At 44.0% G+C, this 125000-nt stretch overlaps 2 protein-coding genes across 3 annotated transcripts in view; both read right to left on the bottom strand.

Annotated features, from left to right (window-relative positions):
* Positions 1–8509, bottom strand: part of TOMM40 (translocase of outer mitochondrial membrane 40) — a 22604-nt gene extending 14095 nt beyond the window's left edge. Inside the window, exons 1-2 of one of the 2 annotated variants that reach the window (XM_069742921.1) lie at positions 8382–8509; positions 1474–1677 (exon numbers count right to left, since the gene is read on the bottom strand). In XM_069742921.1, coding sequence (XP_069599022.1) covers positions 1474–1672 — 199 coding nt within the window. In that variant the 5' untranslated portion in view covers positions 1673–1677; positions 8382–8509. Of the gene's footprint in view, positions 1–1473; positions 1678–8331 lie in introns of both variants that reach the window. The other variant, XM_069742920.1, reaches the window with a different exon arrangement.
* Positions 8510–42812: 34303 nt separating this feature from the next.
* Positions 42813–109460, bottom strand: NECTIN2 (nectin cell adhesion molecule 2). The gene is made up of 10 exons (XM_069742948.1): positions 109392–109460; positions 109109–109242; positions 106900–107282; positions 105333–105623; positions 105100–105217; positions 103666–103817; positions 57875–58019; positions 53093–53153; positions 45556–45624; positions 42813–43411 (listed from the first exon to the last, which is right to left on the bottom strand). Exons 1-10 carry the CDS (start codon positions 109458–109460, stop codon positions 43250–43252), a joined length of 1584 nt encoding a protein of 527 aa, XP_069599049.1. The 3' UTR covers positions 42813–43249.
* Between the last annotated feature and the right edge of the window lie 15540 nt (positions 109461–125000).

Raw genomic sequence — 125000 nt, 5'->3', positions numbered from 1 at the left:
CTTGGAGCAAGAGCAACATTTTAGTGGAAAAAAAATGTTAATTTTCCATTGACTCAGCATAATGTTATACAATTCTGTGAACGGCTTGAAGGTTAAAAATGCTCACTTCTCCCCTAGATGAATTTCTCGAGAGGTGTAGTTTTCAAAATAGGGTCAATTGTGGGTGTCTAAGGCACCTCAGGGGGTCTTCAAATGTGACATGGCCTCAAGCCCAAATTCTATTGGCTTCCTTACCTGTGGTGCACCCAAACAGTAGCTTTCCCCCACATATGGGGTATCTCTGTACTCAGAAGAAATTGCACAGGCCATTTTCTTCTGTTGCCCTTGTGAAAATGAAAAATTTGGGGCAAAACCAACATTTTTACAGGAATTATTATTTTTTTTCATTATGCTACATTACAAAATTCTGTGAAGCACCTGGGGATTCAAGGTGATCACCACACATCTAGATAAGTTCCTTGAGGGGTGTAGTTTCTAAAATGTGATCAGTTGTGGGGGGTTTCTAATGTTTAGGTTCTTCAAATGCGACATGGCGTCCGCTCTCGACTCCAGACAATTTTGAGCTCAAAAAGCTAAATGGCGCTCCTTCCCTTCCGAGCCATGCCATGCGCCGAGACAGTAGTTTCTCCCCACTTACGCGGTATTGGTGTATTCGGGAGAAATTGCAGAACAAACTATGCGGCCCATTTAAATACTCGATCCTTTATGAAAATAAAATTTGGCACTAAATCAACATTTTTTATGGTAAAAAGTAAACTTTTCATTTTTTTACTACCAGATTGCTTTATTTCCTGTGAAGCACCTGTAGGGTTAATAAACTTCTTGAATGTGGTTTTGAGCACCTTGAGGGGTGCAGTTTTTAAAATGGTGTCACTTTTGGATTTTTTCTATCATATAGGCCCCCCCCCCAAAGTGACGACCTCAGATGCGGTCCCTAAAAAAAAAAAAAATTGGTTTTGTAAAATCTGTTTGAAAAATTAGAAGAAATCGCTGGTCAACATTTAACCCTTCTAAAAAATCACTCTCAGAATCCGTGGGATCCGTTAAAGCGGTGAAAACAGAAGGGGTTAAAGGAAGTCCCATTAGTACGGATTGCTCGATCCAAGCACTGTTGCTCGGTGGAACCTTGGCGCTGACGATTATCGCTTGCTACACCTTCCCACTTACTTTCTATCTGTAATGCCAGAGCTGTCAATCACAAAAAAGAGGGAGATTGAGATAACTAGTAGGTGGGAAGGAGCAATGAACCGTTTGGAGGATGCAACGAGCGCCTGTGCTTGGTTTGGACAGTCATTTTGTACGGATATGACTACTTTGAAGAAGGCTCCTGTAGATGTCACATGAAGCGTCTATCTGGGACAGTCCGAGTATCACTATCCATCTCGGAGCCGACATTCAGAAACCAACAGACACGAGGGGGATGGAGAAGACCTGTGTGCACCCAGGACCTCTGCTGCAGCCACAGCCTCTCACCTTTACATTTGCGGTGACATTCCTCAAAGGTTCCCGGATTAGGTAACCGCTCCTCCTGGGGTTCTTTCTTCTCCACAGCTGGGCCGAGGCCGGAAACAGGAGGCATTGTGAATCCAGGGGGAACCGTTACTAAACCTGGGACGGGGGGAGATCCGGCAGGAGGGGGTGCAGGAGAACTGGCGGCTAAGACGTTCCCCATTTTGGCTATAAAAGGAAAACAACAGAAGTTAGAGAACAAGCCAAACCGATGGCTAAAATAAAACTGAGGCGCTGTTGCAGAACCCCCAAAATTGTGGCACCATTATCTTTTCTTGCAGCGAGCCTCAGTTGATTTTTGCTCGGGTCCAGGACACGACGCAGGGGAGGACGACCACAATACACTCATGGAACCCCCAAAATACAGCAAAAAAGCCTGTCCTGTACAAAATCTGCACCCTTTTACTACCTCGGGTTACTCCCACCTTCATAAATGGGTACTGTTCTTATAAAACAAGCAATTTACTCTCTATTAAAATGTTTTTAGCCATTAAGACTTTACTTTTTTTAGCTCGTCGCCTTGGAGACCGACCATCGCTGCCTGACAGAAGGGCCTGGGTAACGCTTTCAAGCTCTTCTCCACTGTTTTGAAGCCAGTGAGGTTGGCTGGAGCGCGCCTTTACCTGCTAGGTTCAACACAGTGCTTGCAAGCCAGACAGCAGCGGTGGTCGGTCTCCTAGGTAACGAGCTGTAAGCAGAAGAAAAGTGTTAACATCTCAAGAACGGCTGAAAATTTTAACAAGCAGTAAATTGCAAAAATACTTGTTTTTACGCATCTATGAAGATGGGAATAAGCCTTTTAATTTGGTGGACACTAAGGGAGTGTTCACATGCCTGACAAATAGACAATCCCATGTGTTTGCGCCTGTCGAAAAACCGCGGGGACTCAAGCATATTATTCGAGAACGCCGAAGATGCTCGGTTAGGACTCGAGCATGCTCAGATTACACTGTATCCCAGCACACTCGCTCATCACTAGAGCCTAACCCTGCAATGAAGGTGGAAAGGGGGAAATAAACTGCTGGCACCCCCCTACCGGTGCGAAATCTGTGCGCAGATCATGAAGTTGGACTCAAATTTCTGCCAAAGAATCCAAAGTCATGTGAGCAAATAGCAGCTGCAGGTTTTCCATTTTCTGCATCTGCAGTGGATAGAACAGGACGAACCGCAGACGGAGATTGTGCAAGACCTGATCCGCCGCCCCGTGCGACCGTGCACCTCTCCGCTCCTCCCTCACGCACGCTCTCTGATGAGCGTGCACGTGTGCTCAGCAGGGATAAGCAACACCTTGAACCCATTGCTGACCCGTGACGTACTGGCACCTCCCGGATTTTGATCCGCTCTTGCAGGGGGACGCGTCGCTCGGCGAGCCTGTGACGTGTGCGGTTGCTATGACAGCGGGGGGTCTGCTGAAGACCCCTCGCGCTTGTCAGCATTATCCAGCCAGCGTTTAGCTCGTGTTCACAGCAGATTGTGACACAGAATAATTGAGACGTTACAGGTCTCAGAAAACGGCGACACGAGCAAAAAAAATGTATTTTACCACTTCAATGAAAAGAGCTGTCAGGGCATGCTGGGAGATGTAGTGGCCATTGCGGAGGCAGACTTGCAGCAATTGCTAGTTGAGCAGTTGTCTCCCTATAGGAAGGCTCTGCAGGGGCCTCCCCCTCAGGATCACACTTGTCCCCAGCAATTGCTAGTTGAGCAGTTTTCTCCCTATAGGAAGGTTCTGCAGGGGCCTCCCCCTCAGGATCACACTTGTCCCCAGCAATTGCTAGTTGAGCAGTTTCCTCCCTATAGGAAGGCTCTGCAGGGGCCTCCCCCTCAGGATCGCACTTGTCCCCAGTAATTGCTAGTTGAGCAGTTGTCTCCCTATAGGAAGGCTCTGCAGGGGCCTCCCCCTCAGGATCACACTTGTCCCCAGCAATTGCTAGTTGAGCAGTTTCCTCCCTATAGGAAGGTTCTGCAGGGGCCTCCCCCTCAGGATCACACTTGTCCCCAGCAATTGCTAGTTGAGCAGTTTTCTCCCTATAGGAAGGCTCTGCAGGGGCCTCCCCCTCAGGATCACACTTGTCCCCAGCAATTGCTAGTTGAGCAGTTTTCTCCCTACAGGAAGGCTCTGCAGGGGCCTCCCCCTCAGGATCACACTTGTCCCCAGCAATTGCTAGTTGAGCAGTTTCCTCCCTATAGGAAGGCTCTGCAGGGGCCTCCCCCTCAGGATCGCACTTGTCCCCAGTAATTGCTAGTTGAGCAGTTGTCTCCCTATAGGAAGGCTCTGCAGGGGCCTCCCCCTCAGGATCACACTTGTCCCCAGCAATTGCTAGTTGAGCAGTTTTCTCCCTATAGGAAGGTTCTGCAGGGGCCTCCCCCTCAGGATCACACTTGGCCCCAGCAATTGCTAGTTGAGCAGTTTCCTCCCTATAGGAAGGCTCTGCAGGGGCCTCCCCCTCAGGATCGCACTTGTCCCCAGTAATTGCTAGTTGAGCAGTTGTCTCCCTATAGGAAGGCTCTGCAGGGGCCTCCCCCTCAGGATCACACTTGTCCCCAGCAATTGCTAGTTGAGCAGTTTTCTCCCTATAGGAAGGTTCTGCAGGGGCCTCCCCCTCAGGATCGCACTTGGCCCCAGCAATTGCTAGTTGAGCAGTTTCCTCCCTATAGGAAGGTTCTGCAGGGGCCTCCCCCTCAGGATCGCACTTGTCCCCAGCAATTGCTAGTTGAGCAGTTTCCTCCCTATAGGAAGGTTCTGCAGGGGCCTCCCCCTCAGGATCGCACTTGGCCCCAGCAATTGCTAGTTGAGCAGTTTTCTCCCTATAAGAAGGCTCTGCAGGGGCCTCCCCCTCAGGATCACACTTGGCCCCAGCAATTGCTAGTTGAGCAGTTTCCTCCCTATAAGAAGGCTCTGCAGGGGCCTCCCCCTCAGGATCACACTTGGCCCCAGCAATTGCTAGTTGAGCAGTTGTCTCCCTATAAGAAGGTTCTGCAGGGGCCTCCCCCTCAGGATCGCACTTGGCCCCAGCAATTGCTAGTTGAGCAGTTTTCTCCCTATAAGAAGGCTCTGCAGGGGCCTCCCCCTCAGGATCGCACTTGGCCCCAGCAATTGCTAGTTGAGCAGTTTCCTCCCTATAGGAAGGTTCTGCAGGGGCCTCCCCCTCAGGATCGCACTTGGCCCCAGCAATTGCTAGTTGAGCAGTTTTCTCCCTATAAGAAGGCTCTGCAGGGGCCTCCCCCTCAGGATCACACTTGGCCCCAGCAATTGCTAGTTGAGCAGTTTCCTCCCTATAGGAAGGTTCTGCAGGGGCCTCCCCCTCAGGATCACACTTGTCCCCAGCAATTGCTAGTTGAGCAGTTTTCTCCCTATAGGAAGGCTCTGCAGGGGCCTCCCCCTCAGGATCACACTTGTCCCCAGCAATTGCTAGTTGAGCAGTTTTCTCCCTACAGGAAGGCTCTGCAGGGGCCTCCCCCTCAGGATCACACTTGTCCCCAGCAATTGCTAGTTGAGCAGTTTCCTCCCTATAGGAAGGCTCTGCAGGGGCCTCCCCCTCAGGATCGCACTTGTCCCCAGCAATTGCTAGTTGAGCAGTTTCCTCCCTATAGGAAGGTTCTGCAGGGGCCTCCCCCTCAGGATCGCACTTGTCCCCAGCAATTGCTAGTTGAGCAGTTTCCTCCCTATAGGAAGGTTCTGCAGGGGCCTCCCCCTCAGGATCGCACTTGTCCCCAGCAATTGCTAGTTGAGCAGTTTCCTCCCTATAGGAAGGCTCTGCAGGGGCCTCCGCCTCAGGATCACACTTGTCCCCAGCAATTGCTAGTTGAGCAGTTGTCTCCCTATAGGAAGGCTCTGCAGGGGCCTCCCCCTCAGGATCACACTTGTCCCCAGCAATTGCTAGTTGAGCAGTTTTCTCCCTATAGGAAGGCTCTGCAGGGGCCTCCCCCTCAGGATCACACTTGTCCCCAGCAATTGCTAGTTGAGCAGTTTCCTCCCTATAGGAAGGTTCTGCAGGGGCCTCCCCCTCAGGATCACACTTGGCCCCAGCAATTGCTAGTTGAGCAGTTGTCTCCCTATAGGAAGGCTCTGCAGGGGCCTCCCCCTCAGGATCGCACTTGTCCCCAGCAATTGCTAGTTGAGCAGTTGTCTCCCTATAGGAAGGCTCTGCAGGGGCCTCCCCCTCAGGATCGCACTTGTCCCCAGCAATTGCTAGTTGAGCAGTTGTCTCCCTATAGGAAGGCTCTGCAGGGGCCTCCCCCTCAGGATCACACTTGTCCCCAGCAATTGCTAGTTGAGCAGTTGTCTCCCTATAGGAAGGCTCTGCAGGGGCCTCCCCCTCAGGATCACACTTGGCCCCAGCAATTGCTAGTTGAGCAGTTTTCTCCCTATAGGAAGGCTCTGCAGGGGCCTTCCCCTCAGGATCGCACTTGTCCCCAGCAATTGCTAGTTGAGCAGTTTTCTCCCTATAGGAAGGCTCTGCAGGGGCCTCCCCCTCAGGATCGCACTTGTCCCCAGCAATTGCTAGTTGAGCAGTTGTCTCCCTATAGGAAGGCTCTGCAGGGGCCTCCCCCTCAGGATCGCACTTGTCCCCAGCAATTGCTAGTTGAGCAGTTGTCTCCCTATAGGAAGGCTCTGCAGGGGCCTCCCCCTCAGGATCACACTTGTCCCCAGCAATTGCTAGTTGAGCAGTTGTCTCCCTATAGGAAGGCTCTGCAGGGGCCTCCCCCTCAGGATCACACTTGTCCCCAGCAATTGCTAGTTGAGCAGTTGTCTCCCTATAGGAAGGCTCTGCAGGGGCCTCCCCCTCAGGATCACACTTGGCCCCAGCAATTGCTAGTTGAGCAGTTTTCTCCCTATAGGAAGGCTCTGCAGGGGCCTCCCCCTCAGGATCACACTTGTCCCCAGCAATTGCTAGTTGAGCAGTTGTCTCCCTATAGGAAGGCTCTGCAGGGGCCTCCCCCTCAGGATCGCACTTGTCCCCAGCAATTGCTAGTTGAGCAGTTGTCTCCCTATAGGAAGGCTCTGCAGGGGCCTCCCCCTCAGGATCGCACTTGTCCCCAGCAATTGCTAGTTGAGCAGTTGTCTCCCTATAGGAAGGCTCTGCAGGGGCCTCCCCCTCAGGATCACACTTGTCCCCAGCAATTGCTAGTTGAGCAGTTGTCTCCCTATAGGAAGGCTCTGCAGGGGCCTCCCCCTCAGGATCGCACTTGTCCCCAGCAATTGCTAGTTGAGCAGTTGTCTCCCTATAGGAAGGCTCTGCAGGGGCCTCCCCCTCAGGATCGCACTTGTCCCCAGCAATTGCTAGTTGAGCAGTTTTCTCCCTACAGGAAGGCTCTGCAGGGGCCTCCCCCTCAGGATCACACTTGTCCCCAGCAATTGCTAGTTGAGCAGTTTTCTCCCTACAGGAAGGCTCTGCAGGGGCCTCCCCCTCAGGATCACACTTGTCCCCAGCAATTGCTAGTTGAGCAGTTGTCTCCCTATAGGAAGGCTCTGCAGGGGCCTCCCCCTCAGGATCGCACTTGTCCCCAGCAATTGCTAGTTGAGCAGTTGTCTCCCTATAGGAAGGCTCTGCAGGGGCCTCCCCCTCAGGATCGCACTTGTCCCCAGCAATTGCTAGTTGAGCAGTTGTCTCCCTATAGGAAGGCTCTGCAGGGGCCTCCCCCTCAGGATCACACTTGTCCCCAGCAATTGCTAGTTGAGCAGTTTTCTCCCTACAGGAAGGCTCTGCAGGGGCCTCCCCCTCAGGATCACACTTGTCCCCAGCAATTGCTAGTTGAGCAGTTGTCTCCCTATAGGAAGGCTCTGCAGGGGCCTCCCCCTCAGGATCACACTTGGCCCCAGCAATTGCTAGTTGAGCAGTTTCCTCCCTGTAGGAAAGCTCTGCAGGGGCCTCCCCCTCAGGATCACACTTGTCCCCAGCAATTGCTAGTTGAGCAGTTGTCTCCCTATAGGAAGGCTCTGCAGGGGCCTCCCCCTCAGGATCACACTTGTCCCCAGCAATTGCTAGTTGAGCAGTTGTCTCCCTATAGGAAGGCTCTGCAGGGGCCTCCCCCTCAGGATCACACTTGTCCCCAGCAATTGCTAGTTGAGCAGTTGTCTCCCTATAGGAAGGCTCTGCAGGGGCCTTCCCCTCAGGATCGCACTTGTCCCCAGCAATTGCTAGTTGAGCAGTTGTCTCCCTATAGGAAGGCTCTGCAGGGGCCTCCCCCTCAGGATCACACTTGGCCCCAGTAATTGCTAGTTGAGCAGTTGTCTCCCTATAGGAAGGCTCTGCAGGGGCCTCCCCCTCAGGATCACACTTGTCCCCAGCAATTGCTAGTTGAGCAGTTGTCTCCCTATAGGAAGGCTCTGCAGGGGCCTCCCCCTCAGGATCACACTTGTCCCCAGCAATTGCTAGTTGAGCAGTTTTCTCCCTATAGGAAGGCTCTGCAGGGGCCTCCCCCTCAGGATCGCACTTGTCCCCAGCAATTGCTAGTTGAGCAGTTGTCTCCCTATAGGAAGGCTCTGCAGGGGCCTCCCCCTCAGGATCACACTTGTCCCCAGCAATTGCTAGTTGAGCAGTTTTCTCCCTATAGGAAGGCTCTGCAGGGGCCTCCCCCTCAGGATCGCACTTGTCCCCAGCAATTGCTAGTTGAGCAGTTGTCTCCCTATAGGAAGGCTCTGCAGGGGCCTCCCCCTCAGGATCACACTTGTCCCCTGCCTGCTCCAATAACCTTCCCAGCAGGTCCCATTCATACTGCATGCGGCAGCCAGACGGGTGGCCCTCACCGCCCCGCCGTGTGCACGGCCCCCCGCCGGCCTCCGCAGCCCTCTCCGCTCCCGGTCGCCCTCTCCCTCACCTCTTTTCTTCCCTTTAGAGGGGTCTCCGGGCTCTTTCACACACACTCACCCACGATACTCCCAGCCGAACTTGCTAGCCGCTCAAACCACGCCTCCCAGCTCAGCTGATTGGTCTGAAAATCAAAGACCCGCCTCCCTTCATTACACTCATTGGCTTAGTTCTAATGTCAATCAATGGGCTTCCTGCAGCGCAACCTAGCCTGCGCCGCGGCCTCCTCTGATTGGTCAGCTCACCCGGCAAACGCAGTATTTCATTGGTCGACGCTGAGAACTGAGGTCGCAGGGCAAGGTCATGTGAGCCGCCCCATAGTTCCACGCGGTTTTTTTTTTCACTTCCCTTCCCTCTAATAAGTCGCCATCTTTGAGCCTGTCGTTATGGCAACAGTGACGTTCGCGGCGACTAATGATGACGTTCAGTCCTAGACCTGGGAGCTGGGACTACTGAAGGCCGGATCCTGAACTGCCTCCCTGCTGGGATTTGTAGTTCTGCAGTATTTAACCCCTTAAAAACCCAATTTTTTTTTCTTCTTCCTGTTAGCATTCAAGCCGTCATAACTTTTCGATTTTTTTGTTTGTTTTTTTTTTCCTGCGGAGGACAAGTCCTACTTTCTGCGTTTTTCTAAATAAGCGGACTGTCGACTTAAAACAGAATGACTAACAATTTGCAATTCTTGGGGATCGCAAAAAAACAATTACTTGGCGCCAATTCACACAGCGCCGAAGTGGGGGGCCGATGACGTCGGACTCGGCTGCCCCATAATGCCCTGCATCCATGGCATCACATGGTCTGGGCCGTCCTATCAGGATTGCGCTATCACAGCCAGTATAAAAGCTGAGGGCTGGGAAAGCAGCGGCCGTTTTTTCAGTTTTCCCATAGGAATAAGGGGGTCAGATCGCACAGCTTGGTCCACAAAGATTAGAAAAGGCCTAATCTGAGCGCGGTGACTACTGCAGATTGAAAGTGGGAGTGGTAGTCTCCTGTGAATATTGATCTAAAGATTCAAGTGTTAGGGGGGCGCAGGACCTGCGAAGCCTTGATCCGCTCCCTGCCTTGGACCAGTCTGTCATTTTTTTTTACTTAGTTTTATATGTTATATATATAAAAGCCTTTTCACATGTATGGCACCCTAGAATTAAAGGGGTTATCCAGCACTATTTAATGTTTCTTTACTATGAGCCTAAGAGGTAACAGGTAGTTGCTACCTACGTGCCTGTTGCGATCGGCGCCAAGCTTTGTCATCACGGACCGCTCCTGCCGGCGATTCTGTGGCTTGAATCCACGTCGACAGAGCCACTCTGCTCTGTTGACAGGGCGTGACTGCCAGTGTCCTGCTGATTGACAGCTGGATCCCTACTTCCTAACTGCATGGAGCCGGCGGTCAATCAGTATGACGGCAGCAGTTAACTCCTGTGAGCCTGGAAGAAGAAGAGATTCTCTGTTGATGTGAAACAGCTGAATCGATGGCAGGACCGGTCACTGCTCTGAGTAGAACAGGCAGGTAGTTACCTCTGTTAGCAACTACCTGCCCCTTAGTATTTAGCACTGTAGTAAAAAGATGATAATATAGTCCTTAACGCACCACTCCAAATCTGCACCGCCCTCTCCGACTCCCCTCCTTCTCTCTGACTCTTGACCAGAGGCAGAACTACCGGGGTAGCAGACGTAACCGCTGCTTCGGGGCCTGTGGTATCAAGGATCCCCGAGCAGCTGTACCTCCTACCTCTGCTACACCGGTAGTTAACTACCACGGCCACCCCTGGGCACGGCCGACATTGAACTTCACTACAGTTCAATGCCACCGGGCCCTGTAGACGAGGCGGTGAGGATGCGCTGCCACTCCTTAAGACTGGCGGCCCAACGTATGCAGCACAGACAACGTGATTGTCATCACGCCACCTGTGCCAATAGAAGACGGAGTCAAGCAGGTGCCTCTTCAATGCAGCAGAGGACATACAGTGGGGCAAAAAAGTATTTAGTCAGTCAGCAATAGTGCAATTTCCACCACTTAAAAAGATGAGAGGCGTCTGTAATTTACATCATAGGTAGACAACAACTATGGGAGACAATCTGAGAAAAAAAAAATCCAGAAAATCACATTGTCTGTTTTTTTAACATTTTATTTGCATATTACGGTGGAAAATAAGTATTTGGTCAGAAACAAACAATCAAGATTTCTGGCTCTCACAGACCTGTAACTTCTTCTTTAAGAGGCTCCTCTTTCCTCCACTCATTACCTGTAGTAATGGCACCTGTTTAAACTTGTTATCAGTATAAAAAGACACCTGTGCACACCCTCAAACAGTCTGACTCCAAACTCCACTATGGTGAAGACCAAAGAGCTGTCAAAGGACACCAGAAACAAAATTGTAGCCCTGCACCAGGCTGGGAAGACTGAATCTGCAATAGCCAACCAGCTTGGAGTGAAGAAATCAATAGTGGGAGCAATAATTAGAAAATGGAAGACATACAAGACCACTGATAATCTCCCTCGATCTGGGGCTCCACGCAAAATCCCACCCCGTGGGGTCAGAATGATCACAAGAACGGTGAGCAAAAATCCCAGAACCACGCGGGGGGACCTAGTGAGTGAACTGCAGAGAGCTGGGACCAATGTAACAAGGCCTACCATAAGTAACACACTACGCCACCATGGACTCAGATCCTGCAGTGCCAGACGTGTCCCACTGCTTAAGCCAGTACATGTCCGGGCCCGTCTGAAGTTTGCTAGAGAGCATTTGGATGATCCAGAGGAGTTTTGGGAGAATGTCCTATTGTCTGATGAAACCAAACTGGAACTGTTTGGTAGAAACACAACTTGTTGTGTTTGGAGGAAAAAGAATACTGAGTTGCATCCATCAAACACCATACCTACTGTAAAGCATGGTGGTGGAAACATCATGCTTTGGGGCTGTTTCTCTGCAAAGGGGCCAGGACGACTGATCCGGGTACATGAAAGAATGAATGGGGCCATGTATCGTGAGATTTTGAGTGCAAACCTCCTTCCATCAGCAAGGGCATTGAAGATGAAACGTGGCTGGGTCTTTCAACATGACAATGATCCAAAGCACACCGCCAGGGCAACGAAGGAGTGGCTTAGTAAGAAGCATTTCAAGGTCCTGGAGTGGCCTAGCCAGTCTCCAGATCTCAACCCTATAGAAAACCTTTGGAGGGAGTTAAAAGTCCGTGTTGCCAAGCGAAAAGCCAAAAACATCACTGCTCTAGAGGAGATCTGCATGGAGGAATGGGCCAACATATCAACAACAGTGTGTGGCAACCTTGTGAAGACTTACAGAAAACGTTTGACCTCTGTCATTGCCAACAAAGGATATATTACAAAGTATTGAGATGAAATTTTGTTTCTGACCAAATACTTATTTTCCACCATAATATGCAAATAAAATGTTAAAAAAACAGACAATGTGATTTTCTGGATTTTTTTTTCTCAGTTTGTCTCCCATAGTTGAGGTCTACCTATGATGTAAATTACAGACGCCTCTCATCTTTTTAAGTGGTGGAACTTGCACTATTGCTGACTGACTAAATACTTTTTTGCCCCACTGTAGCTGAGTACTGGTATTTAGGCTTATTTTTAGCACCGGGTCCGGTCTATCATGCTTATTGGGGACATTTACCTGCCTATTGGAGACCTATGCTGCTTATTGGGGACATTTACCTGCCTATTGGGGGCCTATGCTGCCTATTGGGGACATTTACCTGCCTATTGGAGACCTATGCTGCTTATTGGGGACATTTACCTGCCTATTGGGGACCTATGCTGCCTATTGGGGACATTTACCTGCCTATTGGGGACCCATGCTACCTATTGGGGACATTTACCTGCCTATTGGAGACCTATGCTGCCTATTGGGGACATTTACCTGCCTATTGGGGACCTATGCTACCTATTGGGAACATGTACCTGCCTATTGGAGACCTATGCTGCCTATTGGGGACATTTACCTGCCTATTGGGGACCTATGCTGCCTATTCGGGACATTTACCTGCCTACTGGGGGCCTATGCTGCCTATTGGGGACATTTACCTGCCTATTGGGGACCTATGCTGCCTATTGGGGACATTTACCTGCCTACTGGGGACCTATGCTGCCTATTGGGGACATTTACCTGCCTATTGGGGACCTATGCTGCCTATTCGGGACATTTACCTGCCTATTGGAGACCTATGCTGCCTATTGGGGACATTTACCTGCCTATTGGGGACCTATGCTGCCTATTCGGGACATTTACCTGCCTACTGGGGGCCTATGCTGCCTATTGGGGACATTTACCTGCCTATTGGGGACCTATGCTGCCTATTGGGGACATTTACCTGCCTACTGGGGACCTATGCTACCTATTGGGGACATTTACCTGCCTATTGGGGACCTATGCTACCTATTGGGGACATTTACCTGCCTACTGGGGACCTATGCTGCCTATTGGGGACATTTACCTGCCTATTGGAGACCTATGCTGCTTATTGGGGACATTTACCTGCCTACTGGGGACCTATGCTGCCTATTGGGGACATTTACCTGCCTACTGGGGTCCTATGCTGCCTATTGGGGACATTTACCTGCCTATTGGGGACCTATGCTGCCTATTGGGGACATTTACCTGCCTATTGGGGACCTATGCTGCCTATTGGGGACATTTACCTGCTTATTGGGGACCTATGCTGCTTATTGGGGACATTTACCTGCCTACTGGGGACCTATGCTGCCTATTGGGGACATTTACCTGCCTATTGGGGACATTTACCTGCCTACTGGGGACCTATGCTGCCTATTGGGGACATTTTCCTGCCTATTAGGGACCTATGCTGCCTATTGGGGACATTTACCTGCTTACTGGGGGCCTATGCTGCCTATTGGGGACATTTACCTGCCTATTGGGGACCTATGCTGCCTATTGGGGACATTTACCTGCCTATTGGGGACCTATGCTGCCCATTCGGGGCATTTACCTGCCTATTGGGGACATTTACCTGCCTATTGGGGACCTATGCTGCCCATTCGGGGCATTTACCTGCCTACTGGGGACCTATGCTGCCTATTGGGGACATTTACCTGCCTACTAGGGACCTATGCTGCCTATTGGGGACATTTACCTTCCTATTGGGGACCTATGCTGCCTATTCGGGGCATTTACCTGCCTACTGGGGACCTATGCTGCCTATTGGGGACATTTACCTGCCTACTGGGGGCCTATGCTGCCTATTGGGGACATTTACCTGCCTATTGGGGACCTATGCTGCCTATTCGGGGCATTTACCTGCCTACTGGGGACCTATGCTGCCTATTGGGGACATTTACCTGCCTACTGGGGGCCTATGCTGCCTATTGGGGACATTTACCTGCCTATTGGGGACCTATGCTGCCTATTCGGGGCATTTACCTGCCTACTGGGGACCTATGCTGCCTATTGGGGACATTTACCTGCCTACTGGGGGCCTATGCTGCCTATTGGGGACATTTACCTGCCTATTGGGGACCTATGCTGCCTATTGGGGACATTTACCTGCCTATTGGGGACCTATGCTGCCTATTGGGGACATTTACCTGCTTATTGGGGACCTATGCTGCTTATTGGGGACATTTACCTGCCTACTGGGGACCTATGCTGCCTATTGGGGACATTTACCTGCCTACTGGGGACCTATGCTGCCTATTGGGGACATTTACCTGCCTATTGGGGACCTATGCTGCTTACTGGGGGCCTATGCTGCCTATTGGGGACATTTACCTGCCTACTGGGGACCTATGCTGCCTATTGGGGACATTTACCTGCCTATTGGGGACCTATGCTGCTTACTGGGGGCCTATGCTGCCTATTGGGGACATTTACCTGCCTATTGGGGACATTTACCTGCCTACTGGAGACCTATGCTGCCTATTGGGGACATTTACCTGCCTACTGGGGACCTATGCTGCCCATTCGGGGCATTTACCTGCCTACTGGGGACCTATGCTGCCTATTGGGGACATTTACCTGCCTACTGGGGGCCTATGCTGCCTATTGGGGACATTTACCTGCCTATTGGGGACATATGCTGCCTATTCGGGGCATTTACCTGCCTACTGGGGACCTATGCTGCCTATTGGGGACATTTACCTGCCTATTGGGGACCTATGCTGCCTATTGGGGACATTTACCTGCCTACTGGGGGCCTATGCTGCCTATTGGGGACATTTACCTGCCTATTGGGGACATTTACCTGCCTACTGGGGACCTATGCTGCCTATTGGGGACATTTACCTGCCTATTGGGGACCTATGCTGCTTACTGGGGGCCTATGCTGCCTATTGGGGACATTTACCTGCCTATTGGGGACCTATGCTGCCTATTGGGGACATTTACCTGCCTACTGGAGACCTATGCTGCCTATTGGGGACATTTACCTGCCTACTGGAGACCTATGCTGCCTATTGGGGACATTTACCTGCCTACTGGGGACCTATGCTGCCTATTGGGGACATTTACCTGCCTATTGGGGACCTATGCTGCCCATTCGGGGCATTTACCTGCCTACTGGGGACCTATGCTGCCTATTGGGGACATTTACCTGCCTACTGGGGGCCTATGCTGCCTATTGGGGACATTTACCTGCCTATTGGGGACATATGCTGCCTATTCGGGGCATTTACCTGCCTACTGGGGACCTATGCTGCCTATTGGGGACATTTACCTGCCTATTGGGGACCTATGCTGCCTATTGGGGACATTTACCTGCCTACTGGGGGCCTATGCTGCCTATTGGGGACATTTACCTGCCTATTGGGGACATATGCTGCCTATTCGGGGCATTTACCTGCCTACTGGGGACCTATGCTGCCTATTGGGGACATTTACCTGCCTATTGGGGACCTATGCTGCCTATTGGGGACATTTACCTGCTTATTGGGGACCTATGCTGCTTATTGGGGACATTTACCTGCCTACTGGGGACCTATGCTGCCTATTGGGGACATTTACCTGCCTATTGGGGACCTATGCTGCCTATTGGGGACATTTACCTGCCTACTGGAGACCTATGCTGCCTATTGGGGACATTTACCTGCCTATTGGGGACCTATGCTGCCTATTGGGGACATTTACCTGCCTACTAGGGACCTATGCTGCCTATTGGGGACATTTACCTGCCTATTGGGGACCTATGCTGCCTATTGGGGACATTTACCTGCCTATTGGAGACCTATGCTGCCTATTGGGGACATTTACCTGCCTACTGGGGGCCTATGCTGCCTATTGGGGACATTTACCTGCCTACTGGAGACCTATGCTGCCTATTGGGGACATTTACCTGCCTACTGGGGACCTATGCTGCCTATTGGGGACATTTACCTGCCTACTGGAGACCTATGCTGCCTATTGGGGACATTTACCTGCCTACTGGGGACCTATGCTGCCTATTGGGGACATTTACCTGCCTACTGGGGACCTATGCTGCCTATTGGGGACATTTACCTGCCTACTGGGGACCTATGCTGCCTATTGGGGACATTTACCTGCCTACTGGGGACCTATGCTGCCTATTGGGGACATTTACCTGCCTACTGGGGACCTATGCTGCCTATTGGGGACATTTACCTGCCTATTGGGGACCTATGCTGCCTATTGGGGACATTTACCTGTCTACTGGGGACCTATGCTGCCTATTGGGGACATTTACCTGCCTATTGGGGACCTATGCTGCCTATTGGGGACATTTACCTGCCTACTGGGGACCTATGCTGCCTATTGGGGACATTTACCTGCCTATTGGGGACCTATGCTGCCTATTGGGGACATTTACCTGCCTATTGGGGACCTATGCTACCTATTGGGGACATTTACCTGCCTATTGGGGACCTATGCTGCCTATTGGGGACATTTACCTGCCTATTGGGGACCTATGCTGCCTATTGGGGACATTTACCTGCCTATTGGGGACCTATGCTACCTATTGGGGACATTTACCTGCCTATTGGGGACCTATGCTGCCTATTGGGGACATTTACCTGCCTATTGGAGACCTATGCTGCCTATTGGGGACATTTACCTGCCTACTGGGGACCTATGCTGCCTATTGGGGACAATTACCTGCCTATTGGGGACCTATGCTGCCTATTGGGGACATTTACCTGCCTATTGGGGACCTATGCTGCCTATTGGGGACATTTACCTGCCTATAGGGGACCAATGCTGCCTATTGGGGACCTATGATTCCTATTGGGGACATTTACCTGCCTATTAGGGACATTTACGTGCCTATTGGGGACCTATGCTGCATATTGGGGACATTTACCTGCCTATTGGGGACCATGCTGCCTATTGGGGACATTTACCTGCCTATTGGGGACGTTTACCTGCATATTGGGGACTCGCACCACACTAGAAATGATATGGACTGGCAAGGGTGCATTGAAGGGCAGTGCAGTCTGTATGTCTCTGGGCAATTTTATTGCTGGTATATTGTTTTTGCAGCGCTGTATATATATTGGTATTTTACTAATAGCTATTTAGAATCCCTAGGAAACAATGATATCAAGAAAAAGAAAAATTGGCTCGGAGTGTAGGATATTCAAAGAACAGTGGACTTATGATTACTTTTTCATGCAGTACAAGGAGCGAGCTGTGGGTTTGATATGTCAGAATATAGTGTCTGTGTTCAAAGAATACAATTTGCATCGACACTATCAAACTCAACATAAAGATAAATATGAGTGTTTGGTCGGAGAAGTAAAAATACATTGACAACTCCGCAAAATACTTTTGTGAAGCAGCTAAATATTTCATCACTGTGGACAAGTTATCAAGTTGCCAATCTAGTAGCGAGCACTGGCCGACCATTCGTGGAGGGAGAATTTGTTAAAGAACGCCTTCAGTCTGCTGCCAAAGAGATGTATCCGGAGAAGGCCGATTTATTTAGTATTGTGAGTCTTTCAGGACCTACAATTACACTAAGGGTTGAAGAAATGGGAGACAATTTGCATCAGCATTTGCAAAACTCCGCAAAAAAAGCGTTCCTACTTTTCCTTAGCACGCAATGAAAGTAATGATATTCGTGATTCTGCACAACTTCTATTTTTTTTGTTCGTGGGATGAATGACTATTTCAAAGTCACAGAGCTTGCTGCAATGCAAAGCATCAAAGGAACAACTACAGGAGAGGATATCTATGGGAAGGTTTCCCAAACTGTGAATGGTTTGGAGCTGGACTGGGCTAAACTAGCCAGTGTGACAACTGATGGTGCTCCTAGCATGGTGGGGTCTAAGAAAGGAGTACCATATTTTTCAGACTATAAGACGCACCAGACCATGAGACGCACCCCAAATTTTGGGGTGGAAAATAGAAAAAAGATTTTTATAAGATAGGGGTCCATCTTATTGTCCGAATTTAAGGTATCTTACCTGAGGGCCAGCGGTGGTACAGCGGGGTCACATAAGGCATGGTCCCTTAGGAAGCCGGCAGCGGCAGAAGTGAAGCAATGCTGCAGTCTCGGGGTGCAGTGGTGAGACAGAGCATGGAGTAGGGTCCCTTCCTCAGGATGCCGGCGGCAGAAATGTGACGGCACGGTGACCAGAGCCGAGTGCATCACCAGTTTCCCTGCGGCCATCTTTCTGAAGCTGTTGGCCGCCAAAGGCTTTAGGAAAATGGCCGCCGGAGGACGCGTGTGTGCAGATTGAGATCTCGGCGGCCATTTTCCTGAAGCACAGTGCAGCTGAGATGTGTCAATCTGCGCACGCGCAGCCTCCGGAAAGGAAAATGTCAACTCGAAATCTGTTAGTGGAAAAACCATTGGCTGCATTCCCAAACAAAGCATATGTGGATTCACTGGAAAAGTTACAAAAGCAGTTCCAATTTAAAGAGCTTCATCTCCATGAACAGGACAGCCAGCTTTTCCGTAACTCATTTTCTATTGACATTGAAAATGTGGATACAATTTACCAAATGGAACTGGCTGATCTGCAGAATTGTGACTCTGAAAGACGCAAGTCAAGCAGCCTTCCTAATTTCTATGCATCTCTCCCCTCTGAGCCATATCCTAATCTCAGGAACCAGGCACTCAAAATGGCCACCATCTTTGGCAGCACTTATGCCTGTGAACAGACGTTTTCCTGAATGAAACATCTTAAATCTCCAACCAGATCTAGACTAAAGGTACCGTCACCTTTAGCGACGCTGCAGCGATCCAGACAACGATCCCGATCGCTGCAGCGTCGCTGTGTGGTCGCTGGAGAGCTGTCACACAGACCGCTCTCCAGCGACCAACTATGCCAGTCCCCTGGTAACCAGGGTAAACATCGGGTTACTAAGCGCAGGGCCGCGCTTAGTAACCCGATGTTTACCCTGGTTATCAGCGTAAACGTAAAAAAAACAAACACTACATACTTACATTCCGGTGTCTGTCGCGTCCCCCGGCGCTGGGCTTCTCTGCACTGACTCTGAGCGCCGGCCGGAAAGCAGAGCGGTGACGTCACCGCTGTGCTCTGCTTTACGGCCAGCCGGCGCTCACAGCCAGTGCAGGGAGGCGGACGCCGGGGGACAGACTCCGGAATCTAAGTATGTAGTGTTTGTTTTTTTTTACATTTACGCTGGTAACCAGGGTAAACTTCGGGTTACTAAGTGCGGCCCTGCGCTTAGTAACCCGATGTTTACCCTGGTTACCAGTGAAGACATCGCTGAATTGGCGTCACACACACCGATTCAGCGATGTCTGCGGGAGTCCAGCGACTAAATAAAGTTCTGGACTTTCTGCTCCGACCAATGATGTCACAGCAGGATCCAGATCGCTGCTGCCTGTCACACTGGACGATATCGCTATCCAGGACGCTGCAACGTCACGGATCGCTAGCGATATCGTTCAGTGTGAAGGTACCTTAACTGATGCACACTTGCATCACTTGTTACGACTAGCAGTGATAAATATGGAACCGGACATTGACCATCTCATTAGCCAAAAGCCGGCCCCTAGTTCCCACTGAAATACCGATAAGTTTGTTGATTTAACGTTACTTGTTCTTCATTTTCAATATTGTATTTGTTCCTGTTTTCGTTTTTGTACTTCAAAATAAGATATGTGCATAGGAATTTTGTTCATAGTTTTTTAAACCATATTCCCGCCCTCCAATGGTCAGAGGGACAGTGGACTGTCCCCCTGTTTAAAAAGTTTGATGACCCCCTGCCTTAATACAACTGCATAGCTGATGTAGATCTGAGCATCAATGTGATTATCTCATGAGCAGGAATGATTTTTCACGCCATGGAAAAAAACAATAGGTGTCACATTCACTGACTGCACGCAGAGATGTGGAATAGTGTGAGGAATTGATACGCGGTACATATTGGAAAATGGTTTTATGAGAAATTGCTAAATCATCAGAATTACAGTATTTCCTTTTAATAATAATCTTCACCTGCAGATGTCACCCTTGTACCATTCGGGCTGCACAAATTCTATTGAATATATTTCTATAAAAAAAAAAAAAAAAGTGGCGAATAAATATAGCAGTGATTATTGAATTTTCCGTAGTTGAGTTGGCCCCCTTAATTTTGATCCATACTGGCCTCTATTTGTGCCAGTTGCACTAAGGGCCAGCTATATTGAGAGGTATTACCGGGACGTACTTGAGATGGATGGTGATGCACTGGAAGTCGTAAATAACTTCAATCTACTCGGATCAATTATCACTCAAGATGGTCACTGTTAGTCAATAGGAGAATATCTATGGGCAAATCAACAATGAAGTCACTGGACGAGGTCTTCAAATCAAGGAACTTCTCACTGGCGATGACGATACGGCTCGTCCATAGTTTGGTCTTTTCTGTAGTAACTTATGGCTGCAAAACGTGGACGATAAAGAAACGACAGAAGAAGAGTCAACGCCTTGAAAATGTGCTTAAGAAGGATGTTATCAATACCATAGATGGTAAGAAGAACAAAGAAATCAATCTTGGAACAAATCAAGCCAGACATGTCACTCGAAGCAAGGATCACCAAGCTACGACTTGTCTACTTGGGACACATCATACGAAGAGAGCAATCACTGGAGAAGGACATCATGGTCAGAAGACTTAAAGGAACAAGCGAAGAGGAAGACCAGCAACCCGATGTTCTGATACTATCAAGATAATGGTGCAGGAGAACCTGGTGGACCTATCTAGGCTGCACAAGATGGTTCTTCCTACAAAGCATTCATCCATCAAGTCGCCATGGTTTGAAGCATTTACATAATAACCAGCCTGACAATTTGACCAGTGAAAATCAGTTCTGTCCATCACCTTTGTCTGTAACTGATGCTACTTTAGATTTTCTATGCAAATTGCCTCGAGAGGGAGAGGACTAGAACTCTAGCGCCACCTATTGGAAGCAGTGATCCTAAAAGTCAGTATTGACCTTTTAACGAGCCTTGCCACATGACTTAGGATAAAAGTCAAACCAGAATCTCAATTTGCAGAAACGTTGTTAGATTTTTTTTTCTCACACTGGGTCACTTCTAAATAGAGGTTTGGTATTGTAGCACAGCCTTGGGTGGAAAGGGGCTGCGTTGCACTTGCTCCACACTATTAGATAGAGGCACAGGCTGAGAGAAACTGAAGAGTTCAATGCTTTTTTGTTGTTGCTTCATTTAAGGAATACCCCTATAAAGCTATGTCCCACAAATAGCATCATCTCAGCCCAGAAATCCTGATAAATGCTTGATTATTGAACAATCATTCGATTGTTGAGACCCCCATGGATCAAGAAGAGCATTCCGAGTCCACGGAATGGTGTTGTTCAGGCGTAACCATCTATCCACTGTGGGATCAGTGGTCTTTCATGCACACTCCTGCTCTCATAGACGTCAACGGACCTGTGGTCATTCATGAGCTTCTTCCATATGGGGAACATGGGACCCCTGTTTTTAGGATCAGGGAGGGTCCAAGTAGCTTCAGTTCCATTAATCCACCTGCCAGTTCTCCTCCAAAACTGCAGATGCAAAGTTACCTTTCCTTGCAGTATCGGAGAGAGCACAGTTCCGGCCGGAGGCACAACCATGCTGTTGGTCAGTACATTCATCAGAAGCACAGTGCCCACCCTTCCCCCCCCGCAATCACAAGACAGGGGAGCGGTGCACTCCTGCAGATGGAAGATGGGACAAACCCTTTATGATACAATGAAGATTATACAATATCAATGTCTTAACGAGACAAGAAACCATACATTAAAAATGTGTAAAATATAGAAGAAATTGAAACTATTTTTAACAATAATTATGGAGTTTTCAATGGAAGCAAAGAAAACAATTCAGAAAAGCAGACAAAACAGTATTATAATAATCTGCATAAAAATAACTCCGACTGACAATACCAGGAAGGCGAGAGATGCAGCAAACGGCAACATAAATAGAGATATGCGAGATGTAGACAGCAAGCGTCCAAAATAAAGCAGAGATGTCTCCTAGAACTGGAGAAATCTTCTTTGGCATCTCGAAGGAGGACCCAGATCTGTCACTCACATTACTGCTTCTCTAATAGGACATGTCAACTTTATTGCTTGAATTTGTGTTGTTTCCTCTTGATAATGGGATGATTGTGGGGTGAATGTTCACATGTTGGGGTCTACAGAGTTGGAAGACTTAGAGATAAAATATGTTTTTCCATCTATGCCATATATGTCTATGTCTTTTAACATATAAACTAGGCTCTGCTCCCAATAGCCAGTTTCCTTACCCCACACTGATGAGGGGCAAATACCCCGAAACAGCTGTCTGTGGATGGATACCATGTTTTGGCATAGGTGGTTTTCCTTTTTGGATGCTGCCCTTCCCGTGGTTGTTCCTTCCCGGTGAAAGACCTGGCTATTTATTGCTTGCGTTGAGAAACACGTGATGGTGTCTCCGCGGCTTTTTTTACATTTTTTAACATAATCTTTACATCATAATCAAGAAACGTACAAGACGTCATGGATAAGCCCATACTTATTAACTATTCAAAATGTGCTCTAGGCTCCCGAAAAAAAAATCCTCCTGGATTCTTAGGAAGGTCAGCAGATCTTCTGGGCACTGCGAAAGCCTCACAGATAGCTTGCACTTCTAAGAGGTTTCTTCTTTGGAGGAGGTACATGGCTGTGTAGACAAAAATCCTCCCAGGAGGACTCGCGTGAAGGTTGGCAAGTATGGGTAAGATCTAATAGGTCATTGGTGAATTATCCTACAAGAACTAACCCTAGTGGCAACTGACTGGCCCCAAAGTAAGCTCCAGATAGGATTGTCTTCTGCTGGACCTTTGAGGCCTTAGCAGTTTCAGAGCCTTGATCTATCAGAATCTTCTCATACTTTTGTAGGTCAGTATGACTGTGTGACCCCAACTGGTGCCAATTTTTACATGTACCCCTTATCCAAAAGAGGTAAACGACCCTTGAGGTCTGTTTTCCCAGCCAATCAAAACAGCGTGGAGATGTAAAATCCTTATCGAGGTTCCTCCTGGTCCACCCCAAAAGTTTACGTAGAAAGTGTAGTTTTTCTTAGGCACCATTGTGTTCAAACTTAGGACATATTTGCCCACTTTCTCCAATTGTTGGGATGACTTCTCATCGCCTACTGGAAGAGGCTGGTAAATCACCCAGGGGTCTCAAAAGCTTTACATAACTTCTCAAAAAGCAACACTTCAATAAGATTTCTCATGCAGGATGATAAGAGATGGAGACTTGTATGAAAAGGTTATTGCCACATTTAGAAGTTCTCACCTATTCATGGGAACTCATTGACAGTGATAACATGTGGACACTGGAGACACCAGCATTGGGACCCCTACCGATCTCAAGGACGAGGCTTTAAAATTACATGCATGAGCACCACGACTCCATACATTCTATAGAGTACTGCTGTCAGGTTTTTCCAGCAGTCCCATAGAGAATGAATGGATCAGAGGTGCGCATGCTCGGCAACTGCTCCATTCAGATGAGCTCCATCTTAGGAATCAGTGGGGTTTCCAGCGGTCAGACCTCCGCTGATCAACAAGTTACCACCTAAAATCACACCTTTAGGCCATGTTCACACGTTGCGGATTTTACCGTGGATCCGCGGCGTTTTTGACGCAGTGGATCTGCAGCAGTTTCCCATGCGGTGTACAGTACCATGTAAACCTATGGAAAACCCAATCCACTGTGCACATGCGGAAATAACCGCGCGGAAACAGCATGTCAATTCTTTGTGCGGATCTACAGCGTTTCTGCACCCATTGACTTGCATTGAGTCGGGCACATCCGCAGATGTAAAAAAGATCTGCGCTTTAGCTGCAGGGGAAACGCTGCTGATCGGGAGGAGGGAAGTGTGTGGGCGGAGACTGCGTGTGTGTGTGGGGGGTCTGCGTGTGTGTGGGGGTCTATGCGGGGCTGCTGGGGGGCTGTCGGGACTCTGTGCAGGCTGCCGGGGGTCTGTGCGGGGCTGTCGGGGTGTGTGTGTGTGCAGGCATCGTCCGATGGGACTACAAGTCTGATACAGTGACAGTGATTAACACATTAGCCAATGATGGGACAGTGGTAGTCCCATCATCCGGCTAATGTGTTGAATGTTGAAAAAAAAAAAAACAAGAAAAACACACAAACATATAACAGTACATACAACATATAACAGAACATACAACATATAACAGCACATACAACATATAACAGCACATACAATATACAACACTACATACAATATATAACTACATACAACATATAACAGTACATACAACACATAACAGAACATACAACAGTACATACAATATACAACAGTACATACAACATATAACAGTACATACAACATATAACAGTACATACAATATACAACACTACATACAATATATAACAGTACATACAACATATAACAGTACATACAACATATAACAGTACATACAATATACAACACTACATACAATATATAACTACATACAACATATAACAGCACATACAATATACAACACTACATACAATATATAACTACATACAACATATAACAGCACATACAATATACAACACTACATACAATATATAACTACATACAACATATAACAGCACATACAATATACAACACTACATACAATATATAACTACATACAACATATAACAGTACATACAACATATAACAGCACATACAATATACAACATTACATACAATATAACTACATACAACATATAACAGTACATACAATATACAACACTACATACAATATATAACTACATACAACATATAACAGTACATACAACATATAACACTACATACAACATATAACAGCACATACAATATACAACACTACATACAATATATAACTACATACAACATATAACAGCACATACAACATATAACAGCACATACAATATACAACACTACATACAACATATAACAGCACATACAATATACAACACTACATACAACATATAACAGCACATGCAACATATAACAGCACATACAATATACAACACTACATACAATATATAACTACATACAACATATAACAGCACATACAACGTATAACAGAACATACAATATACAACACTACATACAATATATAACTACATACAACATATAACAGCACATACAATATACAACACTACATACAATATATAACAGCACATACAATATACAACACTACATACAACATATAACAGCACATACAATATACAACACTACATACAACATATAACAGCACATGCAACATATAACAGCACATACAATATACAACACTACATACAATATATAACTACATACAACATATAACAGCACATACAATATACAACACTACATACAATATATAACTACATACAACATATAACAGCACATACAACGTATAACAGAACATACAATATACAACACTACATACAATATATAACTACATACAACATATAACAGTACATACAATATACAACACTACATACAATATATAACTACATACAACATATAACAGCACATACAATATACAACACTACATACAATATATAACTACATACAACATATAACAGTACATACAATATACAACACTACATACAATATATAACTACATACAACATATAACAGTACATACAACATATAACACTACATACAACATATAACAGCACATACAATATACAACACTACATACAATATATAACTACATACAACATATAAAAGCACATACAATATACAACACTACATACAATATATAACTACATACAACATATAACAGCACATACAATATACAACACTACATACAATATATAACTACATACAACATATAAAAGCACATACAATATACAACACTACATACAATATATAACTACATACAACATATAAAAGCACATACAATATACAACACTACATACAATATATAACTACATACAACATATAACAGCACATACAATATACAACACTACATACAATATATAACTACATACAACATATAAAAGCACATACAATATACAACACTACATACAATATATAACTACATACAACATATAACAGCACATACAATATACAACACTACATACAATATATAACTACATACAACATATAACAGTACATACAATATACAACACTACATACAATATATAACTACATACAACATATAACAGCACATACAATATACAACACTACATACAATATATAACTACATACAACATATAACAGCACATACAATATACAACACTACATACAATATATAACTACATACAACATATAACAGCACATACAATATACAACACTACATACAATATATAACTACATACAACATATAATAGCACATACAATATACAACACTACATACAATATATAACTACATACAACATATAACAGTACATACAATATACAACACTACATACAATATATAACTACATACAACATATAAAAGCACATACAATATACAACACTACATACAATATATAACTACATACAACATATAAAAGCACATACAATATACAACACTACATACAATATATAACTACATACAACATATAACAGCACATACAATATACAACACTACATACAATATATAACTACATACAACATATAACAGTACATACAATATACAACACTACATACAATATATAACTACATACAACATATAACAGCACATACAATATACAACACTACATACAATATATAACTACATACAACATATAACAGCACATACAATATACAACACTACATACAATATATAACTACATACAACATATAACAGCACATACAATATACAACACTACATACAATATATAACTACATACAACATATAATAGCACATACAATATACAACACTACATACAATATATAACTACATACAACATATAACAGTACATACAATATACAACACTACATACAATATATAACTACATACAACATATAACAGCACATACAATATACAACACTACATACAATATATAACTACATACAACATATAACAGCACATACAATATACAACACTACATACAATATATAACTACATACAACATATAACAGCACATACAATATACAACACTACATACAATATATAACTACATACAACATATAATAGCACATACAATATACAACACTACATACAATATATAACTACATACAACATATAACAGTACATACAATATACAACACTACATACAATATATAACTACATACAACATATAACAGCACATACAACATATAACAGAACATACAATATACAACACTACATACAATATATAACTACATACAACATATAACAGTACATACAATATACAACACTACATACAATATATAACTACATACAACATATAACAGTACATACAACACATAACAGTACAACAAATATATAACAGCACATACAATATATAACAACATATAACAGTACATACAACATTACATACAACATATAACAGTACATACAACATATAACAGTACATACAACATATAACAGTACATACAACATATAACAGTACATACAATATATAACAGTACATACAACATATAACAGTACATACAACAGTACATACAATATATAACAGTACATACAATATATAACAGCACATACAACATACAATACATACAACATAACACTAATACAACATACAGTACATATAACAGAACATAGAACATATAACAGTACATACAACATATAACAGTACATACAACATACAGTACATATAACAGAACATAGAACATATAACAGTACATACAACATATAACAGTACATACAACATACAGTACATATAACAGAACATAGAACATATAACAGTACATATAACATATAACAGTACATACAACATACAGTACATATAACAGAACATAGAACATATAACAGTACATATAACATATATGGCTGTGTCTATTTTTAACCCTTTCACTACTATTGGATTAATAATGGATAGGCGTCTTATTGTCGCCTCTCCATTATTAACCGGGCTTACATTAGCAAGGTGACATTAACCCCTTATCCCACCGCTACTCTGGAGTGGGAAGAGAGAGGCTAAGTGCCGGAATTGGCGCATCTTAGAGATGCGCCATTTCTGGGGCGGCTGCGGACTGGTATTTGTAGACGGGGGGGCGCTAATATCTATGGCCCCTCTCTAGGCTATGAATATCAGCCCGCAGCTGTCTGCGTAGCTTTTCTGGCTATAAAATATAGGGGGACCCCACAACATTTTTGGGGCGGTCCCCCTATTTTAATAGTAAAGGCTACGCACACAGCTGCGGGCTGATATTCATAGCCTGGGAGGGGCCATGGGTATTCAACCCTTCCCAGGCTACAAATATTGGCCATCGGCTTTTCCCCTCTGGGGTAGAAAATTGTGCGGGAGCCCACGCCATTTTTTTCCGTTTTTTTTTTTAAATTAAACGTTCATTAATAAATATAGGCCTTGCTATTATATATCTATAGATGGATAACAATGGCTATATCTATAGATATATTTACGGATAGATATATCTATAGATACATAGATATATCTATCTAGCTACTTTCATACATCAGGTTTTTGTCGTCAGGCACAATCCGGCGAGTTTTGAAAACAACGGAGCAGTTTTTTTTTCCGCCGGATCGTTTTTTTTTTCTCATAGGGCTCATACTCACTTGCGCAAAACTGATAAGTCTCGCACGGCAATACCCGGCGCTGCTGCCGGCACTCAGATCATAGCAATACATGCAGCCGCACGTTCCGCTCCTCTGTGCCAGGTGCAGTGCCGGGTATTGCCGTGCGAGACTCATCTGAGTTTCGCGCAAGTGAGTATGAGCCCTTAGAGTTGTATTAGCGCCGGATTGCGCCTGACGGCCACACGTTTCATCCTTTTTTTTTGCCGGATCGGTCAGAAAAGCTGTTTCCGGCGGGTGGAGAAAACGTACAGAAGAACGTTTTTTCTGTCCGGCGAAAAAAACGCAAAGCGACGGATCCGGCGAAAAACGTATGAAACCGAGATGTGAAATGATGAATCCGGCCTCCGAATCCGTTTTTTCATGCATGTTTCCATTGAAATCATGCACATTTTCCTTTCTCTCTCAAAAAAAACGGATCAGTTGCATCAGTTTTTCACTATTTGCAACGGATCCGTTTTTTAAAAAATTCGCCGGATCCTGCCTGGCAGAAACAAACTGATGTGTGAAAGTAGCCTAACTATCCATATATCTATCTACATCTATCTATCTATCTATCTATCTCATTCCTTCTATCTACATCTATCTATCTATTATCTATCTATTAACTATCTATCTATCTATCTATGTGTGTAATGGGAGTGTGGGTTGGACAAATGCAAAAGAGGAGGATGGACAAGACATGACATCACAAACCTTTTTTTTTGGTTCAATAATACATCTTTATTTAGCTTTCAAAAACGCATCAAAAATGCACCTGCGTTTTCTGCCAAGAGCTGCGGATTTAGTGCAGAAAAATCCGAAGACAAATCTGCAACGTGTGCACATAGCCTTAGTGTCCTAATTGCTGCCTCCGTTTTGTAGGTACTGAAGTTCATCCAAATAGACTAATTAGTGTGTTTGGTGCACCCTGAGTGTGACCAAGAAGCTCAGCGGCACACTTGTTTTGCACGCCACACTGGTGATTGACAGCGTTGGGTTGCCTGAGCTTTCTTTGCAGACACCGCACCTATAACTTTAATTTTATGGGTGTTGACCCAATACTGGGATGTGGGTGTATACAGCAGGATAGACAAATATGGCGTAGTATCTATCCCCAGCTGACACAGAAGGGCAACTTCCTAACGCTAAGTGCCCTTGACAAGAGAAGTGAGATATACTCGTGATCGAATATCCGAGAAGAAGGAGAGCGCTGGCTGTATATTTATCTGGCCTCTAACAATCCATTCCAAGGACTCGCCTTTCCCTGGAGGCTCCATGACCATTCGGAGAAAATCCACCCTGGGAGATGCAATTACCACTACCGAAGACATTGCATAACTTCTATATTAAAAGCAATGTTGTCTTAACCTGCGGAAAATGTAATATTCTCTAATGTTGCTCTGCCGGAGCTGTCGCGGTTTTTATCTTGCTGTTTTTGGCATCCGGTGCCGCTCTTGTTCTCCTACCGTAACGCACCAATTTTTGTTTGAACAGATCTAGGCTTCTATTATCCCTTAAATCAGTGTTCCCCAAGTTCGGTCCTCAAGAGCCACCAACGGGTCATGTTTTCAGGATTTCCTTACTATTGCCCAGGTGAGAATTCCATCATCTAGATCAGGCAACAATTCCATCATCTAGACAGGCAACAATTCCATCATCTAGACAGGCAACAATTCCATCATCTAGACAGGCAACAATTCTACCATCTAGACAGGCAACAATTCCATCATCTAGACAGGCAACAATTCCATCATCTAGACAGGCAACAATTCCATCATCTAGACAGGCAACAATTCCATCATCTAGACAGGCAACAATTCTACCATCTAGACAGGCAACAATTCTACCATCTAGACAGGCAACAATTCCATCATCTAGACAGGCAACAATTCCATCATCTAGACACGCAACAATTCCATCATCTAGACAGGCAACAATTCTACCATCTAGACAGGCAACAATTCTACCATCTAGACAGGCAACAATTCCATCATCTAGACAGGCAACAATTCCATCATCTAGACAGGCAACAATTCCATCATCTAGACAGGCAACAATTCTACCATCTAGACAGGCAACAATTCCATCATCTAGACAGGCAACAATTCCATCATCTAGACAGGCAACAATTCCATCATCTAGACAGGCAACAATTCCATCACCTGGGCCATACTAAGGAAATCCTGAAAACACGACCTGTTGGTGGCTCTTGAGGACTGGAGTTGGGGAACTCTGCCTTAAATAAAGGGCCTGCAGAAGAAAACAATGTTGAGCACTTAGCATCTCTGAAGTTCTCCCTCCATGCTGTAAATGGTCATCACGAGGGGCGGCACGGCAGCTGTACCTGCATAATTATCGCTGGGGCCCAACAAGGAGTGACACCCGGACTGCCATTTCAAAGTGAAAAAACCTATCTATCCATTTGATAGGTGATAACTTGGTAATCGGTAGAATTCTGACCACTGGGACCTGCCCTGATTGGCAGTGCGCATGCTCAACCATCATTCCACTAATTTCCTTTGGGGCTACCCCATTCTCAGCTTTTTCCGGCAGCCACATAGGAAATGAATGGAGCAGGGTCAAGTGTCCAACCTTCAGTGCCATTTTGTAACGTATGAAAAAAAATCCCCGGTGCAGTCTCCAGAGGAAGGACACCCACCATTCACCTGTCCTTAAAGTGAACTGTCTGGTCAGACAGCAGTGGATTATCTCACTGGTCTATTATGCAAATGTTACTATGATCAAAGTTTTATTATAGTGTGATTTGATTCTCTTGGATGATGAGAAGATCAAAAACAAATTTTCTCCATCTTCTCCATTGTGTCAGTGCACAGAAATCTGAGTGCAGTCCACTGGTTTCCACACCTTCATTGACTTGGATGGCGAGTGGAATCTGAATATCGGATCAAACTTGGACATGTTGCGATTTTTTTCTTGGTCCCTGAGACTAACATTGGCCCGGGCGTGATCTGATGTTTTGTCTGATCGCTCTCGAACCAATAACGCGGTGGTGTGAGCGACCCCTTAGTGTGAGGATTCGCCGGCATCGGGAGTGGTGGGTGCGTGACTAAGTATGTGATTTACATCACACGCCGACTAGACACGACCTCGCTCAATGCAGATTTAGTTGGAATATGGCCGGATTTATGCAAATCGCATCGGAGAATCCTGACAGCGTGCAATGTAAGGATTCACAAGTCTGCAGTCACATAGAGTGACTGCAGACTTGTAGCTTAAGACCGGTCAATCCTTTTAAGATCAGGGATGTCTATGATCTCAGACACTTGACTCCTTAGATCAGTGTTCCCCAACGCCGGTCCTCCAGAGCCACCAACAGGTCATGTTTTCAGGATTTCCTTAGTATTGCACAGGTGATAATTGCATCACCTGCACAGGCAATAATTCCATCACCTGGGCAATACTAAGGAAATATTGAAAACATGACCTGTTGGTGGCGCTTGAGGACCGGAGTTGGGGAACACTGCTTTAGATGGTACAGTCATTGCTGATCACGGCATGTAAGCGGTTGATAGGGTGTTGCCATGATCAACTGTGGAATGGTCATGTCAAACCTGACCTATCCAAGGCACGGACATAAAAATGGCTGTCCCTGACAGGTTGGATACAATGGTGTACAGAAATATGGCACTTTGTTACATGAGAAAACTGGCACCAAATTAGAAAGTAATAAAAATAATCAAAAAAAAGTAAAAAAAAATATATATATACAAAGAAGTAATAAAATATTTTTGTTTATGTTAGCAAACAAAACAGGTTTCCCTCCCCTAGAAAGATGTACGGTAAATGTTAACCAAATTCCCCTGGGGACGCCATCATCCAGCCACGTCATCGGAAAATGAAAAACAATGATACATTCGGGGGGCAATAATGAAAGTACGGAAAAAAAAAAAAATCACCGTTCTAAGGGTGAATACAAACCAGTTTCCTCTCGCAGCCTTCATTACCGATCCGCCCTGGACACATAATAGAACATGACCCAATTTATTTATTTTTTATAACGTCGACATTTCCACTTTAATTCACCTTGACGAGAGTAAATATTTGATGCTAAAATACCTTTTCCCATTAATTATTCACATTTAGCCAGGTTACCGCGGTATAGGGTGAACTGGAGCATCTATAAGTGGGACCGCGTGGTTGAAGTGGGTCAGGCGGGGAGCACACCTATTTACTGTATGGGCAGAGCCAGAACTTTTTTTATTTTTCCAACCATGTAGCCGTATGACGACTATTTTTTTTTTTTTTTTTGCCGGACGAGTTGTACTTCATTCAATCTGCCGAATAATGTATTGGAAAACGGGAACATTTTCAAGTGCGGTAAAATTGCAAAATAAAGTGCAATTCCACAATGTTTTCTGGCGTTTTTTGTTTACTAATTTCACTATATGGTAAAACTAACCCGACAATATGATCCTCAAGGTCAGTACGAGTACGCAGATACCAAACATGTATATGCAGCGCCCCAGAGATCTGGTCGTTGCAGTAACGTCGCTCTGCCACTAAGGGGAGTGATGGTACGTCTGACTGCACTAAAGGAGTTCTACTGACCAGGTATCACCAAGCAAACACTACACTTCACACTCCGGCCACTAGGGGGAGCAAAAGGCTTATTTATTGGGCCACTCCTCACACTGGTAAAACTAGGGGTCGGACAGGAAGTTAGGCAGAACGAGACCTGGGAGAGCTCCAGGGAGGACCTGTCAGACCTGGGAAATCTGGCAGGTACCTAGAGAAAGGACAGATTGTTACGGAACCGCGCCTGCACTACCTTGCGGCGGTATCCTAAGAAAGAGACAAGAAAGGAAGGATATTGTGGAACAGTGAGAAACGAGATCAGCACAAAGGAGAGCCAGTAGGAGTCGTGCCCCGAGTACGGCAACATCTTACTGAGGCGCATAGTCGGTGGCCGGAGCACCGAAGAAGTAACAGTCTCCACGCATTACTTCAAACAGCGGCAGGACAGTTAATTACAGGTTGGCTGTCTACCATACAACACCTAAGAAGGACATAGGAGGCAACGTGGGAGAGGGGCGACACTAGGGTTCCAGAATACCTCCAGGCCTACCTGTCCTAAAGGTGTGACCAGAAGACTCGCTACACTCATCAGGAGGGCGTTAAACTAGAAGAAGAGGGGACGGGAAGAAAAACATTAGACTCGAACAAAGACGACCCAGGAAAACATACTCAGAAAGGAGGCAAGAACATTTCTAAAACAATCCACAGTGAGGAGATTGGAACAAAACAAAATCCTCTAAACTGCATGCTCGCAAACGCCAGAAGCCTGACAAACAAGATGGAAGAACTAGAAGCAGAAATATCTACAGGTAACTTTGACATAGTGGGAATAACCGAGACATGGTTAGATGAAAGCTATGACTGGGCAGTTAACTTACAGGGTTACAGTCTGTTTAGAAAGGATCGTAAAAATCGGAGAGGAGGAGGGGTTTGTCTCTATGTAAAGTCTTGTCTAAAGTCCACTTTAAGGGAGGATATTAGCGAAGGAAATGAGGATGTCGAGTCCATATGGGTTGAAATTCATGGAGGGAAAAATGGTAACAAAATTCTCATTGGGGTCTGTTACAAACCCCCAAATATAACAGAAAGCATGGAAAGTCTACTTCTAAAGCAGATAGATGAAGCTGCAACCCATAATGAGGTCCTGGTTATGGGGGACTTTAACTACCCGGATATTAACTGGGAAACAGAAACCTGTGAAACCCATAAAGGCAACAGGTTTCTGCTAATAACCAAGAAAAATTATCTTTCACAATTGGTGCAGAATCCAACCAGAGGAGCAGCACTTTTAGACCTAATACTATCTAATAGACCTGACAGAATAACAAATCTGCAGGTGGTTGGGCATTTAGGAAATAGCGACCACAATATTGTGCAGTTTCACCTGTCTTTCACTAGGGGGACTTGTCAGGGAGTCACAAAAACACTGAACTTTAGGAAGGCAAAGTTTGAACAGCTTAGAGATGCCCTTAATCTGGTAGACTGGGACAATATCCTCAGAAATGAGAATACAGATAATAAATGGGAAATGTTTAAGAACATCCTAAATAGGCAGTGTAAGCGGTTTATACCTTGTGGGAATAAAAGGACTAGAAATAGGAAAAACCCAATGTGGCTAAACAAAGAAGTAAGACAGGCAATTAACAGTAAAAAGAAAGCATTTGCACTACTAAAGCAGGATGGCACCATTGAAGCTCTAAAAACTATAGGGAGAAAAATACTTTATCTAAAAAACTAATTAAAGCTGCCAAAAAGGAAACAGAGAAGCACATTGCTAAGGAGAGTAAAACTAATCCCAAACTGTTCTTCAACTATATCAATAGTAAAAGAATAAAAACTGAAAATGTAGGCCCCTTAAAAAATAGTGAGGAAAGAATGGTTGTAGATGACGAGGAAAAAGCTAACATATTAAACACCTTCTTCTCCACGGTATTCACGGTGGAAAATGAAATGCTAGGTGAAATCCCAAGAAACAATGAAAACCCTATATTAAGGGTCACCAATCTAACCCAAGAAGAGGTGCGAAACCGGCTAAATAAGATTAAAATAGATAAATCTCCGGGTCCGGATGGCATACACCCACGAGTACTAAGGGAACTAAGTAATGTAATAGATAAACCATTATTTCTTATTTTTAGGGACTCTATAGCGACAGGGTCTATTCCGCAGGACTGGCGCATAGCAAATGTGGTGCCAATATTCAAAAAGGGCTCTAAAAGTGAACCTGGAAATTATAGGCCAGTAAGTCTAACCTCTATTGTTGGTAAAATATTTGAAGGGTTTCTGAGGGATGTTATTCTGGATTATCTCAATGAGAATAACTGTTTAACTCCATATCAGCATGGGTTTATGAGAAATCGCTCCTGTCAAACCAATCTAATCAGTTTTTATGAAGAGGTAAGCTATAGGCTGGACCACGGTGAGTCATTGGACCTGGTATATCTCGATTTTTCCAAAGCGTTTGATACCGTGCCGCACAAGAGGTTGGTACACAAAATGAGAATGCTTGGTCTGGGGGAAAATGTGTGTAAATGGGTTAGTAACTGGCTTAGTGATAGAAAGCAGAGGGTGGTTATAAATGGTATAGCCTCTAACTGGGTCGCTGTGACCAGTGGGGTACCGCAGGGGTCAGTATTGGGACCTGTTCTCTTCAACATATTCATTAATGATCTGGTAGAAGGTTTACACAGTAAAATATCGATATTTGCAGATGATACAAAACTATGTAAAGCAGTTAATACAAGAGAAGATAGTATTCTGCTACAGATGGATCTGGATAAGTTGGAAACTTGGGCTGAAAGGTGGCAGATGAGGTTTAACAATGATAAATGTAAGGTTATACACATGGGAAGAGGGAATCAATATCACCATTACACACTGAACGGGAAACCACTGGGTAAATCTGACAGGGAGAAGGACTTGGGGATCCTAGTTAATGATAAACTTACCTGGAGCAGCCAGTGCCAGGCAGCAGCTGCCAAGGCAAACAGGATCATGGGGTGCATTAAAAGAGGTCTGGATACACATGATGAGAGCATTATACTGCCTCTGTACAAATCCCTAGTTAGACCGCACATGGAGTACTGTGTCCAGTTTTGGGCACCGGTGCTCAGGAAGGATATAATGGAACTAGAGAGAGTACAAAGGAGGGCAACAAAATTAATAAAGGGGATGGGAGAACTACAATACCCAGATAGATTAGCGAAATTAGGATTATTTAGTCTAGAAAAAAGACGACTGAGGGGCGATCTAATAACCATGTATAAGTATATAAGGGGACAATACAAATATCTCGCTGAGGATCTGTTTATACCAAGGAAGGTGACGGGCACAAGGGGGCATTCTTTGCGTCTGGAGGAGAGAAGGTTTTTCCACCAACATAGAAGAGGATTCTTTACTGTTAGGGCAGTGAGAATCTGGAATTGCTTGCCTGAGGAGGTGGTGATGGCGAACTCAGTCGAGGGGTTCAAGAGAGGCCTGGATGTCTTCCTGGAGCAGAACAATATTGTATCATACAATTATTAGGTTCTGTAGAAGGACGTAGATCTGGGTATTTATTATGATGGAATATAGGCTGAACTGGATGGACAAATGTCTTTTTTCGGCCTTACTAACTATGTTACTATGTTACTATGTTACTATGTGTCCTAGCCATAACATACCTGGGGGACGGAGAAGAGAAAGATCTAGAGAGAACGAGAACAGAAGTTGTGAGGACTATCCTGAATGCTCAGCAGGGTAGCACTACAACACACAGGCGCTAGTGGGTAGACACTGATTTCCACCTGCAAAGGGAACTCTGGATGTGCCTTCGGACCGGCCGGTCTCAGACAGCCCTGTTGACAGTGCCCTGGATTGAGGATCCTGAAACCTTCAGTAAAAGGTAAAGAAACTGAACCCTGTGTCCTCGTTATTCCTCGCACTACGCACCATCACCCCCTTATTGGACGCCCCTTAGCAGGGTCGCGGACCGGGTCTAGCCACCGTGACAGCCTCAGAACCGAACCAGAGAGGCCCGGTACCGAGAACTCGTGGCCCTGTGTCTGGGGGCGCTCCATATATATTTTTTTATTATTATTTAAGTGGTGAAAAAAATTCAGAAATTTTGCAAAAACAAAAATTTGCTTTTGTGACCATTTTCGGAGACCGGTAATATTCTCATTTTTTTGGGATCTGGGGCTGGGTGACGTCTTATTTCTTTGCACCCTAAGCTGATGTTTTTACAGATTCCATTTTGGGTAAATACGATGATTTGGTCACCTGCTATTGCAAAATTGCGGCTTCCAAAAAAAACTATTTAATTTTTTTCTCGTTAAGTCATTTAACAATCGGATAAATTTATTTTATGTTTTGATAGATCGGACATTTCTGAATGTGGAAATACCAAATATGTATTTTTTTTATGTTATTTTTTTATGGGGTCAAAGGGGCTGGTTTGAACGTTTGGAATTTCTTTTTCCTGTAATTTAATAGTCCCCTTAGGAGACTTGAAGCAGCGATTGTCCGATTGCCCGTGATGTACATAGAAGGGTTTCCGCACTGCAATGTATAGCAAAAAATTACGATATCCTATGATTGGCGGACACAGCCTGATGATCACAGGAGGATTGTGATAACAGGCATGGAGGTCTTCAGCAGACCCCCGGCTGTTATGACAACCCATCAGCACTCCGCAATCACATGATAGGAGCGAAGATTGAAGGGGCTTGTGATGTGCTTCCTGTCTCCTCGTGTTAAATGCCACCATCAGTGACTGACAGCAGCATTTAACAGCCGCAGGTGGATCTCGGATCCACCCTCAGCTTTTAGAGGCACTTGATGGCTGCACACTGACACCCAAAGGCCGGGACCCGACCCTTAACTTAATTATACGTTATCAGTCACGAAGGCGTTAAAGTCTACGGGGATCCGTGTAAAACAGATGGCACACGAAACACGACTTTATACACCAGAGTTCTATGCCTTTTTAACTGATGCATTGTTAAATGGGTTTTCCAGGAAAAGGACTATTTTTTTATGTGGCTACCTATCTGTCTGTTCTGCGCTGTAAAGAGTAAATATCTTTCTGTCTCAAAGTGGTCACTGACCGCTCCCGCCGGCGGTTCTCCGGCTTGCTGTGACGTCACACCAACAGAGCCGCTCTTTCTCTCCCTCTTCTTTGTCGACATCATGTTGATTGACAACTGACTCCACCTAACAGAGCAGAGAGAGAGCACGCTCATTTTTCCGGAAGCCTGATCGATGTTCCTGGGAGATATGGCAAGTATGACCATAGTAGGACTGCGTAGTGTTCACTATTCCTTATGTACTCATTAATAAAAATATGCTCCATGTGAGCCGATTCCAGGGACTGAAGGAGCTGGAGCGGTTCTTATTTCATAACCACGTTTTACAGGTCGCACCCTTCATTGAACCATTTCCCCCTCCAAAAGCGAATTTGGATGGGAGAGGGACACAATCTGATGGTTCACTCCAAGTGGCAAACAGAGGATAATGTTGGGGTCTGGTTTTTTTTTATTCCAGGAGAGGTTCTGAGAAAGTTGGGAAGTATTCACTGCGAACAAAGGTGAAAGTCCAACTTTTTGACCGAAGTGGAGATGCCCATCTCATCCCCAAAGTCTCATCTACCAGATCTTCGCCAACTGAGTCATTAATGGTGTTTTATTCATGAACCAGGAGGGTTAGGATGATGTGAAGCTTAGGGCACATAGGATGGAGGGAGAACGGATAAGATATATTGGAAGTCCCGGAAATGCCGTCACTGTCACCTCATCTCTGCTTGGCCGGTGTTCTTGAAGTCTTCTCCATTCTTCCCGTTTGTACTTCTCATGCACCTCACATCCCGGAACAAGCTCAGCCTCAATCTCTGCTATGCCCTGTGACTTTGCTCAATATCAGTCCTGCCTGTCTGTCTGTTCTTCGTACTCCTGATTAATGGCCTCCGCATGTCTGTGCCTAGTATATTATACTGTATACTCCGGCTCCGTGCCTCATCATAGACACATTTCACAAAATAAAAAAAATATCTCCACACCCCCGTCCTCGCTTACTAGAACACATATTTGTCAACTTTTGAAAAAGGAACATGAGGAACAATCCAGTGGTGGGAAGAAAAATCGCAACCATTTCTCTTATACCTCGCCCATTTAAACAGGACATGTGCCCAGCCTAAAGAACCCCCTTCACAGAGTCTACACCTAAACAATTCATCTTCAAGTTACGCACTGGTGTGTTGTCTTTGTGGACCCCATTTGCAAATCTCCAACTATGAATAGTGTTGGTCTTATAGGATCCAAAGGAACATGTTGGGTCCTCCTAAGCTCAAAAGCCCAAGTGCAACTGCTTCTTCAGCACCCACTACACCACAAAAACGCTAAATGTAGACCCCAGATCCACATTTATGCCAAACTCAACCCTTTGTACAAACACCAGACCAGTATCCACCTGTATCCCAAGCCACAACTTCCTACGTTTAGAGACCGTAACCCTCTGTATACAGACTAGACCAAAACTCCCCCACCAACCCTATTTTACAGACTACACACTGGACCTTCCCATGTTATAGAGACCCCAAGATTGTAACGCTATAACCCTCTGTACGTCCACAGCCCCCCATTGTTTACAGACTCCACACCAAAGCTTCCCATGTATACAAACCACAACCCCTAAATTTGCGGACCTTCGATCTAAACCTCTAGAATTACTGACCCCACACCAGAACCCTTCTCTTTGCAGACACCAGACCAGTTCTCCCAGTACATAGACCTTGGACCAAATCCCCAGTTTACAGACCTTAGACCCCAACCCATCCCTTTATTATTACTTATTCATTAGTCACGAGGTCTACAAATTCCCATTGTACTTAATTTCATGGTACAAGTGCTTCGTTTATATTGGGGACTTCACCTTTCTGACCACGAGGCGGCAGCTTTTTTACAGTTTACGTTCAGACAGGGTATTGTATATACAATATACCAAGGACGTATTTAGCTGTACATAAATCACAGGGGATATATTATTGGGATGGAAAAAAAAGGCGGGAAATTACCCCACAGCCATTACAATCACCTAGTTTCCCCGTCCTGCCCCATAAGACCTGTCCTTTTGGACATATTCTGACCCAGTCGTCACAATTTGACTGCTTACTTGTATAGCTAAACCAGCCCCCTTCTCTTTCATAGGTGATGGGAGACAGAAAGGGGGTTGGTTTAGCGATTGAACAGAGCCAGCCCCTTTTATACTCCGCACTGATTACGTACTGACATAGAAAGTATCTTGGGTCCCAGGATAGAGTGGCTAACAAAAAGTAAATAATCTAGGTAGCCAATATAATTACTATTTCTATATAGTTGTATAATTTACATTTTAAAATTCTCTATTTTATTGCATTCTTCTCCTCTTTACGATAGGTCTTCTCTATATGAAGGCCAGTGCACCGTTTATATACCTGGTACTTCATATTCTTGGAAAGATGGGTAGATAGAGTGCAAGTGGAACAGACTAGGATTCTTTACAGTAAAAGCGGTGAGACTGTATTCTTTCCTGTGCAAACAGTAAGACTAAAGCTCTTCTGATGTTGTTATGGTCGACTCACGAAAAAGTACAAGGAGAGTCTGGATGCCTTTTAAAAAAAAATATATATATATATTACAGGTTGTGACTATTAGATTCTGGAAACGGGATGTTGATCGAGGGGACTAGTGTGATTGCCCTATGTGGAGTCTGGAAGGAATTCAAATTAGCCTTTGATGGTCATCCACTAGTGAGGAGCGAGCACTAAAATGCTTGAGCGCGCTTTACTAGAATTGAGCATATCGGAGGCTCGACTCAAACACCAATTATAATCAAAGTCAATGGGAAACGCAAGCATTTTTTCCCAAAAACCCTAACAGGAGGGCAGAGGAGGCAGGAAAATCACTAAAATGGATGGAAATGGTGCTGTAATGGAATGGCAACAGCATGGGGAAGATGTCCTGATGCATTTCTGACTCTCAGGTGGGGTCCCCCCTATTTTTCATAACCAGCCAAGGTAAAGCAGACAACTGTGAGCTGATTATCAAGCTGGGAAGATCCATGGATATTGCCCCTTCACAGCCTATAAATTACCAGCCCGCGGCCACCCCAGAACTGGCACATCATATTAGATGCGCCAATTCTAGCGCTTTGCCAGGATCTTCCAGATGGCCCTCATGCGGTGGCAATCTGTTTAATATTTTTGGGGGTTGATATCAGCTATGTAATAGCGGACATAAAGCCCATGTATAAGTAACGGAGAGGCGTCTATTAAACAACCCCATTACAATCTCAGTAATCAAAAATAAAAACACAGAAAAAAAAATTTGAATAAAGACTCCCCCACAGTATCCCTCGCTTACAAATTTATTATCAAAAATGTTACCGCAAAGTTCCGCCAATGTAGTCCACGTTCCTCGTATACGGCATCTGTGAATAGCAGTAAAGTACAGATATTCACAGGCATTGGGTAGTGAGAACAACTCATCAGAGCCGCTAGCTCAAAGCTGTGCTCAGCTAGAGCCAGCGACTGATGAGTGGTCACTACCAGGCGCCTGTGAATATCTGTACTTTCCTGCTATTCACAGACACCGGAGAAACCGGGGGAATGTGGATTACGACGGAAAAGCTTTATGGTAGCATCATTTTAAATTTATTGGAGAACGAGGGAGAATGTGGGGGCCTTACTCAAAAAGCATTTTCCCGTGTGTATTTTTGTTGTTGTTAATTATCGGGCTAGTAATGGGGGTGTCTGATAGACTTCTCTCCATTAATGACCCTTGGGCTTGATGCCAGCTGACAGCCCCAAGAAGTATTACCCCGATTACCACCACACCAGATGAAATTGGGAAGAGCTGGGCTAAGCTCCAGAATTGGCGCATGTAATGGATGTGCCAATTCTGGGGCAGCTGCGGGCTGGTATTTTTAGGCTATCCATTGACTTTCCAAGCTTGATAATATAAGCCTCCAAGTGTCTCCTTTACCTTGGCTGGTTATCAAAAAATAAGGGGGGGGATCCTCAAGTCATTTTTTTCAAATGTTATAAACACTCTTTAGTATCGCATGAAAAGCATTAAAGGGCGCAACTTTATAATATTTATGGCTGGGCACATTAATCTAAGCTATCCTACCTATAAAAACATTCCATGATCTACTTCTAGAGGATAGTCTGATGAGCATGGTGTCACCGGGTCTTCTGCAAGACCCAATAACTAAATGTGGCTGGCCAATCACAGTAATGCCAGTAGCCAGCATGGCTATGGCATTACAGTGTATGACAAGCAATCCCGCATCTTTATTGGCCGACAGCCATGAAACATGTGGGCCGAGGACTAGATCGAGTAACAAGCATGCCCGAGCACCCAGATGCTAGATCGAGTAACAAGCATGCCCGAGCACCCAGATGCTAGATCGAGTAACAAGCATGCCCGAGCACCCAGATGCTAGATCGAGTACCAAGCATGCCCGAGCACCCAGATGCTAGATCGAGTAACAAGCATGCCCGAGCACCCAGATGCTAGATCGAGTAACAAGCATGCCCGAGCACCCAGATGCTTGATCGAGTATCAAGCAGTGGCGACCACGCTCAGTCATCACGGTCATCCATCATCCCGTTCCATATTGGTAGTTCATGGCCACTGGACCACAGTCTTTCAAACATCCTCCATTCCTTAACACCTCTCCTGATTACTAGACGGCATAGCACCAGCCGAAACAATGACGTCACACCAGGTATAGCAATCAGAAGGCGATTCCGACATGGCCGCCGGAACGAGGCCCTGTAATAACTTTTTGCTCAGCTCTAGTATTTATATCTCCATGACACAGAGATATTGAATTATTCACTTTGTCGAGGGAAGTTTTAGCTGAACAGATTGTTCCATCAGATAATGAAAAATGGACATTATTCACAGAATTATAAAAAGATTTAATGATTTATTAAAAATAGACGGCAAAAAAAAATTAACAAAGTCACAAACTTTAGATGTTTACTCACAGTATTAGTAAAATAATTCATCATATAAATTTACATACATACAACCACGCACTCCTACAACCCATAGTCTTCATACTTACCATCCCTTGTGTGCTTAACACTGTCAGTGTTATATATACACTATCATGTCACTATGTACATATTGCCCCATCCCCACTATGTGCAATCTCTACATACTCCATGTAGGACCTCCTTCCGTGCCCCGTCTTGTACAACCTGGCGTCATGCAATGTCGTTCTGGTATGCAACGCTTATACAGCACTGTGGCTGTTGGTCCCAGCATGGAGTCTATACGAGGCAGGCCAAGGAGCGTGTTGAAGGAGCTCAGTTCCTTTTTTCCTCAAAGGTTATGTTCCTCAAACATACACTGCGGGGGACATCACAAAGCCTTGGTCCTCTCTCGGGGATTCACTTTCATGAGGGTTAAACTCATTGTAGATTGGGTTCTCTTGTTCCAAGTAATCGTTCTCAAGGTCTAAATGGAGCCGAGGGTTTGGGTGTCTGACTTTGGGGGGAGACTGAAAGACAATGGTGATTCGTTTTAAAAAGGCACAAAACATGAAAATTTGTATTTGTACATCTTTAGTATTAACCTATCCATCCATTAGCCATATTCCCAACCACCAATACATCCTTCTATATTCCCATCCATAATATCACCTATCTATGAAAATATCAACCTACTCATCCATCCAATGACTTCATTTGGCTTTTCGTGTTTTCATACACCAACCAATCCATCCATCTAACCATGCATGAGCCCGTCTACTTACTTATATATCCATCTACCTACGTATGAATCAATCTACTCATCAACCTACTCATTCTATGCACCCATCCGTCACCCACACCCCTCCATATGTCTACCCATATTTTCATCCTCCCACCAATCAATCCATCTAACCATTCTCAGATCATCTACTTACCTTTTCACCCATATTACTAAGTACCCGCTCAGCCATCTACCTACCAATCTATTTACTCACCCATCTAGCCTATATACCCATGTTGTTACCAACCCATCCAACTAAACATGCATCCAACCATCCACTTAGCCAACCATCTACTCCACTTGTCCAGCCATCCAAATTTTCACACACCATCCATCTACTTGACCATCCATGGATCCACCAAACCCCCATCCATTCATCATCCATCTATTCATCTGTCTGCACCCTTCGGGGATGTACACTGCTAGGTTTTTTTTTCTTGTTTTTTTTTTTTTTTTTTAAGGAGAAGCCCTTTAGGAAAACACCGGTGGATGTTTTGCTGAAGCTGCTTCGTCAGCGTCTCTTCTGTCGGCTCCACCACCGGTGTCTTTAACTCTAATGCTTTTAAGTATAGACAGCAGACTGCTTCCAATAACAATGAGCACGTTGCTTCTTTTAAGTAACCATGATTTGGTTAAAAAGACGTGACGCAAGACAGAACGGGTGCACAGCATTATCGTTTTTACATTGCTGTGCATTATGTTCATTTTATGGGGAGCTTAGTCAAGCGGATTCTGGTCGGAATCCACCTGAAAAAGACATTGTGCGTTCATACCCTTAAGTGGTGATAAGCGAGAAACTAAAAACTGGTAGGTGTGGCTATCTAAGAGATATTGCATGTAGAAAAGCCGCGGAGACACCATCACGTGTTTCTCAACGCAAGCAATAAATAGCCAGGTCTTTCACCGGGAAGGAACAACCATGGGAAGGGCAGCATCTAAAAAGGAAAACCACCTATGCCAAAACATGGTATCCATCCACAGACAGCTGTTTCGGGGTATTTGCCCCTCATCAGTGTGGAGTAGGAAACTGGCCATTAGGAGCAGTGCCTAGTAAAAGGGCTATAAACATAAGGATGAATGACCTCGGGGAGATCAAAACATCCAACACCACGGAGACACCATCACGTATTTCTCAATGCAAGCAATAAATAACCAGGTCTTTCACCAGGAAGGAACAACCACGGGAAGGGCAGGATCCAAAGGGCATAGGTGGTTTTCCTTTTTGGATGCTGCCCTTCCCGTGGTTGTTCCTTCCCGGTGAAAGACCTGGCTATTTATTGTTTGCGTTGAGAAACAAGTGATGGTGTCTCCGCGGTGTTGGATGTTTTGATCTCTCCGAGGTCATTCATCCTTATGTTTATATATCTAGGAGATATTGTCACTAAACATAAACACACTCAACCTATTTATGTACTTATTCCCACTTATCTATTAATCCGCTCATCCATCTTGTCAAGCCAATGAACCACCCATCAATTACCCACCCATGCTCTCCATTTGTCTATCCATATTTCCATCCATCTGTAAACTTACCTATGCACCTACCCATCTACCGGTCTGCGTAATGACTCATCCACCCAGCCGTCTACAGACCACTCCATTCTTCCTTCCATATTTTTACCCATCCAACCCCATTCTTTTCACTTGTTTATCCATCCATATTTCCAGCCATTAAGTGAATCAATCCATCTAAATATGCATCCACCCATCTACCAATTGTGCCTTCACCCTTAGGACTAGTAAATGACATCTGGAAGGTGCCACTATCCAAGGCATTATTCACTGGGCACTAAAGCTTTTGCAACACATGACTTACAACTTCGAGACGCCACAAGGAGGAGCGGAAATCACAGCTTAAGCGATAAATTTAGAAAAATTAAGATCTCTTACCATTTCCTCATCGTAATTGATCTCATGTTGAGGTGGTAGTTTCTTCAGTAAAGTCTCTTGCCCAGAAGGCTGAAAATAAAATCAAGACCATGTTAGAATGTTTGCAGGTTGCCAATATGGAAACCTGACTGGGGGCAGAGGCAACTGGGTGTGGGGGTGGGGAACGATTGTTGAGGGTGGCTTCATGATGGATGTTCTAGGAGCTTCTGATCACCACAGAGAACTATATGGTGACCACTATTCTGACCATCACTTTGGCCACAGACTAGCAATAAGGGACATCTAACACTGGGGGACGCTGCAATTCCGTGCATTACATGGATAGCCCATCCAACGTCAACAGAAAGGGTGCAATTCTCAGTTTACCCATGGTGTCGCTGCAGAACAATTAAACCCTTGCCGTCAGGTTCCTACAAAGATAACAAGTGATGGCTGATGGTCTAATTGATCGGACAGGTGTAAATGTAGATCGGCGATATCCAATCTAATAGAGCATAACAAGTGTTATTGGGGGGGGGCGGGAATTGGGGTTATAATGTTGAACCCAAATTCATTTTTCATTTTTAACCTTTTGTTTGTTTATCTTTTTTCTTCCTAGAGCCATAATGTTCTATTTGGTCATTCCATCAATTTTGTCATTTTTTGGGCTTCGCTCTAATAGTGGTTCACTACAAGGTAAAAATAACTTGGGGCAACTTGGTTTCCAGGTTAGTACAATTACAGCGATACCAAATTTAAACCTTTTTGTTTGTTTTTTTTTTTTTTATTACAAACTTGTTTGTGTCAACATTTTCTATGACCAACTACTTTCTATGTGTCGAAGGAGCTGGACGAGGGCTTGGTGGTTTGTTTTCTGTTTTGCGTTTGTTTTTTTGCATCAGGAGCTGTAGTTTCTGTTGGCACAATTTTGGAATAAAAAAAAAATTGTTAAATCTGTGTTTATTGCATTTTTTTGAGGGGTGCAGTGACCAAAAAATTGTCTCTGGCTTTACTTTTTAATTTTTTACAGAGTTTCAATTTTATATATAATTTTACAGAGTATTTTTATTTCTTTATTTTTCATTGGGCAAAAGAAGAAATTAAAAAATGTATATATATATATATTTTTAAATCTTTTAAAACTGTTTTTATATCATTTTTTTTTAGACCCGTATGGGACTTGAACATACGATAATTTAGACCATTAAAAATATGATCTCCCGTGAAGTCCAGTAACAGACTGGGCTTCGTAGGAGCAGCAAGATGCCAGTGACATCTCCTACACCGCGGCCCTTCAACCAATTCTTCAGCTGGGTCAAAGAAAGTTTTAGATCAATGTACAGTGGACGTCCCTCACCGATTTCAGCAGGAACGGCGGACCATGTCATTTGTAAGGGGTCTGCCTCTGGATGTTCGGGTAGTTTGATTTGAACATGCCCAATCCTTTAGCAGCAGCTTATTGACCCGGAGAACTAGAGTTGTCTGGCAGTAGCCTATTCCCCACTCCCTATTGAGAATACATGCGCGTGCTGCCAAGTTGAGCGTCCATGTGTACAGGGGTTGGAAGGTATCCAGATTCGATCTACGGTTATCTCAAGGGTTTGTCCAACTTTAGTGTCTTGTGTGAGAGGAGTAGCACTATGATACGACCTCAGATGTTACCAGCCTGCTTGTTGCACGAATTTACAAGCCAATTGCGTAATATACTGTAGCTCATTAGGACTTTGTACCTTTCAGCATGAAAAATACAATCCATCCCCCCAACATTCCTCATTGCTGATATCACCAGGGAAATATGCTTCCTCCCAGGATGAAAGATAGGCAGTCATTTGCCTGTTTAAGGATTTATTAAGGGGTCACACATTCTCTGCCTACTCTAGTTCCACCTTCCATGTTTTTGGATGGTATTAACACCATCTTATCAGATCTTCTTTAGCTGTGCTGGTAGTTGTTGGTAAACCAAGTACCCACCACCTTACATCCACTTACCCCCAAGGATAATGATATATTGAGATTGGAGGCATGGCACATAAAGCCCCGCTCCCCACCCGACGAGAGACACAGCACAGCGCCCCCGGCGACAAGAGGCATTGCACAGAGCCCCACCCCCAGGAGGCACACACAGAGCCCCCTACAGTTGGGAGGCACGGCACAGAGCCCCCCTGGAGGCACAGCACAGAGCCTACCCTGACGAAAGGCACGGCAAAAAGGCCCTCCCACCGGTGAAAGGCACGGCATAGAGCAACCACCCCCAGGAGGCACGGTACAGAGCCCCCTACCACCGGGAGGCACAGCACAAAATGAAAAAGTTCCCCTTCATGGGAGGCATGGCACAGAGCCATCCTCCCCCGACGAGAGGTATGGCTGATGCATCACACACAAATCTAGTTACAAAAATATTTAAAACAAGCTGTAATGAAAAGAAAATAGGTAAAAAGCTAAGGGGGTGAATACTTCTGGGATCTGCTGTACAAAAGTTGATTTAGACAAGAATACATGCCCCCTGCCCCCCCCCCAAAAATGCCCTTTTTTCCCTAAAGTGGACAACACCCCTTTTAAATTATTTCCAGGGATATTTGGAGGGAATGCCAGACAGATGCTAAAACTGTCCTTGCACAATAGATAAATGTCGGAGAGAACAATGATCAAGCAGGTTAGCTTGTTCCCAGAGGAGGTTTTGTAAGTGTTAGATGGGTCTTACTGTTGCTACTCCCCTCTCATGGTTAGCTTAGTTGGGATGGAGGATAGGCCATTGCCACGCACCTCAGGCGACAACTTTTCAATGGTGGTAAACTATTGGACTGGTCAAAATCTCTCATGCACATTGGACAGTTGATAATCATTAATGAAAACCGTGTATTTGCACAATACCATCTATGCAGTCATCTTGACCTGTGTCCCAGTTCTGCGTAGAACAACTGTACTTTGGGCCAACCCTACTCTATATTGATACTGGAAGCCACAGGCAGACAGGAGACATTCTGAAGACTGTACACAACTTGTAAAGATACTGAAGGCCGCAGGCAGACTAGTAACTGAGGAAATGGAAACCACAAGCAGCCAAAAGATGTCCTGGAGACTGCAGACAAAACTCCGGAGTATCTAGAGAAGTCCATAGAAGTTACAGGTGGACAGGAGACATCTCGGAAGCCACAGTCAGACATGTAGCAGAGATCTCAGAAGACATGACATAGATAGCAGACAGAACTCTAGAGTAACTAGAAGGTCTGAATACCATGGAAGCCGCAGGCTGACAGAAGGCATCCTGGAGACTGCAGATAGGTTGCTGTGCATAGAGAAATTTTTAGTCTTAATACCAGAATACAGGTGTGTCTTGGGAGGCCTTATTTAGGCCTAGGATGCTCAACACATGGGAGCACACCTGGCTATTTGGAAAGTCAGACATGGAGCACAAGAAAGTTTAGCCAAACCGGGTGTAGGGAACAGAGTCCAGACACGGAACAGGTTTGTAGCATAAGGGTTCAACGCCAGCAAGAATTGATCTGCCCCAAAGTTAGCTTTGCATGGGATTGCAGTCTGCTGCAGTCTTACAGTTCTGTTGGCCAATCTGGCTCCCCGAGATGAGACTATGCCAAGGTTTTAACCTGGGATATTCCCATCTTCATACAATGAGTATTTTCAGATAGTGCTTGTTAAAACAAAACGTTGCAATTTTCTGCTTATTAAAATTTCCAGCCATTCTTGAGATATTAACACTTTTGGTTGTGTTTACAATTTGTTGCCTTGCAGACCGACCACCTCTGCTAGACAGCAGAACATGGGCAGCGCTTACAAGACCTCTTCTATCGAATTCGTAAGCATTGTTTTGAAGCTGACCAGGGTCGCTGTAGTGGACCGTGACCGAATCTCAGCCAGCTTTAGCAAAGTTAACTAAAATGTAGACAAAAGCGGTGCTCGGTCTCCTATGTTACGAGATGTAAAGGCTCAAAATGTTAATAAACCGTAAATTGCAAAATGGGTGTGTTTTTACAACCACTATTTATCAATATCCATCTATGAAGGTTGAGAACAACCCTTTAAATAGTAGTCAATAGATTATGGGGCCACTCTGAATTCTGGATATTTCGATGCCGGAGGAAATTAAAGTTTTCACAATACGCCTCTAACTACTGATTGCGTGGAGCGCATTTCATGAGTCGCATTTAAAAACTAAAAGTGTAACGTTCCGTCTGCAGTCAGCTTTACGTCTAATTGACCAATTACTTTTGGTAGTTTAGTCTATCTAAAGGAAAGACAGAAGAGCCCAAAATTACCCATAATTAACACTTGCACTGATAATCTAGTAGTCTATAGAGGCAAAATGATATCTCTGTTCCCGGCTGATGAAAATGTGTTCAGATTGCCTTATTTGCTTCAAATGTCATCATTGCTGGTGGAACGGGTGCAAATTGGGCCCATCGGAGGCACGATTGAGAGCCCCCTTCCAAATATGCTGAACAGGTACATGACGGCTGGTTTTCTGGAATTTTATACAGATGGGCTAAGCCTAAGAAAAGGCTATTATTCTACAAGCCCCAAGATGCCTATAAATCACAAGAGGAAGTATCATCGATGCTCGTTGGAGAACTGCTCGATAAAAGTAACATCCATACTTATCTCACTGTGTCCAGGACTGCGGCTCAGCCCACGGTAAGCTGTCGTACCCAACACAACCACAGGTGGTTGAGCACATGATCATTTTTTCCTCGGACCGAGGAAAAAACGCTCATTGACGTGTCCAATTTTGAGCAGATTGTTGGACTACAATTAGCAGTGCAAGTCTTTGGGTCCATGGAAAACATTGGACCAGCACTTGGATGACATGTTCACTCACTGATGTAATAAAGAAAATCTAGAATTTTTTTTCTCTCCATCTCCCAGAAAAATGGTCGGATACGACCATGATCAGACCCAGGACAGTTTTCTCTTCATCGGACACTGATCTCCCTCATCGGACCGTTTTTCTTGGATGAAGAGAAAACGGTCATGTGCACCGAACCCAAGAGGAAGTCGTCTTCTCGACCTCCTGGGCCTTGCAATTCATCATATGATATTTTGCTAGATCTCTAGAATAAACTATAAAAATATAATTAATAAGGGTCAGAGCTCTGGGACCTCCACTAATTGTGAGATCGAAGGGGCAGAAGCATGGGTGTATCTCTAGGGTATAGACAGGATACAGGTGCAAGAGGGTTATACAAGACGACACCTGTAAAGGTAGTAGGTTAGATCTATCAGGCTGTACATTGGAGTTCAACGCCTCAGTAGATACCTTCAGCTTTTCTCCTGCACAGAAGCGCTCAAGGGAATGGAGCTGTGCTGCAGCTCCTGCACAGGGAAGGCACAATTTGGTGGCTGATCCAAAAGTTGAGGGGCGTGAAAAATTCATTTAAAATCCAACTTGGACAATCCTTGATAGTAGTAGTCACAGGAAGACGGACGTGTTCCCATAGGTGTTCAACACTTGGATCAATGAGTGCCAGAGAATAAAAATCTCACAACCAGGTTTATTAAAAAATAAATAAAACCTCACTATAAAAGTATAAAAACATCCAGCTATGCAGTCAGCTACGATATGTTTCACTTCTCTCCCAAAGAAAGAACAGCAAGAAGACTTCATTGTTGCTTTCCTACAATAACATCTCAAGGTTGTCCTTTAGCTTCTTTTCTGCACCAACAAGAGCGCTGAGACTTTTTGACTTCTGCTACTTTTAGTTACTTGATACTCATGTGGTTAAATGGATCCATTGTTTCCTTTGCGAAACACAAATTGCTTTATTCTTCATTGCCAGTGCTTCATCTACCAGGGTGAAATTCGGTGACGGGTGGACTAACATCAGGATGATATCCTTGGTGTAAACTGGATTTCAATTTATTGGTTTCTTGTTGTCTGTCATTTTGTGCAGGGGATAGAATAGAGGTGTCATGCACCATACACACAAGTCAGTCAAACCGGGCCAACTTCAGCCGGTCAAGCCAACTATATTGTGTATGTAGCAGATGTCAGGAGAAAGAAGGAAGGTTCTCAAGATTGTCCGAGCTGGTATGTGTATAGCAGTGTTCTCCAAGTCCGGTTCTCAAGAGCCACCAACAGGTCATGTTTTCAGGATTTCCTTAGTATTGCACAGGTGATAATTGCATCATCTGCACAGGCAATAATTCCATCACCTGTGCAATACCAAGGAAACCCTGAAATCGTGACCTGTTGGTGGCTCTTGGGGACCGGACTTGGGGAACACTGGTGTATAGTGAAGCAATAGATTGATAGCTCTTTTGTAAAAGAGCCAAAACTCCTTCAATAGTAATTTTACGCACCTGTCCCAGATCCCAGCTTTGCTTCCCTGACTACAGTTTACTAAACTCTGTTGTGCTCACTGGTGAGCTTTGTAGATGGCCGGGCGTGATCCCATGTGATCATCTCCCTGGGCCTATATAGGGCTCACCAAGACACACACCTGTGTTAAGACTTAGTTTGTCTATTCACAAATCCCCGCCTGCGGCCTCCAGTCCCTCAGCCTGCAGCCTGCCTGTGGCTTTCAGTCCCTCAGCATGCAGCCTGCCTGCGGCCTCCAGTCCCTCAGCCTGCCTGCGGCCTCCAGTCCCTCAGCCTGCAGCCTGCCTGTGGCCTCCAAACCCTCAGCCTGCAGCCTCCCTGCGGCCTCCAGTCCCTCAGCCTGCAGCCTGCCCGCGGCCTCCAGTCCCTCAGCCTGCCTGCAGCCTCCAGTCCCTCAGCCTGCAGCCTTCCTGTGGCCTCCAAACCCTCAGCCTGCAGCCTGCCTGCGGCCTCCAGTCCCTCAGCCTGCGGCCTCCAGTCCCTCAGCTATTTGTGCCCTGTGTGCCTCTCCCGTCTGCTACACTGACGCTCATGGCCCATGCACCCACCAGGAGCTTGGGCTTGGATGATTCACCTCACCAGTTGAGCCACACAGGTAGACAGAGCGCATATTCGACTGACAGCCATCTCCCCGATGATCTCTCAGTCATGCACTGCTCATCTCCCATGAAAATAAGGGAATTGGCTGTTGCAATTTGACAAGCTGACTTCTTGCTCAGCATCTGTTGGGTAAGAGCTAGGGAGTCCCCCATAAGCATTAGATGGCCGTATGACGAGGCCAATACATCTGAGATATCCATTGACCATACGCTCTGTTTTTGAACATCTGCTGCTCCTCCCGGGCACTTGTTCAGATAAGCACATATTTGGTCCCTGTACACCACACATACCGAATAATGCAAGCCATGTAAAGGCAGTTCCGGCACACTGAGCCAGTCACGTCCGCAATTATCGAATATTCATCTAATATATAATATCTATTAGAAAACCACTTGTTTACTGGAAAGTGCACGTTACACCGGAGGACACAGATGTCATCTTAGGAGGTGACTCCCACTGCACCATATGGGATGGAGGATTAATAGGAGAGAGGATTAATGTTAAACGGCAAGTACGTAGGGTGTTTTTTTTATAACTGTGTTTCATAGCAGAATATAGTATATAAAGCAGAAGACATTTATATACCATAATATATACCGTATATATATTTATATATTTTTTTACCTGTTCCGTTTGCAGCTTTAGAGATGGAGGTGGCGGTTTATATGCAGGTGGTGCATCTAACCTTATGGAAAAAGAAAAATCGTGTAAGAATAAGAAAATCTAGAGCATAATATCGTCCTGCAAATGAAGAATCAAGGGGATGAATGTAAATGAAAAGGGGTTGGGCGAGAGTCCTTCACATGAACACTGCGACATCTGCTATATGTCGTGACCGGATTATCAGAATTTCTACGAGCGTGCACTGTAGACACTGTTCACACCACATCGAGGACTAGATCTCCACAATGGGAATATCACCCAACTTAACAGAATCCTAGCCTGTACGCTGTCTACAGAGGAGCCAAGACCTAAAGGTGGCACTAGAGAGATTTCTTTCCAAAACCTACCACAAAAACTTGCAGCATTTTGGAATTGGAAATCTAACCATTTGTCTGGTTTATATGGAGCACGTTATTTTACCTAGAAGCAAACAAATCCCAAAGCCAGGTTGTATCTTGGATTACAATCGGTACATGGGGGGGGTGTGGATCTCTCAGATCAGGTCCTCCAACCATACAGTGCCATGCGAAAAGCCAAAGTATGGTACAAAAAATTGGTCGTGCACATTGTACAGATGGCAATGTACAATCCTCTTGTGCTGTTCAGAGCTGCAGGCAATACGGGGACCTTCCTTCAGTTTCAGGAGGATGTCATCAAGGCCCTAATGTTTGGCACTCGGGGAGGTGAGGGTTCCAGTATATCTGCATCTGATAGTGCCCGTATTGTCCCAGGTCAACATTTCCCAGGACAGGTTCCCCAAACAGCGAGGACAGGACGATCACAAAAACGGTGCAGATTATGCTCCAAGAGGGGAATCCGAAAGGACACAATTTACCATTGTGAAACCTGCACTGAGAAACCTGGCCTTTGCATTAAGGATTGCTTCAAAGCATACAACATGTCCACAAATTAATAAAATTTGTTTATACCCTGTTGACACAACACACTTTTATAAATCTGATGTACCCCTCACATCTTACATATACCGCCACATTATAAATTCATACACCAGTAAAACAAAAAGCATTATAAATCAATACTATAAAACTATGCCTCTAGATAAATTCATTCAGGGGTGTAGATTCCAAAATGGGGTCACTTGTGGGGGGTTTCCACTGTTTAGATACATCAGGGGCTCTACAAACGCAACATGACGCCTGCAGACCATTCCATCAAAGTCTGCAATCCAAAACGTACTGCTTCCATTCCGAGCCCTGCCGTGCGCCCAAACAGTAGTTTTCCCCCACATATGGGGTATCGGCGTACTCATGAGAAACTGCAAAACAACTTTTGTGGTCCATTTTCTCCTTTTTTACTTGTGAAAATAAAAAAATAGTTGCTGAAATATCATTTTTATGGAAAAAATATATGATTTTTTTTTTTCACGTCTCTACGTTCTAAACTACTGTGAAGCACCTTGGAGTTCAAAGTGCTCACCACACAGCTAGATAAGTTCCTTGAAGGGTATAGTTTTCAAAATGGGGTCACTTGGGGTTTTCCAATGTTTAGGCACATCAGGGGCTCTTCAAACGTGACATGGCATCCGCTATTAAATCCAACCAAATTTGCGTTCAAAAAGTCAAAAGGTGCTACTTCCCTTCCGAGCCCTGCCGTGGGCCCAAACTGTGGTTTTCCCCCATATATGGGGTATGGGTGTACTCAGTAGAAATTGCACAACAATGTTTGGGGTCCATTTTCTCCTTTCACAATTGTGAAAATAAAAAAATTGTTGCTGAAAGATGATTTTTGTGACTAAAAAGTTAAACATTCATTTTTTCCTGCCACGTTCCTTTAGCTGCTGTGAAGCACCTGAAGGGTTAATAAACTTCTTGAATGTGATTTTGAGCACCTTGAGGGGTTTTTAGAATGGTGTCACTTTTGGGTATTTTCCTTCATATTGACCCCTCAAAGTGACTTCAAATGTGATGTGGTCCCTAAAAAAAAATGGTTTTGTAAAATTTGTTGAAAAAATTAGAAATCACGGGTCAAATTTTAACCCTTATAACTTTCTAACGAAAAAAAATTTTGGTTCCAAAATTGTGCTGATATAAAGTAGACATGTGGGAAATGTTATTTATTAACCATTTTGTGTGATATGACTAAATTGTATGATATGCCAAATTTCCATTTTTTTCACAAATAAACGCAAGTCATATCAAAGCAATTTTACCACTAACATGAAGTACAATATGTCACGAAAAAACAATGTCAGAATCATCAGGATCCGTTGAAGCGTTCCAGAGTTATAACCTCATAAAGTGACAGCGGTCAGAAGTGTAAAAATTGGCAGGGTGAGAAAGGTGGAAACATGCTGGGTCTTGAAGGGGGTTCGGCTACGTTCACATTTGCGTTGTTGTGTGCTGCGTCGGCGACGCAACGCACAACGCATGCAAAAACGCATGCAAAATGCTGCGTTTTGTGACGCATGCGTTCATTTTTATAGCGCAAAAAAAATGCAACAAGCAGCGTCCTCTGCGCCCTGACGCTTGCGCCCAAAAAACGCATGCGTCACAAAACGCAACAAAACGCATGTCCATGCGCCCCCCATGTTAAATATAGGGGCGCATGGGTCGCCGCGGTTGCGCCCGACGCACCGCAAATGTGAACGTAGCCTTAAAGGCTTCCTCAGACTGGTGTCCACAGGTCGGGACGCGGTCCGTTTGTCTGCCCTTATTCACACACTGAAGTCAACTGGATAATAGGTAGCAGTCATTAGTAAATGTATGGATATTACTATTTTAATTCTAAGCACGGTGGCGCAGTGATTAGCACTTGCAGCGCTGGAGCCCTGGGTTCAAATCCCACCCAGGACAACATCTGCAAGGAGTTTGTATGTTCTCTCCGTGTTTGCATGGGTTTCTTCCGGGTACTCTGGTTTCCTCCCACATTCCAAAGAAATACTCATAGGGAATTTGGATTGTGAGCCCCATTGGGGACAGCGATGATGATGTGTGCAAATTTAAAGCACTGCGGCATATGTTAGCGCTATAAAAATAAAAGATTATTATGGTTATTAAATATACAGTACCTTTTATGGGATTTTAGAGGGAATGCTGTGCCCACCTTAGGTTGTAAGCAATTTAGAATATACATTTGATTAAAAATCAGCTGAAACCCTCTAGTTTCGGCAGAACTGGCCGGTCATCCGATGGGTATCGTGGCCTTCTGACACTTCCCTGGCAGTCAATATAGAGGGAATGATATCGAGGGAACACCTGACTCCTTTGTTATCTAGAAAGACAAGCTTCTACGAGAAACTTCTGGGAATGGCTAAAGCCCTCCCACCACCACTAGATGACAACTGGAAGAATCCACCGATTACGGAGGGACCAGAAGACCATCCGTAAGAGGGACTCCTGATTCTCCCGGCAGACTATGCCAGGGAAGAGAAGAATGGGGCAAACGGAACGTCAATCAACGGACAATCGCTTACTACTAGTGATGAGCGAGTGTACTCGTTGCTCGGGTGTTCTGGTGTTCTCCGAGTATTTGTAACTGCTCGGAGATTAAGTTTTCATCGCCACAGCTGAATGATTTACAGCTACTCCCCAGCCTGAGTACATGTGGGGGTTCCCTGGTTGCTAGGGAATCCCCACATGTGTTCAAGCTGTCTAGTAGCCACAAATCATGCTGCTGAGGCGATGAAGACTTAATCTCCGAGTACTCGGAGACCACCCGAGCAACGAGTACACTCGCTCAACACTACTTACTACATCTACTCCAATAGCCTCCTTGGTGTCAAGCCACTGACGCGTTTATTCCAAAACGCATCAGTGGCTTGAAGTTTTTAATTGTTTTTGCACATGATAACCAAATAAAGTGTTGAATCAAGGAGAATGGAGTAATGATTTTCTTGTACATTAATGGAATTTCAAAGTGCGATCCTTTTCTTTTGAAGGCAGAGGAGACTGGCGGCAGCTTTCTCCTTTCTAATCTGTCGAACCTAGCACTCGGGTGTATGGGGAAGTCAGAAGAAAAAGCTTCTGCCGATAGTCATCTTGTGTGTATGGCCAACTTTACTCTACTCTCTCCATAGAGAACATGTGTACGCTTGGGCCGTACTAATCATTCATGTATCTGAGCAAGTCGGGAGTGACAGGCATTATTACAAAGGAGCGTTTGTCAAACCTGCCATCTAAAGTGTGTGGACACCTCAATACTTCCAGTAGACTTGCGTACATTATTTTTAGCTGAGGAAAGTGGAACTCGTGATCTGAGGACATCTTTGCTACAAAGCAAACAGATTTGGATGAAAGTTCTCATGCCAATAACATATGGGCTCGTAATTATCTGGGAGTACATCCAACCAGTTTATATCCTTATGACTCAACACATCTCATGGTTAATTATCAAAGATCGTACCATTGCATAATGCCTGTGTAAAATAATGGACGTCTAAACTGGGATCCCAGTAGTATCATCTACTTTAAGGACTAAAACACCTAATGCTCCCACTTTGGCTACTTAGTGCTGCATAATATAATCTCTAAAAAGGTCCCCCTTGGATCCACCACCTTACTACATCCGTAAAAGGGACAACCCTTGGGAATAGGTCCAATCAAAAAGGCACTGGCCTAAAAACTTCTCATTTTAACTTTTATGTGGCTTATAGTAGAGTCTTCTAAAATCTGAAAGATACTCTAGAAACCTAATGGGTATGTGGTGGGAATCAAAGGAAGAAGAGTAAGGTTACAACAGAACTGAAGAGATCTCCAAGACCAAGCGATGACTATTTGCACTTACTCTTCGTCATCTTTCACAGTCTCATTCTTTCGCTGCTGTCGACAGATCATTATCACGGTGGCGGCAACTGCTATACCAACTATACCAGCTATAATTCCCCCGATGATGCCACCTGTGGTACCGGCTCCGGTTGCGTTTGGTTTCTCTGTATGAAGGAAAGTGACAGATTGGTAATGGTCAGTTGGACATTATTTTAGTAGCATATTGGCATGCCGAATGATCTACCCCCCGCGTGTAATGATACAAGAAGTCTAGACTGTGTGGTATTGGTGTTCAAAAGTCCTAGAGAAAATTGGTTAAGAAATTATGGGTCATAGACAAACTCCATGTTAAGAGGTTGATGTTGCCGAAGCATAAATCAATCATCGAAACGTTCTAGAGTGGAAGGACTGGATGAAACGGCATCAATATAAAGTCTGTAAAATAATTTCTCTGGTCGTATTTATATACTAGACAAATGCATATTAAACACCCAATTCCCCTATAAATGCTCAATTCATCTATTCACTCGAAAGAGGAGATTGCCATTGACCAAACACTACACAATATTTCCATCGGAGACTTTTTGGCATGTATCCACACCGGTTAGATCTTTGGCCGATCTTTTAGAAAAAAAAAATCAATCGAATCATCCAACTAAATCTAAAAACCTGGGAAACACACATTTGCCAGAAGACTCGCTACACTCATCAGGAGGGCGTTAAACTAGAAGAAGAGGGGACGGGAAGAAAAACATTAGACTTGAACAAAGAAGATCCAGGAAAACATACTCAGATGGGAGGTAAGAACATTTCTAAAGCAATCCACAGCGAGGAGATTGGAACAAAACAAAATCCTCTAAACTGCATGCTCGCAAACGCCAGAAGCCTGACAAACAAGATGGAAGAACTAGAAGCAGAAATATCTACAGGTAACTTTGACATAGTGGGAATAACCGAGACATGGTTAGATGAAAGCTATGACTGGGCAGTTAACTTACAGGGTTACAGTCTGTTTAGAAAGGATCGTAAAAATCGGAGAGGAGGAGGGGTTTGTCTCTATGTAAAGTCTTGTCTAAAGTCCACTTTAAGGGAGGATATTAGCGAAGGAAATGAGGATGTCGAGTCCATATGGGTCGAAATTCATGGAGGGAAAAATGGTAACAAAATTCTCATTGGGGTCTGTTACAAACCCCCAAATATAACAGAAACCATGGAGAGTCTACTTCTAAAGCAGATAGATGAAGCTGCAACCCATAATGAGGTCCTGGTTATGGGGGACTTTAACTACCCGGATATTAACTGGGAAAGTGAAACCTGTGAAACCCATAAAGGCAACAGGTTTCTGCTAATAACCAAGAAAAATTATCTTTCACAATTGGTGCAGAATCCAACCAGAGGAGCAGCACTTTTAGACCTAATACTATCTAATAGATCTGACAGAATAACAAATCTGCAGGTGGTCGGGCATCTAGGAAATAGCGACCACAATATTGTACAGTTTCATCTGTCTTTCACTAGGGGGACTTGTCAGGGAGTCACAAAAACACTGAACTTTAGGAAGGCAAAGTTTGACCAGCTTAGAGATGCCCTTAATCTGGTAGACTGGGACAATATCCTCAGAAATAAGAATACAGATAATAAATGGGAAATGTTTAAGAACATCCTAAATAGGCAGTGTAAGCGGTTTATACCTTGTGGGAATAAAAGGACTAGAAATAGGAAAAACCCAATGTGGCTAAACAAAGAAGTAAGACAGGCAATTAACGGTAAAAAGAAAGCATTTGCACTACTAAAGCAGGATGGCACCATTGAAGCTTTAAAAAACTATAGGGAGAAAAATACTTTATCTAAAAAACTAATTAAAGCTGCCAAAAAGGAAACAGAGAAGCAAATTGCTAAGGAGAGTAAAACTAATCCCAAACTGTTCTTCAACTATATCAATAGTAAAAGAATAAAAACTGAAAATGTAGGCCCCTTAAAAAATAGTGAGGAAAGAATGGTTGTAGATGACGAGGAAAAAGCTAACATATTAAACACCTTCTTCTCCACGGTATTCACGGTGGAAAATGAAATGCTAGGTGAAATCCCAAGAAACAATGAAAACCCTATATTAAGGGTCACCAATCTAACTCAAGAAGAGGTGCGAAATCGGCTAAATAAGATTAAAATAGATAAATCTCCGGGTCCGGATGGCATACACCCACGAGTACTAAGGGAACTAAGTAATGTAATAGATAAACCATTATTTCTTATTTTTAGGGACTCTATAGCGACAGGATCTGTTCCGCAGGACTGGCGCATAGCAAATGTGGTGCCAATATTCAAAAAGGGCTCTAAAAGTGAACCTGGAAATTATAGGCCAGTAAGTCTAACCTCTATTGTTGGTAAAATATTTGAAGGGTTTCTGAGGGATGTTATTCTGGATTATCTCAATGAGAATAACTGTTTAACTCCATATCAGCATGGGTTTATGAGAAATCGCTCCTGTCAAACCAATCTAATCAGTTTTTATGAAGAGGTAAGCTATAGGCTGGACCACGGTGAGTCATTGGACGTGGTATATCTCGATTTTTCCAAAGCGTTTGATACCGTGCCGCACAAGAGGTTGGTACTAGAGTTGAGCGACCTTGACCTTTTTAGAGTCGAGCCGGGTTTTGCGAAACCCGACTATGTCCAAAGTCGGGTCGAGTGAAATCGGCCGATTATGACGTAAAGTCGGGATCGACCGAAACACGAAACCCAATGCAAGTCAATGGGGCAGCATAGTCGGCAGTGAGTGGGGGCCAGGAAAACACCTAGAGTGGCCATTTTAATGTCAAAACCATCCATTCTTCTTAATGAAGCTTGTCAAGCGTAATTTACCTTATAATAATTGGAAGGCATTTGAAATTGGGGGTCATTTGGCTAAAGTTGTGGGGGGTAGGGCTGGTTCAAGTAATTAGTGGGCCCAGGAAATCTGGACCACGTCACGGCAGTGGAGCAGGGAGAGGTAAGTATTTCAACTTTGCAAGTGCTGTGAACCTGAGCAAGCAGGGGGGGCCCACTCGTTGGCATTGGCACTGGCACAGGGCCCCTCAAAGTACAGCGGTGTGTTTGCACGGCGGGGGCGCCTCCCACCGGCAGCAACACTTTTGCGTACTATGAGAGGCCCTGTGCCAGTGACGTCGCCAACTAGTATTCCTCCCCCCACCTGATGAAGGAACCTGCACTTTCATCTGCACCTTCCTCTTTGTCCCCGTGTAAGGTGGTATGGTATGCGGGAAGAGCAACCTGACTTTCAGCAGGGTCACAATGTTGTTGTGTAGCGTGCACGGGGAATGTTGCGTTATGGGTCAATGTACCAGCAGACTCATCTATCACTGGCTGGGCAATGGGCACGATGAAGTGGAAACACAGATATAGGCCCAAAGAAGAAAGTGGGCTAAATGCAGTTCAAAATTGGTAACACAGGAATAACCAGGGGGCATTGCAGTGGAGGACAACTGGAATGAGAGGCTGACACAGAGAGTAGGGCCAAATCAGTAAGTAGTCGAAATGCAGTTCAAAATTGGCAACCGTAGTAAACAGGCGGCACAGCTTTGTTCAGTGGAGGAGAACAGCAAGGAGTGGCAGACACCGATAGTAGGCCCCAAACCAACTAGTACGCCAAATGCAGTTGTTCCATTTAACCACAATTTAATGAGAGCCTGAAGATAGAAGCTCAGGAAAGGCAACCTGGGGAACACCTTGGAGTGTAACACACCATCTCTCTCCACCCCATACCCATTTTGTATGGCCTAATGCAGTGTACTTTTCTACAACTACTAAACGAGAGTCGGAAGACCGAAGCAATGGCAAGGAAACCTGGGGAACACCTTAGAGTGTAACACACCCTCTCTCTACACCCCATACCCAATTTGAAGGCCTAATGCAGTGTAGTTTCCAAGAACTACTAAACGAGAGCCGGAAGATCGAAGCTCAGGAAAGGCAACCTGGGGAACACCTTGGAGTGTAACACACCCTCTCGCTACACCCCATACCCAATTTGAAGGCCTAATGCAGCGTAGTTTCCAACAACTACTAAACGAGAGCCGGAAGATCGAAGCTCAGGAAAGGCAACCTGGGGAACACCTTGGAGTGTAACACACCCTCTCTCTACACCCCATACCCAATTTGAAGGCCTAATGCAGTGTAGTTTCCAAGAACTACTAAACGAGAGCCGGAAGATCGAAGCTCAGGAAAGGCAACCTGGGGAACACCTTGGAGTGTAACACACCCTCTCGCTACACCCCATACCCAATTTGAAGGCCTAATGCAGCGTAGTTTCCAACAACTACTAAACGAGAGCCGGAAGATCGAAGCTCAGGAAAGGCAACCTGGGGAACACCTTGGAGTGGAACACACCATCTCTCTACACCCCATACCCAATTTGAAGGCCTAATGCAGAGTAGTTTCCAAGAACTACTAAACGAGAGCCGGAAGATCGAAGCTCAGGAAAGGCAACCTGGGGAACACCTTGGAGTGTAACACAACGTCTCTCTACACGACGGAAGGGCTGATTCTTAGGAAGGAAGGCTGTTGGAAATAAGCATTGCGCGTCCGAGGGTGATTATATTCTTATTAGGTATATACTCACCCTCGGACGCGCCCTGCTTCTTTATTTGGAATGAATGTTTATTTGCAATGTGGTGTTGACTTTCTCTATTATTTTGGTAATTAATGATTTTATTATTTTCATTATTTTGCATCTTCTCGGCAATAATATAAAGAAGACGCGACAGGACAACACTCGGTGGATGCCATATGTGTGTTTTCAATTTAAAAAAACTTTCAGTTAACTACTTGCAGGAGAAAGTAATTGTAGCTGGTGGCCATTTTTAGTACTGTACCAGATTAGAGTTGTGTGTTTGTTTTTAATGTTAAAATGTCTGCATTTGATATCTCACCAGTATTTTCTTTTTTATAAGCAAAATACTTATTTTTATATTTTCTGATGTTGGTTCCAGGGGTACACGGCCAGCAGTGCCCTGGTCAGTGTAGTAGTAGTTGAAAGAATGGACCGCAGACAGGCATCGAAGGCCTAAAATAATAACACATGGCTGTAGGCAATTTTAAATTGGTTCCAGGGGTACACGGACAGCAGTGGTGTGGTCAGTGGAGGCCTAGTGGAAGGAGTGACCGCAGACAGGCATCGAAGGCCTAAAATAATAACACATGGCTGTAGGCAATTTTAAATTGGTTCCAGGGGTACACGGACAGCAGTGGTGTGGTCAGTGGAGGCCTAGTGGAAGGAGTGACCGCAGACAGGCATCGAAGGCCTAAAATAATAACACATGGCTGTAGGCAATTTTAAATTGGTTCCAGGGGTACACGGGCAGCAGTGACCTGGTCAGTGTAGTAGTAGTTGAAAGAATGGACCGCAGACAGGCATCGAAGGCCTAAAATAAAAAAATTGGGCTGGCTGTAGGCAATTTTAAATTGGTTCCAGGGGTACACGGGCAGCAGTGACCTGGTCAGTGTAGTAGTAGTTGAAAGAATGGACCGCAGACAGGCATCGAAGGCCTAAAATAAAAAAATTGGGCTGGCTGTAGGCAATTTTAAATTGGTTCCAGGGGTACACGGGCAGCAGTGGTGTGGTCAGTGGAGGCCTAGTGGAAGGAGTGACCGCAGACAGGCATCGAAGGCCTAACATAACAAACTTGGGCTGGCTGTAGGCACTTTTAAATTGGTTCCAGGGGTACACGGGCAGCAGTGGTCTGGTCAGTGGAAGTCTAGTGGAAGGAGTGACCGCAGACAGGCATCGAAGGCCTAAAATAATAACACATGGCTGTAGGCAATTTTAAATTGGTTCCAGGGGTACACGGACAGCAGTGGTGTGGTCAGTGGAGGCCTAGTGGAAGGAGTGACCGCAGACAGGCATCGAAGGCCTAAAATAATAACACATGGCTGTAGGCAATTTTAAATTGGTTCCAGGGGTACACGGACAGCAGTGGTGTGGTCAGTGGAGGCCTAGTGGAAGGAGTGACCGCAGACAGGCATCGAAGGCCTAAAATAATAACACATGGCTGTAGGCAATTTTAAATTGGTTCCAGGGGTACACGGGCAGCAGTGACCTGGTCAGTGTAGTAGTAGTTGAAAGAATGGACCGCAGACAGGCATCGAAGGCCTAAAATAAAAAAATTGGGCTGGCTGTAGGCAATTTTAAATTGGTTCCAGGGGTACACGGGCAGCAGTGACCTGGTCAGTGTAGTAGTAGTTGAAAGAATGGACCGCAGACAGGCATCGAAGGCCTAAAATAAAAAAATTGGGCTGGCTGTAGGCAATTTTAAATTGGTTCCAGGGGTACACGGGCAGCAGTGGTGTGGTCAGTGGAGGCCTAGTGGAAGGAGTGACCGCAGACAGGCATCGAAGGCCTAACATAACAAACTTGGGCTGGCTGTAGGCACTTTTAAATTGGTTCCAGGGGTACACGGGCAGCAGTGGTCTGGTCAGTGTAGTAGTAGTTGAAAGAATGGACCGCAGACAGGCATCGAAGGCCTAAAATAAAAAAATTGGGCTGGCTGTAGGCAATTTTAAATTGGTTCCAGGGGTACACGGGCAGCAGTGACCTGGTCAGTGTAGTAGTAGTTGAAAGAATGGACCGCAGACAGGCATCGAAGGCCTAAAATAAAAAAATTGGGCTGGCTGTAGGCAATTTTAAATTGGTTCCAGGGGTACACGGGCAGCAGTGGTGTGGTCAGTGGAGGCCTAGTGGAAGGAGTGACCGCAGACAGGCATCGAAGGCCTAAAATAATAACACATGGCTGTAGGCAATTTTAAATTGGTTCCAGGGGTACACGGGCAGCAGTGACCTGGTCAGTGTAGTAGTAGTTGAAAGAATGGACCGCAGACAGGCATCGAAGGCCTAAAATAAAAAAATTGGGCTGGCTGTAGGCAATTTTAAATTGGTTCCAGGGGTACACGGGCAGCAGTGACCTGGTCAGTGTAGTAGTAGTTGAAAGAATGGACCGCAGACAGGCATCGAAGGCCTAAAATAAAAAAATTGGGCTGGCTGTAGGCAATTTTAAATTGGTTCCAGGGGTACACGGGCAGCAGTGACCTGGTCAGTGTAGTAGTAGTTGAAAGAATGGACCGCAGACAGGCATCGAAGGCCTAAAATAAAAAAATTGGGCTGGCTGTAGGCAATTTTAAATTGGTTCCAGGGGTACACGGGCAGCAGTGACCTGGTCAGTGTAGTAGTAGTTGAAAGAATGGACCGCAGACAGGCATCGAAGGCCTAAAATAAAAAAATTGGGCTGGCTGTAGGCAATTTTAAATTGGTTCCAGGGGTACACGGGCAGCAGTGGTGTGGTCAGTGGAGGCCTAGTGGAAGGAGTGACCGCAGACAGGCATCGAAGGCCTAAAATAATAACACATGGCTGTAGGCACTTTTAAATTGGTTCCAGGGGTACACGGGCAGCAGTGGTCTGGTCAGTGGAAGTCTAGTGGAAGGAGTGACCGCAGACAGGCTTCGAAGGCCTAACATAACAAAATTGGGCTGGCTGTAGGCACTTTAAATTGGTTCCAGGGGTACATGGGCAGCAGTGTATGGTCAGTGGAAGTCTAGTGGAAGGAGTGACGGCAGACAGTCTTCGAAGGCCTAACATAACAAAATTGGGCTGACTGTAGGCACTTTTAAATTGGTTCCAGGGTAACACGGCCAGCAGTGGCCTGGTCAGTGTAGTAGTTGTAGAAAGAAGGGACCGCAGACAGGCTTCGAAGGCCTAACATAACAAAAATGTCAAAACAATGGTATTGTCAGTGCCAGGCATTGAAGGATGTCAGCGGCTAGACTACACATTGGTGAAGCTGTGAGAGATAATTTTGCTAGTGGTAGAGCACTGTTTGAGCTGGGGGGGGGAACTGTCTTGTGGCCGGCGGTACAGGCACAGGGCCCCTCATATTACAACGGTGTGTCTGACGTTGGGTGCGCACCACCACCGCCAGAGACACTTTATTGTACTATGAGGGACCCAGTGGCAGTGCCGTCGACCAAAAGCGGCCACACCCACCTCTTCAGACAAACAGCACTCTCAAGGGTCCAAGCGCAAAGTGGCGATAGCACGGCCCCGTGTGGGGAGTTTGGCCATTTCGTGAGGTGGAAACATGTCGTATGCTGGACAATCAGGTGAAGAAAATTACGAGATTGGAAAAGTCATTCAGAATAGTCCACAGGCAAGACCTTTTCATAGGAAAGCTAGGTGTCAGCCGGGCAGGGTGGGGCAAAAGATTTTGAAATCCAGTTGTGGTTCATTTTAATGAAGGTTAGATCATCTACATTTTGGGTAGCCAGACGAGTCCTTTTTTCTGTTAGTATTGAACCTGCAGCACTGAATACTCTTTCTGATAGGACACTAGCTGCCGGGCAAGCAAGCTCCTGCAATGCATATTCTGCCAATTCTGGCCAGGTGTCTAATTTGGATGCCCAGTAATCAAATGGGAATGACGGTTGAGGGAGAACGTCGATAAGGGATGAAAAATAGTTTGTAACCATACTGGACAAATGTTGTCTCCTGTCACTTTGAATTGATGCTGCAGTACCTGTCCTGTCTGCGGTCATAGAAAAATCACTCCACAACCTGGTCAGAAAACCCCTCTGTCCAACGCCACTTCTGATTTCTGCCCCTCTAACACCTCTGGTCTGCTGGCCCCTGGAGCTCGTGTGAGAACGATCACGGGCGCTGTGTGCAGGGAATGCCAGAAGCAAACGGTCAACAAGAGTTGATTGTTTTGTTGCTAATATTAGTTCCAAGTTCTCATGTGGCATAATATTTTGCAATTTGCCTTTATAGCGAGGATCAAGGAGGCAGGCCAACCAGTAATCGTCATCGTTCATCATTTTTGTAATGCGTGTGTCCCTTTTGAGGATACGCAAGGCATAATCCGCCATGTGGGCCAAAGTTCCCGTTGTCAAATCTGCGGTTGTGCTTGGTTGAGGGGCAGTTGCAGGCAAATCTACGTCACTTGTGTCCCTCAAAAAACCAGAACCCGGCCTTGCCACGCCACCAATTTCCCGTGCCCCCGGGAAAGCTTCCTCATTAAAAATATACTCATCCCCATCATCCTCCTCATCCTCCACCTCCTCTTCGCCCGGTACCTCGTCATGTACACTGCCCTGACCAGACAATCGCTGACTGTCATCAAGGCTTTCCTCTTCCTCTGGTGCAGACGCCTGATCCTTTATGTGCGTCAAACTTTGCATCAGCAGACGCATTAGGGGGATGCTCATGCTTATTATGGCGTTGTCTGCACTAACCAGCCGTGTGCATTCCTCAAAACACTGAAGGACTTGACACATGTCTTGAATCTTCGACCACTGCACACCTGACAACTCCATGTCTGCCATCCTACTGCCTGCCCGTGTATGTGTATCCTCCCACAAAAACATAACAGCCCGCCTCTGTTCGCACAGTCTCTGAAGCATGTGCAGTGTTGAGTTCCACCTTGTTGCAACGTCTATGATTAGGCGATGCTGGGGAAGGTTCAAAGAACGCTGATAGGTCTGCATACGGCTGGAGTGTACAGGCGAACGGCGGATATGTGCGCAAAGTCCACGCACTTTGAGGAGCAGGTCGGATAACCCCGGATAACTTTTCAGGAAGCACTGCACCACCAGGTTTAAGGTGTGAGCCAGGCAAGGAATGTGTTTCAGTTGGGAAAGGGAGATGGCAGCCATGAAATTCCTTCCGTTATCACTCACTACCTTGCCTGCCTCAAGATCTACAGTGCCCAGCCACGACTGCGTTTCTTGCTGCAAGAACTCGGACAGAACTTCCGCGGTGTGTCTATTGTCGCCCAAACACTTCATAGCCAATACAGCCTGCTGACGTATGCCAGTAGCTGCCCCATAATGGGAGACCTGGTGTGCAACAGTGGCAGGTGCGGATGGAGTGTTTGTGCGACTGCGGTCTGTGGACGAGCTCTTGCTTCTGCAGGAGGACGAGGAGGAGGAGGAGGAGGGGGTGCGAACGGCTACAGACAACTGTTTACTAGACCGTGGGCTAGGCAGAACTGTCCCAAACTTGCTGTCCCCTGTGGACCCTGAATCCACCACATTTACCCAGTGTGCCGTGATGGACACGTAACGTCCCTGGCCATGCCTACTGGTCCATGCATCTGTTGTCAGGTGCACCTTTGTGCTCACAGATTGCCTGAGTGCATGGACGATGCGCTCTTTAACATGCTGGTGGAGGGCTGGGATGGCTTTTCTGGAAAAAAAGTGTCGACTGGGTAGCTCGTAGCGTGGTACAGCGTAGTCCATCAGGTCTTTGAAAGCTTCGCTTTCAACTAACCGGTAGGGCATCATCTCTAACGAGATTAGTCTAGCTATGTGGGCGTTCAAACCCTGTGTACGCGGATGCGAGGCTAAGTATTTCCTTTTTCTAACCATAGTCTCATGTAGGGTGAGCTGGACTGGAGAGCTGGAGATCGTGGAACTAGCGGGGGTGCCGGTGGACATGGCAGACTGAGAGACGGTGGGAGATGGTATTGTTGCCGCCGGTGCCCTAGATGCAGTGTTTCCTACTACGAAACTGGTGATTCCCTGACCCTGACTGCTTTGGCCTGGCAAAGATACCTGCACAGATACAGCAGGTGGTGCGCTAAATGGTGGTCCTACACTGCCGGAAGGGATGTTGCGTTGATGACTAGCTTCATTGGCCGAGGGTGCAACAACCTTAAGGGACGTTTGGTAGTTAGTCCAAGCTTTCAAATGCATGGTGGTTAAATGTCTATGCATGCAACTAGTATTGAGACTTTTCAGATTCTGACCTCTGCTTAAGGAAGTAGAACATTTTTGACAGATGACTTTGCGCTGATCAATTGGATGTTGTTTAAAAAAATGCCAGACTGCACTCTTTCTAGCATCGGATACCTTTTCAGGCATTGCAGACTGAGCTTTAACCGGATGGCCACGCTGTCCTCCACCAGGTTTTGGCTTTGCCACGCGTTTTGGGCAAGATACGGGCCCGGCAGATGGAACCTGTGGCGATGTTGATGCCTGCTGCGGCCCCTCCTCCTCCTCTGCTTCAGAACTGCTGCCGCCTGCACCCTGTTCCCCCAATGGCTGCCAATCGGGGTCAAGAACTGGGTCATCTAATAACTCTTCTTGTACCTCCTGCGCAACTTCGTCTGTGTCACCGTGTCGTTCGGTGGTATAGCGTTCGTGATGGGGCAACATAGTCTCATCAGGGTCTGATTCTTGATCAGCACCCTGCGAGGGCAATGTTGTGGTCTGAGTCAAAGGACCAGCATAGTAGTCTGGCTGTGGCTGTGCGTCAGTGCACTCCATGTCAGATTCAATTTGTAATGGGCATGGACTGTTAACTGCTTCACTTTCTAAGCCAGGGACGGTATGTGTAAAGAGCTCCATGGAGTAACCCGTTGTGTCGCCTGCTGCATTCTTCTCTGTTGTTGTTTTTGCTGAAGAGGACAAGGAAGTGACTTGTCCCTGACCGTGAACATCCACTAACGACGCGCTGCTTTTACTTTTACCAGTTTCACGAGATGAGGCAAAAGAGCTAGAGGCTGAGTCAGCAAGATAAGCCAAAACTTGCTCTTGCTGCTCCGGCTTTAAAAGCGGTTTTCCTAATCCCAGAAAAGGGAGCGTTCGAGGCCTTGTGTAGCCGGACGACGAACCTGGCTCCACAGCTCCAGACTTAGGTGCAATATTTTTTCCCCCACGACCACCTGATGCTCCACCACTACCACTACCCTCATTACCAGCTGACAATGAACGCCCCCGGCCACGACCTCTTCCACTAGACTTCCTCATTGTTTTAAAAACGTAACCAAACTAACGTTATTTGTTGCAGTCACACAACTTACACGGTGAGCTATAACTTCTGTATGATTTAGCTACCCCTTTACAGGTTGGTGAGACCACAGCGAAAATCAGGCCCAATGTTACACACTCTTTTTTTGGTGGCTGCAAATTAGAGAGATGCCCCACACGCAGGACTGTCACTGAAGCACAAATGTTAATATTAATGTCACACTATTATTTTTTTTTTATTTTTATTTTTTTCAGGAACACTTTAGAAACCCCCCAAAAAAAAAAAAATAGATTTTTGCAGGGAGAATTTAGAAAACAAATGTAACAAACTATATGCTTTCTATGGGCCACTGAGTGAGAGATGACGCACACAGGAATCAGGAGTGGCACACAAGCCCAGAGGCCAATATTTTTCTACCAATGATTGATGGAGTTATTTTCTCTGGTAGATTTTGGAACCCAAATCAAGGAAAAAAAATGTAGGCTTTCTATGGACCACAATTGGAGAGAGAGAGAGAGAGAGATGGCACACCCAGGAGTCAAGACTGGCACACAAGCAGAAAGGCCAATATTAATCTCCCACTGTTTTTTTTGGTTGTTTTTTTTTTTTTTTTTTTCAGGGAGACTTTAGAAAAAAAAATAATAAAAAAAATATGATTTTATCAGGAAGAATTTAGAAACCAAATAAAATAAAATGATTTTTTCAGGGAGAATTTAGAAAACAAATAAAACCAAAAATAGGCGTTCTATGGCCCACTGACTGAGAGATGACGCACCCAGGAGTCAAGACTGGCACACAAGCAGAAAGGCCAATATTAATCTCCCACTGTTTTTTTTGGTTGTTTTTTTTTTTTTTTTTTTCAGGGAGACTTTAGAAAAAAAAATAATAAAAAAAATATGATTTTATCAGGAAGAATTTAGAAACCAAATAAAATAAAATGATTTTTTCAGGGAGAATTTAGAAAACAAATAAAACCAAAAATAGGCGTTCTATGGCCCACTGACTGAGAGATGACGCACCCAGGAGTCAAGACTGGCACACAAGCAGAAAGGCCAATATTAATCTCCCACTGTTTTTTTGGTTGTTTTTTTTTTTTTTTTTTCAGGGAGACTTTAGAAAAAAAAATAATAAAAAAAATATGATTTTATCAGGAAGAATTTAGAAACCAAATAAAATAAAATGATTTTTTCAGGGAGAATTTATAAAACAAATAAAACCAAAAATAGGCGTTCTATGGCCCACTGACTGAGAGATGACGCACCCAGGAGTCAAGACTGGCACACAAGCAGAAAGGCCAATATTAATCTCCCACTGTTTTTTTTGGTTGTTTTTTTTTTTTTTTTTTTCAGGGAGACTTTAGAAAAAAAAATAATAAAAAAAATATGATTTTATCAGGAAGAATTTAGAAACCAAATAAAATAAAATGATTTTTTCAGGGAGAATTTAGAAAACAAATAAAACCAAAAATAGGCGTTCTATGGCCCACTGACTGAGAGATGACGCACCCAGGAGTCAAGACTGGCACACAAGCAGAAAGGCCAATATTAATCTCCCACTGTTTTTTTTTTTTTTTTTCAGGGAGACTTTAGAAAAAAAAATAATAAAAAAAATATGATTTTATCAGGAAGAATTTAGAAACCAAATAAAATAAAATAATTTTTTCAGGGAGAATTTAGAAAACAAATAAAACCAAAAATAGGCGTTCTATGGCCCACTGACTGAGAGATGACGCACACAGGAGTCAGGAGTGGCACACAAACCCAGAGGCCAATATTTTTCTACCAATGATTGATGTAGTTATTTTCTCTGGTAGATTTTAGAACCCAAATCAAGGAAAAAAAATATAGGCTTTCTATGGACCACAATTGGAGAGAGAGAGAGAGAGAGAGAGAGAGAGAGAGAGAGAGAGAGAGATGGCACACCCAGGAGTCAAGACTGGCACACAAGCAGAAAGGCCAATATTAATCTCCCACTGTTTTTTTGGTTGTTTTTTTTTTTTTTTTTTTTCAGGGAGACTTTAGAAATAAAAATAATAAAAAAAATATGATTTTATCAGGAAGAATTTAGAAACCAAATAAAATAAAATGATTTTTTCAGGGAGAATTTAGAAAACAAATAAAACCAAAAATATGCGTTCTATGGCCCACTGACTGAGAGAGAGAGAGAGATGGAACGCTTAGTACTGGCACACAAGCCCAAAGGGCAATATTAATCTCCCTTTTTTTTTCCAGGGAGAATTTCTGAAACCCAAAAAAAAAATAAAATAGGCTTTCTATGGCCCACTATTTGTGAGAGAGATGGGACGCTCAGGACTGGCACAGATGGCACGCTCAGGACTGGCACAGAAGCCCAGAGGCCAATATTAATCTCCCTTTTTTTCTGGGAGAATTTATAAAACCAAAAAAATATTTAAATAGGCTTTCTATGGCCCACTATTTGTGAGAGAGATGGCACGCTCAGGACTGGCACAGATGGCACGCTCACAACTGGCACAGAAGCCCAGAGGCCAATATTAATCTCCCTTTTTTTCTGGGAGAATTTATAAAACCAAAAAAATATTTAAATAGGCTTTCTATGGCCCACTATTTGTGAGAGAGATGGCACGCTCAGGACTGGCACAGATGGCACGCTCACAACTGGCACACAAGCCCAGAGGCCAATATTAATCTCCCTTTTTTCAGGGAAAATTTATAAAACCAAAAAAAAAATTAAATAGGCTTTCTATGGCCCACTATTTGTGAGAGAGATGGCACGCTCAGGACTGGCACAGATGGCACGCTCACAACTGGCACACAAGCCCAGAGGCCAATATTAATCTCCCTTTTTTCAGGGAAAATTTATAAAACCAAAAAAAAAATTAAATAGGCTTTCTATGGCCCACTATTTGTGAGAGAGATGGGACGCTCAGGACTGGCACAGATGGCACGCTCAGGACTGGCACAGAAGCCCAGAGGCCAATATTAATCTCCCTTTTTTTCAGGGAGAATTTATAAAACCCAAAAAAAAATAAAATAGGCTTTCTATGGCCCACTATTTGTGAGAGAGATGGCACACTCAGGACTGGCACACAAGCCCAAAGGCCAATATTAATCTCCCACTGTATTTTTATCAGGGAGAATTTATACACCCCACAAAAAAAAATACAGAAAAATGAAAAGGCTTTCTATGGCCCACTATGTGAGAGAGATGGCACACACAGGGATGGCACTCTAGCAGAAATGCCAAATTGCCAATCTTAATCTCCCACCAAAAAAAAAAAAAAAAAAAAAACAGGGAATGTCCTACAATTACTATCTCCCTGCCTGCAGTAATCTCAGCCAGGTATGGCAGGCAGCTACTATCTCCCTGCCTGCAGTAATCTCAGCCAGGTATGGCAGGCAGCAATAAGGAGTGGACTGATGCACAAATGAAATAAAAAGTGTGGACAAACAAAAAAGATAGCTGTGCAGAAAGGAAGGAACAAGAGGATTTGTGCTTTGAAAAAAGCAGTTGGTTTGCACAGCGGCGTACACACAGCAATGCAGCTATCAGGGAGCCTTCTAGGGCAGCCCAATGAGCTACAGCGCTGAGGGGAAAAAAAAAAAAAAAAAAAATTCCACTGTCCCTGCACACCGAGGGTGGTGTTGGACAGTGCAAATCGCTGCAGCACAAGCGGTTTTGTGGTTAATGGACCCTGCCTAACGCTATCCCTGCTTCTGACAAAGCGGCAGCAACCTCTCCCTAAGCTCAGATCAGCAGCAGTAAGATGGCGGTCGGCGGGAACGCCTCTTTATAGCCCCTGTGACGTCGCAGACAGCAAGCCAATCACTGCAATGCCCTTCTCTAAGATGGTGGGGACCAGGACCTATGTCATCACGCTGCCCACACTCTGCGTTTACCTTCATTGGCTGAGAAATGGCGCTTTTCGCGTCATTGAAACGCGACTTTGGCGCGAAAGTCGCGTACCGCATGGCCGACCCCGCACAGGGGTCGGATCGGGTTTCATGAAACCCCGACTTAGCCAAAAGTCGGCGACTTTTGAAAATGTTCGACCCGTTTCGCTCAACCCTAGTTGGTACACAAAATGAGAATGCTTGGTCTGGGGGAAAATGTGTGTAAATGGGTTAGTAACTGGCTTAGTGATAGAAAGCAGAGGGTGGTTATAAATGGTATAGTCTCTAACTGGGTCGCTGTGACCAGTGGGGTACCGCAGGGGTCGGTATTGGGACCTGTTCTCTTCAACATATTCATTAATGATCTGGTAGAAGGTTTACACAGTAAAATATCGATATTTGCAGATGATACAAAACTATGTAAAGCAGTTAATACAAGAGAAGATAGTATTCTGCTACAGATGGATCTGGATAAGTTGGAAACTTGGGCTGAAAGGTGGCAGATGAGGTTTAACAATGATAAATGTAAGGTTATACACATGGGAAGAAGGAATCAATGTCACCATTACACACTGAATGGGAAACCACTGGGTAAATCTGACAGGGAGAAGGACTTGGGGATCCTAGTTAATGATAAACTTACCTGGAGCAGCCAGTGCCAGGCAGCAGCTGCCAAGGCAAACAGGATCATGGGGTGCATTAAAAGAGGTCTGGATACACATGATGAGAGCATTATACTGCCTCTGTACAAATCCCTAGTTAGACCGCACATGGAGTACTGTGTCCAGTTTTGGGCACCGGTGCTCATGAAGGATATAATGGAACTAGAGAGAGTACAAAGGAGGGCAACAAAATTAATAAAGGGGATGGGAGAAATACAATACCCAGATAGATTAGCGAAATTAGGATTATTTAGTCTAGAAAAAAGACGACTGAGGGGCGATCTAATAACCATGTATAAGTATATAAGGGGACAATACAAATATCTCGCTGAGGATCTGTTTATACCAAGGAAGGTGACGGGCACAAGGGGGCATTCTTTGCGTCTGGAGGAGAGAAGGTTTTTCCACCAACATAGAAGAGGATTCTTTACTGTTAGGGCAGTGAGAATCTGGAATTGCTTGCCTGAGGAGGTGGTGATGGCAAACTCAGTCGAGGGGTTCAAGAGAGGCCTGGATGTCTTCCTGGAGCAGAACAATATTGTATCATACAATTATTAGGTTCTGTAGAAGGACGTAGATCTGGGGATTTATTATGATGGAATATAGGCTGAACTGGATGGACAAATGTCTTTTTTCGGCCTTACTAACTATGTTACTATGTTACTATGTTACTATGTATGGAGTGTTTTACATTTTAGGTTGCCAAAGAGGTTTTCTGGTGAAATGAATTTATCAACTATCCCCTAGACTGGTGAGAAATGCTAGACGTGTAGGGATCCGACCAATGGGACTCCTGTTGTGAATTCTGTGGCAGAGCTCCCTCCTGTGGTCACAAGTGGTACTTCGGCTGATTCTCTCTGGGAGCTTCCATTTGTGGAGGAAAGTGGTACTGCGGCTTCTGAGTTTCCTCCCTCAGGTGATCTTGTGAGGTCGTTAGGTGCTTCTCTACTTAACTCCACCTAATGCTTTGATCCTGGCTTCCTGTCAATGTTCCAGTTTTGGACTTGTTTTTCCCTGGATCATTCCTGTGGCCTGCTGCTCTGCATAGCTAAGTGCTTCTTTGCTATTTGTTTGCTATTTTTTCTGTCCAGCTTGTCTATTTGTTTTGCTGGAAGCTCTGGGACGCAAAGGGTGTACCTCCGTGCCGTTAGTTCGGTACGGAGGGTCTTTTTGCCCCCTTTGCGTGGTTTTCTTTAGGGTTTTGTGTAGACCGCAAAGTTATCTTTCCTATCCTCGCTCTGTTCAGAAAGTCGGGCCTCACTTTGCTGAATCTATTTCATCCCTACGTTTGTCTTTTCATCTTACTCACAGTCATTATATGTGGGGGGCTGCCTTCTCCTTTGGGGTATTTCTCTGAGGCAAGGTAGGCTTATTTTCTATCTTCAGGCTAGTTAGTTTCTTAGGCTGTGCCGAGTTGCATAGGCAGAGTTATGCGCAATCCACTGCTGCCTCTAGTGTTGTTTGGAGAGGATTAGGGATTGCGGTCTGCAGAGTTCCCACGTCTCAGAGCTCGTTCTATTATTTTGGGTTATTGTCAGATCACTGTATGTGCTCTGACCGCTATGTCCATTGTGGTACTGAATTGCCTTTCATAACAGTACAGGAAGCCCAAAGTACTAATGATTCTCAATAGAGGGAAAAAAGAAGTTCTGAGACCATTTTTTTTTCTTTGCACTGTGTTTTGCCTTTTTTTTCCCCTAGACATTTGGGTGGTTCAGGACACAGGTGTGGACATGGAGATTCAGGGTCTGTGCTCTTCAATGGATAATCTCGTTATAAATGTACAAAAGATTCAAGATTTGGTGGTTCAGAAGCCTATGTTTGAACCAAGAATTCCTATTCCTGATTTGTTTTATGGTGATAGAGTCAAGTTTGTGAATTTCAAAAATAATTGCAAACTGTTTCTGGCCTTGAAACCTCACTCCTCTGGTGACCCAGCTCAACAAGTGAGAATTATTATTTCTTTTTTGCGTGGCGACTCTCAAGACTGGGCATTTTCCCTTGCGCCAGGAGATCCTGCATTAAGTAATATTGATGCGTTTTTCCTGGCGCTGTACGATGAGCCTAATTCAGTGGATCAGGCAGAGAAAAATTTGCTGGCTTTGTGTCAGGGTCAGGATGAGATAGAGATATATTGTCAGAAATTTAGAAAGTGGTCAGTACTCACTCAATGGAATGAAGGTGCGCTCGCAGCGATTTTCAGAAAGGGTCTCTCTGAAGCCCTTAAAGATGTCATGGTGGGATTTCCTATGCCTGATGGTCTGAATGAATCTATGTCTTTGGCCATTCAGATCGGTCGACGCTTGCGTGAGCGTAAAGCTGTGCACCATTTGGCGGTATTACCTGAGATTAAACCTAAGCCTATGCAGTGCGATAGGACTTTGTCCAGAGTTGAACGGCAAGAACACAGACGTCTGAATGGGCTGTGTTTCTACTGTGGTGATTCCACTCATGCCATCTCTGATTGTCCTAAGCGCTCTAAGCGGTTCGCTAGGTCTGCCACCATTGGTACGGTACAGTCAAAATTTCTTCTGTCCGTTACCTTGATCTGCTCTTTGTCATCGTATTCTGTCATGGCATTTGTGGATTCAGGCGCTGCCCTGAATTTGATGGACTTGGAGTATGCTAGGCGTTGTGGGTTTTTCTTGGAGCCCTTGCAGTGTCCTATTCCATTGAGAGGAATTGATGCCACGCCTTTGGCCAAGAATAAGCCTCAGTACTGGACCCAGCTGACCATGTGCATGGCTCCTGCACATCAGGAGGATATTCGCTTTCTGGTGTTGCATAATCTGCATGATGTGGTCGTGTTGGGGTTGCCATGGCTACAAGTCCATAATCCAGTATTAGATTGGAAATCCATGTCGGTGTCCAGCTGGGGTTGTCAGGGGGTACATGGTGATGTCCCATTTCTGTCAATTTCGTCATCCACCCCTTCTGAGGTTCCAGAGTTCTTGTCTGATTACCGGGATGTATTTGATAAGCCCAAGTCCGATACCCTACCTCCGCATAGGGATTGTGATTGTGCTATCAATTTGATTCCTGGTAGTAAATTCCCAAAAGGTCGACTGTTTAATTTATCTGTGCCTGAGCACACCGCTATGCGCAGTTGTGTGAAGGAATCCCTGGAGAAGGGGCATATTCGCCCATCATCGTCGCCATTAGGAGCAGGGTTCTTTTTTGTAGCCAAGAAGGATGGTTCGCTGAGACCTTGTATAGATTACCGCCTTCTTAATAAGATCACGGTTAAATTTCAGTACCCCTTGCCATTGTTATCTGATCTGTTTGCTCGTATTAAGGGGGCTAGTTGGTTCACAAAGATAGATCTTCGTGGTGCGTATAATCTGGTGCGAATTAAGCAAGGCGATGAATGGAAAACTGCATTTAATACGCCCGAGGGTCATTTTGAGTATCTAGTGATGCCGTTCGGACTTGCCAATGCTCCATCAGTGTTTCAGTCCTTTATGCATGACATCTTCCGAGAGTACCTGGATAAATTCCTGATTGTGTACTTGGATGACATTTTGATCTTCTCGGATGATTGGGAGTCTCATGTGAAGCAGGTCAGAACGGTTTTTCAGGTCCTGCATGCTAATTCTTTGTTTGTGAAGGGATCAAAGTGTTTCTTTGGTGTGCAGAAGGTTTCATTTTTGGGGTTCATCTTTTCCCCTTCTACTATCGAGATGGATCCTGTTAAGGTCCAAGCCATCCATGATTGGACTCAGCCGACATCTCTGAAAAGTCTGCAAAAGTTCCTGGGCTTTGCTAATTTTTATCGTCGCTTCATCTGCAATTTTTCTAGTATTGCTAAACCATTGACCGATTTGACCAAGAAGGGTGCTGATGTGGTCAATTGGTCCTCTGCGGCTGTAGAGGCTTTTCAAGAGTTGAAGCGTCGTTTTTCTTCTGCCCCTGTGTTGTGTCAACCAGATGTTTCGCTTCCGTTCCAGGTCGAGGTTGATGCTTCTGAGATTGGAGCAGGGGCTGTTTTGTCGCAGAGAAGTTCTGATGGCTCGGTGATGAAACCATGCGCCTTCTTTTCCAGGAAGTTTTCGCCTGCTGAGCGTAATTATGATGTGGGCAACCGAGAGTTGCTGGCCATGAAGTGGGCATTCGAGGAGTGGCGTCATTGGCTTGAAGGAGCTAAGCATCGCGTGGTGGTATTGACTGATCATAAGAACTTGACTTATCTCGAGTCTGCCAAGCGGTTGAATCCTAGACAGGCTCGTTGGTCGCTGTTTTTTGCCCGTTTTGACTTTGTGATTTCGTACCTTCCGGGCTCTAAAAATGTGAAGGCGGATGCTCTGTCTAGGAGTTTTGTGCCCGACTCTCCGGGTTTATCTGAGCCGGCGGGTATCCTCAAGGAAGGAGTAATTGTGTCTGCCATCTCCCCTGATTTGCGGCGGGTGTTGCAAAAATTTCAGACTAATAAACCTGATCGTTGTCCAGCGGAGAGACTGTTTGTCCCTGATAGGTGGACTAGTAAAGTTATCTCTGAACTTCATTGTTCGGTGTTGGCTGGTCATCCTGGAATCTTTGGTACCAGAGAGTTAGTGGCTAGATCCTTTTGGTGGCCATCTCTGTCGCGGGATGTGCGTACTTTTGTGCAGTCCTGTGGGATTTGTGCTCGGGCTAAGCCCTGCTGTTCTCGTGCCAGTGGGTTGCTTTTGCCCTTGCCGGTCCCGAAGAGGCCTTGGACACATATCTCTATGGATTTTATTTCAGATCTTCCCGTTTCTCAAAAGATGTCAGTCATTTGGGTGGTCTGTGATCGCTTTTCTAAGATGGTCCATCTGGTACCCTTGTCTAAAATTGCCTTCCTCCTTTGATTTGGTGCCATTGTTCTTCCAGCATGTGGTTCGTTTACATGGCATTCCAGAGAATATCGTTTCTGACAGAGGTTCCCAGTTTGTTTTGAGGTTTTGGCGAGCTTTTTGTGGTAGGATGGGCATTGACTTGTCTTTTTCCTCGGCTTTCCATCCTCAGACTAATGGCCAGACCGAACGAACCAATCAGACCTTGGAAACATATCTGAGATGTTTTGTTTCTGCTGATCAGGATGACTGGGTGTCCTTTTTGCCTTTGGCTGAGTTTGCCCTTAATAACCGGGCCAGCTCGGCTACCTTGGTTTCGCCATTTTTCTGCAACTCTGGGTTCCATCCTCGTTTCTCTTCAGGACAGGTTGAGTCTTCGGACTGTCCTGGTGTGGATACTGTGGTGGACAGGTTGCAGCAGATTTGGACTCGTGTAGTGGACAATTTGACCTTATCCCAGGAGAGGGCTCAACGTTTTGCTAATCGCAGACGCTGTGTGGGTCCCCGACTTCGTGTTGGGGATCTGGTTTGGTTATCTTCTCGTCATATTCCTATGAAGGTTTCCTCTCCTAAGTTTAAACCTTGTTTCATTGGTCCGTATAGGATTTCTGAGGTTCTTAATCCTGTGTCTTTTCGTCTGACCCTTCCAGATTCTTTTTCCATACATAACGTATTCCATAGGTCATTGTTGCGGAGATACGTGGCACCTATGGTTTCATCTGTTGACCCTCCTGCCCCGGTTTTGGTGGAGGGGGAGTTGGAGTATATTGTGGAGAAGATTTTGGATTCTCGTGTTTCAAGACGGAAGCTCCAGTATCTGGTTAAATGGAAGGGTTATGCTCAGGAAGATAATTCCTGGGTTTTTGCCTCTGATGTCCATGCTCCCGATCTTGTTCGTGCCTTTCATGTGGCTCATCCTGGTCGGCCTGGGGGCTCTGGTGAGGGTTCGGTGACCCCTCCTCAAGGGGGGGGGGGTACTGTTGTGAATTCTGTGGCAGAGCTCCCTCCTGTGGTCACAAGTGGTACTTCGGCTGATTCTCTCTGGGAGCTTCCGTTTGTGGAGGAAAGTGGTACTGCGGCTTCTGAGTTTCCTCCCTCAGGTGATCTTGTGAGGTCGTTAGGTGCTTCTCTACTTAACTCCACCTAATGCTTTGATCCTGGCTTCCTGTCAATGTTCCAGTTTTGGACTTGTTTTTCCCTGGATCATTCCTGTGGCCTGCTGCTCTGCATAGCTAAGTGCTTCTTTGCTATTTGTTTGCTATTTTTTCTGTCCAGCTTGTCTATTTGTTTTGCTGGAAGCTCTGGGACGCAAAGGGTGTACCTCCGTGCCGTTAGTTCGGTACGGAGGGTCTTTTTGCCCCCTTTGCGTGGTTTTCTTTAGGGTTTTGTGTAGACCGCAAAGTTATCTTTCCTATCCTCGCTCTGTTTAGAAAGTCGGGCCTCACTTTGCTGAATCTATTTCATCCCTACGTTTGTCTTTTCATCTTACTCACAGTCATTATATGTGGGGGGCTGCCTTTTCCTTTGGGGTATTTCTCTGAGGCAAGGTAGGCTTATTTTCTATCTTCTGGCTAGTTAGTTTCTCAGGCTGTGCCGAGTTGCATAGGCAGAGTTAGGCGCAATCCACGGCTGCCTCTAGTGTTGTTTGGAGAGGATTAGGGATTGCGGTCTGCAGAGTTCCCACGTCTCAGAGCTCGTTCTATGATTTTGGGTTATTGTCAGATCACTGTATGTGCTCTGACCGCTATGTCCATTGTGGTACTGAATTGCCTTTCATAACAGACTCCCACCAATCACCAGAATGGGGAATAGGGGCTAAGCCAGCTTTGGAACCAGAGCTAGGAGATTAAATTGGCCTAGCAATCAGCTGTTTCCACCATTGCTTTAGCCTTTTAATGTAGCGAAATGGCGCATTGTCGAGCACTACTACATTCCTAGCAGCAGCCTTGTGGTTAGGTGGAACAAGGGACTGTCCCTTATTCCGGATACCAGTGGATGTCAGTCACTCCATCTACTCTCCTTTTTCCATTCGAAAGAAAGGCTCCTGACCAAAATAACCTTTAAAGCCAATGTTAAGCTGGATCCACCAAAAGTTACAGAGGCTAATGGACTCACCACTGACCTCAATTATCAAGTGAAAGTTGACATAAATTGGTAAAGTTTATACCGAATTCCGTTGTCTTTCCGAAATCTAGTAAGTGCCGTTAGAGGTGCCTGGCAGCTGCTGATCTGCCCCAATCTCTGTAGACTTGGGATATCACTTAAGACAATCCAAATAAATCTTTTTTTTTAAAAAAAAGTTCAAGCTTTTTTAAAAGGGAATTGGCCACCAGGTTTTATTTCCATCTACTCTGAAAGAAGCATACTATTGAGACCGTGAGACCTGGACCCGGATTCCAGAGATGTATCATTTACTTGGTTGTGTGCTGCCTTTTTTTCCTCTTCTATAAAATCACCATTTTATCAGCAGGAGATTATCACTGCAGGACTACTTGAGGTAGTCTAACCACACCCCTCGCCACTGATTGGCAACTTTACACCAATCAGTGCTGTGGGCGGGGTTATACATTGCTCAGTATTTCAGAGAACTGGTAGATCAGCAGCAGATAAAACAGGAATTTTAATCAAACCTGCAGCAGGCAGCCCAGTAAGTGATTCATCACTAGAATCAGAATCTCTGCCCCTACATAATGCTGCTATTAGATGGGGTAGCAAAACCTGGAGACAAATGCCTTTGAATAGTTGGTTGATTTCTTGACTACTGGTCTATGGCATTCCCTAACATTTATGGTTCTTCTCAGTCATCCTCCCTAGACTATATTGCTCAGTCATAGCCATTTTTGGCCACCATTGTGTATTCAAGACCATGATCACTTCTCTTGCATTTAGAAGACTATTATATCCTGACGAAATTTTCTTACCTTTGAGTAAGAGTCAGATTCCGCTTGGTTAAACCAATAGCTACAAAAAAGCATTATAATGTGCAAAATAGGACATAAAAATAAGAAAAAAATAAAAAAAAAAACACCCCATTACTTGAATTCTTGCATAAACCGCAAAAAAAATAAAAAAATAAATAAATAAAAAGAATCCATACTTGATTAGCCAAGAAAATGCACTAAGAAGTTTGGCAGCTCTGATGAGAACATTAAGGGGATTGTTCTCAGGCTCCACATCAAGATATTCCGATTGCTTATTCAAGATCATTATCAGCAAGCTGAACCAGTGATGGGAAGCGAAGAGGAGCAGCATATGGCTGGAGAGAAGAGACGGAGCTTTGCCCATTAGCAACTTCGCAAGATTTTCAGCTTTCCACAAAGAACCTGTCTCAGTAGACATCTTTAGGATATGCGTTCCATAAAAAGTAGAGATTCTGCAGCCTGATATTCTAATTCAAATTAAAATTTTAAAAAGCAAATCTTAAAATTAAATACAATCCCTATTAAAATTTGCTGGGCATACATGTAGCAGTGCTCCCTGGCCATTCCATCAGATGGTTGCTCGTTTAACCCATTGATAGTCCAGGTCTTCCAGATCAACAACTTTTTTTAAATCACTATCGACTCAACATTCTGGTTAATAAAAGTTAAGTCTCTTTCTATGAAATACATTTTTAAAGGGCATATGACCAAGGGTGGTCTTAATGAGAAAATCACATTATCTTAGTAGGACCAGTCAATATCTCTTGAGCCTTGGATTTCCTATGGGTTACCAGCCCTGCTATGTATAGCAAAAAGCACAATCTATGAACGCCGGCCAAGTGCAGGAAAAGATGTGGGCTCAGCACCGAAACCTGCATCAAAGGCAGGGAAGCAAAAGAGGACATATATACACATCATTGCCCGGGAAGGGGTTAAATATGGATCATTAGGCAGACGTTCTCACTATACACTGTAGGTTTCAGTCTATAATGCACTGTTATGCACCACTCCCAGATAAGTGCCTTGCTGCTCTCACCCCAGTCAGCTAGACTTTGTTGTGCTCCACAGTGGTCTTTGCAGATGGCGTGGCGTGATCCAATACGAGCATCTGCGCGCACCTGTATAAGGCCCACCAAGACACACACCTGTGTTATGGTACTAAGACTGTACTGTTTCTCTATGCACCTTGACCTGCTCAGCTGTTGCTTGCAGTTTTGTAGAGGTCTCCCACCTGCCTGTGGTCTTCTGCCTGCCTGCAGGTTCCAGCATCCTGGCCTGCGGTCTCCTGGATGTCTCCCTCCTGCCTGCGATCTCCTGGATATCTTCCACCTGCCTGTGGTTTCCACCATCCCACCTGCCTGCCGTCTCCTGCCTGTGATTTCCATCATTCCAGCTGGTCAATTGTGATTCTCTGGACATCTCTAGTCTACCTACGAATTCTAGTTCCTTAGTTTTTGTCCAGCGTGCCCCATCTATCTGCTGTACCGACATCCATGGCACATGAGCCCACCTAGACCTTGGAGGATACACCTCAACTGAGGAGTCCAACATCCACAATCCATCCTTACCATGAGAACGTCATTAATCACCTCCAAAGCCAAGAAAGTCCTCATTGTTGGATACAATAGAAGCAATTATTGAGGTGAGAAGTTAAAAATCCACTTCATCTCATAACATCCAATGGTTACTGAAGCGCTCAGCGTACATTGTCCTTACACCTATCTCCATTTGTAGTCTTGCATTGTATTTAGTGGCAAAAAAAACCAAAACAATTTCCAGTAATCATTGATCATAACAGCCAAAATAGTTTTTGGCCTCAATAATGTCCATAGTGAAGGTTGATACATCACTGTCACCTCATCACATAGGATGGAGGACAATCTTCAGTGTTGATAAACAGAAGAAGAGAAGACCACAGTATAGTTATTTTTATTCCGGAGATTCAGGCATGGTTTGGAATCCTCAGGAACGTCGTGACGTTGAAGGCCATAGTCTAGTGATAACCTGTACCACGACCAAGGACCTACGAAATCAGTATTACCATGAGCTTTGCCAATTAAACTTTGCTCTTCTACGTCTACACATGTAAAGCCAAGCGCCTCTGCCCAGATTTACATCTATACCCAGGCTTAGTCATAAGTTGAAACAGCAAGGAGCAGGAAAGGTGACCATGACTCATGGAGTGCACAATGCTCACGCCATCCTCCGATTCTTCTATTCATCTTATAGGCTGCAGTTTTTCAGGCTTTCTTCCAAGCCACACAGATGCATAGGCAGCATTTATATTATCACAGAAGAAAGCGAAGTATCATTTCCCCAGAGATCAGAGAAGTCCGGCACAATGGATTTCTAAGAGCAGTTTCAGTCGAACAGTGTGACATTGACTCACACTGGGCTTGTCAGTAATGTTGTAAGCCTACATTTATGTAAATTATGAAAGACTTGGTCATGTCTCCAGATTTCCTCATCTTACTGATGTATCCCATAAGTTCTTTGAAAGATTAAAAGTTTTATAAACTTCCGCCATGGACTTTTAAAGAAACAATAAAACCGAAAATTTTAGCCACTAAAAGCATACTTTTACTTAATTTGGAGACCTCCCAGACAACAGGAAGAGATACCAAATCTCCCAGACGAATGCACTAGTCTTCTGAAACCTCCCGAAAAGCAATTATTGTAGAATAGTTCTTTTGCAAAATGCACATCGAAGAGGTTGGAAATTAACCTACATGTAGGGGGTATGACCTGCTAAAGGGGAAAGGCCACTGTGGACCCATTTTCACAGGTTGATCGGCCATAGATATTGGCTTGCCATCACAGGATTAGGAAATCGTGATGGGAACAGGGCAACTGCTAATATGATAACAGTCATCATACAGTATCAGGTTATCAGAATCATCGCACCTTCAAAACGAGCTGTTCGCACATTCGTCAGATGATTGACGGCTTGTTTAGATGGCCGATAAATCGGGAACGAGGTTTCCCCAATGAACGGTCATTCGCCCACTATTGCGTTATCTAAATGGGCCATTAGAATACACAAATACGGATGTAGAAACCAAAGAAATGAGCCGGAGCATAAGTTGGTAAACATGTAATGTGTGTAGAAGCATGTTGACACGGTGGCCATTAAAGGCACAAAGCCTAAAAAAAAAATAGAAACAAAATGAGCATATAAGTAATAGTACATATAAATAACATCGGATACTTGGTAAACAAAAAAAAGGGGCGTAAAATCCATCCCACAGCGACAAGGTGACCCAACCGGAACGATCGTATCGTCCAATCTTAATACCTCACCTTGTGTCAGACGACATTGTAAAAAAGGGTGTAGAGCAGGACCGAAGCGCCGGCTCATTTCTTTGGTTTTGCTTCAGCTTCTTGTACAGACACGGGCGCTGCTCTGTAGCCTTTTTATTGAGTTAGGCATTTTATTTATATAGCTTCCCATGGCTAGGTGTCAGAAGCAGAAAGGCTCTGGTCCTACTCTGCCCCATCTACATTAATGTAGTCTGACACAAGGTGAGCTTTTAATATTCGAGAACAATCCCGATTGGGGTCACCTTGTTGAGGTGGTATGGCTTATTGAAGCCTTTTTGGCTCAAAACCAGTGTTTACCAAATACCCCACGTTATTTATATGTACTATTACCATTTTCTCATGGTCGTTTTGTTTCTTAGGTTTTAAAATACGGATTCAGATCTACAAAATCCAGAGACCTCTACCCACTTCCTCCGTTGGACTAAAATTAGTCTTCGAATGCCAAAGAGTTCAACAGTGATCTTGTTGCATTTCGGTATAACCTAAGGGGGAAAAGACTTTACACCTGAGCAATGAGGGCATAGTAAAAGGCTTCTTGGTCTCCTATTGCAGATTGGAGACTCCTCTATATTACATGGCTGCCGAAGATCATTTAAAAATTCTAAAACACAATAATAAGGTAACAAGTAGTGCTGAGCGAATCTACTCGTTGCCGAGATTTCCTGAGCACGCTCGGGTGACCTCCGAGTATTTTTTAGTGCTCGGAGATTTAGTTTTCTTCGCCGCAGCTGGATGATTTACAGCTACTAGCCAGGCTGAGAACATGTGAGGATTCCCTAGCAACCAGGCAACCCCCACATGTACTTAGCCTGGCTAATAGCTGTAAGTCATTCAGCTGAGGCGATGAAAACTAAATCTCCGAGCACTAAAAAAAACAAAAAAAAAAAAACAAACCTCAGAGGACCCCCAAGCATCCTCGAAAAATGAGTATATTTGCGCATCACTAGTATCAAGACCTCCTTCTCTCCTCCACTTATCCGCTCCTCACCCAACCGCCTCCAAGACTTCTCCCGAATATCCCCCATCCTCTGGAGTGGGTTGCCTCAACACGTCCGACTATCAACCACATTCGGATCCTTCAGATGGAACCTGAAAACCCATCTCCTCAGGAAAGCCTACAGCTTGCACTGACCCCGCTGCCTCCTCACCACTACCGAAGCTCCAACAACCCTCAACCTACTGTCTCCTTCCCCATAATCCTGTAGGATGTAAGTTCACAAGGGCAGGGTCCTCGCCCCTCTGTATCAGTCCGTCATTGTTAGTTTGCTTACTGTAAGTGATATCTGTAATTTGTATGTAACCCCTTCTCATGTACAGCACCATGGAATCAATGGTGCTATATAAATAAATAATAAGCGTCAAGATCCAGCCATCTACTCATGGTGGCAGGGGCAACTCCATGTTCTGGACCTCCTATACATCTTACATTAGAAGAAGCTCTTTACATTAATGTGCTGTCCAAGATTTTCACTCAGAAACAAACAATTCCAGTGTGCCTGGTTTGGCATCTCAGTGGACCCTCTTGATTATTTTTTTTTTTTTTTTGAAAGTCCGTTCTAGACATCCTATTTGTGTTCTCAGAACATCAAATTCACCTAGGACACAGCATTCAAGTGGGAAAAAAAAGCAAAGGAAAAAAAATAGAAAAAGTGCCTCAAATTGATAATTCCAATGAAAGGAGACAGTCCACTTAACTACCGCCTTACCTCCAAACACAAGTGCACTCTCTAGTTTAGCCTTCATGGAGCTTTATTCTGATGCACGTCTATCATTTTATCCCTATATTTCATGATCATAAAAAAGAAAAAATAAAGCTTTGAACTTTTTAGCTTTTATAAAAAGGTTTCAGAAATAAAAAAACCCACAATACACAAATCTGGACAATAAAAAAATGTTAACGGCATTATATCATTCCTTTGATAATAATCTGTAGAAGAAAGCAGCTGTGTTTTTCTCATTGCACACAGCCGCTTATAGCTTTTACATCCATGGCATGGCAATGAGTAGATCATCCTCATGCACCACTGAGACCACCTGGCATCTATGCAGTTGTCCACTTACCACCGCGGTGTTGCACAAAGAAGACGATTTTGATTCCCAATCATCTTGATGATACATTTATGCCAATTTTCAAAGCAAATGTGGTTCCCAACAGAGAACTTCTGGAAAGACGCACCTTTTCCCCCAAACACTTAACGTCTCTCAATAGTTCGAAGCATGAAATTGCACCCGGTTACATTAAGAGACGCAGTCTTTAAAAAGATTTGGTGTCACCTTTATGCTCCTGTATGAAATCTGCAAAGGAAAAATTTGCCATAAATACCTTGGTTTCTGGAGGAATAAAGGGAAGGAGCAGGTGCCTCCTTCCAAAATGTTCCAAAATGGAACAAACCCGTATAAAAAAAGAAAGAAAAAAAAAAAGACATACAAATGCTTTGTAGGGCAAGAAAAATTTTTTTTATCTCCAACTCATGAGAAGGTCAACTCCTTTTATGACACAGCATAGACAGAACTTGCCACGTAGCTGCAGAGGGGCAACTTTAATATATTAGAAATTTTTTTTTTTTCTTCCAAAAACACTGCCACCTCAGTTCACAGGTTGTAAGTGATACTGCGGTTCTTCACTATGAGGCAGACATGAGTCACTAATCCTTAATAAATTGTGCTGAGCGAATGTGCTGGGATAAGGTGTTCTCTGGTGCGAAACGAGTGTCTTCGGAGTGCTCCGAAAAGTATGTTCGAGTCCCCGCGGCTGCATGTCTCACAGCTGTTTGACAGCAGCAATGTAGGCATGGATTAACTAACAGACAGGAAATCCCTACATTCTGTCAAACAGCCACAAGACATGCAGCTGCGGGGACTCGAACATATTATTCGAGCACGCCGAAGACACTCGGTTAGAGCCCGACCATGCTTGAAGAACACCTTATCGGAGCACGTTCCATCACCACCACTAAAAGCAATCAACAAAACAAAACACATTTTTAAAGGAGTTTTGGACAGTTTCTGCTCTAAAAACCCAGCAAAAAAAAAAAAAGAGCCAGTGTGCACATGGCCTTAAAGGGTTTCCCCCAAATAGTAAGTTATCCCCTACCCTGTGGATAGGTAATAGCCAACTGATCGTTGGGGGAGGGGGGTCCAACCTCTTGGGGTGTCATGACATTCCCCTTCATTGTCTATGGGACTGCCACAAACAGAAGAGCTCATTCCTCTGTGGCAGTCCTATGGACAATGAACATCAGGAGATGTCTCCAGTTCCCAAGCATTTGGAACCCCAGTGACCAGTAAGGCATTCTCTAAGGCTGGTTCCACATTTGCGGATGAGGGCTTCGAGGAAGGCTGCGTAGTTCCTCTGTTAAGCCCCGCCCACCACTGCACCTCTTCCTTCAGCTCCGCCTACGTCAGCATGCGTCCCCTATCTTTAACAATGGGTACACAGGCCATGCAGATGTCTCCGCATGCGTGGTTTTCATGCTGCGACGCCCGCAACAAAAGGCAACATGTGTTCAACCCAGGACGACGCAGCGTGAAAACGACACATGCGGAGGCATCCGCATGGCCTGCGTACCCAATGTTAAAGATAGGATACGCAGGACGCATGCGGACATAGGCGGAGCTGAAGGAAGAGACACCAGTGAACGGCGCTTAATGGAGGAACTACGCAGCCCTCGTCCGCAAATGTGAAACTAGCCTAGCCTGTGGATAGGAGATAACTGTTGAATCATGGTCATTGGAATCTTGAAAGAAAGTAGCTAAAAAAAAAAAAAAAAAAAAAAAAAAAAATGGCAGCCAAGCATTGGTCAACTAAAGTAGGAAAGAAGAAGACATTGGACAGATCCAACTAGAATAATTGTCTTCATGTCCCGTACTCGGGTATGGTGAATTTTGGCATTCTACCTTTAGAATGATTTTGTTCCCTAGGTGGCCCTGGAGTCCATAAATGCTACATCAATATAATGGTGACTCCATCCACAATGTAGACATCCCGTCGGTCACTATGCTGTTTATCCATCGTGCTGGTTGTAGCCTAGTTCTTTTGTTCTCCATATCCACCCTCCTTATACCATTAGCTCTACAGCTATTGCATTCTTCAACCAAAGTGTCTTCCAGTAGGAATGAAAGGTTGTCAGAACCGCACCCAGTAATTTAATATCATTTATAGTCTTGAGATGTAACATTATAGTTGTGTAATTAGTAGATCACAGCATGAACCCATTAAGCATTTCCAGGTACATAAATATAGACAAGGCCATGTATGATCAGAACATAACAGCACCAATCTTGTCTACAGGTGGCGTCGGGTATTGCAGCTCAACCCTTCTAAAATGAAAGGGGGCTGAACTGCAATGCCAGGCAACCAATGGCCGAGAGTGATGCCACATCTAAACTGGACCATTGTTACTTTAAGGGGATCTTTCAGTTGCTAGAAATGTGTTATTTTTTTTACTCTACATAAATGCAGCTGTTCTCCCGAATCTGGCGTTGTTTTTCTCGTGTTCCTGAGCCTTTCCGTTCCCGAGATACGACCCTCCTCTTCCCTGTATATAAATCTAGTCTTTCTAACTAAGTGGGTGTGGTCAGAAATCTACGCGGGAGTCATTTAGGAAGCCACACCCATTTCGCGAAAAAGACTAGATTTATATGCCCAGGAAGAGGAGGCCATATCTCAGGAACGGAGAGGTGTAGGAACAAGAGAATGGCAATGCCAGATTTAGGAGAACACTAGGTTTAAAAATTTTTTTTTTCTTTTTTTTTTTTAACACATATTTCTGGCAACTGAAAGGACCTTTTGATGTCAGAAATTTGATCTGTGTGTGTGCTAATGCTGATAAGACTCCTCCCCTTGATTTCTTAATCAAAGGACCACAAACGCTATGCCAAGTGCAACTTTCTAGGAAACTGAAGAGAAGCTCAGTAGAAAGTGTCTGAGTCCGTCTCCAGTCTTCGTGGAGGGCCCCACGCTGTCAGTTTTAGTTGGGGTCTGGGCACATGTATACCCACCCACTGGTCAAAACATCTAACAAGTCTCTGACGTATCCAAAAGGGGTGAAAACCACTATGGGAACTGGAAAAGCCACTAATTTTGTTGCCCCCAAGATTTTTTTAGAAACCAATATAAATTTAGAATAAGGTTGGATTCACACTTCCGACTTTTAATGGTCCAAGTACGGATCAATGTCTGGACCAACCATGGAGTCTGACCCCAACTCGACCACCTCCTAAGCATACGTTCAGGTCAGGTGATTTCTAGAAGCGGCCCAGATATCGCGATCTGTACTCGAACTGTGAAAAGTAAGATATGCGAAATCAGCCGAACCTGCATTTTTAAACAACTTGACAGAAGATTTTAATTAATTAAAAACAAAAACTTTTTATATGATGTTTATTAAAATTTTTCTCTTTTTTCTTACAGAAATACAAAAAAAATAAAAGCAGTAATGCCAAACAAAAAAAAAATACCTCCCTTAACTCAAGCTCAATTTTCTTCATATTAACCATTAATTTCAACCTTCCTTTCATTATTAGTGCAAACCCCTTTAAAAAAAAAAACAAAAAACAAAACTGCAAGTGGCAACTATATCCTGGCACCACAACTTCATTGGTAAGGTACCCATACCTTACCCAGACCCCTGAAATAATGAGGGGTATCCAAGATGTCCAGCAAGATAGGGAAGTCCATACTTAAAAACAGTCATACGTCTTAATAGTCCTGGATATTCTGTGGGAAGAAGAGTAGAAGATCTCGGCGGTTTATCGGGAGGGTGAAGAAAATACCTGGGAAGGTGGTGGGGGATATACAGTTTAATGGAGTGTATCTAAGGAGCTGGAGCTTAGGCAACATTTGAACTGGAGGTTGTATATACTTGAGAATGTGAAGGGGAGTACACATACCTGACCGGAGACCAAAAAGGTAAATGAAGGGGATAATTCCTAACGCATATGTACATTTCAGTCCAAATGGCTCATGGTCAATGAGGTTAGATAAAGTCCAGGTGAATAGTGGGACAAGGATGTGTAGAGTTCCACGCACTCTACGTTTCATATCACTGGGACGGATATAAACACTCTGCAGTCCAGGCGTTTACTATTGGGTAGTACTCTAGTTCTCAACTGGAGAAGTCACACATACACAGCAGTCCTGGAGATGATAGAGCCGTCAGTCTGTGACTCCATGTCATCATCCAGGTAAGAGTCAATCGGATGATGGGGTCTAAGTTGCAACATGGGCCCCACCTCATTGAATCGTTCTTCTTCCTCCTCATCTTCAAGGACTTTGTATTTCATCCTTTCCTCCTCCGCCTCCTCATCATCGTAGTCCTCATCTCCCAGTGAAGGGCTTAAACCGCTGTCTCTCATGGGGACGCCACCTTTGAGGGGTTTGTCCAACTCTCCGTCATCCTGGTAGGTGAACTGTTCGGATGGTTTGCCAGGGCCAAACGCTCTGGGCTTTGAATTGTAAGTCCCACGATCCTTCTTGCTTTGTAGACCTCCTTTCTTGATGACGAAGAAGACGATGACGGCCACAAGGAGTACGACCAGAATCCCCCCAATTACCCCCCCGGCGATGGCTCCTGCGTTTGTCTGCGTCCGCATTGCGTGTTCTGGGTACGAAAGAAACATAGCAATTCTGTAGCCTACCATTTTTACTCCATCAATACCCCCCCACTTCCCACCAAAATCCCAACATTAGTATATTTAAAATGCATCTACTACTAAAAACATGCACAAACCAAACAGCGTGGAACAATCGAGGAGTCAAATACATGCAGTACCGAGTGCCCCACTTTTTCTGCCCATATAATGAACATGTCAGAGCGATGGGATAACCCAATCTGTACATGCATTAGATTAGTTAGCAACACGGGTTCAGGATGTGCCACATGCAGTTTGAAGGGGAAAAAAACTAAATATTTTTTTACCATAAAACAGAATGTGGATATACAATAGATTGACAAGAAAATTTATATTTTCTTAATGATTATCAAAAGTCTCAGATTTTCAAGACTTCATTTTAAAAACAACATCACTGGAATTTTTTTTTTCAAAGAAATAAAAAAAAAAAAAATAAAAAAAAAATCCAAAGTACAAGAATGAATACAAAAGTATGGAGAAAGCTGTAGGACACATTTCCATAGCTGTATTATTGGCCCATGTGTAAGTTTTTACCAAAAACTATAAAATAGAAAAATCTTTCCCACCTTCAGTGGAACGAAATCCATCAACCTAAGAGTTCAGCTATGGGAATGTGCCCAAAGTTAGAGATGGTAAAAATGGAAGAATCCAGTTAATTAGGACTTAAGACCACTAAGGACTTGCATTCAACTAAACCCCAGCAAGAGCTAAGAATCGGAGCAAGGCTTTCAATTGCATGGGGCAAATATGGTTTACCGTAATAATCCTGTAGCTAAATACTCTGCCAAGACAACCTAACTCAATGGTGCCCACTTCTAAAACCAGGTCATGAGACCAATGCTCAGCCACTTTTCCACCTGTGCAATAGGATGGAAAGTTGCTCTCGCTTTGTATATTCTAGTGCAAGTTCCATTCACCTTTCATTATCTAGTGGCTTTACTTTACCCAAGGCAGAGGCTCAATTCACCAACAAGCAAAGGTGGCTTTCTGGTGCCAAGCAACTGGGGCACATGCCGTAGAACGGAGACAATTTGACTCACAGGACCTTGATGGTCGCAGGATGGGAGCCCTGTGAACTACCTTCTACCTGCCATCTTCTGTGGCTCCTTGTGGTTAGCCAGCCTCATGCGACATCACTTGTGCCATGAAGGACACTTGACATGGCGCCATGCTAACAAATCAAGAGCAGGCGTGGATGATGGTAGTTGGGAGGCGTTTATGCAGGGCTCCAATCCAACGGCTACTGAATAAAGACCTTCTAAAGGGACCAGAGTCCAGCAAATTTATTTGCTTGTCACCAACAGCATCAAACTTCTTTTAAGGACTTCATGACCCATGATTTATTTAGGATATGGATATTATATATACACACACACACAATAAAACACACACACAAAACCAAGGTTACTTACCGGTAGCCGTTTTTTCCAGAACCCATGACAGCACCCGCATTTTCAGGAGTGCTGTCATGGGTAAAGGGAAAACATCAAGGTTACATACCGGTAGCCGGTTTTCCCGCAACCCATGACAGCACATCTGAATATATGTGCCATCATGGGTGAAAAAAAAATAAAAAAGCTGGAACTGAACCACACTAATGTATTACCAGGTCAGCTCGGAGATTTAGCAGACTGTGGAAAAGTAAAAAGGATTATAGTACAACGGGAGGCAACCTTAAGTGGAACGAGTCATTCTGCTCATAATATTACCTTCCTTATTTAATCTGAACTCACAGTTTGTAGTAATTATAACACTATGAGCTCATTCACAGGAACAGCCACGAGCGCCATTATTATTATTATTATTAAACAAGAACCAGTTCCATCGAATGCGCTGAGACTGAAGAATAGACGCCTCGACGGGAAGTCGTGTTTGTGCTGAAGGATATGATCACAAAAATACCTTTTCGGATTACACAGAATATTAACCACAGCAGAGGCTGGTGCAACGTATCCATAAATAAATGCATAAAAGCAAAACAAAAAACAAAAAGCAACTTGTTCCGAGCCTTCCTCATCCATTCAGAAACGACTAAACCATTAAAGAAAAACAAAGCCCAAGAGGTTGCAATATAGAAATGAACGAACCAGTGGAAACACTTTGATGGATTTCCAATCAGTGAACCAAGAGCTTCTAAGCAATATTTGGTGTTGTTCTTTAGTTGTGACGTTCTTCATAAAGACCTAGGTCCATCAAGTTCAACTTTTCTCCATCAACTGAAATTTTTTGTTGCCAATTTAATTATAACCCGCAATGTTATGTGTATTCAGGAAATCGTCCAGCCCTTTATTAAAAGCTGTTACAGTGTCTGCCATTACTACCTCTTGTGGTCGGCATTCCACCGTCTGACTGCTCTACCTATAAAGAACCCTACCCTATTTAGCTGTCGGAAATGTCCCCTGATCCTTAATATGGTCTTTGGAAGGAATAAGTCATGTGTCAGTGTTTTGTACTGACCACACATATGTATACATACCGAGTCATCTTTTTTCTAAAGGTAGACAATCCCAACTTCTCATATGAGAGGCCTTCCATCCCTTGTAATAATCTAGTTGCCAGCCTTTCAACCAATTTCGAAATATGCTTTTTAAAAACGTAGAGCTCAACTATACAGTGAGGAACTCTTCTGTTGAGATTGATTTTAATCTTTTCTACAACATACCAAAAGATAAAATAAAATGAGGTGATGGATCGCCAACGCGAAGAGTGACGGCTGGCCAACACAAAGAGGGATGGCTCAACTTTGGATCATCTCAAGCATCAAGAGCACAAGTGGTCCTCCATTACAAGTATGACCTCCAAGGCCTCTCTGCAATACAGGACGACTATGCAATAGGTAGCACTGGACAGTTTGGGAATACCCAAGTATACATTTTATGCTTCAAGACCAATATACTTTAATCTATAGGATAGAATAAAACATAGCGGGGGGTGTAAACGTTTCTGGTATCCAAATGAGAAGCATTCAAGTGGCCGGTTGAAAACAAAGATGTAATAAGCCCATGACCTCGAATTTCCACCAATTTCCAAAGTCAGTATTACAATTTTCATTAAGTCTTTACAATTCCTCATAAAACCTTGGGAGATCTTTAAAGCATACCAACAAACTATGATAAATCTGGGTGATCAAACATCTGGAACATCCTTGGAGACAAGGTTATTAAATGTTCTCTTCGCAATAGTATCTGGACACTTTTAGAAGCGTTACAATCATTTAATCCCAGAGCTGGAATATTTGATTGTTACTCATACGGATAGAAATCCTCAACCAGAGGAATACTGGAAAATAAATAAACCTCTCATGCTACAAGTTTCCAACATTCTGATCCACTGAAAAGCAATTCTTTGCCTGCCAAGCCAAATATTTCAGAGCTTTTCACTAGAACACAATTTGAGACCCTCATCAGAAACGTCACCATTCTCAAGGTGCAGAAATACAATCTCTGCTAACGTTCTGGTACTTCCTCACTTTTCTCAAATGCTCTTGGCACTTGAGCAACTAATGGTAATTGATTGCATGCTGAGCACAATGTGGCAGGTTCGCCTTCAAGCAATCACTGTAAAGCCGGGACTGATGGCAACAGAGAAAAATCACCGAGTTCCTACAGCCCAAATTAAACTATACCCTTACAATACTGGGCACAGTGATGGTGGAGACCTAATTAGCACATTATTGCTCAGCGTTTTGTAAGCATTTTGGGAAAAACCAATATATTACAAAATTACTATGATCATATTTGCAAATTGTCTCTTCAGAGAGAAAAAGAGGACTAGAACTCTAGTACCGCCTATTGGAAGGTAGCAATCCTACAAGTCAATGTCGACTCTTTAACGAGCCTTGTCACATAACTTAGGATAATAGCCAAACCAGAATCTCAATTTGCAGACACTGTTTCGGGGTACCGCCCCTCGTCAGTGCAAAGTGAAGATCTGGTTTGGCTGATTGAGAGGCGTCTGACCGGGATCCAAGAAGTATCATTTCTCCTTGCGGAGAGTGACATGATAAGCGTGTCGAGGTGAGGAGACTTAAAGCCGCAATGCTCCTCTGGGAGTTCTAGTCCTCTTCCTCTCTGAAGAGACAATTTGCATATTTCCCAGAGGAGCATTGCGGTTTAAGTCTCTTCACCTCGACACGCTTATCATGTCACTCTCCGCAAGGAGAAACAATACTTCTTGGATCCCGGTCAGACGTCTCTTAATCAGCCAAACCAGATCTCCACTTTGCACTGACGAGGGGCAGTACCCCGAAACACAGTGTCTGCAAATTGAGATTCTTTTTTGGCTATTATCCGAAGTCATGTGACAAGGCTCGTTAAAGGGTCGACATTGACTGTTAGGATTGCTACTTCCAATAGATGGCACTAGAGTTCTAGTCCTCTTCCTCTCTGAAGAGAATTTGCATATTTCCCAGAGGAGCATTGCGGCTTTAAAGTCTCCTCACCTCGACATGCTTATCACGTCACTCTCCGCAAGGAGAAACGATATAATCATATCTAACATGGGTAACTTCTTCACTATCCATAAGGCTACTATCACAAATGAAATATTGAAATATCCAGCACCAAATTACAACTATAGTTTATTGAATTCTTATTTTAGGGTTCACGACAGAACATTTGTAACCTTGTAAATTCATTGCAGTTAAAAATTGAAAATAATTCAGGATTGGTATCTGCCCAGATTGTTAGAGGTTACCAGGTCACTATGGCCAAGAGTCCAAATGAAAGGTGATTGATACTGGAGGCTTCAATTTTATCCCTAGTGGAAACAAATTTTTTAGCAGCAAAGATTTTGGCCCGACCCATCCGTGGCACATGGCTAGATAGGCACTGGCCAATTCAAGCTCTGGGTTTTCTGCATCTGAATGGGTTTGCCAGGTGCTTCCACCAGTTCTGTCTGTGGTGCAACCAATGGTAACAAAATTGGTCCTGTGTCTACTTCATCCATGGCCAGACAAGCGTAAAGGCATGTTTAGCCAAATGTGTTTGGTCCACCAAAACCCATTGGGCTCTGCATCCGCACAGGTTGTACTGGTGCTCCCACCATGTGTCACAAAGCTTTAGTTGTTTCCTTCTGCTTTTCCACTGTCTAGCAAGTAGTCACGCGACTAACCAGGTGCAAGCAGGCAGATTAGTCCTCTTTCTCCACCATGTGTAACAGAACCCATTGATCCTTCTGTTCACCTCAACCATGGCTAGAGAAGCATAGGGCAGGCTTGTCCAAACAGGATAGCCCAGAGAAATCTGCAGCTGCCTAGTGCCAACACCAACTCTTGTGCCTTGACTAAAGAGTCCATCATACATATGTGGCTTTCGTCTACAACATGCAAAAAAAAAAGTTACCAGGCCATAACAATCCCTCTATACCAGTTAATAGATTTCACTGGACCCAACATCTCATCTCCAGGCTACTTTCATGCCAAACTAAGCAGCACCACATAGTGAGTGCCAAGAGCTCCTGTTTTCTCCAAGAGCCGCCGCCAGTCACTTCTGCCGGTGGCTTATTTATAGAGAATAAAAGGTATCGGTAGTCAAATAGTACATGCAGTATCCTCATCTCCCCCAATATCTGTCGAGGAAGAGTCAGGAGGCCCCAATACATATTAGACTGTCTGCCAAATCTGCAAGTGTGGCCAAAATCAGTCTAATGTGTAAGGGGGCCTTTAGTCTGCAGCCATAGGTCTATGTACGAATTGCGATTTCTGGACCAGATGTTGATCTCCTGACCACAACTCTGCAGGCTCACACATGACTGTTGAGTTCTGGTCAGGAGACTCGCGGACAGTTGGGAAAGGATGGACTGCTTTGCTTCTGGTGTTCTCACAATTTCATAAAAAATGAAATATGGAGGAGCCAACACCATTTGTTTTACATTTCCTCAATAGGAAGCAGTTACAAAGGTTGCACAATGGCCAGGACAACAAATGAAGGCCAAGTCCAAAAATAGCCCCGGTGCCCAAGTCAGTAAACAGCACACAGATTAGAAAGAGAAAATACAAAAGCTACTCATTGTAGGGAAGGACAGAGAATGATTGGAGCGCAGCTGCATCGCGTACTCGTGTTAATAATTGACCTAGTTGCTTCAGTAGGCATGAATGTAGGGAACATGTTGCTGGATGCTGGTTGCTAGAAATCTCCATCTTGTCCGATTCCCTTCCCCCCCACCCCTGATATTCCCAGAGCAGCCTGGCGCTTGCAGTGTCAGCCGGAGAGCCGCATTCGAGCACAATGCCTGCCTGTTGATTGCTAACTCTTTTTATATACTGGCCTCTTCATCACGGTGATCAAAGAAGCCTCTGGTAATTGAAAAAACAAGAAACAGGATGCCTGTCGAGCTCAGCCAAGAAGACTGGCTTCCTCAATTCACATCCTGGTTATTGCTTCATGGAGTAGACATTATTTGCCCATTGTGGCAGAATGTGTTAGAATTATCTAAATGAGTGAAAATAAAATTTTTTTTTTTTTTTTTGTAGAATTTTTTTTTAAGAGGGGTTGTCCAGGGAAAGCTGGTTCTCTCTCCACAGGATAGGCGATAAGCTATAGATTGGTAGGTGTCCACCGACACCTGTGACCACCCAACCGCAGTTCCATTCATTCTCTATAGGGCTGCTGGACAAAGCCAGTGTTCAGCCACCTCATAGAAAATTAATAAACCGGTGATCGGGAATGTGCACTGCTGCTTTATTCTAAGGGTGCTAGCAGATAGTCGTATAAGTTGCACAGAGATTGGAACGCCGTGCACAAACCGTCCGGCAACTCTCCGGACCCAAGCGAGGCAGCGTCATATATTTCAATGCAGCGGTCATGCTCTGGTAGGGAGAGCCGCCGGCCACTCTGTTCGGTGTTCCTATATAGATGGCAGTCTGACTGCGCGCTAATGGTGATAAAAGTTCCCCAATCTGCCAACCAGTGAGCTTCCCATTGGTCAGCTCGGACCAATGGATTGGAGATTATATATATATATATATATATATATATATATATATATATATATATATATATATATTATATTCAGTTAAATAGAAATCCAACAATGGTCAGAGATTCATAGAGAAATAGCGTCAATGGGGCACAGTTGACAAGACCACCCTCTACCGCATCAACTTCTCCCTGGTTGTCATACTCCAACTTCTATAGTTTCCATCACACCGTGCCAAAAGTGTACGGGCAGCCATACATTTAAGATAGCTGTCAGAAGAACATTTAAACTACCCGATCATTCTCTAACCTGGCATCTTTTTGGGAAGTGTTGGGTGGCCCCGTACACATCGGATGGTTAACCAGTCTTGCCGGTATATGTGGCCGATTATTGTAATCTGCATGAGGCCTTTACGTGAAGCTCCTGGGTCCAAATGCAAAGTCCATCATAGGCTACCACCTACCATTTATACTGGTCCCTTTTACATGGCCATTGCTTTCATGCACCAGGGTCTGGGTTTGACTGCTATCTCCGAGTGTTAGACAATACCTGTACTTCATGTCAAGGTACAGTAGAATACAACGCCTCAAACATATGTACCTATAGGTACCAAAACATACTGCCATAAGACATCCATGTCCCAACCACAACATTCAGTTAGTTGTCCACCGATATTGATATTCCTTGCAAGAGTGATAATGGCAGCCATATTGACTGTTGATTCGTTTGTCTGCATGTCAGAAAAACTCGACAGGCAAGCTATGCACACTTTAAACTACCTTTGCACAACGTATCCATAAATGTAAAAAAAATTTGTATTAAAGAAAAAAAAAAAAAAAAAAAAACCTTTACGATCCAGCCATACTGTTAGGAACTATTGTTCCGGACTCTTAATGTGCTTTTATATTATAACACTAAACTACCGGTAATTAACACAGTTCTGCAATTAAACATTGATATCGTGCCATGCCAAAAAAGATATCCGCCTGTTATTCCTTAAAAAAAAAAAAAAAAAAAATTTACAGTAGGTCATAACCCAAAACGCGAGAAAAATGCACACAGCTTGGAACATCTGTCTACTTCTCCGAGTAAAAACCATTTACATTAATTCTCGTCACACACGGCCAATGACTCAACCTCTTCCAGAGAAGAACTGGAAAAACAGGACATTAAAAAGAAAAAAAAAAAATCCATTGCCCCACCGCAATGCCTCGGGTCATAGTCATATGATCTCATCTGGTAAGGTAGGAAATGAGTAACTTTAAATCTATCACCGGCCTACTTCACCTGGAAAAGGCAGAGTGTGGAATAACAAAAGAGCCGTTGACAGTGCTGGGTGCACACCCCTCCGATGTAGCAAGAAGCCTTAAAAAGACAGTACGTCAAAAAGAGGAAAAAAAAAAAAAATAAAAAAGTAGTCGAAATGTGCACGCTCCACCGTTTATGACACTTTCTGGATAAATGTGATACTATACAGTTTGCATTTCATGGGTCAAATTTGCAGCTAGCACTATATGCCCGATAGCAGCGTAGGTCAGAAGGGTTACACATACAGATGTCGGAAACTCTCATAGGCGTCAGCATGATCGGCTGCTGTATGGTAACCTCCCTCTCACTCAAATGGCATTTCCACTAAAAATAAAAAGTCAAAAAACATTCTACTCCGGCAGTCGTCCATGGCTATCAAATCCTTTAGTATTCTATTCTGCCTTTTCTTGGCTACAGATCACTCTGAGAACGTTGGGCAAGAGCCATTAAATCCATCAACTCTGCACCCACGAGGGCGGTTACTCTACTTTCTCAAACTTCCAAATGTTAAATTCGATCAAGTATGCAATGATACGTGTCGAAATCAGCGGTTCTTTAGTCTGGAAAAGCTGAAAGACAGCCCTAATGGGAGCCATGATGGAGGTCAGAATGATTGTCACTCAGCTTTCAAAACCAAGTATTCACCATACTGAGTTTTTAACTACTTTCTATAAATTTTACTAGTTTTCTTCCTTTATATTTACAATGGATTTTTCTTTAGGTTGGGACTAAATCAAGGCTTTGGCTGCAACCCACAAAAGATAGTTCTATAATGCTGCTACACAAAAGTGAATGGGGTCAAGTTGTGACCCACAAGGTACCCTGACAAGCAATTCATAAAAAGTCAAAATCAATTCTATTTTGTGTGTTTTGCTTGTTACAGCACCTCATAAAAAAGTTGCAGAGAGTTGGAACCAGTTGGAGTTTTTTTGCAACTTGCTTGCTGGGGTACCTTACGGGTCACAGCGCAACCCAATTCACTTGCGCTATGGTGTCATGTAGCAGGGGTATGCCACCAAAGATGCGCTACAGGCAAAGTGCCAGTGTAGCCCCAGCTTTATGTTACAAAAGTTCTTTTAGGTCAGGGTTTGGTTCCGTGAAACTATACCATCCACATCTCAATGCAATTAAAAAGGAAGGGTATTCATATAGTGTTTGCTCTATTGGATTTTTTTGAGACATGTCCGGTGCATGATATGCCCCCTCACAAAAATGTACTCAGCGTTCCCAAAAAAAACAAAACACAACCATTGCAATTTTCTGCATGCTATGGGGTCCATGGATTAATTGGGGCCGCTATAATGGAACTAGAAGATAAAAGTAGCACAATATTTGAAAACATACGATTTAGTAGCACGATTATGCCCTGACAATCTTCCACGATTTAGAATCTGCTGCGATTCCTCATTGGTCGGAGATGACATTTTATATAATTTTTGCTCAATGTGTGGTTTTTTTTCCCCCCTTCAGTTTTTATACCTTAAATTTAAAATACTAGGTAGATTAAATAATCACGTCAACAAGCCTCGGCGATAATTAACCGGAATTCATTTAACCCAACAACGTGGTTTTCTAATACTGATTGGGAGGATTTTCAATCAATGGCCATGTATAAAAAAAAAAAAAAAAAAAAAAGGTCTTAAGTCCTCTACCAGTACATCAATAAGATCGAAGATCAGTGTCATTGCTTTCATTGATTAAAATGAAATGGCAAGTACACAAATCTTCGCTCATGATAGAGATGATAGGGACCTGGAATGTCGCAGACCTAATCTTACAATCTGTCTAAAAATTAAAATCACTCCAGATCAAAAATCACCCTGTCCTTTACTTAAGTGCCAACTTAAAGGGGACCTGTCACCGGGTGAAAATTACCATAGTACATTTTAGGACTGCTATTCTCACTGCTCCTTCAATTTTTAATTTTTTTTTTAATTTTTTTTTTTTTTTTATTTATTTATTTTTTAATCTGCCATACAGTTCCTGAGATGTGAGACTTTTTATTTAGTGCTAATGTTTATGGTCTTCACAAGGAGGCGTGGCTCACAAGGCAATTATGTAGAGCAGCCTAAAGCCACGCCCCCTCGATAAAGACCATAAAAATCAGCACTAAATAAAAAAGGCTCATATCTCTATAGCCATAGTGTGGATTTAAAAAAAATAAATACAATAAAAATAAAAACCTGAATACTCAGGAGAGCAGGGGAAATAAAAGAGGAGCAAAAACTGGCCAATCTCGACCTAGTGACAAGTCCTCTTTAAAACCCTGCTTTTGTCTTCGGTCTGGGGAGACCGATTTTGAACTTTGGTATTTTTTGGGGTGTTCAAGATGCGGTTCTGAAACTTGTGGTTGATCGACCCATCCTCATTTAAGTCAGTCGGCCACGGGTTTCAGAGCCGCATCTTGAATATTTTAAAGAATATTGAAGTTCAAGGTCGGTCGTTTTTGACCGAAGACAACAGCAGGGTTAAAGGGATTCTCCAACTAACATTTCTGCTACATAATGTATTACATACAAAGTTTGCAATAAACATCCAGACATTAATTGGGTTATTGTGGAGTGCAGCTACTCTAGTAATGCCTTTGTTTTTTGTTGTTTTTTTTTTTTTTTTTACTACTCAGGCAAGAGAAATGAGAAATATATTCATAGCCATTGATGCAGGTTTTCAATCAATTAATATATTAGATTTGTTCCTATTTGAGGCAAAGACTAACTGACTATCGACTGTGTAAGAGGACGTCAAGACTCTTTACCAACAGCAGATGTTGTGCAAGAGAAGGATTGGGAACCTTAAATTTCAGCATGCCGGATCTATTTTCTCTTAAAAGGAAGATAAGCCAACGTCAGTGCTGTCCAACAGTGGCTTACTACACTCTCCCTATAGAAAAAGACGAGTTGAGTGTACGTGTACTCATCGAAAGTAGCCACCGGGCCAACTATGACTTTAAAATTATTCGTCTTTAAAATTATTATCCTAAAGAGGATATATACTACCAATTCAATATCAATTTAAAGTTTTAAAAAGGAACCATCGTTGAACAGTTTGCTTGTAGACCATTCTTGGATTTTCAAGCAAAAATGTCAAGCTGGTCACAATTATTAAAAGCAGATATATTATGACCTGGGAGGTGATCGTGCTAAGTCAAGCGGAATCGACAGAAAGTCATTATTTAGCAGATGGACTATGACAAGCTGGCATCTTGGACAGGTATATGGGGCATGAAAATTTATTCCAAGGTCAAGAAAATCAATTTTAGATGCGGTGGTGGTGTGCCGTTCCATCCGGATTAGTAGGGGGGGGGAAATATATGAACATTAGCAAATGATTGGTGAACAGTAGGAGAACCATCAAGTAATGGAAACCAAATCAATTGGACTTGATGTGAGTAGGCATCTGGATGATCGAATGTATGAATTGTCCATTATGGAGAGTGAAGGAAAAAAGAGAAGAGTTGTAAAACGCGTGAGGCCGGATGGAATCAAGGCAGTCTGTTAGGACAGTGCTTGGCTCAGTCACACAGGCACAGCATACTGGTCACCCATGCAATAGTTGGCACTACGGGTATTTACCTCGGACGAGGACATCCTGACGAGATGCTCTGCTCCCAAGGGCATTGGTGACTTCGCATAAGAAGGATCTATTGACGCGTTCGTCCACTTCATCCACGTACAACACATTGTCCTTTGCCCGGACAGATGCAGGGAGCGGCGAGCCATCCGCACTTTAGCAAAACACAAAAAAAAAAAAAAAGCACAAAATTACCCAGAAAATTAGCAACACAATTGACAGAGTGCGCAATTTTAACGTTTTACAACATTCAGGGGTGAGGGAGGAATTTGGCAACATTTTGTCAAAAGCTTGCACCACTAATAGTGAGGACCAGGTACCATATTGGTCCATCTGGTGGGACCACAAAAAGGAAAAAGTTTGATAAGCATTTGTCTTAATGCTCAAAATAAGAAAATAAATAAATACCGTGGCAAGAAAATGGGAAAAGTGGACTTTTGGCCTACATATTTAGTTAGAGTCAATTTTAAATTATTAAATTGGGTCAAAGTTGGATTGCCCCAAGATGTGCCAGATTAAAAGCATCAGCTCGGGTTTCCATTTTTTAAAAATGTAACGGACAGAAAAAACCTAAATCTCCGAGTTAAACGCTACTACTTCTGCATGGGGTTTGGGCTACAGTTGTGACGTGATGTGCACCGCCGACATGACCACTGCAGCAATTAACAAATCATGTAGCCGCTGAGGTCAGAAACTAGCCGCACCGAAGCATGCGATGTCGGCACTGCTGCCGTAACAGATAGGAACAGCGGAGGCGGAGAGAATTAGCTTGACCCACATTTAGCGATTTTGTTATTTCACAAGACTAATTGTTTGGGGACTATTTTTTTTTTTTTTTTTTTTTTTTAAGTTTAACTAAAAACGTAATATTTTGTCTATTCTAGGGTTGATCTTTTGGATTTCGAGTCTCGAGAACAGTCAGTCAAACCTAACGGCTAAAACTCTCACTACCCGAAAGCAAAGTGGCTTTCGGACTCCAAAGAAAGTGTACCCAACACTCTGCTTATGCTCAAGAGTAAGGTGGGCAGTTCGACCTCTTGTTTTGAGCAATAGGTGGGAATCTCGGGGACCAAACCTTTACTAATAAGACTTTGGGAGTGACAGCTGTCACACATCTAAAGTTTGTTAGGCGTCACTGCTTCACTACAGTGCAATACTAGTGAACTGTGACCCCAACGGTACTGTGACCGTGTCAAGCAAGTCGCAACAAAATAAAAATAATCAGACATGGTTGGACTGGCGCATTGTTGGTCGTGGTCGCACTACGACCCCTTCCAGCTGTACTGCGCCAAGATGTAGCAGCACTCTCTACCAAAGCTTTGTCCGAGCGACATGTCATGGCCAAAATTGACATTTAGTCCTACTAAGCTTTACTAAAAGCAAGGGCCATCACATATGAAAAGCGATTTCAAAATGGAATACCTATGTAAACTTACGTCTTCCAGATGTATGACGTTGGAGGGGGGTTGCCTTTTCCATTGCAAGTGAGGTAGACACCATTGCGATTCAAGTGCCAATTATCATCAAAGCCCTCAATGGTTACCACGGGTGTATCTACAAGATTAGGGGGTTACAGCATAAAAGCATTGTGTCATTTATCGTCTCTAGAATCAAAAGAGGGGTAAAGAACACCAAAACTGGACTTTGAATAGACGTTAACAATACTTACATTGCACGGATAATTTCAATGGAATGTTGTAGTCTGTGGACTCGTAGTTGATTATGCAAGTGACCGGCATCCCGTCAGCGGTCCAACTTGGTGTAAGCAAGTACTGGCTGACTACAGTGTACGTCCCATCAGTGTTATTGACCATGTTGTTGCTCACATTGCCAGGAATGGCAGCATACCAGGTTATTCGGGCTGGAGGCCTTCCGTTGACCGAATTGCACGTAGCTACTACCTGTTCTTGGTCACCGGCGACAACCTTGGTGTTGGCTTCTGCAGAATTTTGTGGAATGGCTGAAAGCAAAAGTAGAATTTTTAATCTTAGGAACTCCATAAAGGGAGGACAGTGTCGAGGTAATGGATCATAAAGAGTACTAGGATGTTCACATTTTATGCAGAAAGCACAATTATTTATGTCCACAGGATAGGAGATTTTTTATATTCATGTGGCAATATGTTGACACCCATTTTTAAAGTGCATGGGGCGAGGATGTGCTGCAGAAGGCCGGAGAGAATTCTGCAGAGACGAGCTGTGGATGTGAAATCTTACCATGGTGCCTGTACTAGAGGAATAGAAAAAGAACAGGAATGACTTCAAAATCAGAGAAGATCATAATCTATAAAAAAGGTACCTGTCTGCAAGTGAAAAATTGTACTAGCGCCTGCAGGTTAACAGTGCTCCAGTTCCAGGATGGTGTACAGTCTGATTGCTGGTGATAACTACTCCCATCATTTCCTTATTGTTAACGACATATTGGGAGTTGTAGGTTAATGCGATACAATATTATATGGAGCTGACCGGACATTAAAAGCTGATCACTGTACTAAATTTGATAATTTATTCATGTACTAATGGTGATTCTGGTGATGTATTTGTGTAAGCTACCCTTTATTTTTTTTCCCTGCCCTTGGGATTGGTTCAATTTGACGTTATGACCCTTAAAAAACAAACAAACAAAAATAAAAAAAAATAAAAAAAAAAAAAAGGGAAAAGGGGGGGTGCACAAGATGCCAGCCACAGAAGTGAAAATTTTGGTGCAATTATGTGCCACCCTCCATGCTGACTCGGTGATGTTCCTAAACCATCCCCCTTGGGTGTTTTGGTAAGCTCCACCCCTTCTCCAAACCAATTTACAGGACAATTGGTTCGTGCAAATTGACCAATCATGCATTTGACAATTTATGCTGTAGAATTTTGCCTTTGCACAGGATTGATGATCAGCAGATTTGATATTATGATATTACTTCCTTGAAATGTAACATTAGGGCAGACTTACCAAGGTGTGTGTGTGTGTGTGTGTGTGTGTGTGTGTGTGTGTGTGTGTGTGTGTGTGTGTGTGTGTGTGTGTGTGTGTGTGTGTGTTTTATGTTTGCTTAGCTATTGTACTGACGCACCGGACCAGAACTAAAGCTTGACAGTAGGCATTACAGGTCACAGCAGCAATCTCTTGGTCACTCCAGCTCTAGGCTTTTATGGGCATATATTATGCTGGATTTATTTTCCTGATGCCAGATATTTGATAGATGATGCGATTGGTTCAACAAACAGTTTTATATGTATATTATTTACCTTTGACGGTCATACTGGTGGTGGCTTTGACATTACCACCAGGAAAAGTGGTCACCTCGCATAAGTATTCTCCTTCATCGGTGTAGCGGACTCCTGAGATCTTGAGTGTTGCGCTGTTTGCAGACTGATCGACCATCTGGAAATGTGTTGTATCCTCTACATGGGTGCCATGCTGAGGGTTATACACCGCCAACTTTGCGTTGCCTTTCATCCACATTATCTGAGTCACGCGCACGATAGGATCAGTGCTGCTAAACGCACAAGGCAAAGTGACATCCGCACCGATCATACTGGTCAGCTTGTTCGTTACAGAAACATCTTGGGCCTGCAAGACTGAGGAAGGTAGACTGTGATGAGTAAGATGATATGGACCAGAAGGAATTCATGTTGGGAGGACACATACAATTATTGGGTCTGCCTTCATTGCATCAGTACCTTTTTCTTACCCCAAATCATTAGGGGTTTTGGTTGTCTAGTCTGAACTTTCTAAAAACAACATTTTTCTAGAAGGACCTGCACTACATTGTTCCATTTTGCATTTAATTTTTCAACCACAGCCCAAATTTTACAATTAACAACAACTGACATGCATGAAGCGGGTCTTATTATTCGTAAGCTAAGCAGACCTCTTACAGGAAGATGATGACACTCCCTGGAAAACTGTCAAAACTAATAAAGGAAGTCATATTCACCCCTCCCAATACGAGAAAACATGTTACAGTAATGGGACACGATAAGACGGAAAAGATGAAGGTCTATCTCAGCCTCTTGTAAAGCCCCCCCAACCACACATACACATTAAAGTCAACCAATTCCTAAAAGTATAGGCAGGACAAACAGACCATCTAATGTCCATGCGGTCCATGGAAAGTTTCAGGTGGCAGAAATGTTGGCCGTGTTGCACGTTATAACCTGATCATGCGTTTCCCCAGAAGATCAGACACCACCAGACGTGTCCATCGGCATCTTAAGGCCAAAATATAAAATTAAAAAGATGTCTACTGAATGATCCCCCTCTAGAATTCCTCATAAATAGTAACTCTCAGTCGATGAACTCGGAGGGTTCGGACAATCGGGAATCAGGACACAACAATAGAGGTGGACTTAGTGAGCAGCTAAGTTATATTGGAATCTTGGGAACAACATCTACAACTAGTAGGACCACTATTGTATAAAGTTGGAATAACCCAGATTCCGGACCAATCAGACATTTTATTAGGGACTCCATACACATCTGCCAGCCATTTCACTCATCTTTCTCCCCATACACATTTCTACAGAGCACTCCCAAGTTTTCTAAGAGAAAACCACTGTCACATCTGGTTGTGGCTGGTCTTGAGAACAAAGTATCGACAGAAAACATGCTGGATTGATAGCTCAGGTAACATCTGTGTGGGACCCCCATATGTATTAGGCGGTCGGTAATGCGCACAGACATTGGTGGGTTCAGACAATGTTTGTCTAATGTGCATGGGGCCTATAGGCTAGAACCAAATGGCTCTTGTTGGTCATAATCATCTGAAAATAGAACTTTTCTACTCCCTGGATAAGTTCAGAAAAACAAAATGGTGATAGAACCAAGCTCAGACCCCTAGTTGATGCTATCCCCACCATACTAAATAGTCAAACATGGGAATACCCTAAAAATAAAAAATATCTTGCATGGTGACTTAATCATATTCATATTCAGCTTGCAAAATTAATAAGTGTTGACAACACTACTGGGTACTTTCCACCAACTAAACCTAGATCAGAATCTTTCGTAATAATATGTCTGTACTCTTCCCAACACCCTCAGATTTCCCAAAAATTACAACAATTTATTTAAAAAAAAAAAAAAACAAACAAACAAAACAAAAAAAAACACACGACCTTACTGTTCATCCACCTAGGATCCCAGTGACAGAGGTCAACAGAGAATAGAATAAATATCCAAGCTCACTGACCCCGAAGGCAGCTCTACAATTAGCAGATACCTTCAGTCATACATCAGGTTCGCCACTTTTTTTGTTAGAGACTCTCCAAACTGGCTCCCAGAGAGGAAGCCTTGAGCGCGGAGCCCTCATATATGATGTCCATGTGCCACATAAAAATGTTGTGCTTAAAAGACACCCTTTTGATAATCCATTCCTTAGCTGCAAGGCCATCTACCTGAGCAGTAGATTGGTTAAGTGGAACCCCAAGTAGGACCTGTAAAAGTGGTCATTACTTGTCATCCAGTTTTCTCACAATCAGATTTTGATTGCTCCAGACTTTTTTTGAAAGGTTACAGAGTAGGATCTCTAAAACGTTGACTGTTACGTCTGGACTTGGAGACTTCCTAATACCAAGTCCCGTTAACGTCTTGAGGGCATGAGAAACACTTTGCGCCCTTGGTAAACATTTCTACAAATTACAACTCTCGCTCTGAAACGTTTGTGTAGGCAGAACTCGTAGGCCATCATCATTTCAGTAGTTTGGAGCAGCTTCATCATGTTTTGGAATTGCATTACGAGAATTTTATCAATATCATGAAATTGCTTTAAGTCCACACGTTTCATCGATGAGTAGAAGCCACTCATCTCCACTAGGAATTCATAAAGCTAAAGAAGGGGTTGGATCCAGCACTTCAAATGAAATCTCAAATTTTATTTCCATCGATTGAAACATAATCCCAGGGGGACAATGGATGAATACAACGACCGAGGAGAAAGTCCCAGGAGAACTTTAATGTCCAATCCATTTGGGATTTTACAGTGCATCTCCTCTAGTTACTTATGGGATGGATGGGTTGCCCCACTTCTTCTCTTCCAGGTCAGCTACAGTCAGTGCCCACTTTGTTTACTACATCTTTGGCCAGCAAGTACAGAACCAGTTTACTCAGATCACTCTCTGCTCCAGCATGAGGTGGCCAAATGTTTTCGATATCCATTGAAGAGCTACCAGTATTCCTAACAAACTCCCCATACGTGTGTCCTGAATAGAGAGCAAGAAGTCACAGCAAGACTCCTCGAAATTTGAGAAGACCAACAGTTTTTTTCTCCTCTCCCAGACATAGGTTAAAAAATTCATACAAAGCAGAGAGGACCAGTAGTGCCAAAAAACCGGCAGGCTAACTTGGCAAGAGTGTAGCACGGAAAGCCAACTTTTCCCTTGCTATGGCCCACAAAGTTCTCAAATGCACCGTATTGTTGGCCACAGATAAAAAGTTGACGTCAACACTTCCTACCAGCTCGGCATGAAATGCAAGAGCGCCACCATGCATCCCCCTACCTGGATAAAATGCAGCCATGTTGGATTTTTAATGAGCATTTCATTTACGACCTCAGTAAGGTCTTTGTGCCATGTGGTCTTCATTTGATCACTATAGAAAAGTAATTACGTTCCTTGGGGTGGACAGTTGGTGTGTTGGCCATAAGCAATCATACAAATTGTGGAAGGGTATTTTGTCTTGTCCGCATTACTCTATTTCTGGATGTTATTAGTAGTTTTTTTTTCCCGTAAGACAATTTATATTTTAATACCCTTATAGCGAGACTTAGAAGAGCACATCTGGACACACACAGATAATCCCGCATGCATCCACACGTCCACATACAGCAATTACCCGGCTACACAAGCTGGCGAGGAAACATGCAAATGTACCACCTCGGGGGAACAGATCTGCATGTTTTATAGTATTCATGTATTTAACCGAGCCCTGGCAGTCGAACACAACCTACTGCAGTAAGAGTAGGGGGGGGAAGGGGACGCCACTTCTCATCACATAGGCAGCTCGAATGGTGCAGAAAAAAAGAAAAAAAAATACCCTCTCCTTACCTTCCAAACTGCAACTCCCATCATGCATAATAACCCTCTGGATCATAAATCATCCATGCTGCAGGCGATGCTGCTGCTTAGTTCAAGTTACAACACACAGGCCTACATGCAATCTTTCCTCTCATTCCAAGGCACATAATTTTAGGATTATGCCACTCCCCAGAAGGCTGGAAACTTGGGACCGAATACTGTTTTTCTCATAATGGCAGAACGAAAAAAAATAAATAAAAAAATTTATTATATATATATAATATATATATATATATATATATATATATATATATATATATATATATATATATATATATATATATATATATATATATATATATATATTCTCATTGTCACTTTTAATCCATAAGCTATCAAGAGCACATAACAGATTTTTTTTTTTTTATTGCTAGTGTCAAGAAGCTGCAAGTAAAGGTCTGAGGGAAAAAAATAAAAATAGAAAAAAAAAATGCTCCGGCTCCAATCATTCATCAACCACAGTCCCATATGACTAATCAGACTTATCTTCTGATGAGTCCACCATGAGCCACCCCCGGCATTCCAAGGCGTTGACACAGAACAGGACTGTTGGACAAAAGGCTTTATACCCTCCAAAGTGCCCGGGTCCCAATAGCAGATACTGAACCTGCAATTCATCCAGTGTCAATATCTCTGACAGAGGTCATCCGAGTCATGTCTAACAGCCGGCTGTCTAAGGCTACTTTCACGCATCAGGTTTTCGCCGTCAGGCTAAATAAAAAAAAAACAAAAACAAAAAAAAAAACGGACCCGGCGAATGTTGCCGCGGGATCCAGTTTTTTTCCCGCATAGATTTGCATTAGTGCCGGATGACATTGCGTTTCGTCCGGTTTTCGCCGGATCCAGCAAATCTGCCCTTTCCGTTTTCTGGAAAAACAGTCCATAGCAACGTTTGTCTCCAGTGAAAAATTTGCTAGAATGGAAGCCTATGGGAGCCGGATCCGGATCCAGAAAATGACGGATTCCGGCGCCGGACTGAGCATGCTCCAAATTTTTTTTTTTTCTTATCCAATAATCTAGATGTGCTAGCCAGATCCGTCGCATCAGTTTTTCACAATCTGCGCCGGATCCGGTTTTTCCAACATTCGCCGGATTGTGCCTGATGCAAAAAAAAAAAAAAAAAACGTGATGTGTGAAAGTAGCCTTAGAGATCACTTTCTAGCAGTTGAAACACTTTCAGAACTGTAAAAGGTTTCGCTGTCAGGCTAAATTTAAAAAAAAAAAAAAAAAAAAAAAAAAAAAAATGGATCCGGCGAATGTTGCTGCGGGATCCAGTTTTTTTCCCCACATAGACTTGCATTAGTGCCGGATGACATTCCGTTTCGTCCGGTTTTCGCCGGATCCGGCAAATCTGCCATTTCCGTTTTCTGGAAAAAAAAGGTTCCAGCATGTCGCGACATCTTCATGATTATATTGGCCAATTTGCCATTTAGAAGTTCTTAGCACCCCTGAGGGAGCTTTGCTTTACAGGACTACAAACCTAGGCATACCAGCTAAAGGATACAGATCCATCATGTATCTGACCCGTTTCGCCCTTTGCCATCTGGGGGTTATTAGGCATAAGATACATTACTACATGTCTGCTGTGACGGGAAACGATGAATAAAAAGTGGAGATGTGCGCCAACCGTACTAGGAATGAGGCTAGTTTATTTTTTCCCCTATAAGGGGGCACCATTGTATTAAGGGGCATTATGGGGACATCATACTGCATGGGCGCCATAACATTGGTATTAAACAGTGTGGAAACACCACTATGGTCGCACAAAAGAGTCTGGACGGGTATAGAAGTATGGCTTCGTTGTAAAAAAAAAAAAAAAGGCAATTTCTGTCCCGCTTACCCCCAGACTCTGAAGGTCAGGCATGTATAAGGGGGTCACACAATCTAAAACCCATTTGTGTTACATGATCCCTTTATGCTGCACACATTACGCCATTTTTTTGTGCTATTCATATGATAATGGCGGCTTATATGTGCTGGAAACGATTCACAACAACAATTCCCACACGATGTTAACGACTGGAAAACGATGAGCGTGTTACAAAAATGTGTCATCCACCGTCTGATGAGTGTAATTGTTCATGTAAATATCCAGCATTCGAGAGGCTGAAACCATCGAGCAGGTGTTTGCAAATGAATAGGCAGCAAACAGGGAAATGAAAGAATGTGGGGCGGGGAGGGGGTTACTCTGCAATAAATAAGGTTCATTGGCACAACCCATCCCCCCCCATCATTATATGAGCCTGATATCTTGTGTGGAGGTTGAGCGCCCATATAGATCCATTCAATGAACATGGATCTATACATTTTTTATTATGCAAAAATTAGTTTTACTTTTGTAGAATTGCTGTGGATTTATGGAGGAACAAAATTTACTTTCATCCACAAAAATATTAAATCATTAATTTCTCCATTCCTATAAATGTTTTATGTACGTTTTCAGTGTCAGTTGTAAAATGTTTCACCTCCATATTCTAAAGTAAGAATGCTGCCACATATGGACAAACAATGGGTTCCTAGAGGGCGGTACTTGTCTTAGTCCCACCCCTGCTTTGCCTAGGCACTCCCCCCCAAAAAAAGCAGTCAGCTTTACTCAATGTAAAGTTGCAGAAGCCATCTTTTCTTTTTGAAGTCCTATTGTATAAGGCAGTATCACAATTACCTTTGGCACTAGTAGGTGTGCCGATAGTCTTGTGCTTCATTAAAATGGTCCCGACAGCAAAGACTACATCCCATTTTTATAGGATTGTCCTGTGAAATGGGTATGAAGAGGAGGTTCTATTCTGAGCGATTTGATTGGACCTTAAAGAACTTGTTTGGTGAAAAACAAGTCATCACCTATCCAGAGGAAGAACGGTCTTCACTATTAGAATGGTGTAGTAGATTGGACCACCAATGACCCCTACATTCATGCTCCGTGAGGCTGCTGAGAAAAAAAAAAAATGTTTTTACTGGACACTACCTTAAAAAAGGGAATCTGTCAGTAGGATCAACCCTCCTAAGCAGCGTGTATGGGGCATCCAGCTCATAGGAAGCTGAATAAAATGACACCTTGATATCTGCGATCCGATTCCTTATTCCAGAGAAACCCACATTTTTCTTGGTTCGTTTACATATGTTAAGATCTACAGGCTTGACGTAGATCTCCCCGACAATCTGCCTCACTGTAAGTGAAAGGAAGAGTTACCAGTGTGAGAAACGTAAATCCAAAAAGAGTAGATTGTCAGTCATTACATGACTCACACTGGTATCTCCTTCTTCATGTAAAAATAAGCTCTGGAGGCAGATTCTCAGTGAGATCTATGTCCGGCCCATAGATCTAAACAGTTCATTTGTATCTTAAGAAAAATCTGGATCTCTCTGGAATAGGATAACATTCAGGTTCCTATGACCTACACATGTCGATCGATTTAGGAGGGTGGATCCTAATAATGCAATGGGAAACGACTCCCTTTTCTCTAGTTCTGCAGTGTGCGCACAACATACAGCTAGTCTGGTTAAGTGGATTGACTTCCAATGCACAGATCTAATGCATCTCCGTGTCAGAAAAATACTAAAAAAAAAATATAATATATGACCGCAGAGAAAAATAAAGGCATGTAAATGTAACGCCCGTGTCATCTTTCCAAGAATTTCCAGAGTCGTAGCTGGAGGCTCAGAATGCAAAATCTGTAGGAGGCCACCCGGAAGAGTAGCTTTTGCCCCGCCACCCTTTAAGCACTATGGCCGGGTGTGACCTTTACCACTGCAAACCCCTATATCTACATTCCTGATTGAATCATTTGTTGTTAGTTTATAATAGATGAGTCTGGGTCAGTAAGAGCGTCCCCCCTCCTGTCATCGGCTTCCAACAAGACTAACAAAATTTGCATGTTGAAGTAATTCCCAGTATTACAAATACATAAAAATGCCTAGCCTATCATAAAAAGTTGACTTCAGTGACTACGGCAAGTCACCAGGATGCCTTGTTGGATACTACAAATTTTTTTTTTAGTAAAAAAAACAAAAAAGGTCTGGAAGCAAGCTTAAAAAAAAAATGCATAATAAAGTCTAAACACCCCTAACCTCTAGCCAGCCAAGGCGGCTTCTAACTTTGACATCTGCCTTATGTCAAAGGCTTTGAATTCCTATAGATAAAGTTACTGTATAAACATACCACAGATCACTGTAGGTGAAAATTGGAATGAGGGCAATGCCCCTGCACAAAAACCTAACAAGTCTACAGGGGAACATACATTCCTTCACCTTGGTTACTGAGCAGAATACACCCAAAAAAAAAAAAAAAAAAAGTAAAGTAATGAAATATAACAAAGGCACGAAATCCTTGGGAGTATTTCATGCTACAGTAAACACAGGGCTCTAGCAGAAGCTTAAGAGACTTTACGGAATAAAAAGAAATCCTTTGCTTACACAAGAAAATATTAAAATGGGATCTTGACTATCGCAATGGCCCAAGTCATTTCTAGAGATCCCCCTGACTGTATAGCAAGCTGGTCATCTTTGGTGGCCTGAAGAAAGTTATGGAGGTGTAGTTGAGGTTTCAACATGCTGGACTTTCTCTAAGCCTCATGGTCTTCTGACGTGAAATATCAGTTGTGCTACATCCTCAAAGATAAACCGATTTTCTCATCCACGTAGGTCCAAGTGGTGGATAATCCCTTCACGCTACTAACAAAATGGCTGCAGATGTGCAAGCGTTCACATGAAGTTCAGGGCTAAAAATGGCTACAGAAGAGCGAGCGTCCACCCCAAAACAGAGGGCCAACAATGGTGTGGACGCTCGCTCCTCTGTAGCCATTGTTGACCCTCTGGTGTGGACGCTTGCTCTTCTGTAGCCAGAGGGTCAACAATGGCTACAGAGGAGCGAGCGTCCACACCGAAACAGAGGGCCAACAATGGCTACAGAGGAGCGATCATCCACACCGAAACAGAGGGCCAACAATGGCTACAGAGGAGCGAGCATCCACCCCAAAACAGAGGGCAACAATGGCTACAGAGGAGCGATCATCCACACCGAAACAGAAGGCCAACAATGGCTACAGAGGAGCGAGCATCCACCCCAAAACAGAGGGCCAACAATGGCTACAGAGGAGCGATCATCCACACCGAAACAGAGGGCCAACAATGGCTACAGAGGAGCGATCATCCACACCGAAACAGAGGGCCAACAATGGCTACAGAGGAGCGAGCATCCACACCGAAACAGAGGGCCAACAATGGCTACAGAGGAGCGAGCATCCACCCCAAAACAGAGGGCCAACAATGGCTACAGGGGAGCGATCATCCACACCGAAACAGAGGGCCAACAATGGCTACAGAGGAGCGATCATCCACACCGAAACAGAGGGCCAACAATGGCTACAGAGGAGCGATCATCCACACCGAAACAGAGGGCCAACAATGGCTACAGAGGAGCGAGCATCCACACCGAAACAGAGGGCCAACAATGGCTACAGAGGAGCGAGCATCCACCCCAAAACAGAGGGTCAACAATGGCTACAGAGGAGCGAGCATCCACAAAAGAAGAACACTCAGCCACAATTACACGCACATTGCTTGTCACATGCTGCTCGCCTCCATCGAGCAGACACCTGTAGAATACTAACGCGCTGATTCTTTTCTCTAGCAGAGAGAGATCGACCTCTGGATGACAGGACGGCCATGGAAACAGCACCGTGGCACAGAATAGCTATTTATAGAAGAGAAGTCTAGTAGCTGTGGCCTACATGTCTACCTGCCGCACAAAAGCAAGCCCAGGCCGAAAGAACACAACGATCCCATTATACCGAGCGTCTGACATTAAACACCGTTTGTTTTTGTTTTTTACTGTCAAATTTAGTAAAACAAAATCATGGGCTCTGGCACTTGCATTGGTTTACCGAATGCTTGACGCACAGTAGGAGGCTGGGTGGGGGTTCACCAACCGATGACCATCAAGCTGTTGTCAAACTACACAGCCCCCCAGAGTGCTGGAAGTTGTAGTTTTAGACCACGACTGTACAGTCATACGACCAATGGCTAGAGGGTCGAGTTCTGGACCTCAGTTCTCAGGCATCCCTCCTACCATACGCCTTGGACCACTGTATTAGAAATATATAATCATAGCTTCTGTAAAGCTTTGGTCACACCATCAAGTGTAAAACTCCCTCGCTAATGCTACGTTAATTACTTCGCCTGGAAACTAATGGCCTGTACAGATGACAAAAAAAAAATTGAATAAATCCACCAAGTCATAAACCGATCAACTCATTTTCAAAATAAACACCCGACACAAAAATACTCATAAAAGTCATTGCCGGTAACTACTAAGTAGCTATATAAACCGTATGACCTGTCTCTGACACAGCCGAAATGCCAGAAGTTACTACCCGGCAATTATGTGTAACCGCTGAAGACGCCGTCTGGAATAGGAGAAAATACAATAGTTTCACTGAGCCAAGGTGCAGGGCAGGCACTTCTCAATAGTAACAAGTCTCCGACCCTCCCCACCAAGAAAAAGTAAAAGGAAAAAAAAAAAAAACAGAACCAAGACCTCCGACAAAGCAAGAGAAAATTGTATATTCTTAATTGTCAAATAAAAGTGTTACATTTACGACTGGCGGACCACCGGCCATGGCTCCATACAAAAACACATCACGTAGCAATGTCCTCGTAACACTTTAAAGAAACAAGCTCTCCATTTTCCACTTCGTAAATACATCTCAATGGCGTAATTTTTTTTTTTTTTTGGGGGGGGGGGGGGGGGGGGGATGCGGTCTTGGTAAAAACTCCTAGATGAAATCCAAGAAGTTACATCAAAAGGACTATTGTGACAAGAAGCAACAGTCCAGATCGAACTGTAGAAGGTCATTATGGCCCCGCTGCATCTCTCAGAACATTCCGATCCGTCTGGTCCAACAGTCAGCCAGTGTAAGAACTACTCAACCAAGACAAAAAACATGTTTGCCTGAAGTGAAGAAAAAAAAATAAAAAATCTGAAAAACCAAATAGTCTAATCCTATCAGACATCTAGATATTGGGCAAACCGAGACAGTGGTCACGGGGCAACAAGTCTGTACGGACTGATGGCAGGTACAACAGGTCAGACATGGCTGAATTGAGAGTCAATGATCCATAAAGAGACTAAACAGTAAACATCACAGGTGCCCAAGATACCAGATGGAAGTGAAGACCGACCTGCCATGGAGGACATGACTGGACGCTGGACTAAGGCACCAGCCAACTGAATTGGTCATCTCTAGTCTTTCCCATTTCTCTTTCCCTCCAAACTCTGATAATCTCCCTCGACATGATTCGGTAACATGTCCTGGTTTTCCCCATGGCAGACCACCCCACCTATACTCTGATATTTTAGAGCCATAATGTGGTTCTTAAGAGAGGGGGAAAAAATGGAAAAGATCCCCAAAAGACTCAAGTCCTAAGTGAAAATTTGGAAACCAAGAAGATCCATCACGTTAGCCTTCCAAGACGTTGTTCTAGATCTTACTGGAAGTCTTGAGAGGCTCTCAAACCAAAAGCATAGTGTCCTCCTTGTGTAAAGTTTGTAGATCTCAGTCTACCGAATTCTCCCAAGTCCTTTTGGAAAGCAGAGCTTACAGAAAAGTTTCTTCCACAGCGGGGGCTGCAGAGAGGCACGGGTAGGTAGGTTTTTTTTGTTTGTTTGTTTGTGTGGGTTTTAAATTTTTTTTTAAAACCCAAAAGTTGTCAAGTATGTTTTTGTTCTAAATGGTCCAGGGTGAGGAAAACATGTCTGAATTGGTCACAAAAACAGTACCCCTGCCCCCCCCCCCCCCCCTTTTCCACAGGTTATGGCTAGACCTCATTCACACGAATACTAGACAACTCAGATGTTGGATTTATGGAGGTTCCTGACTTGGTCTCAAACTATTAGGAGCCTCAATAAATGTTGAAGAACTTGGTCAAGATGGTTGAAGCAGGTATTAATCCTAGCACAACCTGTCCAGCAGGCTTAAGAGAGAAGCAGGGACCTGAATAGGGAAAGTCAACAAAGAAAGTTTCACTTTACACCTCACACAATATACTTTATATAGAGCAGTTCAAAGGGAAGTACAGAAACTTCCACTATAGTAAAGGGCCACTTTAATCCCACACCTAATGCCCATACCAGGTATGAAACCTTTCCTATGGCTCATTTTAGGTGTTTTCTGGTTTTGGAAACCAAGTGAGCATTTTAGCATTGAGTAGTAAAACTTTGTGACAGCAAGGAACGCCTCTCCTTTTTTACTCTAGAGCAAAGTATTACTCCGACAGAAGTATGGTCCACAAGGGATCCAGCTCAAAGAAGATCCTTTGACCTCATCAAGTCTTGACTGGCCACATGCACTCGTATCAACCAACAGTCTAGAGTCCAATGTTTAGCCATACTAGAAAAAAATAAATAAATCCAAACCAAAAAACCAACAACCCCCAGAGACATAAAAAGGGGCCGACAATTCCAACAGCAGGTAAAATATGAAGGCCTATTGTGTTTCAATATAAATAAAGTACAAAAAATAGAACCGGCGCATTGTGTATTTCAAGCCATTTCCTTGGAGGAAACGTAACACACGGGAGGAAGTACTTGACATCTGGTGACTGCATCGTTGGACGTGCTGTGCAGTGCAAGGGGTTAACCAGAGCCACTAAACTTTACAACTGTTCCCAGTGCTCTGCACTCCAGAAATAAAAATGCTACACTCATCAAGAAGCAATTCACCATAGATGAATCTGTACGATGACCAAAAAGAAATTTCGTAAAGTAATGTCAAAACTGTGCCAAGAGGAATGCTTACTGCATCAGCGGCCATTAATAGTCACATGACTGGCTTGGTGCGTGTCCCCTTAATCCGCACTTATCCACACATTGCAGCATGCTTGATCAGGCTCTAATGACTTTCGTGCAACAGTGATTATACTAGAACCGGTGCCAACTCATCCCAACTATACATGTATAATAACCGGACAAGTCTATTAGGACATCCCCGGTCCATGTTCAAACAGATGTTCTGTCTCCAGAGGGCTCGATGCCATTACTTATTCCTTGGGTTGCCAGAATAATCAGCTGGCACAATGTAATTCTACATGTTCCCTGCAAATCTGCAAGGTGCTGGCAGCCTCTCCGATGCCAACATTGAAAGCAACAGCGGCCAAAAGAAGCTTCGTAAGGGGGTTGTCTCACTCAATAAGGAGAAAGGGTTTGTAAAATGAACCAACTTTGCAGTTTACTTCTTGAGAATATAGAAGATTTTCAATAACAAAGGGGTTTTTAATTCTTCACTGCTCATTGCCTTGGTTCCTGGCCAATTTAGAGTGGTCCGTTTCCAAAGCTAGGAGTGAGCCCTTCTATAGAGCTTGCAAGCGGTTCTCTGGAGTCAATGGACCCGGACAACTTAAGCGTTTGCAAACATAGGCATGTGAGAGCACAGTTTGGGCAAGCGACACATCCAAGCTTCCGGTCCAATCTTTCAAATAGCAGTGCACCAACCCCAACAACCAGTAACACAGAAGATGTGCACACCCTCGTTAAATAATGGGGATATCCTGATGGGACCAACTCTTTAATAACCCTGTTTTTCAGATGGCAGGGTTAGCTAAAAAAAAAAAAAAAAAAAAATCTAAGCAATTCCATGTTCACTTCAAGGCGAAGTGCAACATCATCGAAAAGGACTCCGCAATTGTGCGCCACTTATTGGACTTTATCAGAACCTCTCAACACTCGGAGGACATTGCCGTAATAAACAATGGTTGATATTGGTCAAGAGTGATAGAAATCACCCTTAAAATTCCGCACTCTCTCAGAGCGCAATAAATTATATTATATACCGTAGCTTTAGTTCTCCAGAAGGGAAACGAGATACGTGCAGGTTGGACGGTTGCATCAGGCTTTTCCATTCCAGATGCAGACAGGCCCATTCATCAAAACAAAACTCAACAAGGTGAGTTTGTATTCTGCGCAAGTCCAGCTTTAAATGGATTAACTGGCAACTTTGGAGGAATGCTCTCGGCCTGGTCATATAGCCGGAGGTTCTCAGCCATTGGGAGCAAAAAGAAAACATAGAAGCAGAAAGGCAGGCAAGTCTTTGGCCGAGCCAGCCCTAGTATGGCCTGTGCCAGTCTAGCCCAAGCAATATCAAGTCTAGAGTGCCTACAGAGCACTCTAGGGTCCAAGCAGGGTCCAATAGTGGTGATGGGTTTCGTCCAACACCCTTGACCAATATGACGAGTTCATGTTCCTCCCCAATTGGTTTCATCTACAGACCCCAAAGCATCGAACGCGTGTTCTGCCAGACTCTTATATTTGGCATAGCCGGCATGACCAGGATGCAGCATTCAACAGTGGCATATACCCTTTACCAAAAGTGCAGGAGCCACATCTTTTCCTATATACTTATTACTGTAGGCAATGTTTTGGGAATTCTCAGTTTTGGATGAATTTTTCGTAAACCACTTCAACCTTTCGTTCTAGTATTAAATTAAATTTGGAGAGACCATCTTAAAAAGAAGAAGGGCAGTCCTGGCAAATTCCTGTTCGCAGCCACATTCCTAGCCTAAAAGGCTAAAGACCACCCCACCCCCCCGGTTCCACCCCATGTCTCCCAACTCGGCACCAACGTGTTCTCTACGAGAGCCAGTCAGACTCTACTGGTGACAGCTTCTCATGGAGAACAAAGAAGATCATCCACCGAAATTCAGAATGGTCAGATCGTTCTTCCTCACGACATCATCTGTTGAGGGGGCGGTTTGCCAACCCTGACGAGATCTCCTGGATTGGCAGACTAATGTGCCCAAGAGTGGCTGCAGAGGTAGAATCGTATGGTTTATTGGGTGATGGTATAGTGGTGGGATACGTAGGTCCCAAGGACAGTTCTATCACGCAAAAGGACAAGTGGTCCTAGAGGGTCCATTATTTCTGATCGGGAAACTTCCAATATAAAAGGTGGGTTTGCACTAGACATGTTGCACCAGACCTCCCTATTTTTGCAGATTTATTGGAGATTGTTATGGGTAAACCCTCTGGAAAGATTCCAGAATATAAACCAAGCAATATTGTAATATCCGCTGTATATAAGGCTTGCTTTGTTTTTTTTTCCATGTGCCTACAGATGGCCGTACACAAACAGATGCGTAATTCTTCGATAATCACTAGTGTTATGCACGGAGCACCCTCGTATTAAAACGCTCATCTCTCTGTTTCCGAGCGGGGGTTAACTCACTGGTATTGGATAATTTCTCCTTTACATCTACAGTACACCCTCTTCTCCCACTGCCGACCATAAGGATAAAATCCGAGAGCAACAGAGCGTAAATCAAGAGCAGAAAATAGACGCGGAGAAGAAAAGGGGAAGAGATTGTAATAAGAGCAAAAAAGATAAATGAATAGGAGGAAGAGGGGACGAAGGGGAGACTAATGAGGTATGGGCGACAGGGAGGGGCAGTAAAGAGAAAATATGAGAAATTACAAGAAAGGGGAAGAAGGGAGGCAGGACACCTGGTAAAGAGAAAGCGACATCAGGGACAATTAGAGGGGCAAAGATGTACCTGCTGCTGCTGCACAGTGGAGGCGGCCATTATTATTGGCCACACATGGCAGCTACCGGCCCATTCATAGAGTCCTCACGTTAATGAGCTATATAGTCATTAGTGGGGAGTATGTTAGGTGTACAGATTATTGATAGGTCCCGTTATATAACTACAACTTTAATGAGAAAGAAGAAAGAAAAGAAAGGAAGGAAGGAAGGAAGGAAGGAAGGAAGGAAGGAAGGAAGGAACAAGAGAAGAAAGGAAGAAAGGAAGGAACAAGAGAAGAAAGGAAGAAAGGAAGGAACAAGAGAAGAAAGGAAGAAAGGAAGGAACGAGAGAAGAAAAGAAAGAAAGAAAGAAAGAAAGAAAGAAAGAAAGAAACGAACGAGAGAAGAAAGGAAGGAAGGAAGGAAGGAAGGAAGGAAGGAAAGAAAGAAAGAGAGAAGAAAGGAAGAAAGGAAGGAACGAGAGAAGAAAGGAAGGAACGAGAGAAGAAAGGAAGGAACAAGAGAAGAAAGGAAGAAAGGAAGGAACGAGAGAAGAAAGGAAGGAACGAGAGAAGAAAGGAAGGAACAAGAGAAGAAAGAAGAAAGGAAGGAACGAGAGAAGAAAGGAAGGAATGAGAGAAGAAAGGAAGGAACGAGAGAAGAAAGGAAGGAACGAGAGAAGAAAGGAAGAACAAGAGAAGAAAGGAAGAAAGGAAGGAACAAGAGAAGAAAGGAAGGAAAGGAAGGAACAAGAGAAGAAAGGAAGAAAGGAAGGAACGAGAGAAGAAAGGAAGGAACGAGAAGAAGAAAAAGAAAGAAAGAAGAAGAAGAAAGGAAAGAAAGAAAGAAAGAAAGAAAGAAAGAGAGAAGAAAGGAAGAAAGGAAGGAAGGAACAAGAGAGAAAGGAAGGAACAAGAGAAGAAAGGAAGAAAGGGAAGGAACGAGAGAAGAAAGGAAGGAACGAGAGAAGAAAGGAAGAAAGGAAGGAACAAGAGAAGAAAGGAAGAAAGGAAGGAACAAGAGAAGAAAGGAAGAAAGGAAGGAACGAGAGAAGAAAGGAATAAGAAGGAACAGAGAGAAGAAAAGAAAGAAGAAAGAAAGAAAGAAAGAAAGAAACGAGAGAAGAAAGGAAGGAAGGAAGGAGTGAAGGAAGGAAGGAAGGAAGGAAGGAAGGAACGAGAGAAGAAAGGAAGGAAGGAAGGAACGAGAGAAGAAAGGAAGGAAGGAAGGAACGAACGAGAGAAGAAAGAAAGAAAGGAAGGAAGGAAGGAAGGAAGGAACGAACGAGAGAAGAAAGAAAGGAAGGAAGGAACGAGAGTAGAAAGGAAAGAAGGAACTAACGAACGAGAGTAGAAAGGAAGGAACGAACGAACGAACGAACGAGAGAAGAAAGAAAGGAAGGAAGGAAGGAAGGAAGGAACGAGAGAAGAAAGAAAGGAAGGAAGGAACGAACGAGAGAAGAAAGGAAGGAAGGAACGAACGAGAGAAGAAAGAAAGGAAGGAACGAACGGAGAGAAGAAAGAAAGGAAGGAAGGAAGGAAGGAAGGAAGGAAGGAACGAGAGAAGAAAGGAAGGAAGGAACGAACGAGAGAAGAAAGAAAGAAAGAAAGAAAGAAAGAAAGAAGAAAGAAAGAAAGAAAGGAAGAAGAAAGAAAGGAAGGAAGGAAGGAAGGAACGAGAGAAGAAAGGAAGGAACGAGAGAAGAAGAAGGAAGGAAGGAAGACGAGAGAGAAAGGAAGGAACGAGAAAGAAAGGAAGGAACAAGAAGAAAGGAAGAAAGGAAGGAACGAGAGAAGAAAGGAAGGAACGAGAGAAGAAAGGAAGAAAGGAAGGAACGAAGAGAAGAAAGGAAAGAAAGAAAGGAACAAGAGAAGAAGAAGAAAGGAAGGAACGAGAGAAGAAGAAGGAACGAGAGAAGAAAAAGAAAGAAAGAAAGAAAGGAAAGAAAGAAAGAAAGAAAGAAAAGAAAGAAGAAAGAAAGAAAGGAAGGAAGGAAGGAAGGAACGAGAGGAAGAAAGGAAGGAAGGAAGGAAGAGAAGGAAAGGAAGGAAGGAAGGACGAGAGAAGAAGAAAGGAAGGAAGGAAGAGAAGGAAGGAAGGAACGAACGAGAGAAGAAAGAAAGGAAGGAAGGAACGAACGAGGAGAAGAAAGAAAAGAAAGAAAGAAAGAAAGAAAGAAAGAAAGAAAGAAAGAAAGAAAGAAAGAAAGAAAAGAAGAAAGGAAGGAAGGAAGGAAGGAAGGAACGAGAGAAGAAAGGAAGGAAGGAAAGGAAGGAAGGAAGGAAGGAAGAAGGAAGGAAGAAGGAAGGAACGAGAGAAGAAAGGAAGGAAGGAAGAGAACGAGAGAGAAGAAAGGAAGGAAGGAACGAACGAGAGAAGAAAGAAAGGAAAGGAACGAACGAGAGAAGAAAGAAAGAAAGGAAGAAGGAAGGAAGGAAGGAAGGAAGGAAAGAACGAGAGAAGAAAGGAAGGAAGGAAGGAAGGAAGGAACGAGAGAAGAAAGAAGAAAGAAAGAAAGAAAGAAGAAAGGAAGGAAGGAAGGAAGGAAGGAGGAAGGAACGAGAGAAGAAAGAAAGGAAGGAAGGAAGGAACGAGAGAAGAAAGAAAGGAAGGAAGGAACGAAACGAGAGAAGAAAGGAAAGGAAGGAAGGAACGGAAGAGAAGGAAGGAAGGAAGGAACGAGAGAAGAAAGGAAAGGAAGGAAGGAAGGAACGAACAGAGAGAAGATAGGAAGAAGGAACGAACGAGAGAAGAGAAAGGAAGGAA

The sequence above is a fragment of the Ranitomeya imitator genome, chromosome 10, assembly GCF_032444005.1.
Source record: "Ranitomeya imitator isolate aRanImi1 chromosome 10, aRanImi1.pri, whole genome shotgun sequence".
Taxonomy (NCBI): Eukaryota; Metazoa; Chordata; class Amphibia; order Anura; family Dendrobatidae; genus Ranitomeya; species Ranitomeya imitator.
This window is presented reverse-complemented; position numbering and strand designations above follow the sequence as displayed.

What these genes read in the sequence shown, in the direction of transcription:
- NECTIN2 (XM_069742948.1), bottom strand. Translation starts at nt 109,460, where the DNA reads ATGAGTGGCTTCTACTCATCGATGAAACGTGTGGACTTAAAGCAATTT. An exon ending in CACCAGTATGACCGTCAAAG is followed by an intron (nt 105,624 to 106,899) that starts GTAAATAATATA and finishes TTTTGCTTTCAG; the next exon opens with CCATTCCACAAAATTCTGCA. An exon ending in TCAGGATGTCCTCGTCCGAG is followed by an intron (nt 58,020 to 103,665) that starts GTAAATACCCGT and finishes TCCTTCATACAG; the next exon opens with AGAAACCAAACGCAACCGGA.